Here is a 144,179-nt window from a genome sequence, read left to right on the forward strand (position 1 = left end):
AGTGATCTGAATGAGCCAGGTTAACTTCTCAACATAATACTTGATACATTTTCTTATACCTCTCTTGCAGTGACCATGAAGGTGGAAACGTTAGCGCTCACACTGGTCACCTGGTAATGAATTTCATCCTCAATTAAGCATGCTAAAGTATTGAACTTTTAATTTAATAAGGTTTCAGCACGTGCATTGGGACTTTTGATTGAAATTTGATTAAGTGCATCTAATATAAATATATATATGTGTGTGTGTGCGTAAAATTAAATCCCCTTGTCGTGTAAGCATCATACATTTTTTCATTTTCTCCTCTAACTATAGCATCTCTATAAATCAGGTTGCTAGTGCCCTTTCAGATCCTTATCTGTCATTTGCTGCTGCATTGAATGGTTTAGCTGGACCACTCCATGGGTTGGCGAATCAGGTATGCTGTCTTCTTCCTTTGTTGTTTTCTTTCTGTTTGAGATAACTTTTGCACCTCTTTTTAGTGTTCCTTGCGTCTTGGAGAAGGATTATACATGTGATGAGGTTTATGACCAGTAATTCCCATGGGCGCAAGTTTGCTACTCCATTGTCCTTTAATTATACCCGATAAATTTTTGCCACTCTTTTTTCCTTGTGCAAATCAGCTTAGATAGGCAAATCTTTGCAGTTTTCTTCTATGCATGCTTGGGAAATTTGGTTTATTAGCTACTATGGCATTCACGTATAATGAGAAAATGTTTTAAGTAAGTTACCTTAGGTTACTCTGTTATAATTGGACATTGGGCTTCATGTTGCATGAATTCATGCTCGTGTTTTGGTCCTGGAATTATATCATCATGTCTTGCATTTCATACAACTTATGGAAACTGTGAAAAGTCTTAAAAATTTATGGAGAGCAGCTATTTGATTCTTTGAAAGAACAGCCAAATCCTTGCTGGGAGTTCTTGATTGATGTTGCTTCTCCCTGTGCTTTCTCTGACCTAGACTTATCAGTTTGCGGAAATATATTATCTTGTATTGAGTAGGATCTGAAATTAATTCAATCCCTAGGTCCGTCATTTTGATTGGCAATCAGGTGATATTAATCAAATCTTATTTTTGTATTTCATTACATAACAATAACTTAATTACAGAAACTGGTATTTGGCAATATTTTGCATAGCAAGTTACATGCAGAGATTGCTCTGACTTTGTTCATTAGTAAGATAAACTATTTGCGTTCTTTTGCATCTAACTGATGAAACATGGGAAACATGTTATAACAGGTATATCTAATCTGCCTTTGCTATCTATAGCGGTGTGCTGTTGTTGCGTATCTGATTTAAGGCTTACATTTTCCTTGTTTGCTCACTATCTGGAATTATTTCAGGAAGTTTTGCTGTGGATTAAATCTGTTGTTGAAGAATGTGGGGAGAACATCACCAAAGAACATTTGAAAGACTATGTTTGGAAGACACTGAACAGTGGCAAGGTATTACTATATTGTCATGATATTTGTGCATTTTTGTTGGTTTACTTCAGTCCTCGTGTGTGTGTGTGCACATGCATATTTCTGTGTGTATGTGCAGATGCAGATACAGGCTCACATATATGTGCATATTCATGTGGGTGCATCTCTCTGACCAGTTCCTTTATGAAGTTTCCTTATTTTGTCCCCATGAAATAGGTGCAAAGAACCAAAATTGAATTGTGGCACCCAGTGCAAATTGAGCATGGGGCATCAATTTAACACTGCATTTATGTTTAAAACAAAATTTTCAAGCGTCTATGAAGAGCCTTTTAATTTTTCCATGCCAGCCATATGAAATCAAAGGCGTCTTTTTGAATTGGACTTGTTTTGGTGCTCCATGCATGGTGCCTTATCCTCTCATGTTGAAAACCATAGGTTGTTCCCGGATTTGGACATGGAGTTTTGCGCAAAACAGATCCAAGATACACATGCCAGAGAGAGTTTGCATTGAAGCACTTGCCTAATGATCCGCTATTCCAATTGGTGATTATCTAGGATTGGTTTTCTATTGCAATGCATAATATGATATTTAGTGCCTAAACTTACGTTTTCTTCATTCCTTGTACAGGTGTCGAAGCTTTATGAAGTTGTACCTCCAATTCTGTTAGAACTTGGCAAGGTAAAATGATAACTTACTAATCAGTAGATTGCTTAAAAGCGCTTAATCCTTAAATGCACATAATCACGAAAGAATTTGTCCAGAGCCATTAGTACCTGGGGGCTCATTTTGGTTGAGATTCGTATGGTAATCCATTTTATCTGTAATATTTTGTTGGACAACCAAATTGGGTTGCATGCCATTGTTTCTATTTTTATTTGATGAAGCTTTGGCAGAAAATTAGCATTTGTCTTGCTTCCAAGACCCCATATTTCAGCTTAAATAGTCCCTAAACACTTAATATAATTCAATCTGAATTTGGGCCTCTCAGGTCAAAAATCCTTGGCCTAATGTTGATGCCCACAGTGGTGTGTTGCTGAACCATTACGGTTTAACTGAAGCAAGGTATTAGTTTTCTTTCCACTGATCTTGGCTTGTTCTGTGGTATATAGTCCCAATTATATGTGGATCTATAATTTTCTGATATATATTTGTTTGCAAATAAATTCTGAGCAGGTATTATACGGTTCTCTTTGGTGTGTCAAGGGCTATTGGCATTTGCTCTCAGGTACTTTTCATTACGTCTTACGTTTCTTCGGTATCCCATTTCACTAAAACCTTTTTTAACGCATTAACATCTGGTTTACTGTTGATTTAGCTAATATGGGACCGAGCCCTTGGATTGCCACTTGAGAGGCCGAAAAGTGTTACAATGGAGTGGCTTGAGAATTACTGCAAGAAAGCTGCGGCTTAATTTAGAAAATTACCATTTGCTCGAGAAAGGCCGAGTCTCCGTGGTTGTGGTTCCTGCCAGATTGTTAATTCGATTGGGAACATTTGTAACAAATTTTGCATTGTCGATATAATTCCTTTGCTTTAGTAGAGACCAGATAGCCATTAGGTGTCTGTTTCCCTTCCCAGTTTCATGTTCACGCCATCGATTATTCATGTGAAAGGATTGCTACATCGTTCAATAAATATATCTGTTAAAAGAGTTTTTGCATCGTGAATGCTGGTAATTGTTTGCTTCTACCTCCATCCTTGGATCTGTAAAGTCATATTTGAAGAGGGCATGAACAGTATACTGAGGAAGGGTTGGCAATTATCTGTTTCTCGCGTAAAAGTGCTTCTGTTGGCAAGGCGCTGGACGACTGAAAACCATCCTGTCGTCTCAATGATTTTTTTTTTTTTTTTCTATAACGATAATATTTGTATAACCTAATATATTCAATTCTATAGTAAGGAAAGTCTAAGGGGCTAGTAGATATACAGATTTGACTAAATTAAAGAGGTGTTATGGTATTTTTTTTTTATTTTTTTCATTGTATGTGAGATTCGAATCTCCGATCTACAACTCAGAGAGTGGCTGTTGAGGCATGGTTCAGTTGGTTATACTTTCTTCGAAATTTTATGTAGTTCAACCAAGTGTTAGTGGTCTAGATCAATTAAAAACGCAAGTTTCTACTCCAAGTTGTGTAATTTGCTAGCGTGTTGAAGATAGCAGCTCCATGGTGCGCTGTATAACATTTCAAGGACAATTAGAATAGAAATGTGGTTTTTATGCATAAAGGTTAAAGGCGCCGGTTTACTGTTTTTCACAGCTCAGCTTGCCTGTTAGGACTAGTGGGCAATGATTCTGTCTCTGACACAAACCTAGACTGTGAAGACTAGATATGTTTTCAAACTTGGATCGGGAATCGACTCGATCGAACTCAAGGATCAAGGATCAATGAATTCGACAAAGTTCAATTGGAGTTGAATCGGATGACATCATAAATAAAAAGTATTTAAAAATTAAAATATTATATGTAAAATATCTAAGAGTTTATTAATATTAATAAAGGTATATTCATATATATTTGAAACATATTTGATGTTTCAAATATATTTAATAAGAAAATACAAAGAAATTAGAACAATCGAGTAGCAATTTATATTATTTAATGAACATTAACAAGTTTAGAATTAAAATTATGGACTTAATTGAAAAATAACACCAAACTTTAAGACAACATTTATAAAGTATGAAATATTTGAGATATATTAATAATTTTTAACAATTTAGGGGTCAAAATATAATATTAAAAATGCTTTGGCCTTTCAAAAAAAAGAACTTTGACCCGGATTCTTCAATTTTTTCCGATCAAACCTGGTTTTTGACATGGTTTGATCGATTTTTTATTTTTCAGGTTTTAGGGATAACTTGGACCGGACAGTTGGCCGGTTCTCGGTTCGACCAATCAGACTGCCATGTCAGGTCCAAGTTTAAAAACAATGTGAAGACCATTACAATAATTCCGCACAAAAAATCACTAAAACATCAGTTTTTCCCTTCTGACCTCGTCCTATTTGATTCTCATTTAATGTGGATATTGTATTGTCAGTTAAATATTTTATACATTTCTTTCTTGCAAAATAATTTTCCTACTTCATGAGTATTGTCTTTCGTTATAAATTAGTTGTAAACTTTTAGTTGAATTAGTAAGGATGAATCAGATTACTTTCTTACAAAGAATGGTATGGCACGTCGTGACTTGTTGAAATGATTAAATCCAAATTCACTAAACTTCTTCTCTAGAAAAAAAAACACACACGTGCACAAAATCATAAAAAATTGCAAATTTAACTCATCCAAATATAAGGTTGCAAACAAATCAAATCACTCATGAGTCGATCACGAGCAGCTCGAATCCGAGTTTGACTCGAGTTCGGTCAACATTGAACTCAAGTCGAGATCAAGTTGATCAAATCGAAATCAAACTAAAAAATATTAAATTCGTTAGTTAGCGAGCCGATTTGAGTTCAATTTTATATAAATATATATTAATAGTAAAATTACATATATATTTTTAATATTTTATTATTTGTTAAAAAATTTATTATTTTATTCATTATTTAAAAATAAAATTATCATTATTATTTATCTCATCACCGATTTTTCAAGCTCAAAATTTTTCCATATCTATTTTGCTAAAATGAATTGCTCTGCCCGACTATCTAAATCTATTCCAGGTTTCTACTGCTCCAGTGTTAGATTCGATACCGCTCCCTGCATCCATTTCCTCCATTTTTGTCAAAATGCCCCACCTACCTATGTCAACTTCAGGTGCACTTCTTTCACTCTAATACTCTAAAATATATTTACTTGGGAAGATTTGATGCCATTTGGGTAGTTTTTATTTTAGTTATTTTATTGTGTTTCAAGAAATAGATGCATGTATATCTTGTGAAAGTTTTAGGCTTTTTTTAGTATACTACAAATTTTTTTGGAAAAAAATAAATAGAATAAAAATTTGTTTGTAGGATATAATATGAGGATACTAGTTAAAATCATGTTGAAAATGGGCAGAAAATTTGACGTGCAATATGAGAATGTAGTGGAAAGGCGTAATCTTTGACAGAAAAACTGTGATTAGACGAAATCAACCAGTTGGTGGGCCTGTGCTTTGTGTATGCGTTGCTGCTGTGTTTTCAGAGCTGAGATTTAGTGTGAAAAGATGCATTTGTTAACCCTAAAGTTACCATATAAATTCGCTAGATTATATGGTGGGAAATGTGGTTTTAAGGATGAGGGGTTAAGCTGGTTGGGCACTTGGGCTTGAGTTTTTGGAAAAATGAAAGCAGAGGCTCCAGGGAAATTGTCTCTCCTCTACCTCCTAATTGGTCCATCTGTCTTTCTTTAAGAGGAAAGAAACCGAAAAATGCCAACTGATTTAGATTTATTCAAGAATCTGGCACTTCAATTTTTCTCCTGCCATCTTGTTGGAGAAGAGATAGATTAGGTCACGTTCTTATAGCAAAGGACGGACTGGAATGCATGAATTTCTGGGAAGCACTGCTATTGTTGAGAACCTGGAGTAGGAAGGATTTCTGGGAAGTCCACTTAAAGTCGATTCTCATAAGTCAGACTTTAAAATCAACTTTCAAGACATCAACTTCCATTTTTTTTGGAAGGCTTGTATTATTTTTCTCTTATTTTGAATGAAACAAGTGATATTTCAGTAAATAGCCCTTAAGCTCAGTTTTGATATGTATGAGGTGATACATTCGACCTCATATCTGATTGCAGATATGTGTCAATTATCTTTCTACTTCGCCTAGCTGTTAAGTTATAGAATCAAGTAATTACCTCAAGAAACATTGTGTAGAGGTACAATGAAACAGAGGATTACCTTATGCAGTAGCTGCAGACAACTAATGAGAGCCAAATTTTGATGCAATGTATACCAAATATTGCTTCTCTCATGCTGAGTATATTATTCTGAAACAAAAATATTGGTTATACTTTGGGATTAAATACCATGGAGAAGGTTATTAATAGCTTGGGTTATTTTAGATAATTGATTAGTCTGTTTCATGCACTCCCAATCTATAATTGACAGGCTGTGTTCTGAGGTTTTGAAATGATCAAGCATGCTAGTGTATACAAAATTAAGATGGAAAGTGTTGTGGGATGCTGTCGAAATTTTGAGTGTCTCGAACAATCCTTTTAAACGCTATGATTTTTGAATAAATTGTGGCCGCATTGTGCCTGTGGCCGACTCAAGAGTTTGTATTGCGTGTTCTTGAGTTATTCAAGGAGTTGGATTTATGTAACACTATCTCATAGTTATTATGTATCAAGGGTTCATAGTAGATTTACAGCAGTTCTATTTAGCAGCTTCCACACTTCTTTTCGGTTTCTTCAGGTCCATTTCTCGGGCAAAGTTGGAATATTTCAATTTAAACATATAATGTTAATTGATAGCCAATAAGTATATAGTTAAGTATTTTTTTTGTATGAAAGAGGTGGAGGACTTGAAAAAACTGTTTCTAAGGCGCACAAGTGTTTTTCAATTCGCTTTCTGTAGAAGTGTCCTGCTATGCTTTTAGTCTACTTGATATTCTCCGAAATGTGATCATATTGCAGAAGCAGTAACTAGCTACATTGTAACTGTATTCAGGTTGAAGAATTCTGTAACACTGAAACTGGGGCAGAAGTTACTTCCTACGTGTGCATCAAAGACAAATCCCTCAGAAGGATCTGATAGGAAGAATGGCGAAACTGCCCGAGGCCCTCCATTCCTGACCATTTTGGCTGGTTTTCTTGTATTTTTCGTTCTATGTTGGATCATTGGATCTATTGTACTGTGGCTCATTGGTCTATTTGTCCGCGCACCTCCATCCAAATGACATCAAATTTGTACTTTATGTAGGCAACTTTGTTCAATAGCTAGGTTCACTTTTCTTGACCATCGCTTTGGAATCCAATATTTTCTATTTCCAAGCATGAAATCACAGAATCCCTTTAACAAACTGTTCATATTCGCAAAGTGTAATGCAATTCACTCTGGAGACTTTGGCTGGCATTGAAACATCAAAAGCTTCCTTCTTCAACCAGACCACTGATGAAAGCCCCCTTTTACTCTACCTTCTCAGCATGTTCTGATAATTTTTTTTTCTTCAGCAGTGCTCATTTGATGCCACCATTTTTTCTGGTCAAAAACATCAGGGATCTAGATCAGATTGAATATGAGCTACCATTATCACACAGAGAACTCTACCACTGCCACTTCAATCCCTCTTTAACAATCACCCTTTACTATTCCTCATCTGTTTTTGTGAAATTGGAAAACATTCCCTACCCAGCTTACCCATCGCTCTTGTCATTTTGCTTATTCATCATGATTTAAGTTGCCGAAAAGCATGATTAAGTGAACCGAGTGTGGAAAGGGGGCTTCTCTCTGAAGGATGGAAATGCCCAAGCAACAAGAATAAGAACCATGTAATACCCGTTGCTGAAAATTGAAATGCACCATGTCACAACCCTTCGTGGGATGGGGGATGTTTACTATCTATTCTTATTAACAAGGTAATTAATAAAATTAAAATTTCTCAAAGAGTTGTACAATTTTCTACCAAAATATTAAAACAACAATCTAAATTACAAATCTATTTGGAATCTTTTCCTTGCACTTCATGATTATCATCTGCAAAAGTAGCTGTAAAATTACGTCTTTCATTGGAATTTGCTGTGATGACTGGCATCCACACATCAGCTGTACTACTCAGGAGAGATCGCACCTCTGGATCTGAGGATATCATTTTGTCAACATCATCCAGTTTTGAGGACAGTTTATCCAGCTCCTTTGCTATTTCAATCTAAATAAAAACACAATAAACCAACAGAGGTGAATAAAACAGTAAAAGCATTATGCCGGCAAATTATACTGCTGAGAGCTGTGAAACAATCAATCTTGTCTTCAAAGCATTTAGTTGGCTGGCAAACGGCCTTAAAGACTACCTCATCAAGATCTTGCGCAGATTTTGAAGGGACTTTAGTAACCTCCGATCCCAAGGCTTCAATCTTGGCACGTAATTCTACTTCCTCTTGATTGGTTAATGATTCAACCTGTAAAAGTTTGTCATTAATGGTCTTAGACAGAACAGAATACATCTCAGCTGAATCCCCAATACCAAAAGAGAAGTGCCCAACTCACAAATAAACTGTGCTAACACAGTTTACCAACCGAAATGTCAAGAAACAAATTAGGCAGGAAGAGATTATGACCCAATAACAGTCAAAGGCATCTTAGTATGCTGCATCTGAATTTGAGTCATGAGTTAGTAAAATTTGTTGAAGCAATTTTTACTTATGTATGGTTTTATCCTTCCTAAAAAGTTGTTCTCAAACACATCCTACACAGAAGAAAAGGTTTATTATGGTATACACCCTTGGTTAAGAACTTCTCAAAGAGCTGGGAAGCTAATCATGAGCTACAAGAGGAGAAAAAAAAATGGTGGCAATCCATAGCAGGACTCTTAATCAGATATTTTAGCCAGCAATAATGGGTTGCACCTCACTTCCCTCCCAATCTCTCTCTTCTTCTTGTCAAGATGAAGCAATAGACCAGCTTCTTTTCATATTTATAACCTTCCCTCAGATGGGGATGGGGTTGTTGGATGGTCATTAAATCACTTTAGTAACCCAAAGGAACCATTTCTAAGATGCAAAATGGCTTTAAAGGTAAGAATTTTGGGCTCATACTTTCATTCAAACCAATTTAATAATAAAATAATTCCTACCTTACTCCAATAAAGAAGTGAATTTTGGTTAAGGTATCAAAGCTATGCAGGTCATGGATGGACAGTAAAACAATCGATAACATTTTAAATTTCTATATACTTGTGACTGAAAACCTATGTATACCCCACAAAAAAGAAGTTCTTGGTTTAAACTTTTGCACATAAAACCCTGAACCTGCAGATAGGAACATAATGCCTCTTCAATCTTCACTACAACATATACCTTTGAATCCGTTAATAATTACAGCAATGGCAATTACAAATATTTATATCTCAGTACCCTCCTTCACCAAATTGGAGATTTTAGACCTTAAAGTCCAAAGTGCTACTCAAACCTGGTAGCACCCAATAACCAATCTGAAAATAAGTACTATTAAGCATATTCATATTTGGAAATGTCAAGTGTTTACCCGAATTGCCAAGCAGCAGAAGAAGTGCTAAAGTAAAAAATGTTGAAGGCTAAGCTGGATGCAGTATGTGCAGAAAAAGACAACGTATAGTATGAAAGGGCAGAAATAGCTAAGTGCTTTGCAGGATATCGCTTCTTTCTCTATCAGTCCCAATAATTCAACAAGAGCACAATCTGAACCAAGCTATTACCTCCCAGTCCTTTGTGAAGTATAGCTCCCTAAGTTAAATAGAAAAGTGCAGCTGCTGTCAAGCTTTGCTTCTTTTCCTTTCACTTAAAAGACCATCTCAACAATGTATACGTTCCCCAAAATGTGTCCCCATTAAGCTTACTACAACAATAAAACAGACTCTGCAAACTCCAGTAATGGGAGAGTCAAGTAATACGTGAATTGCAAAAATTGCTCCTTAAGCTCGAGAGAAATCTAGCCACCAAAACAGCATTTCTCAACGTGAGGCACACTACAGATATCCATCCAGCAATGCAACAAATCAACACATGTTCTTTCGTTTACCATTTTACATGTAGATTACCAACGAAAGGGCTGCTAATACCTTCCCATCAAATAGAATATGCAAACAAACTCACTGTTACCTTGCTGGCCTACAGGATTCCTAAACTGTTCTACTCTATCAGAAAGACACCCATAAAAGATGACATTTGTAAGAAAGGTGAACCCCTTCAACATCACTTGACAAAATAAGTACTTAGAGATCTAACCTCCCTAGGTGCACCTACTTTGGTTGATTGCTCAATATCATTTTCAATCTTGGTCTTGTCTGTATCAGAAAATTGAGTGCTGAGGAAGCAAAAATAGAATGAAGAAACCAGTGCTAGTTCCCACTTCTAATTTGTGTGCCTTGTTAAAATGTAGAGACTAGAGAACATAGTAACTCGTTCTTCAAATATTCTTTCTATACAGTAGTTTTATACAAGTTACATATCTAACCAGAAACTTACTGATAGACTTTGGATCAATGGCAGTGTTGGAGATGTAAAAAGAAACACTTGTGTGGGTATACAACATATGGCTAGAGAGGCATCAAACACACTTTCCTCCATAGTGAAAAACTACAGACGTGATAATTTCAAAAATCATGCCCATAAATCCATTCCTAACTGAGTCTTTGGACAGCACTCCAAATTCAAAGCATGAATGGGAGCATAAGGTGACACGGGGAATTTATTCAGAAAATTTCTTCTGTTTTGGATGAGCTGTGTTTAAAAGACTAATAGTCATCTTAAATGAATCAAGAACTTATTTTTATCCCTTTTCTCAAGGAAGAACTTAATAAAGCACTATACTAACTATCTACATCACCAGTTGAAGGGATTTCAACCAACAAGGGCAGCTAAGAATCAAATTAGAATTGGAGCTGGAATTGGATTCACATTCTACTAAAATTGAGCTAAAATTTTGTAGTATACAATTCAAATTCCAGTTCCAAGTATGATAGGCCCTATTTTCCTACAAAATACTTTTCCATTTTCACATCAACTGAAATTCTCTCAAGGAACCAAACACATCATCTCCTTCTTTTAAGTTATTCGACTTACATGCAGGATTCAATCCTCAATGTCTCATTTCCTCCCTTCTCCTCCCCTCCTAAAAGCTCGGAAAAAGAATATACATCCAAGACGTACAAAAACGAAAAAATCTTGATTACACAAACAGAAAAGGAAAAAGGAAAAATGATAACAGAGCCTATTCAGAAAAATCCAGAATCAAGCAATCAAGAAAAACCAATAAAAGAACTTAAAATTGACGTTGACCAAAAAAATCCCATAAAGAAATCTATCTACCTGAACTCAGATAAGGAATCTTTAAATCCCAAGAAAATATTAATTCCAAGTTCCGTGTAGAATGCAGATACCTGTTGGAGGAGACTGGACAGGAGACCAAAGAGCTGAGCATCAGCAGGAGGAGAAGGTGCTTCTTGTGATGATTTACCTTCTGCCATTTTCGCGATTGCAGAAGATTTCTTGGCAGAATACCCAAGTTTCCTTTTGAGAAAAGCCAAACACGGGCTTATTCAGTTAATGGACAGTTGGAGACCAGAGGGCGTGCCCCGGTTAGCTGAATACTCAAGTCTCTTGTCTTCATTTTTTTTTAATTTCTTTTTCCTTGTGGGAGATTTTTATTCTTTTTTTCTTTTTTTTTTGGCCTTTTTGAAAGTTATACCCCCTCTTTCTTTTTTTTTTTTCTTTTAGCATAAGTAGGAAGACTCGAACCCGAGACCTCTCACTTACACTCCCTCCTCCCGTATCACCCAATCGAACCCTCCCCCTAAAGTTATACCCTCTCTTAATCCATTTTTTTTTTTCATCCAATGCTTTTTTTTTTTCATAGAAATTGATTATCCACCATCTCGATAGCATAGCAAAATAAGAGAGTAAAAATATACATGTTATAATGAGATTACCTACCTATTTAGTTGTCTACCTTTAATAGATAAACGACATTTGATTCTTATTATTTTAGCAAATTTGTTAAGCATCATATTTTCAATTGTTTACCTAAATTCTTCTTAGTATTTATGTTTGTGTTTTTATATATTGGAAACAAAACAGAAGGAAGCACATTTAATTATGACCAATAGGAATAATTACAATTATATGGTCATTTGATGAAGATTTTGATGTTTTCCTCATAAAAAACTATGCTATAGGAACGAACAAAATTTTGAGTATTTTAGCACTAGCAAAACCAATTGCGTTCTCCAATATGAAACTAAGGTGAAAATGGTCTTTTTAGAATATAAGAAAAAATTAAAAAAAAAAATCTAACACTTTCATTTACTTTTAAGCATAAGATATAAGATAAGAATGGGATATTTCTTGGTGGTTGGGCCTTATCTTTCCTATCAGAGTTTTGCTATCAAGTGCAATATGATTGAGCAGGGACGGGTGGCACAATCCCATTAAATTCTTTGGGTAGAAGTAATTCATTGCTGAAGAAAGTAGAATGAGATCATTGACAGTAATTGGCCCTGTTTGCCACTTTGGTGGTCCAGTCCAGGTATTGCCAATTGTTTGCTAACTTGGTAGTTTCCTATCCCAATATACAATTTGTTCCAAAAAAATAAAGGAAAATAGATAACATAAGAAGGTTTTTTAAAAAAAATTTTTTTTTTTTCTAGTAGAGAAGTGGGATATAAGAAGTGAGAGAGGGAGGAAGGCGAATTAGAATTCAGGATCTCTAATTCTGGGACTTCTACCTAATAAAATGAGAAGTAGAGTAAAAGCATATAATTTTATTATTATCAAAAAGTGAAACACCTTGGTCTGAAAAGGAAAAAAAGAAAAAAAAAAAAGCCATCATCTTCTTTTATGGCAACCTAAAGCTCAACCTTTTTTTTTTTTTTTGTCTTCATATTTTATTCTATTGGTGAGGTGTTGTTCGAGTGGTATATGAAATTAACTAGGTGTTTGAGCAATGTGGACAAAATTGATTTATTTCTTTAGTTCATAGAATCCAAAAGTCCCAATTTAGTTGGTTGAACTTGAATATTAACTAAATGATTATAAAATCCTTGGCTCCACTCTCAAGCTATCTTTTTTTTCTTTTTCCCCCTACATTCTTGTGAGAGTAGGAGTTTCCCATAATAAGATATACAGTTGGTGAAATTAAAATTTTGTTTAGCAAACCTTTTGTTGCACAAATAAATTTATCAATGTAGTACTAAAAAATGTGAAGTTCCATGAAGAGAGTTTTGCATTCACAATGCTCACAAGACATTTATATATACCCCTAAAATAATACTCCCTCCGTCCCACTTTGATAGTCCTGTTTTCCTTTTTCGTCTGTCTCAAATTGTAGTTGTATTTTAATTTTTCTAAAATGCCCTTATTCAATGTAAGTTGTTGTTACTATAAACCTACCCCATTTAATGAGAGTTGATTCAGTTTTTACCATCAATTCAAATTCCCATAAAGCTGTACTCTATTTAATGTGAGGGTATTTTAGGAAAATAACAATCTAAATTAATTGTTCCAACAAAGTTAACTACTTTTTCTTAAACTGTGTGAAAAAAGAATTAGGACTATCAAAATGGGACGGAGGGAGTATATATTATCAAATATCTTACACTAGAAAATGTGATCATGAGAATCTGCCTGCCGACTGCCTTACTCACTTGGTCATATGCAGTGGTTGGCGCTGAGGATTTTCTAGCCATGGTAATCTGGCCATATTCCCGATTTTAGAGTCATATTTACTCTGGATAACTAAGATGAGACAAAATGGGTTTTTGATGTGAGAGAGGTTTGACTCTCACTCGTCTCTTTCGCCCAGTGAGAGTCAAACCTCTCTCACATCAAAAACCCATTTTGTCTCATCTTAGTTATCCAGAGTAAATATGACTCTAAAATCGGGAATATGGCCAGATTACTGGCTAGAAAATCCTCAGCGCGTGTCGAAGTCAAATTTGTACAAAAACTAATGGACCCAATTTGGGACACCTATGAAAGCAGGGATAAGTAACTCTGTAGGGTACATTTCACACACCGTGAATTTTTTCATATTCCATCCACGCATTGAATTTTTGGCCCAATCCTTGATCAATTCGGTCAAAACATGTCATATGATCACAAAGCCAAAAATACTACCAAGAGTTTCTCATTTCGTCGGTCAAGCTTTTATTTTTCTTTGATGTTATTTCTACTGCTGTCATCTTAGCATTGGTTGCACATTCTAGTGCATGGTGATGTCATTTGACTCATTTTTGCCCTATGTATGTGCACAAACTATGGGACTCGGGTCATGGACAGTTGTTGACAATCATTCGATCGAAATGTTGTAATATTTTCTCGATGTTTCGTAATTTCACATGGACCACCCGTAAAATTTCATAACAGACACAATTATTATTATGCATGAGACGCGCATGAACAATAACAAAATATTGCACACAAACTATGTTTCGTAATTTCACATGAACCACTTGTAAAATTTCATAACAGACACAATTATTATTATGCATGAAACGCGCATGAACAATAACAAAATGTTACACACAAACTATATATGTTTCGTAATTTCACATGAACCACTTGTAAATTTTCATAACAGACACAATTATTATTATGCATGAAACTCGCATGAACAATAACAAAATATTACACTTCTATTGTAAGTATGTACAGGTAATTAAAAAATAATTACAACTTGTTGAAAAAGTGGTACGCTATTCTGATCCGTGCTCCGAGTCCCAAAGAATGTGGGTCCCAAAATCCCAATCAAGAAGGAAGTTTAATAAGACTGCCTGCTTGGCCATTTGGATTAGCTTTTGGACATATCGTATACTTTTGCTATATTATGTTGTGCATGGTTTTTAGCACTAATCCCTTTATCTAAGAGTGCAATTCTTGAAGCTTTCTTGTCCTTGTCCGTGGAAAAGGCAGTTGATGACTGTGTGATGCTTTTTTAAACAAAAACACAATAATGCACAAGATAGGAAGTCGCCTTTTAATGAGATAAGATATGCCATTTAGTGTGGAATAATCGTTTATGGCAAAGGGCTAGTGCGGCCCGGAAGGAGAATAGGTTCTTTTTGCATAAAGGACCACAAGAATACGCAACAAATCAACATTCTTTTTTGCTTTTAAACCCCCAAGCAACGTATACTTTTTCACAAAAAATGTTACTATGTTTTACCATAATAATCCACTTTATGCAGTGAAATTTTGTAACGGTAAGGTTTTGAACATATGAAATCACCTAATTTTACTCCTGTTGTTAATCTTAAAACATATGAACTATTACACATTAATGGTTTATTCAAATTTGTGACGATGGCAAGTCAAACTTAGTATAGGAGCTCACGTAAATCAAGAGCTTAAAATAATATGCATTTTTTGATTTTGTTTTTGATTTTAGATTTTTTTAACGGGTATTCAATGAGCCATCGTTAGTACATTGAGATCACATCTATCCTATAACACCTATTACATGAATTTACATATTAACAATTATTACTTTATCTTGTATTTATATATATTTTTAAATTAATTTTACTTTTTTAAAATATGAACACATGAACTCTATCATAACGTGCCGATTACAGATTGTTTTTTTTTTTAAAAACGTTGTGTGAATAAATGAGTTACACTCACTATATCGTTGTATAAATTTAAAAATATGGTTGTTATCCACGAATTGGCATTCTTATTCCTTGGAAGCTGCAATCCCATTTAAAACTCATGAAATTCCTAAACCTCAAACAAATAGAAACCGACCAAAACTGTGTGAATTTGCTACCCAATTTCATGGAAGTTAAAAAAAAAACCTTAATCCCCACAAAATATTCCTCCTCAAGAGTGAAAACCTTAAAAGCGCCAAAATAAATAGGGGATAATATTGGGAACCTTCGCTGAGGTTTCTCTCAATATCACTTAGTATCCCTAAAGTTTTAAAAATTTTATTTATTTCCTTTATTTTTATTATTTGCATAGCAAAATATTTTAAAACCCTAAATTATTCTTTTGCTTATTTTACTAAATGAAATGCTCTTAAACCACTTTGTTTACTCAAAAAAAAAAAAATCACAACCTAAAAAAAATCTCTAATAGTACCATCACATCACAAAACTATAGTCTATAAAAATATAAATTTGGAAAATAAAAAAAACATTTGTAAATAAATACACTAGCACTAATTCAACTCTATTTTCTCAAAATCGATTTCTTATGAACATTTTTTTCCCCAACCTCTTTTCAACCCATTCTATAAACCTTTAAGTTGTACTAAATTACTATAAAAATTATGCAAAATACACAAAAAAATCATACCCTACTCTATCATAATCATAAAAAGAAAAAGATAAACAAAATTAATTTACTATGTTTCCAAATAAAAAATTGCATAGTCATCAAAATAAAAAAAAGAGTAAGAGAAAATATTGGAGAAAGGGCAAAGGGAAGAAAGTGAATTTTGTTTCTTTTTTCTTTAATTTTTTTGAGTTTCATTTATTAGATATGTCAATTATATATTCAGTGAGGGATAATATAGTCATTTTGCAATTATAAGGGGAAGACAAGTGATTATTTTTAAAACCTAACGAGGAGGTTTGTGATATTATCCCAATAATTAGCCACTCTTTCTCCTTTGATCACTATTGCTACAAGCAAGTACTAGCAAACTCTAGACTCTAGTTCGTTCGGTTGCCCGCCTTAGCTTCTTTCCTTGCCCGTAATGTTTCTGCTTACCTTCATGTCAGTTAGGTGCCGCCTTGTCTTCGCTCGCTCACTCGCTCTCCATTTATTCTCTCTTTCCACGTAACTCTCTCTACAGTCGTTTCTTAGTCTTCTCACACCCTTACACCTGGACTTCAATTGTTTTGTTCCATTAAAACCATGGTGTGACACTATTTACTGCAGCTCCACTGTCCCATTCCTCTGCTCTGGAAGCAGCAGAGTTTCAAGAATTTCCGAAATAAAATCTTTCATGGTAAATTTCTAGTTGTTTTTGCTGTTCTCAAGTCATCTGTGAGTCCCTTTACCTGTACTGTTCTTTTGGTAAGCTTTGATCACCAAACAGAGAAGAAAAGCATGCTGAATTCTGTTTCTTGATTAAAAGTAGGATTTTCTCTGTTTTTTTTTTCAATTGATAAGCAGCCTGGTGTTAGTTTGAGTCACTGTTGGTTAAATTCGAGTTCAGTTACTTTTATGTTGGAAAGGAAGTTGAGGTTTTGGAAAAAGAAACACGAGTTTCGATTGTTTCAGGGATACGAGAAAGGGAGTTTCGATACCGTATTTCCTCTGTTTTCTGAGGGGATACCAAATATGGGTTTTCAGGGTCATTCATGATTAAATTCTGTTTTCTCTGTAATACGTTTTGCTGTTATTTTGATGTAATCAGAGTAGAAATGTTAAGGGAATAAAGATGGAAGATGCAGCTATGGAGGGACTAGTCCAATTTTGCCACGTCTTTAATGTTTCTTGAAAGAAACTAAGTGGTTCTCTTCTTGGAGTTAGAAAGAGATGAGTGGAAATTTCTTTCTTTCTGTTTTTTCCCTCTGCGGCGACTCTTTTTCTCAGGCCACTAAAGCTGAAGAGCTGAAATTCTTGTCTTTTAGTGTTCAAATTCTTATTAAATAGTTAAGGTGTGACATTTTGTTCATTTCAATTTTGGGTTTTGACAGGTGAATTGTAGGGTAATTTGATTTTGTTGTTGGGATTATAAATTAAAAAAGGATGGCTTACCAGAGGAGGGGATCGGACCTCCAACCGCAGAGGCGTATTCTGCGGACACAGACTGCTGGTAATCTAGGGGAGTCTATGATGGACAGTGAGGTGGTTCCATCATCACTGGTAGAGATTGCACCAATTCTACGTGTTGCCAATGAGGTCGAGCCAACTAATCCCAGGGTCGCTTATCTCTGTGAGTCCATGACCATTTCAATATCCTTGTGTTGGTTGTTACTTATTACACAAATATGTGTATATGACATCTAAGCAATCCATCATCTAAAAACCGTTGGTGGATATCAACTAATTGGCTGTAAGAGCTGAGTGCATGTCTCGATGAATTTGAATACTGAAGGTTGTATGGCTGTTCAGCTGATAATGTTGTACCAACATGGTATGAGAAGAAAATATGAGTTTAAATGCTATTAATTTACTGACTGTTATGCTACACTTCTTAATCTCAAACTAGTGTTTCAGTCTGCACAAGTCATACAGGGATCAAATACTAGTTAAATGTTGTGGTACTAATGCTATCGCCCTCCTTTTTTGTGACTATAGGAAGGATGATAAGTTGTTTAGACATGCTAATGTTTATATGGTTTCCTGAAATTCACTTGTTACAAATTTTGTCTTTTAGTAGATGATTAGTACTGAAAATTTTGAGGCATTTAGAAGGGAATGAATGAAATGTATTTACACCATATTACATACTCTAATGGCCTTGCTGGGGGACTCAGGTCGGTTTTATGCCTTTGAGAAAGCTCACCGTTTGGATCCAACATCAAGTGGACGAGGAGTCCGTCAGTTCAAAACAGCCCTGCTTCAACGTTTGGAAAGGGTAATGTCAAATTTTCATGAAATTGAAATGAAAAAATTGTGTCTAGTTACTCGATGTAACTTTAGAATATTCTAGTGCTTGTATCAGCAAGAGGACTTTGTTATCAGGCTAATCCACCATATTTGGATTACCCAAACATATTCTTGCTGCTTGTCTTCATCTAAAGATGAATGAGCCATTTCTATTCCTACATTTTCCAATTAAGTTTGCCTGAGCAAATTCGTATAATCTGGATATCTTGACAGGAAAATGATACAACATTAGCTGGAAGGACAAAGAGTGATGCTCGAGAAATGCAGAGTTTCTATCAGCACTACTACAGGAAGTATATTCAGGCGTTGCATGCTGCTGATAAAGCTGATCGGTAGGTTATCTGCAGTCGTGGGCATTTATTTCTTAACAGCTAAGTGCAGATTCCTTGCTTAATGCTTCTTTATGATCTCTTTTCTGTCCAGTGCTCGACTCACAAAAGCATACCAAACTGCTGCTGTACTTTTTGAGGTCTTGAAGGCCGTTAATTTGACAGAAGCAGTTGAAGTGGCTGATGAGGTATTCTACTTTCTTTCCTTGTAGATCATAGATAATCTTGATTGTACAGGAAAGTATACTGGCAATTTGCAGAGGAAGTCTTTTCTATGCATCTGCTTGAGGAGGTTTCATCCTGTTAATTGCTTCAGTTCTCCATGTACATTTCTTCTGCAAAAGAAGTGCAAAAGGAAAAGAAAAAGAGAGTCAATTACAATAGTTACTCAACCTGTTAATGACAAGTCCCTTTGCTCACGCCGAAGACAAGTTCCTCAATTCATACTCAAAAAAGAGTTCCTTTAGTCATAACAGATTATGATAGCAGTCTCCACTTTTTCCAGAGATATAGATGCTTCCTATTTCCTTGATCTTACATCTTTCCGACCGTTTATACATCCCTAGTTTTTATGGATGTAGATTTTGGAAGCTCACACAAAGGTTACAGAGAAGACAGCAATTTATGTCCCTTATAATATACTACCCCTGGATCCTGACAGTGCAAGTCAAGCAATTATGGGATATCCTGAGGTTCGTTTCTAGTAATTTCATCAAATTATAGCTAAGGGCCAATATTCGGCATATTTATGGACCTTTTGCATTGTCACAGATTCAAGCTTCAGTTTCCGCACTTCGTAATATTAGAGGACTACCATGGCCTAAGGGTCATAAGAAAAAAGTTGATGAGGATATTTTAGATTGGCTTCAGGTTATGTTTGGTTTTCAGGTAAGTGCTGCTTCTGCTAGAGCTGTATGTGTATATACATGGATGACTGAGAAGTAGGGCATGGCCAAATGGTTGCATATGCGACTTAGAGATGAACAGCATTGCTCATTGCTTCTTGTAATGATTTTATTTGCTGAAGTATTATTCATCTACAGAAGCATAATGTATCAAATCAGCGGGAACACTTAATCTTGTTGCTGGCAAATGTGCACATTCGTCAATTTCCAAAGCCTGATCAGCAGCCCAAAGTACTTCACTTCCATAATTTCACCTAAACTGCCACCCCTCAACTTCTTCTACTTTTTTTTGTGGGATCGCCCGTGTTCTGATGATCTGTCCTGTATGTCTTTGTATTCTAGTTGGATGACGAGGCACTTACAGAAGTTATGAAAAAGCTCTTCAAAAACTACAAGAAATGGTGTAAGTATCTTGGTCGCAAGAGTAGTCTTTGGTAAGTGAATTCACCTCCTCCTCCATAAGTTAATATTCTACACTCTGCTTTTTGTTTGTATCTTTACATTCTTTTGCCTCATTTTGTTGGTTTTTAGACTTCTTATTCCATTATTGTCTCCATTTGCAGGTTGCCGACAATCCAACAAGAAGTGCAGCAAAGGAAGCTGTTATACATGGGCTTATATCTTCTTATCTGGGGGGAGGCTGCAAATTTACGATTTATGCCAGAATGCCTCTGTTATATCTACCATCATGTACGATTACTTTTTTCCCCTGTTTTATAGTGAGATATCCAATCCTTTTTGTCAACTTTGAAGGTCTCGTGTTACTTTTGGCTCTCTTCCTGCCTATTGCAACTAAAATTCTGTAAAGTTTTGCCTTTTCTTGTAACTCTTTTCTGTTATGCACATAAAATTGGAATCTGATTGAGTCCAGAAGAAGCATGTCCAGTTTGTAACACAAGCACTAAAAGATGCAGTTTTTATATATTTCTCAACGCACGTATCTGTTTCTGGTTCTGTACTAGAGCAATTTCATCTTATATCAATGCTGTACATGATATTTAGATGAAGAACAAGTGCTTATTTGATTCCTTGGTTGTTAGGTTAAAATACTATTCCTCAATATGTTGAGATCTTATTTTAATTGGTCTGGTGAATTTGAGCACAGTCAGTTACAGCATAAAAAGGAATGGTTTTGTATCATCTGCATTTAGTAACCACAGATGGTTTAGTTTGTTTTCGATGCATGATTGGACTGCCTTAACAGCTTAGTTTTCCATATATAGGTGAGCCTGTTATTTGGGTGATCAGAACATGTAGGGCAATAGCTTCAGTTGCAACCCACAAATTCCCCTGCTCTAAAGTCATGTTCTTTTGGTGTGAAGTACAAATTCCCTGGAAAGATGCATAGGGTTGGCTGTAGCTAGTGAGTTTGGATAATTGCTTGATTCTTGATGGAACTGTCTTGTCTGTATAGCCTGATAACATAAATTGTTGTGATGATTTGTCTGCCTGTGATATTCATAAACTCCACTTTTATGGTTAAAGGATTGCGTTTGTTTTGAGTGTATTCTATTCTACTTTACATAGAGAACTGATGCAGATTACGGTCTTCCTATCTTAGCTGCAAGTCAGGTCACTTAGTAGTGTCGAAAAGAAAACTGGTATCGGAGAAGTGAAAGGAATTTACCAATGGCAGCAGAAAAATGGGTATTAAGGATGGTTGTGGCCTTCTTGAATTGCTGAAGGTGTTGGGAGTTTTGTGCTTTGTTGGTAGAAGAGAGAAACACAAAGGATCCAGCCATTAGGGACTAGCGTCAAATATTAGGAAATAAAGAGAGAAGAAGAATAAGAAGGCATTGTAAAATTGAGCATCTGCAGTATCTTGGGGAACATACATATTCACTTTCTGGGCACTGGATTGTTGGAAACCTTGTATGACTGTGAATTCAAAAGAAAAAGGAAAGGCTGTTCCCAATGAAAAACAAATCTGATCAACTTGTCTACAGTAGCATATGTATTTCAATGCTTGTTGAATGCTTTAGTATCAAGTTGTTAAGGTATTAAATGAACTATGACAAAACTATTATTAGTAATAAATTTGTTGCTTCTCAAAGAACTGCACATCCAAGCTGACATATTTTTCAACTTATTATGCTCAAGTTCTGATTATATTGAATTCAATCAATCTCCTCTATATTAAGTTATTCTGCTGTTTATATTCAGATGGCCTTTGAACTTTATGGTCTGCTTGCTGGAAGTGTTAGTCCTACAACAGGTGAGACTATTAAGCCTGCCTATGGTGGTGATGAAGAGGCTTTCCTGAAGAAAGTCGTAACTCCAATTTATAACACTATAGCTGGGGTAATTGCTTCTTGCTGGCTTCTGAGATTCTAAACTTTCCTGTTTCCATCTTTAGCTTAGGTGGGTTTTGTCTCTTACTGCTTTTTCTGCCACACAGGAAGCTAAAAGGAGCAAAGATGGAAAATCAAAGCATGCTCAATGGAGAAACTACGATGATTTAAATGAGTACTTCTGGTAAGCTTCTTTAGAATAGGAGTCAATGTTTTCCAGTTCAAAAAATGTGCAAACTCAGTAGTGCTTGGCAACAAATTGCAGGTCAGAAAATTGTTTCAGGCTCGGATGGCCAATGCGTGCTGATTCCGACTTCTTCTGTATTCCTGGTGAAAGGCATCGCAGTGACAAGACTGAGGTATATACTATTTTCTGATTATACCATTCTTACCTCATTATTGTCAGTTACTAGATCCTCTCTTTTCTAATTGACTTTGAAGAGCAAAATTATTATCCTCTATTGGAGGCACAGTTCTTACATTTCACTTCAGGTATTTTTTTTTTTTTTTTGTTTTTTTTTTGTTGATAGGGCTAGACCAAATTTTGTCTTTCAAATATTATATCCTCCTTTTAGCTGCAAAAATAATTGAACTTTTACCTGTCTCTGGTGATTAGGAAAGAAGAAGATAAAATTAGTAATGTTTCTGATAATATGTTAATTGGTTGGTTGAATGGAGCTCTTTTAACGAAATTTCCTATTTAAATATAAATGTGAAGTTACTTGTAAGTTGAGTAAACGGAACAAATTCTCGTAAATACTTTGTAAAGTTGTTCTTCCTTCTCTGTATTGCATTGAGTATCCCTTCATAATCTTTGTGAAGCTAACTGTTTTTGTCCAATTTCAAAGTGCCAAATTCTTTCACAACAAAAAATTCTGGATTTTCTTATATGTTGAGGCATACCCAATTTTGATGTCATTAAGCCTATTGGTAGATATTCATACTAAAATGCTCCATATGGTTGAGCCAATTAACTTTTTCATTGCTGAAGACTACAATATTTTAGTCTTTCAGTGATAAAGGCGCAACAGTCAGTTTGGTAAGACAGCAAAACTGGTGCTTAGGTTGCTGACTTCTATTGGATGATAATCTTTCTGAGGATAAGAACTGATAAATGATGAAAGCAGAACAGGAAAATCGATACAATTTACATTTGCATTTCAGAAAACATCAGAAATACAATGTTTGCAATATTCTAATTATGTGAAACTTTGTTCACTGCTTCTCTCTTTCTCTTACCAGAATAATATACCTTTAGCTGTATGTTCACTATTAAAAAGCTTTCTTCTACCTGAAATGATTGATTACCTCTTTCGACTACTTGACCATGTTATTCATGTCATTCTTGTCTTTTGCAGCTTTTTATTAAAAATGATTTTCTTCTTAATCCCTAAATTGTTCATCCAGTTAATTTCTCTTGGACATTTTATCAGTTTCTTAATGAAGATAGTTCACTCGTTATCTGGATATATGACCTAAAGACTTGCTCTTATGTGGATGTGATGCTACCAGGAAAGTGAACGAACTACAGGGGATCGATGGATGGGAAAAATTAATTTTGTTGAGATACGCTCGTTTTGGCACATATTTAGGAGTTTTGATAGGATGTGGAGCTTTTTTATTTTGTGCTTGCAGGTAATCATTTTTTTATGTTGTGAATATATTTAGCTTTTGGCTAGAGTCAGCTTACCTCCTTGAAGTTGACACTTAATCCTTTTCAAACCTATCAAGTTTAAATGGGGTTAAATTTTCCTGTTTCTAATGGTTATATTTGCAATGTCAACCAATACTTATTTAAAATTTGAATGAGAATAAAGATCCATTCACATTATAGCACTTATACCCCCATTAAACCTGCTAATTTAAAAAAAAAAAAAAGATCCAATGCCTAGCAGGAGATGAAGTGGAATGCAACTGTTGAATGAAAAAGAGAAAAAGAAAACTGGAGAAGCCAGAATTTTACTTCCTTTATGTTTTTTTGTTGAGGACTTCTCATCCTCGAGGTTGTATCACTTGTCTTTGTTTTATAAAATTTGTTCCTCTATCTTGAAAAGAAAATCTATACAACTTAATAACAAAGAAAGAAGGATTATATTCACTCTCTCTTTTCCAGCTCTTCAACATCCCAAGTTTTTCCTTTCTTTCTCATCTTCTGCTGCTATTCATCAACTTCTTGACACACTTGACCTATGGCAATAAAACAAGGACCAGGTTACTTACTTCTCAAGTTGTAGTTCCATTATGCTGACCAGCAACTTGTTGGGAGCAGGGGCAAAAAAGCCTGCCCAACCTAGTAAAGTGGTGGGCAACCGAACGAGTATGGCAGTTAGGGGGTGGTCAGAAGCATACCCCAAGCAGCCTCCTGTGAGCCCAAAAAGCGCCCAGGGGGGGGGGGGCGCTGGGGAGATACTGGCTGCCCTCCAAAGAGATAATACAGCTCTAGAAGGATATTGTGGAGGTTTCCCTACACTTTAAGAGTACTTATAGAAAATCCCTGAGAACCTTCTGGAAGAGCATCATCAGAAAACTTATAATTGGCCCGTTTTACTTGGAGTTGTAATTAAGTGTCTCAGTAATCTGTTTGTTTTTCCTTTACCTTTTTTTTTGTTTGCTATTCCCCCAAGTATAACACCTATTATGTCATTAACACAGGCTATGATCATCGTTGCTTGGAATGGCTCAGGCGATCTTGGTTCTGTATTTGAGGCAAATGTATTCAAGAAAGTCTTGAGCATTTTCATAAGTGCTGCAATACTGAAACTTATCCAAGGTGAATGGATATCATAATCTCGTTCTGTTAGATTACATTTTTGTGATGTCTTAATGCTCTATATGTCAACTAATAGTGACATGTGCAGTCTTTCATGTTCTTTGTTGTTAACATTTTTGCTTGTTCAGTTATTTCTTGATACGTTATTTTCAAGATATTCATGCGTATACTGGATATGCTTAACCTTGTTAAAAATTCACATTGCTACTGTAAATGTAATCCTGGGAAAGGATTAGGATTTTGACAATCACACCAAATGAATCAGCAAGGTCAGCAAAAATAGTGTTCTTATCTGGTTTATGGTGCTGTACTTTTGGTCCACAATGCATAAAACCGAAAATGACTGCTTAAGTTTTGTAGGAAAGAGGAGGTCATTGTGTGTCTACATTTTTCTGTATGCCACGTATGCTGCACAAGATTGTATTTAATGTATGGCTTCTTTTTCATCATATATTCAGCTGTTCTGGATGTAATTATGAGTTGGAAAGCATGGCACAACATGTCACCACATGTGAAGCTAAGATATGTATTAAAGGTGGTTTCTGCAGCTGCTTGGGTGATTGTTTTGCCAGTCACTTATGCATATAGTTGGAAAAACACTGCTGGAATTGCGATGACCATTAGGAATTGGTTTGGAAATGGTGCAAGTTCCCCTTCTTTCTTTATTATTGCAAGTCTGATATATTTGTCTCCCAACATGCTCTCTGGATTATTGTTTCTGTTTCCCTTCATCCGCCGGAATCTTGAGAGGTCGGATTATAAAATCTTCAGGCTCATTATGTGGTGGTCTCAGGTATATAAGCTCATGCATTTCTCCTGTATTTTAAGCTTCAGATATTTTTTCTGATTCTTAAAGTCATCTTGTCATGCAATCAATTTCCTTTGCTTGAACAATGCAGCCTCGACTCTTTGTTGGCAGGGGGATGCAAGAGAGTACATTTTCTCTTTTCAAGTAAACTTTCTGAGCTTTTCTCATTGCCTGGGAAGATTTATGTATGATGTATCCTGATCACTATTAATAATCATCTATCCCAGATACACTCTATTTTGGGTTCTCCTATTAGCAGCCAAGCTGGCATTCAGTTTCTTTATAGAGGTGATGCCACGAATCCTCTTTGTTTACCATGATTGCATCTCACAGAAAGTAAATGAAGCTACACTTTTAGCATGCTTTAAATATAATATTAATCCCAGTATTAAATCAGTAGTCTAGTCATGTCACGAAAAATTTCTGTCTCTTGGCGTTCCACATGATTGATTGATTATATCATAGGTATGATCGTGAAAATGGATTCTTCCACAGTTCGTAAAATACCTATAAAGTCAATGGCTGTGGATAAGATTTATGTAGGAGAGAAGTGTATACTTTGTATTTTTAAATTACCACCAAAAAGCAGAAAAGACTTTTGTATTCAGATTCTTCTTTGTTCTTGGTCTTCATGGTGCTGGATTAAAAGGTGGGTTTGAACCTAGCAAGACTTGATGCATAATAAGCTGTCATTATACTCTATCAAACAGAATCCTTTATTAACTGGGTGTAACTTGACCTTTAGCCGCATGCATCCCTTATCTGTTCTTTTAGTCTTATCCTTTTTTTCCCTGACTAGCACCATTTAGTTTCTTGTCCATCAATTCACATTTGAGAATCGATCAGTTTCCTTGTGTCAATAATCCTGTGATATATAGTATGATTTGGACAAATTGACTCTGCAAATAGAAATTAAGATAATTTGGAGGTGTAAGGGCTGCGGTGGACCAAATTAATGACATAGTGTTTCAGGTAGATTTGTAGCTGAGACCACCATTCTGCCATGACTGCTTTATGTTACACAAAGTTCTTTGTTCAAGGAAATTAATCTGGAGGTCAGTTATCAGCCTAGATGTAAAAGATAGGCTTGACAGATTTTTATTGCAGATAAAGCCTCTCGTAAATCCGACAAAAGAAATAATGAAGGTTCACATATCACGTTATGCGTGGCATGAGTTCTTCCCTCGAGGTATCCAATTATGTAAATCTCCCTTAGAGATGTTGTGTAAATGTAAAATTGCTATTCCTCTAAATGTCTATTTATGATCATTTTACAGCAAATAAAAATATAGGAGTGGTGATTGCACTCTGGGCTCCTATCATTCTAGTAAGTTCCTGGTCATAATAATACTAATTTTTTGCAGTTCCTAATGAGATAAGTTGTCCTCATTCTGATCTTCTCTCTTGTTGCTTTATGTCTTGCTTTCTTCATCTTTCCTTTTCTTTTTACAAAATGCAGTTTCATTTTGTTCCCAGGTCTATTTCATGGATATACAGATCTGGTATGCTATTTTCTCCACAATATTTGGCGGCATATATGGAGCTTTTCGGCGTCTAGGAGAGGTTGGTTAAACTTCTCATACTCTTAGTTTCAGTCTCTTTTTTTTTTTTTGGGGGGGGGGGGGATAGTAAGGGGGGGAATGAGAGCAGTTTTTTGTTCCTCTAATCTTAGGAGGAATCAGCATTAGGTTGGTAACCTTGGCCACTTGGTACATGGACTGAATTTCGTGCTATTGAATATCAAAGATATATTTGTTGTGAAAAGACTGAATAATTACCCCTTAATCAGATCTTTTAATCAGATCTTTTGCTTAGTTGATACACAATAACTGGTCCAAACAATGAGTTGCTTAGGTACATGTTGTAGCAAACCAGAGGGGCTGGTAAATCTAGCAGGTGACTTTTTAGAATTCCTACAAGGAAGCAATATTGGTATTTGTTATAAGGGTAAAGAATGCATTTTATCACTCTGTGGTTCAATTAAGCATTTTGCATTGCTTTATTATTGATTCATTGATTCTCTGTTTCTCAGTATCAGTTGAGCTTCATTTTAAGGGAAATTGGTAATTTGAAAGTATCAGTCTCTCTATGTTTTTGAAATGACCATATTGCATTTTTTTCTGTAGAGTTCAATCATTTCTTTGAGACATAGCATGTTACACACTGTGCTCTTGCTTTCATTAATTTCCAAAACCTCCATGAATTGTTTTTGGGTTTGCTTCATAAGACTGGTAGAGGCCTACTATAGCTTGTTGTCTTGTCACCTAGAGTTTGGGAAGGTAGAACAAGGAGGAGGAAGGAAAAGATAGCAAAGAAAAGAGAAAGGGGAAAGAAAGAGAGAAATGATGATCTGAAAAAAATTCATTTAAAAAATTGCCTGCAACTAATGTGGCACTTTTTGTAACTTGATGTGCTACTTGGACTGAATGGCAAGATATCACGTGTTTCTAATGTTGAGTGGCTGAAGTGTGACTTTGAACAGTTAAATTGCCTGGAATAGTACGTTTGAAAAAGTTTATTGACCATCACAGTAATCTAAATTATTCTTTTTTGTTCTTTAGGAGATCAGATGCTTTTTGATATTTAGCTTATGAATTTGGAACATATCTTCTGTCAGATAAGAACCTTAGGAATGCTGAGGTCTCGCTTCCAGTCATTGCCTGGTGCTTTTAATGCCTGCTTAATTCCTGTGGAGAAGGGTAAAAAACCTAAGAAGGGACTGAAGGCAACATTTTCTCGGAAATTTGATGAGGTTCATATTAGTAAAATAACTTGCTATACTATGTCAGATTTGCTGTTACTTTCTTTTTGTTGGTTTCTCAAAAGTTGTTGGTAACATTTGTGTACATATTGTTGCCTTCAGATCCCATCCAGTAAAGAGAAGGAAGCAGCAAGGTTTGCTCAGATGTGGAATAAAATCATTGAAAGCTTCAGAGAGGAGGATCTAATAAATAATAGGTATTTGATGATGCTATGCTGGTAGTATTTTTCCATTTCATGAAAGCCTGAATAAATCATTTTGGAGTCATTCAATAGGGAAATGAACCTGTTGCTTGTGCCTTACTGGGCAGATCGTGATTTAAATCTCATCCAGTGGCCTCCATTTTTACTAGCTAGCAAGGTATTGTGGCACCTGAATGTCTTTCTTTTATCTCCTGGGAGAAATATGTTCATCTATCTATTTCTACATATAGCTTCCTATTGCACTGGATATGGCTAAAGATTGTGCTGGGAAAGACCGTGTCCGTGAGCTGAACAAGAGACTGACTTTAGATGTTTACATGCGCTGTGCAATTCGTGAATGCTATCTTTCATGTAAAAGCATCATCAATTCTTTGGTTGTGGGTGAACGTGAAAAAGTGTAAGTTTTACATTAGAAAAATGGAGTTCAAAAATGGAAGTTAGAATTCCGCCTTTTTTAGTTCCTTCTGTATTTACTCAATGTTTCTTACGTTCAGGGTCCTAAATGAGATTTTCTCCAAAGCTGATGAACACGTAGAGAAAGGTGATCTAACAGTAGAATTTCAAATGGGTGCCCTTCCTAGCCTTTATGAGCAATTTGTACAGCTTATCGAATACCTGGTACTTAAAATTGCACACACTTTTTGAGTTGCATCTATTATTGGATTATCTTGAGACATACTGAGAAATTTGTGAACAATACAGAAAGAGAATAAAAAAGAGGACAAGGATCAAGTAGTAATTGTGTTGCTCAACATGTTTGAGGTTGTGACCAGGGACATAATGGAAGACTCAATTCCTAGGTAAATTATAAGCATCTGATTTCTTCTGCATATTTGCTTGATAAGATAGTCCACATTTTCTGATTAATCCAGTTCTACAGTATTCTAGACTCTAGTCATGGTGGCTCTTACAGCATGCATGAGGCAATGACGCCTATTGATAAACAATATCAATTTTTTGGCACACTGAGGTTCCCAGTGACAGAAGAAACAGATGCATGGAAAGAGAAGGTAAATTCTGCCAGTGGTGCATGACATTTGGACATTTTGATGTGTAATTTTCTGCTTATTTTGCAATAATTATAGTTGCATGTAGGATTGGTGATCTAGACTCATTAGGGGTTTGTACAACTGAAAAGAATTGTCATCTTTAATGAATGGCTCATTTTCTCGATTCCTTGCTTAACATTTTGCAGTATTTTTTATAAATTTTTTAATACTAACTTGTAATTTCATTAGAATATAACTGGCAAGTGTACTTGTATAGAGGTCAAAACCTCAGTATGACATCATGAGCCAACAAAACTATTTAAATCTTCTGTACAAAATAAGAAAAAAAAACCACTGCATGACCTAAGTATGCATGCTCAATCTTTGTTAATGTGGCAAAAGAAAGGAAGATCAATTTTGAGAGACCAATCTGAATTTACCATTCTTTTCAGATACAAAGGCTACATTTGCTGCTTACTGTCAAGGAGTCAGCAATGGATGTGCCCTCTAATCTAGAAGCTCGGAGGCGTATCTCTTTCTTCTCAAATTCATTGTTTATGGATATGCCTGATGCTCCCAAAGTTCGGAACATGCTTTCCTTTTCGTAAGTTCAGATTAACTATTATAGATATTCCCACATTGAAGAGCATGTCTTAGGAATGGAGCTTAGTTACATCATTGTCTCATAGGTCTAAGAGCTAAGGATTTCATTTATGGTGCTTGAGATAGTTGTTGCTTACATACATACCCTCATATGCCTGTGCATGTGTATTAGAGTAATGTCAGCAGATATAAGCTTTGCAAATAGGACATTGATTTTGTTATATAAGTCTACATTCCGCTATGGCTCACAACAATCTGCTGTCTTTTTTGACAAGTGGTAATTAAAAAAAATTAAATGTTTAATGCTTACAATTTATAGTGCAAGGCATGCAGGTATTCGCTGTATTGTGTTTACCAGAAACATAATTATTGATCTTCTAATTTTACATTTGTTTCTTAACATGTCATCACCAGGACCATGTAATACCTTAAACTTTGTTTTATTTGCGCACTCTGTCATGTTCTGATTTTTATCCAATGGTCTGAACAGTTTGTTAGGACCATGGTTTCTGTTCTTATTGTACATCAAAGTGCTTCTTGTTACAATATGCACTATAACTAGGACTATCAATGTCAGATCTCTATTCTGCTGGAGGTAGAGTTCATATTCTGAGTAGATTATGATTTTTGCACCTTCATTTAATTATTCGGCCTCAAATTATTTACCTTCTATGATGGCCACTATGCTCCTAATTTCTGTTAGTTGTCTTACTAGTATAAAGTAAATCCTGTTTTTGAGCGCATTTCTGAAAGGAAGTATTTCAGCTGCTGCAAAGTTGTGCTTCTTCTAGATAAGCACTATTGTTTGCTTATTAATTTCACAATCAAATGTTGGTTGAGTGTGGTATTCTCATAGACATATGGATCCTTACACCTTTTAGGGAATGCATGTGGGAACTGACATCTTCTAAGCTGAAAGTTTTAACCTTCTGGAGGTACAAACATCTGTTTTTTGTCCTTTCAGCAAATCTTTTGGGAAGATCCTGTCCATAAAGCTTCAAACTGTTTATGTGGATCATAGTATGCTTGTCAATTTTCATATATTGCAAATCCTGAAGTTTCATGAAAAATTGATATTATGACCCTTCCTATGCCTATCGCGCGGAATGGAACTTGATTGTAACTGTTGACTAGACGAACGTATCTAGGGAGGATTCCTTCGACTTGAAATGATCTTCTTTCTTTTGCATCTAAGTTGGCTTGCTTTTATTACTTTGCAGTACCTTAACTCCTTACTACAATGAGGAGGTTCTCTTCTCTATAAATTCGCTGAAGAAACCTAATGAAGATGGTGTTTCAATACTTTTCTATCTGCAAAAGATTTATCCAGGTAAAATATTTTCATTTTTTGGCCCATAATTGTCCTTGCACACCCTTGCATGGCATTTGAATGGAATTTGCCAGAGCGAACCATAAGAAATTTGTTACAGATGAATGGGACAATTTTCTTGAGAGAGTTGATTGCAGCAGTGAAGAGGATCTCATGGGAAATGTAAAATTGGAAGAAGAACTCCGTCTATGGGCATCTTACAGAGGCCAGACATTAACAAAAACTGGTAAAGAATTTATTTTGTGCTTATGCCATCATTTGAAGAGCATGCATAAAGGACTTACAGCTTGATATTTTATGTGCTTGCTTTTTACCTTTCCACAATTTCCCCTCCATTTTCTGCTGCTGGATTGATCAAGTGCGGGGCATGATGTACTACCGGCAAGCTTTGGAACTTCAGGCGTTTCTTGATATGGCGAAAGATGAAGGTGTCTAGAGAAATTTAATTCTCCTGTTTGTCACTGTAATTCGAGTACTGATGATTTTAGTTATTGGATTCCTTTAGAACTGTTGAAAGGCTACAAAGCTGTTGTATCAAATACTGAGGAGCAGTTGAGGAATGAGAGGTCCTTGCTAGTTCAATGTCAAGCAGTTGCAGACATGAAGTTCACATATGTGGTTTCCTGTCAACAGTATGGCATTCAAAAGCGATCCGGTGATCCTCATGCAGCTGATATTTTAAGGCTTATGACAAAGTAGGTTGATGAAATGGTTTTCCTTTGAATTTTAGTTGGCAATGGTCACTTGCATTTACCTAATATTTTCTGGTAGATATCCCTCGATTCGTGTTGCTTACATTGATGAGGTTGAGGAACCTAGCAAAGATAAAACCAAAAAGACGGTAGAGAAGGTTTATTATTCAGCTCTTGTCAAGGCTATGCCGAAGTCGGTTGACTCTTCTGAACCAGATCAAAATTTAGATCAGGTATTTATTGTAAATTCACAAGACATCGATTTGAATTCCCAGGTACAGTAAAAATTTTGTTGTATTTGCTATTTAAGACTCCTGATCTGTAGTTTTGAGTTTTTCAGCATTAGTTGATATCAATCTTGTGATGCCAATATGAAGTCCATTTTAATTAGTTATGTTCATGATTCTTGTCAATGGTGTTATATCCTTATTTTGTAATATTGCATTTTCTGGTGAAATATGTTGTAGATCATGGTGAAGCTTAATTCTTTGTGATTTTACTCTTGAATATTTGACTGCATTTTTTAGTGCTTTGAATTAGATCGCATTTGCAAGATCTTATATAATTTATACAGGTTTATGGTGATGTGACCAAATGGTACCATTTAGATTCATCGCAATTTCATACATGTAAACCTCTTATTTTTGGCTGTATCATAATCTCTTGTCAGGTTATATATCGAATTAAACTGCCAGGGCCAGCACTAATGGGTGAAGGAAAACCAGAAAACCAGAACCATGCAATTGTCTTCACACGTGGAGAAGGATTGCAAACCATAGATATGAACCAGGTATTTACCAGGAAATTGACATGTGTGCTAAGATTTTTGGTATTGTATGAAAGGCTCCTTATTGTCTCATGTATAGGATAATTACATGGAAGAGGCCTTCAAGATGAGAAATTTATTGCAAGAGTTTCTTATAAAGCATGGCGTGAGCACTCCAACAATACTGGGACTTAGGGAGCACATTTTCACGGGCAGGTATTTATACAGTTGTTAATGTACCTGAATTATGGTCTTCATGCTACCATGAAATAGATTTGTAATGGTGTGATAATTACAGACTTTTAATTGCTATCTTTTGTATTCTCCTTTCTAGTTTTCAGCCTCTGAATTTATCTATGACTTTTTATCTCTGCAGTGTTTCTTCGCTTGCATGGTTCATGTCAAATCAGGAAACGAGCTTTGTCACAATTGGTCAAAGATTGTTGGCCAATCCATTAAAGTAAGTCACCTGGATGCAGTCTCCAAAATTTATTCGTGAAGTATGCAAAGTTGTCAATCTGAAACTTAGATAAGTATCTCGTTCCTCATAAATTATGTTAGCTGGGGATTTTACTTCTAGTTGTCTCATGAATACTGGTGTTTGTAGAAGTGATCAAGAATGTGACACAGTAGGATCTTGGAATTTCAGACAATCTGGATAAACCACAGTTTTACTTGCAGTTCTGGGAGGATGGGCTCTAAAGATTTGATTGAGGGATTAAATGGAACCAAAAGGCAATTTTAGCTAAGCATCCAGTGGGTTTTTTTTTTTTTTTGGGGGGGGGGGGGGTGGGTTGAAGGAGTCAGTGTAATTGTTTCATAGTCATTTGAGCTTTCTTGTAAGTTCTGCTTGATTACCTGCATAATTAATTGGTACAAAAAAGTTAAGCTCTTATCTCTAATAGATGGTTATCTTTGTAGAACTAATTAACAATAGTATCCAGAAAATGTGTGGCTTGGTCATTAAGTTATTGCTAATATCAATTATCTTCTTTTTCTGTTTGTTTGTCTTGTTCATTGAGTTTCCAGGGTTCGTTTCCATTATGGCCATCCCGATGTATTTGATAGATTGTTTCACCTAACTAGAGGTGGCATTAGCAAGGCTTCCAAAACTATCAACTTAAGCGAGGACATATTTGCAGGCATTCTCACATCTCTGAAAGTTTCCTAATTATGTAGTTTTGTTGGATTCTGGATTTTGATATTTTAACACTTTATTTTTCCTGCTTATCTAGGTTTTAATTCTACGCTCCGTGGTGGCAATGTCACTCACCATGAATACATACAAGTGGGTAAAGGTAGGGATGTGGGCCTTAATCAAATTGCACTCTTTGAGGCAAAGATAGCTAATGGCAATGGCGAGCAGACAATGAGTCGTGATGTTTACAGGCTAGGTCACCGGTTTGATTTCTTCCGCATGTTGTCATGTTACGCAACCACTGTTGGGTTTTATATTAGTACCTTGGTATTCAACCTATCTTTTTGATCTACTTGATAATATTATACCAATGGAAAAGTTATTTATTTATTTATTTGTTTTTATCTCTCTGGATTAATACTTTAAATATCTTGGTCTTCTTTGCAGATAACTGTTATTATAGTCTATGTATTTCTCTATGGTCGTCTGTATCTTGTCCTTAGTGGTCTTGAAGAGCAATTGAGCAACCATCCTGCAATTCGTGACAATAAACCTCTTCAAGTAGCTCTAGCTTCACAGTCTTTTGTGCAAATTGGACTTCTAATGGCTTTACCTATGATGATGGAGATTGGTCTTGAAAGGGGTTTCCGAACTGCATTAACTGATTTTGTACTTATGCAACTACAACTTGCTCCTGTATTTTTCACATTTTCTCTTGGAACTAGAACCCATTATTATGGGAGAACATTGCTTCATGGTGGTGCACAATACAGAGCTACAGGTCGAGGATTTGTTGTGTTTCATGCTAGGTTTGCAGACAACTATAGATTTTACTCTAGGACTCATTTTGTCAAGGGAATTGAACTGATGATTCTGCTACTTGTATATCACATATTTGGTAAAGCATACCGAGGTGTTGTCGCATACGTACTGATAACAGTATCAATTTGGTTCTTAGTTGGAACATGGCTTTTTGCTCCTTTCCTCTTCAACCCTTCTGGATTTGAGTGGCAAAAGATTGTTGATGATTGGAATGACTGGAATAAGTGGATAAACAACCGCGGTGGTATTGGTGTGCCACCAGAAAAGAGTTGGGAATCATGGTGGGAGAAAGAACAGGAGCATCTTCATCATTCTGGGAAGCGTGGTATAATAGTGGAAATACTGCTGTCTCTGCGCTTCTTCATTTATCAGTATGGTCTTATTTATCACATTTCAATTACAAAGGATCACAGAAGCTTTCTGGTATTTGATTATTTGCACTTCGTACTACATCCTTATGACAAAGTTGTTAACCTCTTTGACTGAACTAGCCTTTAACTGAATTTATTTTATTGCTGTTTCTGTTTCCAGGTTTATGGTATTTCATGGCTTGTGATTTTCTTCATATTGCTATTGCTGAAGGTGAGCTCAGTCAAGATTTTAATCGTTTATATTTTTTTTACAAGCTTGTCCAGTATTATATATTATTTTTCAGATGGTCTTATAAACTAAAGAAATTAGAAAGAAGAAGAAAGTTTTGCAGCATAAGAGGCTTTCTGCTATGTTCTAGTGTGAGATGAACTTGTATGGCATAGTTCCCTACTTTTGTTTCTTTGATGCTCCAACTGGGGTATCCGGGGAATAACTCTGTAACTGCTGGTAGTTTTTTATATCACACACAAACAATCAAGTAATCGTGTCTGCTGAATATAGGTTTCGTAAGTTTTTATAATAATGATTGACAGAAAACCATGCTCTACAAAGGACGGAAATTTCAAACATTTTAGAGATGTTTCCAGTATAATGGCTTTTGTGTGCTTGGGTTTCAAACTGATGATTAGTTTCTGCTTGATAAGGATTTGTAAAATGACCTTGTACTTGTCTTTCATTTCTGGTTTAATCTTTGCAGGCTATATCATTTGGAAGAAAGCGACTAAGTGCTGATTTTCAACTTGTGTTTCGATTAATCAAAGGCCTCATATTCCTTTCGTTGGTTGCAATCCTGATTATATTAATTGCACTTCCTCACTTGACATTTCGGGATATTATAGTTTGCATCCTTGCATTTATGCCAACTGGATGGCGATTACTTTTGGTGAGTGAAATCTTTCCTAAGTCTGATATTTCAATTTTTTTTTTCCCTATTGATTTGGATCCCTATTTCAATTGCATTTAAGTAAATTTCAGAGGAGTTGACTAGTATTTCCACATTAGGTTTGTGATTTTCCATAACCATATCCAACACTTATGTCTTCAATGGTTGGTTCTGATTTTTCACCCTCTGCTACACCTGAAACAAAAATCAGATTGCTCAAGCTTTGAGGCCTTGGGTTCAACGAGCTGGGATATGGGGATCAATCCGGACGCTTTCACGGGGTTACGAAATGTTAATGGGCTTGCTGCTGTTCACACCCGTCGCCTTCTTGGCATGGTTCCCTTTTGTCTCGGAGTTCCAGACACGAATGTTATTCAACCAGGCGTTTAGCAGGGGTCTGCAGATTTCTCGTATCCTTGGTGGTCCAAAGAAAGATAGATCCTCGAGCAACAAGGAGTAATCGAGTTGGAAAACAAGGTAAACTGGTGTAAATATTTTTTAATGCAAAATGCTCCAGGTAAACAAGGACCCTGCTGGTAGATTTCGTCGAGGATGCAGTGCAGAAATGGCGTGCTTTAGTAAATGCAGCTGCTCTATTTGTATAGCTTTTCGAATGCTGCATTAAGGCGCACAAGCAACAGATGCACAGTAGTTCAAAAGTTGTAGCAACTTTGATCAGATGAATGGTATCATAGTAGCAGAAACAAAATGCCCATTAACACATCAATGGCTTCGAGAATAATTTAGCAGGAATTACATCGCCTTCTGTCAGGACACCTAATCAAACAACCAAGCTAATTTCTTTTGCAGTTTTCAAATGAGCAAGGCAACTAACCAGAGAGGAAACACGATTTATAGGACTCATATTGTTGAAATACGTGAGACTGGGAGGAGTTACAAAGCAAATCACTAAGAAAAGCCATGGTTTGTCTGTAAAACTCGCAAAAAGAGCAAGAAACCAACAGAATTTTTTGATGATTAAATCATTGCTAGTTCCTTGTAGTTCAAGAAATTATGCAAGAAGGCAACCTAAACGACACAAATTGTAGTAAAACTAACAATAGTATCTTTTGTTTGAGGGTCCGATGTAGTCACAAGCATAGTCAAGTGCTTGAAGGACTAGTTTATGTGCAATTGTTAGCTCCTTCATTTTCCTTTGCATTTCATAAACAGACTTCTCAAATTCTTGTTCTTCTGTAAGTCTCCTCTGGCTTTCGTCTTCAATCTATTGCGTTTCCTCTCCGCCACCATTTTTAGCCATTCCTTTTCCCTTTCTGCTGCTGGCAGTTATAGGTACAATGCAACAATCTACATGTACCCCATATTCACAAGAAGCACTTGTACAATAATGAAGCCACTGAGTTTGATCGATCATTTTGCGACATACATCACAAGCATGGTTTTTTGTCTTTGTGTGGATGCTCAAAGATCAGCTTAAGTACATGTGAATGCTTGTTGCGAATTTGGACGGTTTTAGGCAAAGAAGCGCATTGAAGATGGGGATCAAACTCGCATTGAGCACAGCTTAAGCTGAAGGATTTACCTTCGGACAAACAAGCGTTGCAAGTATAGGATTGGCTTGAGTACGTTGGGGTAGGGAGGAGAGTCAGGGGATGAGGATGAGAAGGGTGTTGCTGGAACCTTGGAGTGTTGAGGCAGCTATCATGGAGGAAGTAGTTACATGATAGACATCCATGGAAGGGTTCTTGAACAAGAGTCTCACAACCATTGCAGTTTATTTCCTCACCTTCTTCAAGCATGAGGGACATTAATACATGGTGGTGGCTGAAATGCTTGTTTTCTTGCAGATTCTTCGTCTCTCTCTCTTTATCTGAATGTTTTCAGGTTAATTTGGGTTGGGTGAGGGTGTAGTGCCGTTTAGCTGTGCAAATATATAATACTACAATGGTGCTTGGTGCATGTATCAAGCCAAACTTCCCCCAGCTTTCCCAAATATTAAAAGAAGAGGAAGAAGACCAGCCAACTTGCTTGCTTCTTGTAAATGGTAATCCTGCAGTTTAAAACTTTCCTGTACGTGTTTTGGTTGACTACAGCTCTAAACAGTGCATGTATAAACAAGAAGATGGTTTTGTAGTGGATCCTAATTATATTTGGGGATGTGAATGAAAATGAAATGTAGTCCTTTGTATTCCCCTCTCAACAACTATGAGTTTTCTTCGATCGCTTTAAGATCTAATTTTTTGTGGATACAACCATAGAGTTAATATTAGGGATACAGTATATATAAGATCATTATCAGGGGGTTAAGTTTAGAGATTTGAGAGAAAGATTCTTGTAATTTGTTCTAAATAAAATTCCAATTTGGCCTGAAGGAAAATTGTTCGGGCATGGCTTTGACAATGGAGGAAATGCTAGAAAATAAGTTTGATTGACTGTTGACACCACTCAAAATAGTACTCCAAAGGCATTATGATTTTGAAGCTATAACAGCTAGCACAACACTGCAACAAAGCTGCTACAAAAATAAATGAATGAGAGTAAGCACATCAAGCAATAAATGGTACTGTGAAGTATAATGCACTGAAGTTTTCTGCTGTGTCATTCTCTACCCCTGTACCACTTCTGAAATTAGGAATGCACTTCCATCTTGCTGAAGATGTGGAACTCTTGCCTTGCTAAATTGTGCTTTAGTTTTTGTACATTAGCCTTATATTCTGCTTCACTAGTGAACCTAAAATTGGCAAACAATAGCAACAAAATTGCATTGTACGTATCTTATTTATGTTAATCAATCAAATTTGTTAGGTTAATACGATCTACAAAACCAAAACCTAGGGGCAAGAGGAAAGTTCAACTTATAGGACAAATTCTTGTGAAAATTGAAGCTATGACAAGTTGGTAACTGTAGTAGCTCTACTTGTTGATTGCAAAGAAGAACAATGAGGATGACTCTAGCATTTCTAGGCTGTAGATCATTACCGTTTTACTTGAAAAATTTGTCTATTAGAAACATGCCATAAAACTTGGCTGCAAAACGGACCACATAATTGTCCATCCATGGGGTCTGCCCCATTTTCAACATATTTTTAACTTTCAAATTTTGCAAAGTTCAAGTGGAGAGTCATGTTTTTAAACTCGGACCGGATCCACCGGTTGAACCAGAAACCGGCCAAGTGTCCTGTCCGAGCTATTTTAAAAAACCAAATTGGTCAAGACTCAGTCAAATCCGGTCAAAATCGGGTTTGACCGAAAACCTGAAGAACTGGTAAAAATCGGATTTTTCTTATTCTCCATTTAAATTCTTTTTTCCCTTCCTGACCTCTTAACTCCAAATCCTTGTGAGCTCTCCCTCCTCTGCAATTCCATTTTCACTCTTTGACTTCAATTCAGGCATCAAAAATCAATGTTTTAACCTTTTTTTAAACAAGATATAATCTTAGATCTTGTATTGAAAAGAAAAAAAGAACCAAGAATGCAAAAAAAGGAGTGGAGAAGAGAGCAATTTCAAGAAAATAGATAAAAGCATGATATTTCATGGGTTCGAGAACAAATAACTAATAAATAAGAATGAAAATGAAATTAAAAACAAAAAAAGAAGAAGAAGAAGAAAGGAGTTGCAGAATGGCAGAGAAAAAGGAAGATGAAATGCCCTATGGAATGCGTCAACCGTCAGGAGTAGAGGAAGAAATAGGGTTAATTCCACTTTGTCCCCCCAAACTTTGGACGATTATCCACTTCAGTCCTTAAACTTCAAAATAGAACACTTAAGTCCCTAAACTTATAAATACCTCCTACTTAACTCCGTAAACTTATAAAATGGGACACTTAAATCCCTAAATCCTTATAAAATGGGACACTTCGACCACCAACGACATTCAGGATTTGTTAACAATTTTCCTTAAGTGGGAGATTTTTTTTGGGAGATTTTTTTTTTTTGGGTTTTACTGGAAATGCATTTACATACATCAACATGTTTACACTTTGCTATTTCGTTGTTTACAGCAATATAAAGTTGAGTCACTTCTTTGTAGAGTTTCCAATGCCTTTCTTTTTTAAATTAATATTTTACTTAGGCTCTTAATGACGCACCATTATTTACTTGGCCATCTTTACCTTTCTTTCTATTGTAAATTGTAATGACTTGTATGTCGTATAAAGTAGCATTTTTCTTTTACTAATCCCAAGATTAGCTAGATAAACATATTAACTTGAAGTCAAACTAAACTAAGATAATGGCTACGACTCTCCGTTAATCAAATAAGGGAAACGAGAGTAAGAATTATTTCATTAATTTTTTGTGGATTCAATTATGGTTTGACTAAATTAGACGAGTTTGAGATTTCAAAGAATATAGAATCCTAACATTTTTCTCCTCACTGTCCTGTAGTCTTAAACTTCTCGTACTTTAATTCAATTACTAAGAGAATATACAAAACTAATTTATCTGTAAAGTTTAAGGACTAAAGTTAGAATTGAAATATATGTTTAACGGTATAAAATGGATTTATGTAACCGACATCTCTTATTACCATATTCTTCTATGCAGCCAAGTGAAGGACTCTCGGCCATTGACCCGATACCTCGTTACACATCCCTTATTTCGCAATGCATCAACGCTAAAAACCTCAAGCTAGGAAGACAATTACACTCGCTTCTCATCAAAACAGCGCTGACTCTCAACACTTTCGTCACGAACCGTTTGATGGATATGTACTCCAAATGCAACTCCATTGCCTGTGCTGAGAAGGCCTTCATTGATGTCCCGGTGAAAAACAGTCACTCCTGGAACATAATTATATCTGCCTATGCCCAAATGGGATGGTTTTCGAAAGCTTACCAACTGTTCGACCTAATGCCTGAACGAAATGTTGTGAGCTACAATTCAGTCATTTCAAGCCTAACAAAACATGGGTTTTACAGGGAGTCGATAAATATCTTTAAAAGAATGCAAAAGGAGGATTCTTTAAGGATTGATGGATATACCGTTGTTAGTTTAGTGAATGCTTGTGCTAGCTTGGGTTCGTTGAGGTTGTTGGGTCAAGTACATGGAGCTGCTATTGTCAATGGTTTGCAGTTTGGTGTTGTTTTATGTAATTCCTTGATTGATGCTTACGGAAAATGTGGGAGGCCCCAGTGGTCATATATGGTTTTCAGTCATATGCAAGAGAGGGATATTGTGTCCTGGACTTCGATTGTGGTTGCTTATGCACAGGCAGGTAGATTAGAAGAATCTTGTAAGGTTTTTGATCAGATGCCGGAGAGGAATGTGGTTTCTTGGACTGCTTTGATCTCAGGGTTTGCACAAAATGGTCAGGGAGAGAAGGCATTGTATCTGTTCTCCCAAATGTTGGAAGAAGGTATTGTTCCTAGCGCATTCAGTTATGTTAGTGTTTTAAGTGCTTGTGCAGATTTAGCTCTTGTGGAAAGAGGGAAACAAGTCCATGGGCGTATCACTAGAGGTGCAAGTACTGCTGATTACCATAATGCTTATGTGGTCAATGCTCTGGTTGATATGTACTGTAAGTGCGGAGACATGAGGTCTGCAATGACATTGTTTAAAAGATTCCATGACAAGGATGTTGTTACGTGGAATTCAATGATAACTGGTCTTGCACAAAACGGTCAGGCAGAATCTTCACTGGCCCTATTCAAGTGTATGAGGGAAACACGTGTACATCCAAATTATGTTACTTTTCTTGGAGTTTTGTCTGCTTGCAGCCATGCAGGTTTGGTATCTGAAGGATTCCAAATTCTTGACAGAATGGAGAAAGACTTTGGCATAGTCCCTCGGTTGGATCACTATGCTATCTTGATTGATTTGCTAGGGCGCAAAAATAAGTTCAAAGAAGCATGCGAATTAGTGGAGCGAGCTCCCGAAGGATCAGATCATGTTGGCATGTGGGGTGCACTTTTGAGTGCTTGCAGGATCCACGGGAACATACACCTTGCTACAAGAGCAGCAGAAGCTTTGTTTGAGCTGGAACCAGAAAATTCAGCAAGATATGTAATGCTGTCTAACGTATATAGTGCAGCTGGATGGTGGGATGAAGCTTGTAGAGTCAGACATCTTATGGATGAAAGGGGTCTAAGTAAAGAAGCAGCTTATAGTTGGATAGAGGTGAGGAACATCAGGCACGAGTTCATATCAAAAGATAGGACTCACAGTGAAATAGAAGAAATGCTTCGCAAGCTTGTAGACCAAATGAAGGATGCTGGATATATACCTCTCATTCCAATATTATTTTTCCCCGATGATCGAGTATCTTGAGGCATTAAGTAAAGTTGATAACACTCTATTTTGCCGATGCATGTTGCGGAACCATGGAGTGACTGGTCACTTGTTGATCCTGTTGCGGGCTCTGAAGATATATGCTTGCCAGTTGCTAATCTTCAGATAACTGCTTCCATGCTTAAAACTCGCATATCTCATATATGAACTTTCAGGGTTATTAATATCCTCCACATCCTTATTGGGGTCTTCTGTCAGGTTTATTTCAATTTCAGCTCTTCATCATTGGAAACTTTTTATCTTTTTAGAATTTTAAGCTGCAGATTTCTAGCTTTTCAGGACTGGCACATATAAGTTTTCAGGTGGATGAGTTGCTTAATCCACTCCTATTTTTTATTTGGTTCATCACAGCTCCCTTTTGTCTCTTGATTCTTCTTTCTGATGTCTAAATCTTCCTCTTCTGGTTCTTCTGCCCCGCCAGCTTGGTGGTCTTCTAATTGTTGATTCCTTGCACAATTTAAGTGCGCCCCAAAATCACATTTACTACAATGACAAAACCAGCAATTTTTTCCCAAGTATTTATCACACATGTCACACTCAAGCACGATGTTCTTGTTGTTGAATTAACCTGATTTTAAGTTCACGAGGATGGAGCCTGCCAAGCATTACTGAATCAGGCAAAGAGGCGCAATGCAAATGGAGGTCGAACTTGCAATGAGCACAACTGTAGCTGAAGCCACTGCCTGTGCCTCCACAAGCATCACAGGTGTAAGAATGGCTAGAATTGGTTGGAAATGAGAGAAAGGTCAAGGGATGAGAAGGGTGAGATGGATTCCGCACAGAACTAGGTGCTATGAGACAATAGTCATGCAGGTAATAGCAGCATTTCATGCAGCCATGGAAGGGCTCGGTGAGTTGCTTTTCACAGGCATTGAAAACAACTTTTTTGTTATTTTCATCAAGCTTGAGGGAAAACAAGAAATGATCGTGGCTGAAAATGTCGGTTGTTTCGCAGCCATTGCAGTTGATTTTCTTACCTTCATCAAGCATGAGGGGAATCAAGACATGGTGGTGGCTGAAATGTGCTTTTTGTTGTAGGTTCTTCATCTCAGTTGTCTGTGTGCATGCCTGTGAATCTATTGATATATATTATATATAATGGTGCACCATGTAGCATCCTACCCAAAAAAAAAAAGAAAAAAAAAAGAAGAAAAAGTCCAATCTAGCCACCTTGGCTTATGTTAATTGTTAGATTTAGAGAAGGTATAGTTGCACTTTCGTTGTTCAGTGTTGCTATTGAATTTACTATGTTATTTGTTCTAAAATCACATTATATTATTGAATTCGCAAAAAAGGTCGAAAATATTCAGATACTTAATACAACAATGTGATATAATTGTACACTAAATACTATGCTATGGATAAAACTGGACCTTCCCTAAGTCCGTAATTGTTGTACAAAAATGGAAAACCAGATATCAAAGAAAATAAAAGACAGGAGAGAAAAATATCCTTGCTTATGACAGAGTAGACTAGACTTTTTCATTGTGTACAGCTCTAAACTAAAATGCACAAACGCATTAGATTCTTAGGACATGCACATGCATGTACACATTTACCAATTTGATAAGCTAACAGATGTTTTTTTTTTTTTTTTTTTGAAAGTCAACTTATAAACTAACGATCAGCTTCTGATGATGATGAAGAGATTCCGCAATTAGTTTCCTTCCACCACATTATAGATTTTGCAAGTTGATGCTTCATTTGGTTGGTTGGCTTTTGGGGGTTTCTGGACGGCTGGCATTTGGGGATCTGATGTTAACACTGGTACAAGTCATTTGCTAATAAATATACAGACATAAAAAGATTGTTGAAAGGCGATATATATATATATATATATATATATATATATATATATATATATATATATGTGTATATATATCCCCAAGATATTCCACCATCAAAATTCAATTCTATGGGAAAGTGGGACTGCAAGGGTAGTTATACTGAGTTTCGTGGGGGGTCGTCACTTCTTAGTAGCAACGGGCCTACTGGCTTGCCCTTGTGGGGTTGCCATCCCACATCGGTTCTTGGGGGGGTTTGGGGTTGGGTTTATAAGTTCCTGGGAGGATCTCAAAAGTTGCCGGCTTTTGAGGTTTCTTCTGGGATTAGATTTATATATCTAACTTTCGTCAAAAAAAAAAAAGGGAAAGTGGGAAGTCAACTATATTGGAGGACAGTAGGAGAATTAATTAACCCTATATCTATTTTTTGACCTTCAATTTTTTTTTTAGGACAAAGTTTGGATGGGTTCAATTCTGGTCATCACCACAAATCAAGACATATCTTTAGAACTATAAGTTACTTATTTATAGGGGTTCGTTGCTCAAACTTACAACCTCTTTTACGAGAAAGTGATCCGCTCTTATCATCTGAACCAACTTATATTTCAAGAGCTTGCAAGGAAAGTAGCGTGCTCCGTGGCAGTTTGTACTTGTTCTCGGTTGTTAGGTCTAGTCGGACCTTGCCGGAAGATTCATTAGAGTTTTTTTTTTTTTTTTTGCATTTTTTCTTTTTTGGGTTCACGAAAAATCTGGTAATTTCTGTTGTAGATGAGTCAATAAAAAAAAAAAGAAGATGCAGTCCTCTTTCCTCTGCTACTTTTGAGATCCACGGTGGATTGAACCATAAAAGTATGATTGGGTTAGGGGCGACAAACTGAAATTTCGGAACTTGGTCCGAGAGTTTTTATTTTACCAGAAATACATTTGCAGACGTCATAAACTTGTTTACACTTGTTATTTCGAAGTGTACAACTACAACAACATAAATTTGAGTCAGCAGTTACTATTTTTGTTAGGGTCTCCAATGCTTTTTTACTAGTACTATTTTACCTAGGCTCCTTAACGGCACTCCATCGTGAAATCACCATAACTTGTCTTTTCAAGAAAGAATTTTTTGACACTAGTTAAATGACCGTGAAGCCTCGACTTTTAAATATATATTTCTCTTTTCCCGCTATACTGTTTGGAGTCTTCTCTTAATACACATTCCTTGTCATCTTAATTGCACACTCACATTTTATTGGTAATTGGTCCCTCTCACTTTACTCGGTTTTACCTTTTCACTTAGGATGCGCTTGATAAAACTGAAGTTTGAAAACTGAAATCTGAATTTATTAAATTATTGAATTGTTAAATATTAAATCAAATATATTTGAGTGTATATCACATTCAGTGATATGTCAATACTTTATTACTTTTTTTGGGAGCAAATTTTGCCTAGAAAATTCAGTATAATTTAATTAATTCATATATTCAATTTTTGGATATCAAACACGTCTGAATATATTAAGATTTGAATCCATTAAATTTAAGTGCTAAATTGAGTTATCAGACAGGACCTTAATCTCATTCTTGGTGTGCCAAAGGCTTACCGCAACCCAAGAAAACATTATGCTGGTGCCGATTGTTTAACAAGATGTAGGTATCTGTAGAAGAAGTCACTAATGTAATTCTTAGCAGCACTTTGTTCATTCGGATGTATGAAGATGCATTTCAGTATATTCTTTTTCCCTCCTGATTTAGGCTCGAGTAGTTAGAATAAACGGTTGGGCGCCCATGATGGGCTGATCTGACCCAATTTTTCATTTAAATAAAAAAAAAAAAAGGAAAGACGGGGAAAGGGGTAAACCCCTTCCTAGTGCCTTTCAAAAAATTGGATGCTCTGCTTTGTTTTTAAAATCAATCGAACCGATCGGTCCAATTGATTGGACCGAAAACCGGCCAGGCAATTGGCCCAAATCTCCTTACAAAATGACATATAAGAAATTCGATCAAACCCAGTCAAAATTTGGGTTTGATAAAAAAAACCGGTAAAACTGGTTAGAACCCGATTTTTTTCCAAAATTTTATTTGATAATTTTTTGAAAATTTTTTTCCTTCCGTTGGTCTTTGATTGGTGTAAAGATAGAAATGAATTTGCAGATCCAAATTACGAGTCCAATTCCATACAACTGTTCCTTGAAAGATTTCAAATCTAATAGGAGGAAAAAAAAAAAGAAAAAAGAAAAGAGCAAAGAAGGGAAGAGAAGAGAGAGGAGGGAAAAAGAAAATAACAATAAGAAGAGAGAGTTTTCATGTGTGTATATGTGTGTGAAATAAAAGAAAGAAAAGATTTTTGGAGTGGAGGAAGAAGAAGAAAAGAGAAAAAAAAAAAAAAGAGAGAAGAACAAGGCAAGAAGCTCTAATTTTGCGTTTGAGAAAAAAGGAGAATCCTGGAGCCGCGTAGGAGAAGTGACAAATTCATAAGAGAACTAACAGGCAAGTGGATCTAGGTTTAACATGTATTAGCTTGGTATGCTCTATAATTTTTTGATAATTTTATTTTGACCCTTTCAGGTTTTAACAAAGTGAAAAATAACACATTATATTTTTTAAATTACATTTCTACCTATGACTTTTAAAATTTTTTAAATAGAGTTCTTCTGAACTAAATCTAAACTCATAAAATATTTATCTAAAGTTATAAACCACCAATTTAAGTGAACTTTAATGTGATATTTTAATTTTATATTATTAATATATATTTATGATCCAATTTGACCTTCAGGTTGATTAGTCGAATCCATTGACCCCTATATTTTACCGAATCGCTATCCGGTTCGAGTTTTAAAACACTGTTGGATAGAGACCATTATAAGAAACAAAAAGCAAAGCATGAATTAGAGAACTCTAGCTTTTGGTTTTCTCCAATTTTCTCCTCCTCCTCCTTCCTCAGATACAATAACTCAGGATGTGGACTGTGAATAGAGTGTATTTTCGATGTGATTATACACCAGACTTGGGGCTTTGTAATTCAGTCTTTTCAGTCCAAAGTTTCCGCTGCATATAAACCTCGGACAGAGGTAATCAAAATTTGATTCTATGCTTGACTTCCAACATTGGTATCAGATCTTTTATCATTGAATTCGTGCTTAGTCAAGCTCTGAGGGTAAGGATTCATCCATATAATGGCTTGTTTTTGCTGGTTTTGCTTGAAACAGAGAAATTGATCTTTCATGGCCGTTTTTGTCTACATGTTTTCAAGCCATGAATTTTTAGTTGTATGTTGGTTATGTGGAGAAGAACACCTTCGCAAATTTTTGTGGTTTAACTCCCATGAAATTTGGAGAAATTGAAATTTTACATGAATGATGCCGAGGCTTTTTTTTTTTTTGGGAGAATTTCTAGCGGACTATGTGAGCAAAATTGAAACCCCCCTCAGCCTCCCTTGGTTTCGTCATTACTTTTAGGATGGTACCGTGCGATGAAAGAGAGCCTAAAACAGTTGAAGAGGCCTTTTCATCAACTGATAAGAAAGAGTGAAAAAAGGCCATAGAAGAAGAAATGGAGTTTATGCAATCAAAGCACTTTTGGAATGCAGTTGATCTTCCTTTAGAGATAAAGTTATTGGGAATGAAAGGGTTTTCAAAATTAAATGTAAGGTAGATAATCTATTGAGAGATTCAGGGTGCGTTTAATAGCAAAGGTGTATAACCAATGAGAGTGTATAGATTATGAAGAAACTTTTTTGTGGTTTGCTTTGATTTGCCTTATCATGAGTATTATTGCTCATTTGGATCTTGAGTTGCATCAAAACATTAAAAAAAAAAAGATCAAAAAGAAAGATAGATTGAATGAATTATTTTGAGATAGCAATGCCTAAACAACAACTTTTTGTGGTTTTCGGGTAATATCGACTTTGATGTTTTAGTTTAGGAATAAAATTCTATTAAAGTAAACTTCCTTCAATAGAATTTGTTTTAGAATGGAATTATGCAATTGTGAAGGAGAATCATTTACTATAAACAACGAGATTCATTTGAATTTCTCTTTGAATATAAGATAAATAAGAAAGAAATCTAATCTTTTAGGAAATATGTTAATTTCCTTGAAATACACAAAGGAAGAGCATATTTCGAATGATTTCTTTGGAACTTTGAGGTATAGTTTGCTAAAAAAAAATACTTTGAGATATATTTTAGAAATATAATTTCATTAATTTTACACAAATCTTTATACAAAAAAACTAATTTTGAATAAATTTCAAATGTAATGACTTTTGAAAACAGACAACTACAAAAAGTGATTTCCTGCTACAAACTTTAGAAATTAAACAATAATTTGAAACAAAATTTCTTTAAGAATAAGCTAACTACTTTTGACTTTCAAATGAAAAATTCTCGCTTTTTTTTTGTTCACATGGGAGAGGTCAACCCTCTTAAACAGTAACAAAACGCGGGGTCGCAACCCCCAAAATATCTGCACCAATCAATTCTCGTAGTTCCTGTAGAGGTTCTGTTAGGATCCGCATCCCTGGATCACTGCTAACACTCTGTTTAGCCAGCCAATCTGCACACTTATTCCCTTCTCTCCAAACATGTTGTAACTTACATACCCAATCCTTTCATGTGTAATCCCTGATCGACGTATCAGATTGGATAAAGGTGAGTCTGGACCTACTCCTTGTATTAGATCCAAAGCTGCTTTAGAATCCGTGTCCAAAATCATTTTCTGTTCCCCAGCGTTCCAAGCCAGCTCCAACCCTTTGAGTATACCCCATAGTTCTGCTGTCATATTATCTGTTTGCCCGATATTCACTATAAAACCAGTTTTCCACCTCCCCCAACTATCTTTGAGGAGGCCTCCCGCTCCTGCCCTTCCAGAGGTACGGTTTGCAGCTCCATCCACATTCATCTTCCACCAACCATCTTGAGGCCTTTCCCATCTGATAAATTTCTCTTCTTTTTTCCCCAAGTCATCTCCTCTAAGGAGCGCTTCTCTGGCTTGCCCTATTCGTCTACAAAATCTCTTCCTTGTTGATATCCAATTTCCGTTCATCACCCGTGGCGCAGAAGGAATTCATGGCTGACCATGCGAGATACACAATCTGTTGGAATGTCAGCTGCCAGTCCTCTTTCCTCTTCCTTCCAATCCTTCCATCCTTTAGATTCTAGTCCACCCAATCCCGCACTGGTTTGTTCAAAAACTCCTCCCATCTATCTTGCATGACAAACTGTTTCCATATGCTCTTTATCCATCCGCAGTCGCGGACCGCATGAATGGTTGATTCAATCACAGTTTCACATATTGGACAGTAAGGAGTCGGGCTCAGCTTCCTTTTGGCTTTTTCCCCATGCGTTAAAAGTTTACCATGCCTTACCAACCAGAGTAGAAATTGCCATCTTCCTGGACCCTGTATTTTCCATATTTTCTCCAAGCATGCCGACTCCTCCTGCAACTCCTCCTCCAACCAATTCAACTCTTATGCCGACTTGGTGGTGAAAACACCTGTCGGCTCGAGCTTCCAACATAGCCGATCGGGGTTATCTAAACCAGGAAGGATGAAGAAGCTTCTTAGCTTATGTATCTGCTCCGGGTTTAGCCAAGCTCGAAGTTGATCAATATTCCAACCATTATTGCTCCAGTAATCCTTCACCTTTTTCTCCACTTCTTCCTCTGGTATTTCCCGCTCTAACTCATCCAGTAGTGGGACATCCTCTAGCCACTTATCTCTCCAAAACCGTATTGACTGTCCATTCCCAAGCCTCCATTGCACTCCCTTCTCAAGTAATTCACTACCTTTTGCAATGCTCTTCCACCTATGGGAGTCCCCAATCCTAGAAGAACACTTGAACCCTGTTAAGTTCTTGTGATACTTTTCCTTAACCACTTTCCCCCACAAAGCCTGCTCATCGCTAAACAACCTCCAGCTCCGTGTAGCAAGCATTGCCACATTTACTTTCCTCATTCTTCTAATCCCTAAACCTCCCCTCTTCTTCATTTGAGTCACTGTATCCCAGTTGACATGGTGAACCCTCCTGTTCTCCTCAGTATCCCCCCAAAGGAAGCCTCTACCATACTTTTCCAACTCTTCCAGCACAGCCACCGGAATCAGTGCTGTCTGCATATGGTATGTTGGTATAGCAGACAAAACTGATTTAACTAGAATGGCTCTCCCCGCAAAGAAAAGATTCCTTTTCTTCCAACCAGCTAGCTTCATTCTAACACGGTCCAACAGCGGCTGAAACATGCCTTTGTTGACTCTTGAGTGAAGAAGTGGAACTCCGAGCTATTTTCCAAGATTCTTTGTCTCCTTTACCCCTATAATCTTACTTATCTCCTCAACTACTGATCTTTTCACATTTTACGAGCAGAAGAACTTAGTTTTATCCATGTTGACTCTCTGCCCTGAGATACCACAAAATTCAGCCATGATGCTCTTAACTATTTGACTTTGTAAAGGTGTGACTTCCGTACACAAAAGTAAGTCATCCGCAAACATTATGTGAGTTATCATCGGTCCCGTTCTTGATGCCTTCACTCCCCTCCACTTCTTTCCCTCCGTGGCCTGCAAAATTAAATGGCTCAAGCGCTCCATGCACAGTACAAAAAGATACGGTGATAGGGGATCCCCCTGCCTCAAGCCCCTAGACGGTACAAAACTCTCTGATTTTTCCCCATTCCATAAGATTGCGGTTGCCTCCACTTGTACACAATTCATGATCAGTTTGATAAACTCTTGAGGGATACCAGCCCACTCCAGAGTCTGATGTAAAAAATCCCACATAACTCTATCATAAGCTTTTTCCAGATCTATCTTAATTATCATAGCACCCTTCTTGCCCTTCATCTTCCTCATGGTATGTAACAGTTCCTGGATAATGAACACGTTATCACACGATTGCCTGCCAGGAATGAAGCTTGCCTGTTCTGGGCCCACTAAATCATTTAGCAAAGGCCTCAATCTGTTGACTATTACTTTGGTCACTACCTTATAATTCACATTGCATAAGGAAATTGGTCTCAAATGTGCCACAACTTCTGGATTCTTCACTTTTGGTATAAGGGCTATCAGCGTGCGATTCACTCCAGCCGGCAGCTCCTTCTTCCTGAAGATGTCCTGCACCCACCTAACTAGTGAGCATCCTATTTTGGACCAACATTTCTGATAGAACCCCGCACACACACCATCCGGCCCGGGCTCTTTATTGCTCCCCATATCAAACAAAGCTTTCTTGACTTCCATGTCGCTCACCCTACGTGTTAAACAGCTTTGTTGTCTTGTAGTTAAACCCTTAAAACCAGTGGCACCTCCTCTATTCAAAGGCTGATCATTCTCCCTACTGTATAGATTTTTAAAAAAAACTACCACAATGTCTCTTACTACCTCCCTATCTGTTTGCCACCGACCTTCCTTGTCCTTGAGGCTCAATAGTTCATTGCGTTTTCGCTTTACGATTGTAGAGAGATGGAAAAATCTGGTATTCCTGTCCCCACACCTCAACCAGGTCACCTTAGACTTCTGATACCAAAACACCTCCTCCTACTCTAGAATTCTATTATATTCTACGATTAATTTTTCCTCCAGCTTTTCTAAATACTTCAACTCTTTCAGGGAAAGTGCCTTCTGTATAACATTCAATCTTGCTAAGCATCTTCTCTTCCTATGGAAAATGTTCCCAAAAATCTCTTTGTTCCATGTCTGAAGTCTCTCTGAGAGGGTCGACAAGTTCTGTAGTAAATCGTCCTCTATCCCCTAACATCTCTCAATTTCGTCCATAAAACCTAGATGCGTCAACCAAGCCAACTCAAATCTAAAAGGCTTAGGTCCTACTGGCTTCTTGCCTCTGATAGCAACCTCCAACAATAAGGGGTGGTGGTCCGAGTGTGCCCAAGCAAGGTGTGTAACTGCTGCTTCTGGAAATTGAATTCTCCACTCCTCATTACATAGTGCCCTATCTAGACGTTTCCTAACCCTTGCGCCCCCTTCCCTAAGATTGTTCCACGTCAAAGTTGGACCATTAAATCCCAAATCGATTAACTCAAAGCTATTAATACAATCCCAGAGGCTGTTCTCTCCTACTCTCCGAAACACTCTTCCACCCTTTTTTTCATCTGCTTCCACTATCTCATTGAGATCCCCAATAATCAACCATGGATAGTTTATATGAGATCCTACCAATTTGAGGTATTTCCATAACTCACGGCGCAAACCCATCTCAGGTGATGCATAAATTGCAGATAGTAGCCATTCCTGTTGCGACTCATCCCGGACCATAGCATGGATGAATTGCCAGTTGGTACCTATTACTTCAATTTCAAGCTCTAAGCTGTTCCAAAACATCCAAATTCCTCCAGAGAATCCTGCTGCCTCAACACATATCTTGCTATCATAGTGGAAAGCATTCATGATTCGTGTTGCCTTCTCGCTCGCTACTCTCGTTTCCATCAATACAAGAATGTCTGGTCTATACTAATTCTGAACTTCCTTAAGATTCCTCCAAAATCTCTGGTTAGCTGCCCCACGGCAATTCCAACTGACAATTTTCATCATGATTTAAAAAATTCAAGTATGGCAGTATTCAGGGGCATCCCCCTTCCCTAGCTCCGTCGGCCTCTTCCATTTCGATCCCCCTCCCTAAGCAGGCCAGATTATCATCCCCGAGATTGATTACCTCAATCGGTGGCTGGTTTGGAACGATGGTTTTGTCCCTCAGCTCTAAAATCCTTCTCCCTTGGCAGTCATTTAGCGGGTCACCGGGATCCATATCACTTGCTTCCCCCTCCTCTTTGCTTGATCCGATGACTAGTCTAGGGTATCTTCTGCACCCCCTACATCGCGCAATACGATGTCCCGGCGTGGCTCATCCACCCTTCGTGAGCACTCCCCCATTGCCGCTGCCCCTTCTTTTGGTTTCAGACCCCTTCTCATAATCGAAACTCTCTGCCCACCTAATGCTTTGCTCTGCCCTGGCATTTTCACCGTTACTGTATGAAGGTCTCCTCTTTGCTCTCGTTTCTTGTTACTATAACTCTGATTTTCCTTTCCCTTAGTTCGTTCAAATGCCCCCTCAGGGCTTCGGAACACCAGCCCATGGGGTGGACTGGGTATCGCATTGATTTTTTCCATGAGCACTTCCCTAGAGTCCCTCTCCACTTGGACTGGTTCATCTTCTCCATTGTCACTTAAAATTCTCGCTTTTGTTAAATGATAATAGAGAGATTCATTCTATAACAAATAAAAAATTAGGCTCGAAACCTCAAGCGAAATAAAGAAATTAGTAAGAAAAATCCTTGTATATACACATCTCTCTATACACACAAATTTTGGCTTGGCAAACATCATAAATTGTGTTTCAATCTAATTTCACAACAATTGGTGAAACCCATTCATATGCACTTGTCCATCGTTAAACAAATACTTATCAAATGATAAGTATGAAATATAAAAGTTATTTCTATGACTCACGACATAGGCCACTAGCTATTAACCTAAATCAATAATTGTTTAGTAATATAACAATCATGACAAAAGAATAATTCGGAAAAAGATATTTAAAGGAAAAAAAAAGGACCTCTCAGGTTAAAGTAAGAAACTCTCCATTCCTTAATAATCCACATTGAATTTTTTTGGAGATTCTTAAATGAGTTAATATTCTTTAGGCTAAGGGAATTAAACATGGTTGTAGAATCTATCAACAATCGACATATTGAATAAAAGTACGAAATAGACTTTCAGTAGATTGAAATTGGTAAGGACATTGAATCTAAATTGAATTTGGGTAAAACCTAACACGATATTATAGCTAGCTGTACTTTTTAAGCAACAAAGAACCCAAAAAAAAAAAAAGCTACAAGAAAGAATGATTTTAGAAGAAATATCTTTTAATCTCCAAGAAAGAATAGTATACAAAGAAACTATCTTGTAATATCCCAAATTATAAGTTGATATGACTTACAGCTTGACATATAAATCTTTAATGTATGACTTCTAACAAAAGTGAAGTTCACTTATTCTGATTGTTTATTTTTGGTAGGATTAAAATGAATTATATTTGACAGATACAGGTTACAAATGAGTAACATTGTCCCACAAAACAAACAGAAGACTAAAATCTCAAGCTAGAATTAAACAAGTAGACTAACATGAGAATATTAATTCTTTAACCAAAAATTTATTTGAGAGACTGTTAAATCACAATAAAATATTGATCTTATGAAATTATTTTGGCTAATAATCTTTATCTTGTTTTAAAATATGAAATCAAAGAGAGGCAGGATCCAATATAATACGTGCATAACATCTATAGCATACTTTCTTTTGGTTTTCTAAAGTGTTTCTATAACTCAATTCGAGCACAATACCTACATACATATCCCTTTTTACCAGAATATTTTCTTTAGAACATATAGTTAGCTAAGAAAAGACAAACCAAATTAGCTAACTACACATTAATTGTTCATTTTATTTTTGCATTTTCTGTTATAAAATGGAATTCATAATTCAAGTATCTCATTTTGCATTTTCTAAAACTTTTTATGTACACAACAACCTTGCAAATTAATATACTATTAAATTATAAACTTAACCCTAAGCAAGACCAGGCAATGTACAAATCATGTTCTCTTATACTAATATGTGCAAGATATACCATGTATAACATCTCTTCGCTGTTAGTATATATAATTCACCAACTTTTCAATGCAGCTTGCATTTGTTTCAAAAAATTCTTTGTTTCTTAGAAATTTTTGCATTGTTTTAAAGTAGATCCACTTAAACAAACATTTTGAATGACTTTAAATTACAAAACCAAGTAATAATAGTGTAGAATATCTTTCTCTACTATTATTCTATAATGTACTAGGAAAGGAAAAGAAAACAAAAGGAACAACATTAGATGTAGAAGAAAAAGGAAAAATGCCGAAATATCTGAATATTACCATTGGAATTAAAAAATAAATGGAAATTATATAAATGCCCATGTTATGTTAAAAAAAATCTAAGATATATTATACTGTTGTAGAATATATTATTGGCACATTAAGAAAATGACATGTGATATGTTTTTGTGAGATTATTTCAATTTATTAGCCATAGTTTTTATGTGTATATACTATAAAAATAGACGTGACTTTTATGTATGTCGAATATGTACTAAAAGCTATTTGCTAACATAGTTAGTGAAGAAAACTCTTTTAAAGTGGACTAATTATTTCTTTTAGTGTTTTTTTCCATCTATATAAGAATTGTTCTTTATATTTTTACAAGGTATTACAAGAAATTAATTCAAGTATATCCTAATTTCATAAGTTGTTTTTATAATTTTTCTTTAAGACTCCTTTCTTTTATCATTTTACATCAAGAATTTGATGTTAAAATGTATTTGTTTTCATTTTTTTCATAAAGCTAACCACCTATCTTTTTATTGTCTCTTTGTTGGTTACATCCTACTTTTATTTTCGGAATGGTCAATGTTTACTGAATTTTTCCCCACAATTAGTTTCGTCAGAGTAAAGATTAAAAAAGTAGGCTCTTCCTTGCTTAGGTTGATTAATTAAAGTGCTTCAATGTATATTAGATTCATATATTACTATGAAATAAACTCAATCAATTATTTACATTAAGGGTCTGTTTGTTTGGGTGGAAAATATTTTCCGGAAAACATTTTCCACATTTTCCGTTGTTTGGTTGTCAATTAATTTGAGAAAATGATTTCTGACGAAAAAGAACTTACACCGAGAGAAGGAAAATAAGTTCCTTATCTATCATTCTGAAATTATTTTCCTTTCACACAGCCTTCACCGAGAGACGAAAAATCACGGCCTTACTCCACCACCCATTGAGACGATTGAAGACCCAACCCACCACCAAGCAAAGTTATATTGCAAAAACCCACTCTCTTCTCTAACACTTTCAAAGTTGTCTTGCAAAAACCCAGCGAGTTGAGAAATGATTGACGACCAGTGATTGAAAACCCATCGGTAAATCTATCCTTCTTTGCTGGCGGCATTTTACTTTCCTGCTAATATCATGATCGGAATGCCCAAATTGTGCATGGTCTAAAAGGAGAAGAATGACATTTTGAAATGGCCTTAGTAGAGGGGATGCCAAATAATAAGTGAACTAAAGAAAACCTTGCATTTGGTTTCTTGAGAAATCTTTTTCATACTGCCCTTGATACGCTGCATCAATGACAGACAATAATGTGTAAAATTCTTTCACCGGATTGAGATGTTAATGGAGCTGCAAGTAGCCTGTAGCTATTTGCGCAAGTAATTTCTTGGTAGGGCTTAAGAGAGAGCGTGAGATTCTTTTTCCGCTTGTTCTTGGATGTGAAATTTTTTGGCCATGACTTTGTATGGACATGACAAATGAACCCATCCCTTCTACCTCACAAGTGGTCCTTTTCCATTTAATACAATGGTTCCATATTCTTATCTTGCACTCTCTTTTACTTTCTTCTCTTATCCTGCCCACCTATTTTCTTTCCTTCTCTCCAACTCCCAAAAGAACCTCAGCTGAACAAAAGCATCAAGAGGCATCCCCACCTGCATAAAACTTCCCTACTGAACTTGAAAAACTAGTAAGAAGGCACAAAAGTATTATTCAGGATCTTCAAGCAAGAGGGATAATGTCTGCTTCTTCTTCTTCTGTAGTATGGAGCAGAGAAGAAGACATAGCTTTTGAGAGCGCCATTGCCATGCACTGGACTGGGGACTCTAAGGAACAGTGGGACAAGATTGCTTCTATGGTTCCTAATAAAAGCATTGATGAGTTGAAGCAACACTATAAAACACTTGTTGAAGATGTTGAAGCAATTGAAGAAAACTAAAAGCTATTTGCTAGCATAGTTAGTGAAGAAAACTCTTTTAAAGTGGACTAATTATTTCTTTTAGTGTTTTTTCCATCTATATAAGAATTGTTCTTTATATTTTTCAAGTATATCCTAATTTCATAAGTTGTTTTTATAATTTTTCTTTAAGACTCCTTTTTTTTATCATTTTACAGCAAGGATTTGATGTTAAAATGTTTTTGTTTTCATTTTTTTCATAAAGCTAACCACCTATCTTTTTATTGTCTCTTTGTTGGTTACATCCTACTTTTATTTTCGGAATGGTCAATGTTTATTGAATTTTGCCGCACAATTTAGTTTCGTAGTAGTAAAGATTAAAAAAGTAGGATCTTCCTTGCTTATATTAATATGAAATAAACTCAATCGATCATTTACATTAAGATATGAGTTAATTTCACATAGATTCAAACATTTGATTATTTGCACTTAAGGATTCATATGTTTTCCTCAAACTTTTGGCTAAAATACTTTTACAAAATTTTTAGAATCTATGTATAAAGTTTTCCATGGAAAACTAGAGACTATAATATGTCAAAAGTTTAAACACTCTCTTGGACAATCGCATGACCATGCTGCCCTATATTGAAGCATCTTTTGGACAACCGTATGACCAGTCCACCCAATGTTGAAATGGAGTTTGGGAACGATGCTATAGAACAAATCCTGTTCTCCGACAACAACATTACAATTCCAACCAATGTTGAAACCTATGGAATAGATCCTGGCCAAATAAGGTCGTAGCATTGTGTCATAATCTAAATGGAAGGCAACATCTCTTTACATTGATTAATTAGCTAAATGTACCATTTAAAAAAGGAGAATAGATTACCTTTCTTCTAATTTGGCATATGCAATGAGACCAACTTTATTCTTTTATATATTATATATATGCAATTTGTTTTTCTATTTCTTTGAAGAAGTTAATATGATATTACTCTTTGTAACCACCAAAGCATCTTCTTTGTAATCACTAATGCATGTTCTTTTAAATTTAAATTTCTGAGATGAGAGTGAATTTCATTTGAAAACTAAGGGTCAGCCAATAGTGTCACAACCTTAGACTTAGCCAATAGCATCATATAGCATCATTTTGATGAAGGATGTACCATTAGAATTGTTAACACTAATGATGTGAGACAAACTCCGTCGAAGACGAAACCCGTGATTCACTCGTCACGATCTAGACAACTAACACCTAGGTTTGGCAGCGAAAAACTTGATCCTAATAATCCTATGAGTTAACAATATTGATACGATATCAACCCGTAACTAATCGAATTAATGAACCAAATTTGTAGGTAGAGGAACGCCACAATCAAGGAGGTACTTGATTGATAAGTTCAGATCGAATAGCTTAAGAAAACTCTCAAGTATTCAAAGGGAGCTCTCTTGGAAAAGAGAATGTGAAATAAACTCACGAAAATTGTCTAAAAATTCTGACCATCAAAACGTTTGAGGTTAGGCTTATTTATAGCCTTACATGGACTCCGAAACCTACTCTATCTTGGACTAAATTGACCCTTAAGTGCCAAACAGATTCGGTCTTCAACCAAATAAATAAGCAACTAGATTTTCGGCCTTTATGAAGACAAGTTTGGCCGAATCATTATTCAATATAAATGACTCAATTGGCAAGGTAAATGACAAACAAACCCTTGCTTAACATACGACTAAGACAACAAGCAAAACTATCCAAATGACTAACTAGCTAATCAACTAATCTTCTTCACCCAACTCTTCAACTTGGTACAAAGTGTAAAGGGTTGAATTTTCATTGTCCAAGCCTTCCATGATCCTCAAGTCGTCCCCAACTCGAGCTTGAATCGTGCACACAAAAGCTTGAAGTGACTCTCTTAGTTTTCTTGCACGAGCTCTTGTGATTAGACCGCTTGAAACTTGTACAACTTGATCACTCGTAGCTTGATCACCCTTGATCCTTTGTGCTCCGTCATCAACTAAATATTTATCTTAAATGTAGAAACCTTTCTACTCGAAGTATCTGTTTTGACAGAATGGTCGCTGATGACCTCGTAGCATGGATAACAATGATTAAGGGCTATGGAACTGATGGATTGGGTCCTCAAGCTTCAAAATGGTTAAGAGAATTCGGTGGAAGTAGAAGTAAAGCCAAGTAATGTGACTTTCTTAAGCTTATTATCTGCTCACTACAAGAAAAATGTCCTATTATGACATACCTATAAGGACACTTTTTTGTAAGTGTCATTTTACATGTTTTATGAAGACATAAAAAAGTGAGTGCCATAATAAAATAACATGAACCAAATACCATTGCACTTTGTTTTATATTTTTCTAAATTGAAAAATTTGATATGTCAAATTAGAATAGCTATTAGGGCATTACTTGTGAATGTCAGCAGAAGTAATAGGAAATTGAGATAGAAACGACGTAGTTTTGTCACTGGTATAAATGAAATGGAGAGAAAGCGCGGGGAAAAGAAAAAAAAAAACGCGGCAAGGAAAATTTTGCCGCTTCACTAAAGTTTGCCCAATACATTTCTCTTTGAAAGGTCTCCGCCTCTTACAATTCACACCAAAAAGTTCCCTCAGCTTCTTCTCCAAATCTAAACCCTTGGACCCTATTCACAAAATCCATCATCGTCAAAATCAACCTTCCATTTCTGCCTCTTTTTTTCATTCTTTAATCCCTACCCTCTCTCTTTCTATCTTGAGTTTTTAGATGCACTCCAATTTGACCAGAAGAAGAGAAGGATGGTTTAGCGGTTAAAAGGTAAGTGTATTATGGGTTTTTGAAAATCATATGCTTTGCCTGCTCACTGAATTATTTTCTCCCCTGTTGCTAGTTTGATTTTTTTTTTCTTTTTTTAAAATCTGATTTCTATGTTGAGTATTAATAATGTGATGGAGAAAAACATGGGGCAATATTAAAAGCAGTTGGCTGGTTGATTGATTGCTGGTTTTTTTTTGCTGGCATCTAATGTAATGCCATATGGAATGTGTCCGCCTCCTTGTTTCGGCCTTGGGGCCATCGACAGTACCAATTCAGGACTCAGGAGGCAGTCCCATTCTCCCACCGCGGCCGATTGTTAATATTAAGCAAGACAAACCCATCAAACCCTGCCGTGTGATCTGGTATTTGGCGACTAAGCCCGATCGATCAATTGAGGCTTCCTTTTGCAATCCTGTTGAATTTCTAAGCACCTTTTGCATTTACTTTAGCCTACTAATTCCACAAAGTACTTTGGCAGTTAGGTAATAATACGCTGATACAAAGTATAATAAAGTGTATAAAAATAGTGGTAGAGTTTTTTTTAAAATTCAAGTACAAAAGTGGAAGGGAAAAGGGGAAAAATGGATGCCTGAGAATTGAATCAGGACATTATGATTATGTAGTTAATGCTTCTCTCAACCGAGTTGGAACTTGGGAATTGGTTTCTATTCCTACGTTAGTGCAACTGGTCTGGCACAAAATATAGGATATAGAATCCCAGGTGCTTTACTTCTACTGACTAGTAACTACTAAGAATGTCAAAGATGGTGTACTGTTCATGTCATTTGGTTTCGGAAAAACATGTAAAATTTGGCAAAGTCAGAACTAGTGAATTGGGAAGAAAGTTAACTGTTAGCAATTGTTTGAGTTGTAGTTGAGTTTCCAAACTTGATTCATATTATGGTAATATGGCAATTAAGTTTACCAGAAAAATAATTGGCACCAATACAGAGGTTTCTAAATTTTAACTTGTAAAGCGAAGTTGGTCCCTCAAACATGAACATAAAATCTTTTTATTTCTTGAGTTTAAATAAAATTCCTGCTATCCCAATGCTTTTTATGAAAATGTTATTCAATGAGAATAATTTGCATTTGTGGTTTTCTGTTCACATGGGGAAAATGTGCATGCCTTGGATCATTTTCATGCATATGTTGGTGCATTTATATATGTACATAGAGAAAGTAAGCTGATGCCTTGTTCTGTTTGCTTCATAATAACGTGCATGCCTTGTTCTGTTTGCATAGTAAGCTGATGCATTTATATATGTTGGTGCATTTATATTTTCATGCCCTGTTCTGTTTGTTTCAGAATAATTAGGAAAAGTCATTCAGCACTTTTGGTTCTTTCTCATTTTTTTAAAATATTCTTCAAGAAATTTGCAAGCTGATGTTATTTTTCTTCTTGAATAATTAGAGAAGTACGTATAGCACCTATTCAAAATATTAAAATTTTACTAAAGTTCATTAATGTTTCACCACAGGTTTGAATTGAAGATAGCTATCTGTGAAAAGAAATCATTTTGAAGACGTTGCACATTGATTTCGCTAGAGGTACAAGCCAACTTATATTCTTGTGTTCTTTTTTATTAGGAATTAGATTAAGTTACATATATGATATTAAATTTGTTCATTTGTTTGAACCTGTAATGTACGTTCATTTTCATCTTTTGGTCATTTGGATTCTTAATTTTTTTTTAAACTGGAGTGTCATTGCAGTAGATATATTATATGACCTGCAAATTTTATTCTTAACATTGATTTGTGTAAAAAACTATTTACTTGGTGACACGTGATAAATGGCTAGTAGCGGAAAACCTTTGGGGTTCTCATGTCTTGTGCTTTTATCTCAAACAGTGACCTTCTCGTTGACTTCCAAATAGCTTCTTGGTATCCTAATAATTTTTTTGTTGTATGAGTGATGCACTTTGTTAATATTATTCTTAATTGCTTTCTTTTGCTTATATATGTATATGTATATGTATATGTATGTATGTGTATATTTTAAGGTTAAATTTGTCATGGTTACAGAATATGGATAAAACTTGGATGCAAAAGAATAGACGAAGCAAAGAATATTGGGATGGTTTGCAAAAATTCTTAGATTATGCATTCCAGAATTCAAGTATAAATGGGATGATATTATGTCCATGTAAAGAATGTAAGTGTGGTGTATGTATTACCAGGGAGAATGCAGAACTTCATTTGAAAGTTTATGGTTTTGTTAAAGGATACACCCATTGGGCAGCTCATGGAGAATTTGTTTACTCTAGTGCACCAAAACCTACTTCCTATGATATCTCACATGGGGTACGGGATGAACTTGATGACATGCATGGTTTGGTTCATGATGCAATGGGAATTCCTGAACAAGATTATACAAGGATAGATGGAACTGAATACAAAAGCCAATTGCCCAATGTAGAAGCTGAAAAGTTTTACAATCTAATTGATAATTCTAACAAAGAGCTTTACTCTGGATGTAAAAGATTCTCAAAACTTTCCTTTATGATTCGGCTGCTTCACCTCAAATGCCTTGGTAAACTCAGCAACAAAATTTTTGATATGTTACTTGATTTGTTGAAAGAAGCCTTTCCAGATGCGATGGATGGTTTGCCTAAGTCTTATTATGAAGTTGAAAAGTTAATGAAGGAATTAGGACTTGGGTATGATAAATATGATGCATGTCCGAATGACTGTACTTTGTATTGGGGGGGTAGATGCAAGAAGAAAGCATTGTGAAACATGTAAAGAATCTAGATGGGTTAAATCTGAAAATGATCCGACTGGTGAGGGAAGAAAAATACCGCATAAGGTTTTATGGCATTTTCCCCTAAAACATAGGTTACAACGCCTATTTATGTCCTCCAAAATTGCAGGCCATATGAGATGGCATGCAGAAGGTCGTACTAAGGATGGTAACATGAGGCACCCTGCTGATTCTCCATGTTGGCAAACATTTGACTTTCATCATCCAGAATTTTCTCAAGATTCTCGTAATGTGAGGTTGGGCCTAGTATCAGATGGATTTAACCCATTCAAAAATATGAGTTCAACTCATAGCACTTGGCCGGTAATATTGATGCCATATAATTTGCCGCCATGGATGTGTATGAAACAACCGAACTTTATGTTGTCATTGTTGATACCCGGTCCATTTGCACCAGGAAATAATATTGATATATATTTAAAACCTCTCATAGCAGAATTAAAGGAATTGTGGGATGTTGGAGTGAATACATATGATGCATCAAGAAAAGAAAACTTTCAACTTCGTGCAGCACTTTTATGGACCATCAGTGACTTTCCAGGTTATGCAATCCTCTCCGGATGGAGCACTAAAGGAAAACTTGCATGTCCTGTATGCCATAAATACACATCTTCACAGCATCTGCAAAATTGGGGAAAATATTGCTATATGGGGCATCGAAGGTACTTGGAAATGAACCATCCATTTCGCAAAGATGCTAAATCTTTCAATGGAGCTGTAGAGTATGGAAAACCACCAAGAAGGTTAATGGGGTCTACAATTTTAGATGAGTTAGCTGGTTATAGTATTAAACTTGGGAAGACAGTTAGTGACAATCCAGAATTGCCATTTAATTGGAAAAAATTAAGTATTTTCTTTGATTTGCCCTATTGGAAAGACAATATGATACGTCATAATCTTGACGTTATGCACATTGAGAAGAACATCTGTGAGATCATTGTGGCTACATTGTTGAATCTGGAAAAAACCAAAGATAATAAAAAGTCACGTCTTGACCTTCGTGATATGGGTATAAGATCAGAATTGCATCCCATTGAGAAGGGAAATGGTAGGAGTGTTCTGCCTCCAGCTTGCTTTACAATGAAAAAGAAGGAAAAGGAGATATTTTACAAAGTTTTGAAAGGGATAAAAGTTCCAGATGGCTACGCAGCAAATATTTCTAGATGTGTTAAAGTAAAGCCACAAAAAATTTCTGGATTAAAAAGTCATGATTACCATATTTTGATGCAACAACTTCTCCCAATAGCTCTGCGCAGGACTTTATCAAAAGCAGTTCGCTCTCCTTTAGTCAAATTGAGCAGGTATTTTCGCAAGTTGTGCTCCAAAGTTTTGGATCCAGCAGATTTAGTTCATTTGGAAAAAGAGATTGGTATCATACTTTGTCAATTAGAAAGGATTTTTCCACCATCCTTTTTTAATGTGATGGTACATCTAGCTGTTCATTTGGTTAGCGAAGCAAAAATAGGAGGGCCTGTCCATTATCGGTGGATGTATCCTATAGAAAGGTACTCATGAAATATTTAAGTGAAGTATTTTGAAAATTTTAGACATTTTTTATCATTAACTTCATCTCAATATTCTAAACTTGAATTAAAACTTGCCTTGTCAAGGTATTTAGGAACTTTGAAATCCTATGTCCGAAATAGAAGTCGACCAGAAGGCTGTATTGCTGAAGGGTATTTAGCTGAGGAATGTTTGAATTTTTGTTCCTTATACCTAGCTGATTATGTTGAAACGAAGTTTAATCGGACAAGTAGAAATGATGATGTGGGCAGCACCTCAAGTGAAGGCTTCGATGTATTTTCCAGTTCATGTCGTCCATTAGGAAAAGGAACTCCAACAAATTTCAGCAATGAAATTTTGAGAAAAGCATATCAATATGTGCTATTTAATTGCGACCACATCAAGCCATATGTTGAGTAAGTAAATTCCTTTCAATTAAAAAAATTATATATGTTAAATACTTAGTGAGTTTCTATATGCAGCAAACACCATAAAATGGTGGAGGAGCAAAATCCATGTGCTGGAAAACATGTCATTGAGCGTATTCATTGTGAGAATTTTGCAGATTGGTTTTCGAACCATGTAAGCTCAACAATCTTACAGGTTCTATTATCTTTTTTTTTATGCATAAAAGAAGAAATTTGTCATTGTTACATTTTGTATATAATAGGTTAAGCAGATTCAAGTGGCTGATGGTGTTGACATCTCCAAAGATTTGAAACTTCTGGCTAGGGGTCCAAATAATGTGGGGAGAACATATCAAAAGATTCTTGTCACTGGCTTTCGCTTCCATACAAGACAATTAGAATCTCAGAGGAAAACTCAGAATAGTGGGGTTCTTGTCAATGCAACAACATCAAGCTTTTCGAGTACTAAAGATAATAATCCAATTTTAAGTGACTTGGCTTACTATGGTATTTTGACGAATATCCTTGAGTTAAATTACACTGAAGGCCGAACTGTCACCTTATTTGAATGTGATTGGATATCAAAAGGCAAAAGATTAAAGCAAGATGAGGATGGATTCACATTGGCCAACTTCAAGAATGTAAAGCCTCACCCTGAGCCATATGTGATAGCAACCCAAGTTTCACAAGTTTTTTATGTTGAAGACCCTTTAGCTGAAGGCTGGAGTGTTGTTGTTGCTACATCTCCTAGGAATGAGTTTATGATGGACCCCGTATGTGATATTGAGATGTATTTGCAGAGCACAATTACCTCAACAACTCAAATGGACAATGAGAATGAAGACATTCGATGGGTTCGAGAAGATGATGGAGATGAAATACTCCACTAGCCTGAATTGTTGAAATGTTTGGTTTTTGCTATTAAAACTGTAAAAGTTGTAACTATAAACGTGGTTGCAATTTCACATGCATTTTTTTGTAGATGCAAATTCAGATTAACCTTGTTGTGTCTTTGCATTTGTCTATTTTAAAATTTCTGTTTTAACTTACTTACTTGCACTTTAAAATTGATTTGTTAGTAGATGAAAATTTTCAGTCTAGTTGTAGCCTTTCTATTATCATATCCGTTTGAGATTTTGCTATCCTTTTTGTATTTGTGTTCTTTTATTTGTTAAATATTTTTATTTGTAGGAATGGCAAGGACTAAAAGACAGAAGATTACTGGAAATACACTTGTTGATCAACACGAGGATATAGCTGAAAATCAGATTCACATTGAGGAGCCTAACTCTACAGGTACATCTCTAATAAGTCATGTCCAGTTCTGATTTTCATTCTTGAGATTCAGTTTCAAAACTTTTAGTTCTACTAGTTTCTTTTGGTAATGAAATTCACCGGTGTCATATTTCATGGTTATAGATGAAGAAAATGCAGATGAAAATTCACAAAGAAAAACTAGAGGGCCAACATATATGACAGAAATATGGGGTAAACCTAGTAGTTGTCATCGGTACAAAGTTAGATTTGATAAGGATGGTGAGCCTGTTGGCAAGAACAAGACCAAATTTACTGAGTTCTTAGGAACAATAGCAAGAAATGGAAAGTATGCTCCTCTAGACGTGACAGATTGGCGTGAAATGACAAATGATAAGAAGCAAGACATGCTTGTATTGGTGAAGGTAATGCACATTTTGCTTGATGCAAATATACAGCTGTACCCTTTATATGACAAAAATATGGATCTAACTATTTGAGGTGTTATTGTAGGAAAAATTTCGTCTTTCTCCAGGTGCAGATTTTTGGACTTTGAAATCAATCGGCAAAAAATGGAGAAATTGGAAATCAGCTTTAAAGGCAAAATATTACAATCCAAATGAATCCATTGAGAGTCAAATTAACAATAGGGATCAGCGGATCTTGAAAGATCAGTGGAGAAATCTTCTGGCTTACTGGAGCTTAAAGGAAACAAAGGTATAACTGTTTTAACTATTAAATATCAAGCATTATGTTGAGATTATAAGTTTTCACTATTTTTCTATAATTTCAGAATACCAGCGAGAAGAATAAGATGAGTCGGGCTAAGAAAACAATGAATCATAAGACAGGGAAGAAATCGTATGCTCAATTCGAAAGAAATTGGTAAATCTTTTAAACCTTTTAGTTTCATTTAGTTTTTTCTTGTATCACCTAGTGGTCTTATGAAGACTTCATTTTCTATAGATGAAAAAATTAGGTCATCTCCCATCACGAGTTGATATGTTCGAACACTGTTATACTGACTCAAACGGAAACCCAGGAAATGATGACGTTGCAGCTACATTAGTAAGTTATTAATTGGTTGATGAAATTAGTACTCTAAACGACTTAAATTGTCTACTAACTTAGGACTGATTTTATCTTCATTAATGTAAGATAATCGACTTTAGTAATATTGAATTTTTTCTGGATTTTAAATACAGCAAGCTTTGAAGGAAAAAGTTAGCCAACTTCCCCCTGGTTCTAATGATGATGTTGGTCGTAATGATGCATTTGCCCAAGTATTTGGGGAAGATAACAATGGGCGTGTGTGCATGTATGGTCTAGGTGTGACACCATCAGACAAATGGGGTAATGTACCTAGTCGCAGCACTTGTCAGCGTATCGTTATGGAGCAAAAGGCAGCAATTTCTAAGATGGAAGATAAATTTGCTGAGCAAGATCAGCAGCTGAAAGACCAAGCCAAAGAACTTGCAGAGCTCAAAGCAATGGTGTGTCAGCAGCAAAATAGTGGCTCAAAAACTGGTGGCTCGATAAATTCAACGTCCTCTAATCATGTTTCAAAATCTCCTATGGGTGCTCGTTCTCTTCAGGTATATTCATGATTATTTTTCAAGAATTTATTGTGATTATACCATATGAGGATACTCACTTTTGTTGTTTGAAACTTGTTGATTCATTAAACTGCTATTTTGTTTGGTTATATTGAATAGTAAAACATGGTAATTTCTACTTAGTAAAGTCATGGTTATTAAGTTTTATTGCTGAAAATTGGAGAAATGCTCAAAATGCAGGGGAAACTCTACCAAATTTTTTTAAAAAATAAATCTACCTAATTCAATTCTATGACTTCAAATTATCTTGTAGGAAGGTGATTGGGTGGATATTTTCAGCTTGTTTGATCCAACAAAATGTCTAGCTATTGGTCGCCTCCAAGGAATTGATCCTTCTAAAGTTGTTGGTGGACAACCATTAGGACCATGTTGGTGTGAAATACTAGTACAAATCGTGATGGAACGCAATGAACAATTGATTAGGCCTTATGGGCTATTGCAAACAATTGAAGATGCACTTGGTGCACCGATTGCTTGGCCACTGAAATTGGTATAATTTGACACAAGATTGTTCAAGTTTTTTTCTTTACAAATATTTGTAAGTTGGATGGATAATGAAGTGGTGTTCTTACTTAATCTACTAATTTTATAGGTGAAGATTCATGAGGATTGACAGTAGCCTTTTGTTTGGAGAAGCAAGAGTTGGACAGCAGCCTTTTGTTAGAGAAGCAAGAGTTGGACAGCAGCCTTTTGTTTAGAGAACCAATACTAGTTTTTGAGTTAACTTCAAATTTGTGGAATATTTTGTGTTCTTGAGAATGTTGCTGGATTCTATTGCAAGAGTTGGATGACAGCCTTTTGTTTAAAGAAGTATTAATGCTAGTTTTTGAATTAACTTCAGATTTGTGGAACTTTTTGCTTTATTTAGGATGTCACCAGTTTTTTACTTTCAAGCAGATTTATATTCTTTGGCATAGTGGCTGTCTTACAATTGCATATTATGTGTTTGGCGTATTGTATTAGGAGATTAGAGTATAAAATTTAGATGAAAATTGCACAAAAAAAAGACATCTATTGAGGCACTTGCCAATGCCTACATTGAAACTAATGCACCTAGTAAAACCACATATCGTGACACTTTTTGAGTGTTTGGAGATTCCTTTTTACAATGGTAGAAAATGCCTTGAAAGACAGGTAAACACTACACTATAAACTGCCTCCATTAATGTATATAATGCACTTCATTGTGCCTAGACAATTACTTTTTGGCAACACGTAAAAGTGTCCTAAAAAGAGCAAAAATGATACCAAGTAAAGTGCCTTTATAGGGCATCTTTAGAGGCATTGGTGTGTGCCTATTTGCAATTTCTATCATGGCAATTGTGAATGCATCAAATTCATTAAACATGACGTTAAGAAACGCCTCCAACCTTTTCCAAACGGGTAGTTTAGTAGACATTTGATGTGTGCGCCTCAATAGTCTAAGTGCCTCTAAAAGTTTCCTATTGCATCATTTTGTTGCGCCTCCAAATATAATTTTTCTTGTAGTGGCTTCTAGCCACTTCAGCCTATTAAGTGAAGTTTACAATATCTTCTATTGGATAAGTTCAAATTTTCCCCTTAACCTAATTTGGATCTTTCACATGGAGGATTATTGATATGTTAGGTCAATCTAGAACATTAACAGAATGCATAGCAATATCTTTTGTTGGATGCGTTTGAATTTCCTCTTGAACCTAATCTAGAATGATAAAAGAAAGCATGCATTTTGAAGTTGGTTCCTTTAATAGATAGTTATTTGGTGCACATCTAGGAGCCTCCAATGTTAACATGGACAAAAGAGTTCGGATAATATGTAGCAAATAGACTTGTGGAATCAAAACATGATGAAACTAGATGCCAGACCCTTATCGGTGATACAAAAGCAAATGCCGAGAGGTTGTTTGGTCTGAAGTTGATATCCGAACCACTGGAGAATTCAACGATTTGATTGAAGCCATCTGGTTGGAGCTACACACAAGCAAAAGGATTGCTTCGCAGTTTTGTTTCAGGAGACTGATCAGGATATATGTGGATGACGTCCACAAAATATTGGAGATTTAGAATGGAAAGGTGCAAGATATAGGTTATATAATGTGCAATAGAGTTGATTCTTCTCGTAACTGATAGTATAAATATGAATTTCCCTTATTTTCCATTCAATTGCATTGCATTGCTTGCAATGCTTGTTGGATTTGAATATGTCAAAATGTCTACTCCCACTCTAGGCTAGACAATTTTTCATTCACTAATCGCATTTAGGGTTGATTGCGATTTGAGCTGCTTGCTAGCTGTCAACCAATCAACTCGAACTTGCTTTGACCGAGTTCAAGTAGCTCGAGTGGGGATGCAAGTCGAGTTTCGAGTCCGAATATATGGTACTCGAACTCAACAAGCTACTCGTCGAGTATTTTTTAATTTAAATAATATGTATTTTTAATTATAAAATTACCATTAAGGGTTATGTTTCAGTTAATTTACAAGTTGGTTTGCATGCTTAATTAAATTTTATAATGGAAAAAAAAGTAACAGCATAATTGTTCGAGCCACATCAAGTTGGGTTTGAGTTTTTTAACATTTTCTTCGAGTCGAGTTCAATCCTCCATTTCCCTGCTCGATTGAGTTCGAACTCGAGTTCGAATTGAATAGGATGTCAACACTGTTCAAGTTGAGGTCGAGTATGGCACTACTTGAGCTCATTGGTGTACATCAAAATCAAAAGAGATGAGTCACAATTTTTCATTCACTAATCGTACCAAAAGACAAAAAAGATGAAGATTAGAGATCTGTCAGACAGCCACAAGACCGCCTAGCCAATGCTAAGCAATGGTGGCTAAGAACGATCCTCTACTGGCTATATTTCATCCGCCAGATTTGATTTCCTGTCTCCTTAGAGGTCTAGGACACAGACGTACAACCTATAGAACAGATCCTGTTCAAGTATGGTTGTGCCCTGGACTTTTCATCTCTTATTATTAATAGGGTGGTTTGTGATCCCAAAAAGCCGATGTGGGACAAATCTTAACATATTCTTTTTGAAGTTACATTAGTTACGAGGAAATATACAGAACTAGAACTAATTATTACTCTTCACTCTCTCAACTGTGGGAAAAGCGGCTGAAGGCGAGATCTCTTTCTTCGATCTACCCCATGTTTTGGGAAAGGACTACGTTAACTTAATAATTCTCTGTTTAAATCTGATCCGAAACCCACGTTTTTAACAAAGAAATAGCTGAGAAAAATGGCGGGTCATGAGGGGTATGTAAGTATGCATGTGAGGGCCATCGATTGGAGGGCTGGGAAGATGATAATGGTGATGGCTTCTGTTTACACCGACACCCTTTTCGCTGGCAGCTGCAATGTCAATTTTGACAATGTCCCACTTGAACAACCTTTTCGACACTTGCAACAGTACACTACTGCTATCATCCTCTGGTTAGTAATGGAACTTTCTTGTTCTCTTCATCCATTCTAACTGAAGAAATTCGTGCTTAATTGTCTGGGTATGTTTATAACTGTCATAAAAAAGATGTTTAAAGACTTGTTTTAGCTTACATATTGTCGGACCCCTGGTTTGGCAAAAAATTGGGGGTTTCTTGACTCAGATTAGGCTTTTTGGTGGGGTGTGGTTGTTAACTTGTTTAGTAAGATAGTTGCAATTTAATGAAATTTATTTACTGGGTGGGCTTATTGATGGTTCAATGTGCATAGGTTGATCAAAAGGGAAGCTTGAATCTGATTTGAGGAACCAAAAAAGAACAAAAGATCCAATTTTTGACCTAAATGAGATAATTTCATGTCGAAATGCTGTTATTTAAGTTCATTGCAGACCAAGTCAGTAGCCAGAGTTGGACTAGTTTTATTAACATGACTTATAAGATCAATTCTGTGTAGCGTTTTGTGGCAAGGCGGCGAGGGGATTAGGTTCTTATTCATGCAGGACAGAAGTAGTAATATTAAATGCTTTATTATTGTTTCTTTTCATCTAAATTTCTTTCTATAGAATATTTGAATTCTCAGTATATAATGGCTTGGGTGAATTATGTGATTGATGATTGGATTTGTTTTTCTTTGCAATTGACTAAATGGTTGGACTTAAAACTAGGGGTTTGATTTTTTAACAAGCAGACCTGCAGTTTTATTATTATTTTTAAACAGGTATGCTTTCGAATTTATATCCCTCTTGTGTTCAGATGAATCTGAAGTCTCTGATATAATATTTGTGTCTTTATTTCGAAGATCATGGAAAGAATTTACTATGAGAAACAAATAACAGGTCCACGATGTGACATCATTAGAAACAAACCAAATGAATTACCTTGTGGGGGTCTATCAAAGCTCTAGTATTGTGTTTCTATGCACACAGGAGGTGCTGAATTTACGAATAAGGTAGCTCTTTCTTCTGGCGGTGCTTGTGGTCTTTACCTAATTTTTAATAATATAAACTTGTGTCCAACATCTAAACTTAATTATTCGATATAATTGCTTTTAGCTTAATCTCCTATCAATTTGTTTTGCAATATTTTGTTGTTATGCTATATTCCAGTCTAAACTAAACAATGCTCTAACTCAAGTATTAGGATCCATTGCTCCAACAACTTTTGATAGAACAATGCATTCTAATACATGTGTGCACTGGAACTTTGATTAGCATCTTATCTGTATCTTACACTGTGAATACTAATCCTGTCACCAAATTTGCATCCATTGCTTCAACATCTCTTGATGATAAAGCAATGGATGCTGATGCGTTTGATAAAACTGAAATCTATAAACTGAATTCTGAAATCTCAAATCTGAAGTCTAAATCTATTAAATTATTGAATTGTTAAATATTAAATCTAATACATTTGAGTGCATATCACATTCAATAATAAGTGAATAACTTATCACTTAATTTTGGGAGCAAGTTTTGCCTAGAAAATTCAGTGCTACTTAATTAATTCAGATGTTCAATTTTTGGTTATCAAACAGTCTGAATATATTAAGATTTGAATATATTAAATTTAGGTACTGAATTGGGTTACCAAACAGAGCGTGTATCTACTTGACTGAACATATATGTTTTTGGCAGCTGTCCAGCACTTTGATGTATGCCTAAACAATACATTATGGACAATATATTATTGACTTGATTAACTATATAAGACATCAATCTCTTCCTCTCTGCAAACTTTTTACCATTTAAATATATACCTTTCTTAGGTAAAATTTTACTCCGTTTATATAAGACATCAATCTCTTCCACCCCCAATCTAGTAGAAATGTATAAATGACTTTGCATTTGGTTGACTTTTGTAATTGTATTCTCCTTCCGGTTGTCATTGCCACTCTGTCGAGGGACAATGCAAATAAATGCGAGACTCCCGGCAGTTGACTTTCTAATTCTTCTCTGTAAATTTATTTATAAAAAATAAAGACTTGCAATATATTTGACGTTGACTTATATTAAATTGACTTTTTCCAAGGCCCAAAAACAAAATTAAGAGGAGGTCTGTAACTAAGGGAGATATTCCACAACCAGCTGACAACCTATAGCTTCTCCATCGAGGGTGAGTCTTGGTCAACTTTAAATCATTATACCCTTAGATGATCCAAAAGGGATCGTCGATTCCGTTCCTACTCTGTAGTGTTATCCGTCAAATAAGTAGTCCATCCACCAATGTAATAATAAATTCTCTTATTTCATGTGTAAGAGTATTTTTTTTTTGGTGCCTAAAATATTCCCCGATTTGAGTCACTTAGAATCCAAGCCGACACATCAAATCGAAAGATACGCTGCGGCCCCCACAATGCATCCAGATTAGACGGGAGGTTCAAATTTAGAAAAATATTCGAATTCAAAACTTCATTCAATTCGAGGATCCACTTCACCGCTAGACTACCTCTGGGCCGCAAGTGTAAGAGTAAGTTATATACCTCACTTGAGAGTTTTGTGACATGAATATAGCTGTTTTATATTATTATGGGATATCATTGCACTAACCTCTTTTATTATTTGCTTGTATCAGGGAAATGTGAGTAAAGGAACCCTCCTATTTTCAACTACCAAAACATCTTTACTTTAGGGTTTAGATGAAGATAGTGTTGGGACTCATCGGCAACTGCGTAACTGTTCATGTGCCATTTGCTATTTAGCACAAAGCAAATAGTAGGATATTTGGGCAAATTTTGTTGAGACATAGCAAATTTTTATGGCATTAATTGATGCTAGATGAACTATTTTAGTATGATGTTACCAAATTTAAGTAGAGAATCAATACTTTACATTGTTCCCATATGAGACTGCTAACATATTCATGTGGAGATTAATGCTATTAAACTCGACAGGTTTAGTCAGGTGATTGGTCCTTGTTCAGTTATTTGTACCAAAAAAGGCACAAAAGATAAAGGGACTTGGGTCCCAAGGACAGAGACCATTTAGTTAAGATCCAGGATCACTGTTTAGCTAATTAAATCAAGATGAAAATAGGCACAGATACTCATATAGTACTAGCTTTGAACCAGAATTGCAATTAATGGAGGACATTATCAAATATTCATGATCGAACCTCTACCCGATTTCAGAGAAATACGGACAAATACAACCAAATAGTTTAAATTGAAGAGAAACTATGACACCATTGATCAATGTCCCTGAGAAAGAAAGGAAAAACAATTCAGAGGGGGTTACTTTCCCAGCCCCTGCTGCTAGCGCTAGTTTTCAATTTTTGTCTGTTGCACGATAGACAACATTTGGACTATTTACCACGTTTGCAGTATCACGAACACCATTCATTAGAAGCTGAAGCATGGCCAGCTTAAGTTCAGCTTCACGAACCAATTCTTCTTCAGTCTTCTGAACAGGTTGAGTTTCATAAACAGCACATTCCAGATGAGTACCAAAGTCACATTCATGGCAATAGTAAATCCACGCTATTTCGTGCACTGGCTTTTGACACACATCACACACAAAAGTTACCTGCTGTCCCTCTTCCTTTGGCACAGGATTGGAGTAGAATAGCTTAAGGGGATGCTTATGGTCTGGCCTTATGATGCTTTCGGGCAATGAAACACATTCGACATGGAGATCAAACGAGCAAGACTCACAATTGTACACAAATGCGGCCCCACTCTGAAGACAGGCGTTGCAGGCAAACTGACCATCTGTGTAATGTGAAGCTGGTTTAGCTAGTAGTGTGAGGGGGTGATCAAGGTGAGATTTATGACGAATCTCTCGTGGCAACTCGAAACAGGACTTGTGGAGGTGGAAATTGCATTGGGATTCAACGCAGCTATAAGCTGAGCCTGTAAGATTATCCTCACAGCCTGAACACACTTTTGGAGATGTATCTTTGATGTCATTTAGTTGCAGCGCATGTTGATGGCTGAAATGCTTGACCTCCTGTACTTTTGATGGATTACTGAGCAGTGAGATTCTAACCGGCTCAGATGGCTGCGGCAGTGAAGAACTTGCCTCTGGTGGTTTTATTTGGCTATTAACGACTGGAGAATTTCCAGCTGGAGCAGTCCCTGAAACCTGATGGCTCGGCACACTAGCTGGTGAGGCATTAAGATTAGGCATCGGTGAGTTATGCGGGGGAGCGTTAAAGCTAGCATTATGTTGGATGGATTCCTGATAGGTATTAGGCATCAATGAGGTATTGGATGGAGGATTTGGGGTGGCATTATGTTGGATGGATCCAGGGTAGCCACTAGGCATCGGGGAGTTATGCAGGGGAGGATTTGAGCTAGCATTATGTTGGATGCTTTCATAATAGCTCCCTGTTTCAGATGATGCAGGATAACTCGAGGGAAAATTGGCATTATGGAAAGAATAGCCGGCAGTTTGATCAATTGGAGATGATGGATGAGGACTAAAATTCTGTGTTCCATACCCAACATTCGGGTAACTGTGGTAGTTAGGAGCAGGGGACAAAGTTTCTTGCAAAGGAGTCGCATTAGGCTTGAAGGCACAATGAACATGAAGGTCAAAATCACATTCAGAACAACAATAAGAAAAACCATTTCCAACAAGATTACAAGTGTTGCAGTAGAAAGAATTGGAGGGATAAGTAGGATATGGGACTAAAGTTAAAGGATGAGCGGGATGGGAAGGGTGTTTGAGAGAACGGCTTGCCTGAAAACATTGCTCGTGAAGAAAGTAACTGCACTGCCAACATGAGTAAAGACAGCCGGAGCCCGGAAATTTGCAGCCGGAGCAATGAACTTCTGTGCCTTGTGGCAATTGCTGATAGACCAGGCCATGAACATGGCTGAAGTGCTTGTACTCCATTTCTCTATTTCTTTTTTCCTGAATTTTCTCTCAGATGATGTGAATAAAGGTGAGTCTTTGATGGGAATGAATCAAGTATATAGTACAAATTTGGCCAACAATGCACAAGCAATAGCAAGGCAAGTTGGATGTTCAACGTTGAATTTGTTTTCCTTTTTGGAAATTATAAATCAAATCCGCAACTAGAGAAATTAAACATATGCCAACCTATAAGATTCTTTAATTAATTGGTGAATATATAGTTGACTGGGTCATAACTCATATCCGAATTTGATTGGTGACTTTGGACTTTGGAGATTTGGAGATTTGTATATAGCTTGTTTCCCGTGCATTTCCTGGTTCTTACATGATAATTTATATTTCTGAACTAAGCATGAATAATTCAAGCCAACTACAAAAATTTCTGCTTCTCTAGCTGTAGATTCCCGTTTCATTTCTTGACCTGCTGTCTTAAGTTTCTGCAGTCTTCTGCTTGTTTTTTACTTTGCATGTTGCTTGGAAAATTGTAAAAGCTAAAGAATCTTTTTTGTACACACAAAAAAAAAAGTTTATATTTTTGCCTGATCCATGAAGAAAACTGTCGTGCTTTTCCATGCTCCAACTCCAATTATCTTTTTGCGTTCAAAATCCGTCCAGGACTCGCTGAAGTTAAGACGAATTACCTGCGCGTTTTTCTCTAGATCTTATCTTCCAAAGTCCTCCGGTCCAATGACGCCAGAATCCACATCAAGTCAGTGCCTTCCCACGTCTCCCTTTTACACCGACCGTTGGACCCACGTCTACGTCCAATCCAATTCCTCATTGTCTAGCATTTGCCCCTTCTACAGGACCAATTCTTTTGATGAACTGAAACAGTGAAAGCATTTTACTCAAAAATGGGTCATTAAAGGTATTCCGATGATTGTTAATGACACCCTATGGTGTCTAAATACAATGGGGTAATAAATGTGAGCGCATGCATTCGCATGGTAAGTTAAATATAATTCAGGTGTATCAACAACTATTTTTGTCTTGTCGATTGTTCTTTATAAAAATCTTTTCAAAATATCGATGATTGTTGATGACACCCTATGGTGTCTAAATACAACGGGGTAATAAAAGTGAGCATATGCATTAGTATGGTAAGTTAAATATAATTCAGGTGTATCAACTGGTGTTTTTGTCTTATCAGTGTCCTTTATAAAAATCTTTTTAAAAAACACATCAAAATAGTGAGGTATCATTAACCCTAAGAGAAAAAAGTGTCATCAATATTAGCCTAACTAGAAAAGGGCTAGAGTCACATATACTGCATACTCAATTTTGAAAAAAAAAATTTTAATTTTCACGTGCAAGATTTGTTCGTGTAAAACATTATACCTGGTAAAGTTAAGAAAGTTGGCTGATTCAAGAAAATTGTTGCATAAGCTCAGCAGCATAAGTAATTGAAAAAAAAAATTCCCCTAGAGATGAAAATGGTTAATTTTATAGACAATAATGGCACGGTTCTCATAAAAAATGTAAATCTAAAAACACAAGAGGTTAAAGAAATATTATCAGAAATGAAATGGCTGATCTGTAGTAAATGTTTCAGACGTGTAAACAAAAACCATGACTTAATAGTGAGCTTATTACAGTCATGATAGTATCATATATACAAACTTCTCATTACTCAATCTCTTAAATATTTTAGAAAATTGCATGGTAATAGTCAATAGCATTTCGACAATCAAAAAGAAATGGACATTAAAACGCGGCAACCGCAGAGCACGGATCAAGCCTAGATCTGTATATAAATGGAAAAGTATGATTCAGTCTTTTTTTAAATTTTTAATACCTTCGCATTCCCTTTCCGCCATCCCCAAGTCTCCGGTCTACGTCTACCCCATGTTGCACCAAACAAATGTTTACATCAACGTCTTTAATACTCCACGACTCGAGGACCTAATTAATTTTTTTTTCTTTAGTTCACAAAATTTTGGATGGGTTCGATTCTAGTTATCATCACCTTCCAGTACCATAGGCCACTTATAAAGGTTAGTACGGATCGTTCATCAACACAATTCTTACAACTACAACAAGATTTTAACATACAACCTTTTGTGAAAAAATATCCGATTCTTATCAATTGAGCCAATTTGTATTGACAAGACCTAATTAAATAAGTTAAATACCGAATTGTTCCGGGGGAGTTAACAAATGACCTCTTCAATATGGTGATAAACCAGAAAATGGACTCTGAACTGTTAACAATATTCTATTCTAGGCAATTGAAAAATAATGAACAAAAGTCCATTACTTTATAAAGTTCGCGGAACTTGTCTGCACATGAGCGAAAATTAAGGGTCATTTGACTTTGATTTTCAATTGCCCAAACAAACTGGTATACGGACAAAAGAAATGGAAACAGACGAGATGAAGCTGCAGCTGATCAACCATTTCAGCCACCGCCACCCGTTGGAGCTGGTGGAAGTTGAAGAAGAAGATGATCGAGTAAATATATGCTCAGGTTGTGAGGTACATATTCTGGGTTCAGCTTATAATTGCACCAAGCCAAGCTGTGACTTCATCCTCCACGATTCCTGCGTTGATCTTCCCAGGAAAGTGAAGCACAATTCACATCCCAAGCACCCTTTGATTCTTCATTTCTTCCCACCTTATGGCGATGGAGAGTTCACTTGTAACGCCTGTGGAAGTCCTGGTCATGGTTTTACCTACCATTGTATAAGTTGCAAATATGATCTTCATGTCGACTGTGCTTCGCTGCCTGAAGTCGAGTATCGCGAAGATCACGAGCATCCTTTCATGTTGTCTTACTCGTTTCGATTGCAAGATAAGGCAGAGGGAAAGGGGAAGGCCGTGGCAGAGGAGGCCGACTTAAAGGATTTCGAATGCTATCTCTGTCATGGATCTGTGGAAAAGGGTTGCTGGGCATATTGTTGTTCAAGTTGTTACTATTGTGTACATTTGGAGTGTGTGAATTAATGTTTCAATCTACGTCCATTTGAACTGTTGGGGTTTGAGGTTTAATTGTTTGTGATTTTCTATGACTCAAAATATCTGAAAGATTGGCTGAATTTCAGAGTAATTTCCACGGTTTTATTCAACTTTATCAAGGATTTCTGCTATTGTAATATTGTATACCTTTGCACCATGTGGCTTGTTGAGGGAGCTCAACATATGCTTGAATTTACCTTGTTCCAGAATTCTGGTGACGTTCCTCTCAGGGCAAACCATTTTTGGTGGGTTTTCTTCAATATGACCCTCGAATACTAGTGAGTAGTGACAAAAGATTAAATCGTCAACTTTTGGTTGAAATTTTGAATTTTGTAATGGTTTGAGATTTCCAAACGCAATTTTTTATTCTCTCATAATTACGAGTGGGTTTAACTTTGGAATGTTACAGTTGGGCCACTCATGGGTGCACTTGTGGCATTTGAGGTTAGATGATCAAGATCGTTCGAGCATTTGAGCTTGAGTCGTGCAATGAAAGGTGGAAGCAATCGATTGTCATTCCCCTCCAATTGCGGAAGAGATTTAAAGCATTTTCTTTGTGGAGTATTAATTTTAGAACTATATAATGATGAATCTATCTTAATGAGTAAGTTAGTATCCTAAGGATAATTTCAAATGGGTACTAAAAGTATGATTGCATGTTACATCAGGTAAAAATCGTTTCATTACCATAACTACGGTACTGAAGCATAATTTGAGTGGGAACTAATTTCACTGCTAGCTGGATCAATTTGTAACGCATGATTTAATTATTTCTCCATTCACTATTAGCCTGAGCTCAAAGGTGTCTTCATGGGACAATGCCAGGACGCTAAATCTGGTCCTTTGATGGCAGGCCAGAACACCCCTTTTAACTTCTCAATTCAATTGGTCAGCAACATATGGACAAAAAATCAATTCCTCAACCTCCTCCAATCAAGGAAGTACTTTTCTTTTCTTTTCTTTTCTTTTTGGTGGAACTGTTCAATTTAATCATTGCTAATATTGGTTTTGTCAAGCATGCTGCCATTAAGTGGTGGTGTCCTTTAATATCAATTTTCTATATCTTGTCAAATTGTTATTTTTCCACTACAAAAATATTACAATTTTCAACAGATTTTGGTATTTACCTCTTTTTTTTATTTCATTTTTTTGGGGTGTAGGATATTTTTTGAATTAAATACTGGGACTAAGCATCCATCACAAAAATCAGGGGAATGAGCCCATCATCAACAAGACATTTCACATCCTACTATCAATGCTAGAACCTCGTAGAATAGTAACACGCTCTGCTTCATTTATCAACCATCATCCTGATTAAGGCTTGCAAAGCGCAGAGCAGAACTGCATAATCTAGTTCCCATATGTATGCTATTTTACATATACAGAGCTTATGTGTTATAGTAATTTGCCAATAGTACACAAACAATTATGATATTTTGCACCAAAAAAAGAAAAGAAAAGAAAAGGATATGATGTTCTTGGGCCGTCCAACCTTGAGGGTTTCATGAGTTTACTTCAGTAACGAGGACATTCCCATCTCGCGCGATCCGCTACTGCTTGTGAGTAGTGTAAGTGTATCTGATTCTGTAAAGTCAACAAGGCAAGCTGATTTTCCGTCGTCTCATTCATGACTTCCCTGTGACGATCCACTGCATCGACTGCACCCGATGGCTGAGTCATGGCAGATTGATTATTTGATCTACTACTAGATGCCCCACAGAAATGCTGTTGACCATGTTTGGTACAGCCCAAATGGATTCCAAAGTCACAATCACTGCAGTAATAGCTCCAAAATTGTTTGTCAATTGCTGCACCACATATATTACAAGGGAAGATCTGAGGATGATTAAAGGTTAGTTTCAGTGCATGAGGATGCTCAACTATCTTTGTTGTGGCTGACAAAAATAGTGCGCAGTTCATGTGAAGGTCGAATTCGTAGTGGGCACAACTATAGCTGAAGCCAGTTCCGTGTGATCCACAGGCATTGCAGGAGAAGGCTCCAGTGGGATAGGTTGGAATTGGAAGAAGGGTCAAGGGGTGATCAGGGTGAGATGGATGCTGTAGAGACCGAGGAGTATTAAGACAGTGATCATGAAGGTAATAGGTACAAGAAAGACAACCAAGAAATGGTTCAATTATGAGTAGTTCACAGGCTTTGCAATAGATTTTCTCTCCTTCATCAAGTTTCAGAGGGATCAAGATGTGCTTATGGCTGAAGTGTTGGCAATTCTCTACTTTCATATTTGTAGCTTTTTCTTTCCTTCTCAATTCAAGACTATAACTCCTAGCCTAGCCCCTAGCTAGGTGACTTTAATATTTTCAGGTTATTTCATAGCCAATTGAAGCTTCTTTCATAGAAAATTGGAGATTGATTTTACACTAGTAAGGGACTTGGAAGTGACATAGACTTGTAAGGTTACTTTAGGATTTGGAGTGTCGTGTCTAATTGTTGTATTTTGATTTTTGTGCATAAATTCTTAATTCATACTAAGGGTTGGAGAACACAAAAAAGAGCTTTATAATACGATATTATTGTGGGCTTGTTATCGTACGCTACAGATTTTGAAAAATTTTGTTATGATTTTTTTTTTTAATTTTAACTTTCCCACCCTCTCCATAGATTTTCCATCCCGAACTGTCAAGCACAAAAATTTTACTATGGGAAGTGAGTATAGAGAAAAATCAGAATGAGCTTAAGCTATTGGTAGATACTAGATTTTAACTATTTTTTTACTATTAAAAACATAAAATCTAGATTCAAATATGAAAAATATCAAAACAAAATTGATTCTCAAAAACCAAGCTATAAAATTAGATGAAATATTGAATGAGAACTTGCCTTCTGTTATGTATATTATTTTTAAAACATGAGAATGATGGAATTTAAGAAGTAAAAAAAAAAAATTAGATATTGAATCCACGACCATTAGTTCTTGCAGTCTTAAGTTTAATCACTAGATGAACACTTCTTCGACTTTCATTATGAATACTAAATCACATAAACAGTTAATACAACTATAGATGACATATGTATATAACATAGATGATTTTTTTTTTTTCATGTAGATGATAATGTATGCATGGTATTGGTAGTCATGCACGACCTTAGTTCATATGGGCCGGTCGTCGCTAATAAATAATTGTAAAATCCAGCATCAATCTAACCGCCCTTTTCTTGGCTGGGTCCTTATCTAAGTCGATGGCTATGTCAAACATAATTTTGTCAGCAAACTTCGCAATTGGAAAGCTACGTGAATACTTACCTCTTCAAGCAAAGCTGGGAATTGGATGAAAATAAGCAACAGCTAGTGAGGACCTTATAGGATATATAAAAGACGAAAATGATCTCACCTTTTATTATTGATACACCATTTGTTATTGATATTTTAAGTGTCTTAAAATCAAGGCTTTTTTTTGTGATAAGAAGTACAATAATGGTTTACGTCTTGAATTGGCCTGATCGTCATGAGTGATGACTACAATTCTGTAAACGTACTGTCTAAATTAACTAGAAAACCCTACATATGTCAAGACATATAGGCTTGTTGATACTATTCAACCATCAATTTTAATCTTTTAACAATAGTTAAACACTGATTAATTACCAAAGAATTTTCCTATCATCTGTAGTTCCTTGAGTTTCGGTCATGAGCTCAAGTTCAAGTTGATAATATTGAGATTCCAGAGTGTCAATTTTTTTTTTTGACAGTCACTAGGCGTAATTAATTAACTATTTAACCTTCCAAAAGATCAGAAAGGACAACATATTTGCAAAACAAAATTACAATCTAGTTACCACTACAAATACAATGTTGGAAACTATACTCTTTTAAGTAGCCTGTAGCTTAGGGCTGTCAACGGGTCAGAATTAATAAATCCGGACCCTGACTCGTCATACTATACCAGTTTTGAATCCGGCTCGAATACTCGACTGGTCTTCTACTCTTTTTCCCGGAATCAGATCGGATGGGTCCCGGATCCGAGTCGAGCCTACCCGAAAAAAGGCCCGTCAAAAGCCTGTTTTTGTAACAACACCTGTCTTTGGAGTGTTTGACTATTTGGATAATAGTCAGAGAAGTAAATTTGGGGTATTATATTAATAAATATATTTTTTAAAATTATTAATCAATTTATGTCCGGGTTCGGGTCTGATACGGGTCGGAATACCATATTCTATATCCAACCCTTTTTTTGTTTAACAAAACGGATCCGGATCCGGGTATAGGTAACGGAATTATCCCTCTACCCATACTCGGAATTATTTGATGGATCCGGTTCGGCTCCGGGTCTAGACCCAAACTGTTGACAGGCCTACTGTAGCTAGGCCGAGTTGCCACCCTAATTGACAAAGATTCATTCACAATCTTAGGAGTTGAATTATGTGACATCCCACATCTGAAATATGGAAAGAAAAGAAAGTCTAGCTAGGATCATTGTGCTACTATTAATTTGAGTTGATTATTATGAGCTTCTGGCTTTAATTCAAAAGTTATTAGGTCAGCCTTTGAAATTGAGACATCAGAAATTATACGTGAGTTTTCAGATCAAAAATCATTTCCATTTTTTTCTTGGTAGGATGTAATAAACACAAATGTATCAGATTCAAGATAAAAATAAAGAAAAAAAGATTAATCTTACACATATGAGAAGATAAAAGGTTCTGGCTCTTTCAATTAAGAAACTTTACCGCTTACTTTTATTGTTCTCCAACTATATGTGGAGAATCTCATAATAGACTCAAATTAAACTTTGTAAATCAAGCTTAAACGAGAGATACATAAAACGACCTCGAGCCTTCTGAATTTGGTCATGGACAATCAGGATTTCTCCCTGGTCTCCGTAGAAAATGTAATCTTCCCAATCATCAGCCCTCCCAAGTGTGGCATTATAGCTATAAGGATGTGTAGCAAAGGCACTGATATTAGTAGGGGGGAACTAAAGAGTTGGAACGATTGACAACTAGAAGACTTCCTCAGGAAAATGGCCACTGCCCATCTGTATACTAGTGTGTAGCCCATTTGATTTTGAGCTCAATACTTGTCCACCCCATTCAGTCACTGAAGCAATCGTGGCTAGGTGCGTAGATAAAATGCTTGGTTAACCAATTGTGTCATTGCCAAATTTTAGCCACCAAGCATCTTGTGTTGGATCCTGATTAAAAATTTTTTACTGATCATATAAGTTTGGAAATCCCCAATAAAGAAGAGGCTCAATTGTAATTAACTTTTGTGTTAAAATCACATACCAAACAAGAATGGTAGTTACAAACTGGGCACCCAAGTAGGTGGAGGGAGGGGTTGTAGTTGCTCCCAAAGCTAATTCATTGTTAGTTTGAACAAGGGCAGAACAAAGCAAATTATAGCAATGAGGGCAGTGGGGCACGTACCCCCACTACCCTATAGCAGTCTACTATTATCCAAGTAATTTTGAGAAATTTTCAGTTGTGCCCCTGTTATGACTCATGTAATTCTGAGAAATTATTGATTGTGCCCTCATTATGTTGTTTAGAAGTCAATGTAAATATAATAAGTTTTGTAAAAGGAAAATGACATGTTACGTAATCTAAAATAATGGCATTCTACATCAGTAAAATGAATTTTGTGAATTTTTTCAACTAAAGTAAAAATACAGAGTAATTGTGTTGGCTTAGTTAAAATAAAGTAAACATAATTTTTTTTCCAACATGTAGTGGCAACTTTTTTAATAAAAACAAGAAATTTTATGTCCTTGTGCCTTACAAAACTGTGAGTTTTTGGTTACTTTAAAAGGTTTATTATTTTATTTTTCAAAGAAAATTATTATCTTACTATATGATTTTGTGTTATATTACTCATTAAATGAAAAATTTTATGTCTGTCCGGAGCAACTACTTAGCAAGTCTAGTAATTGCTTCAAAATCAATGAAAGAGTTTCATGTGAATACGCAAGGGTTTCCATTAAATAGATGTAATACATTTTATGTGAATATTGTTGTTACGTACTGTTTTAATTAGGAAAGTCAAGGACTAAATTTTTGCCTCCACTGACAGTCATTTCTAGCTCCGCCACTTGCCGTGGCATTATAATTATCGACCTGGAACTATTTTCAAATACTTAATAGAAAACCATCAAATATTAAGTATACTACAATTGCTTCAGTGTGTATATAGCAAAAAGAATAGAAGCAAATAATAAAAAATTATTGGATGCTTACAGTCCAATAGCTAAAAGGTACTTACTGTGTTGTTATCCCCGGAAAGTTGTGGCAAGACCGGTTTTTGCCCATTAAGAGACAAATAAATGAGGAAAATTTCAGAACATTTTCTCCGTATACTTCAGAATATTCTGATCACTACAGATATTAGATCATTAGTTAAAAACGTACGTGCCAACCAACAACAATGGAGTTGAGATCATCTGAATCAAAATAGCCTCCAGAAATCCAGATTTGAGAAGAGCTGTATTCAGTAGGCTCTTCACCTTTGGGTCCCCATCCCCACACATCTAGGACTGCCTATTGTCCATAATACCCGTCTCCAATAACAAATGCGCCTACAAACTAAAGAACTCCAGAAGTTAAGAAATATTGTAGAAAAGGATATACGTTTAATGAAATGCCCCAACTTTGTTGAAGAAGGGATCAAGTCGGTCGCTTAGTTACAATTCAAAAGAATTTTAGTTGTTTCAGTTTTAACTCCAAATTTGTGATGCTAGTTCGTACCTATAGATTTTGTGAAAGCATTGCTAATCCAAGAGACTACAGCTGTAGACGATAAGACTACTTGTATCGTCTATCCATCTTGACTTCACGTCAAGAGTACTTGGACACAACTTTGCTACGAATTTAAACCCATTATATCCAAATTAACCACTAAACTATTGCTGGTGTTAATTCATCATTCAACTTTTGGAATTGCACTATTTTGACCACATTCCCTAAGCACATGACAGAAAGGAGATAGCAAAATGATAGACTTAGAAAAATTAGTAGTTAGAATAATTCCATTTTTTACCTTCAAACTTATATCACTTTTTTATATTATTCCTAAAACTTTAATTTTGAATACTTTGCACTCAAAACTTTCAATTTTGGACACTTTTCCTTCTAAACTCTCAAATCGATCGCATTGAAGTCTAATTAATGACAATTTAGAGTGTTTGGATAGGAGTTTATTTGAAATATTATTTGAAATAATTATTGTAACACTTTTTATGATGTAATGTCTATGAAATAAAAAGGTAATTGAAAAAATAAAAAAGGTATATTGAAAAATGTGATTGTGATAATTTTTATGCAAATAATGCCTATTTAGTAAAATTAACAGCATCGAAAACCTTACAAATCATTGATAATTTACTTAAAGTAGTCAAAAGGAGTCAAGGTATCACAACTAAAATAAAACAATAAATTGTCATTAAATTATACCGTCTTTTATTTCATTAACTTTGCTAAAAATATTATTAATTGGACCATACAAGTCAATGACAATGTCCTAAAAGTGGTTAAAAGGAATCAAGAGATCGCAGATAGAATATAACGGTACATTATCATTAATTTGCATCGTCCTTTATCTCGTTAATTTGGCTAACATTGTCATTAATTGGATTTAAATAAAACAAACTTGAAAGTCTAGGGTGCAAAGTGTTCAAAATTGAGAATTTAGAATACAAACTATGCAAAATTAAAATTTAAAGTGCAAAGTAGAAAATGGCACAAGTTCAGAGGTACAAAGTGAAATCAGCCCTTAATAGCTAGAAGTGACTTCTTTTTTCTTGAGGCGGCTAAACTAATGCTACTGCCCAAATACAAAGTAACTTCTTTTTTTTTATTTTAAGTTTATTTCTAACACAGGAAGGATGGGAATTAAGAAGTTAGGTGGGAGAAGGAGAATTGGAATTTAGGACTTCTAAATCTTGGTTTCTCAACTTTAGGTAAAAAAAGTAACTTGTAGGTTATTGAATTAACATTGAAGCCCTACAATTTGCTTCTATTATCAATTTTAAAAAAAATGAAATGTATACGTATATAGTGTAATTGAATAATCACATCCCTCTAATTTATTGAGAGAGCAAATTAAAACTAAAAGAGAGAAAAGGAGAATTTCAGCATAAATTATCAGGACTTTAGTTGGATAATAGTACAGAATTGGTAGTTAAAGATGTTGAAAGCATTTTTTTTATTACTTCCTTAATTTTCCCTATAAAAGCTCAAGTATACGCTAGTATTTTAATTAAAAAAAATGATTATTGTTTATACGGGGTTTGACATAAATTAGTGCAGTTAGATCCGAAATAAATAATGACATGAAAAATAAGAGCCAATTTTTTAATCAACTTTTCTTTCAAACTAGAAAGGAAAAAAAAAAAACCAAACAGCTAGCTGTGAATAAAAAAAAATGTCCATTCCTTCTCAGTGTCTCTTGTGCGGGAGGGAAGATGAGACTGTTTTTTTTTTTTTTTTTTTTTTTTCCAAACGAAGATGAGACTGTTGGTTGTCTATTTTTTTCAATGCATGGCATCAGACTATCAGCTAGAGTTTGGCAGAAGGTGCAGGATATGTGCCTTGTGTGAACGCTGGAAATCTAACACTTTCTTGGACAGGTTCAAAAGATTAGCTCTCGCTGTTAGTGTTTATCAGCTGTGAAGGACACATAATATAGAGTTTTTGTTCAAAACGGTTTGGCTTTCACAACCTTTGGTAATTGGTATTCTTAGTGCTGTTGTTTCTGATGTCAGATATATAGTTGTTTCCTAGAAAGGGGCTCCAATACCATACTAAATTGAGAGCTATTTTTTGAGGGGGGGATTGTCCAAACGAGAGTTTTGATGGGATCTGATTTTGTTTAGACAGAATACTTGTAGGATACTAATTTATAGGTGATCACTTCCATTTTACTTTGTACGTGCTGATCAATTGATCAAGATTCATTTTGCTTAAAAAAAAAAGTGTGAAGAAAAAACCCTCAGGAGGAAACATATTCAAGTCTTTTGGCCATGAACTAGTCCATTCTCGAAAAGAGCTAATTCCAACTTGTTTTTTCAAAATTCCCACGTTGAAAATAATATGTGAATTCGACTACAGGTTCTTTTTTTTTTTTTTTTTTAAGTAGATTTCGACTACAGATTCAAAGTATATTCCTCACAAGGTACCTAATTTGATTAGGATTCCATATGAATACAACCCCTTCAAATAATATTTTCTTCTTTACTATATTGAAACACATATTGCAGAAAATATAATTGAACGTTGGACAATATTCGTTGCGGCAGAAAGAATTATAAAGTAGCAGCTTGATGCTGATCGATCAAAACTACAGCAAACCATGAATCACTTGCTTCTTAATCGCTAATTAACAATCCATCCCTAATTATTGTTCCCTTCAATTAGTTTCAAAAAAGATCATATTTATTCAAAAACTTAACAAAACAATAATGAATCAAGACTAAAAGAACCTTAATCCTATGTTAACAATAATGGTAGTATGAATCTTGATACCAAACCTAAACAATGATCCGAAGATCAACTAACAGAGGCTTCTCTTCCCCTTGCGTGTAAACAAGCAAACAATCTCCCTTGTTTCCTTCGGTGGCCTTCACTTTCACCACCGGCAACTTTTCCTTACCGGTCAAGACCGCTAGGGCTTCCTCAATACTCCGGGCCTCAATGACGGCGCGATTCCTGTTCTCCACAAGAACCATCTTATCATACTCCTTCTTACTCGCGATACGGCTCTGCTTCCTCCTCTCCTCCTCCTCCACTTTCTTCTGAATCGCCGCCAGCTCCTCCTCCCTCTGCCGCTGCAGCTCCGTTTCCGTCTCCTTCTTTTTCTGCGTCTTCAGGCGCAGAATCCTCTCAAGATCCTTCTCCTCTTGCTTGGCTAAGTGGCGAGCCCAGGCTTTACGGGCCAATGCCTCGGCTCGCCTCTCGGCCTTCTCCTCCCTCCTTTTGGCGGCTCGGGACCCGGTGCCTTCCTCGTCACGCCACTGCTGGTCCTCCCCTCCGCGACCCTCGCACTTTTCTGCGTTGCGCTTTGGAGCCTTGGCTAATGCTGCCTTCTCCGCCATGGAAATAGTTGCTTTATCGGCTCTCTTCTTCATGTTTTTTTTTTCCTCTCCTTTCTCTCTCTCTGGCTATGAGTATATGCAAATTACCTTTTTGACGGTTAATTTCTGAAGCATTAATATATATATATATACGTATATGGTTCGATTGGAAAAGCAAAAATCCTTATACGATTCGGAATAGAAATTCTACTTTCCTAAATCCATCAATTTGAGAGGGCAAAATTCATGCTACTGTCTTAGTAATAAAAATAATGGAAATTATTCAATTAATTCAAAAATTAACATCGTAACTGAATATATGATTGCCACATCACTTAGTGATTTAAACTTTTAAAATAATCTAAAGTTTGATAATTCTTATTGTATATTCAACGGTGAATTTCATTTCATTGGTACAGTACCTAAAAAGGGACAGTACAAGTCTTCGAGATGTCTATGTAGAAACCAGAATCGGATAATTACAATATCACGTGCCTTTAATTTACAGATTAAAAGATTTCACTCTTTTAATTGGATAATAGTGTGTTATTGCTAGGTTACCATTTTGGTACAGATATCGAAAAAATTTTTCTATATAATTTCTTTAACTTAGCATACAAAAGTTAGTCATTTAATAATAATAAAAAAGAGCATTTACTCTTTATAATGGATTTTGCATCGATCACATCAATTAGCTTAGAAATAATTAGTAGCATAAAATTAAATTTCTCATAATCTTTTCGAATTATAAAGAAGAAGAAGAAGAAGAAAACAACTGCTTGGAATAACTGTAGGCACATATAGATAAGGAGCTTTTGCAGCCTTAGGTCTTTTTATCTGTTGATGCATTGTGCCATGGTCACCGAGGTAGGTATTTTTCCCATGTTTTCTTTTTATTAACTTTTCTCCCCAAAAGAAATGAGAAAAAAACCGTTCTCCAAACAAAAGACATGAGGAAAAAACTTCTCGAAACAACATGAGAAACACCCCTTCCCTTTCTTCACTTATAAAATCTCACCTCTCCTCGGCTGAAAATGTTAAAACGAAAAAAAATTTAAAAAATTGAGTTTAAATATATAATTATTTTTAAATGAGTATAAATTGATGAGTCGATTCAACCACTACCTATCAATTAGATGTATTTAATTGCATATCCATTTAGATTCATTGAAAATTTATTGTATACCTAAATTCATTTATTAGTGGATATGTTTAAACGCATCAATATAATTAGATTATAATTCACACTTACGGAAATGGCAACGGCATGGTCAACTTTAACCTCTTCTTATGATTTCTGTGGTCTTCTGGATTGCACTCGACTATACTGCCCCGTTTTACTTTTGCTTGCTTTCTATTAGTAATTAATGTACTAAGATGTGGCCAGTGTTGCCGTTAATGGCTGAAGCGATTGAACTTAGGATCACAATGTAATATGCTAATCAAACTTCTTGTATTTTAAGTTTATAATCTAGGCCTATCTAACGGGTGCCCAACGGCACCCATTAACATATCTTTCAGGTGTCATATTTTTAAAAATGTAAGATTTATTAGGAAAAGTAAATAAATATAAAAGATAGTATATAAGATTAAATAGGAAAAATATATTAATGCAACGGAAGGTAATAATTATTAATACATATATATATATATAATAGGTTAGATGAATTTTAGGTGTGTTAATGATATTGGGCACTCATTAGAAAAATGCTATAATCTATAATCACATACAACGAAATCAGCATTAGATAGTTTTGTGTGTACTTCAACCATATTTAGAGTGGATCAGGGAAAGGATGCTTGTAGAGATTAAAACTTGAATTAGTTATTTGTTTGGATATGGTTTTATTTGTAAATAATTATTTGATTTCATCATAAACACATTGTTCAATCACTTTTTATTTTTGAAATTATTTTTTTATCTCATATATATCACATCATAAAAAAATGCTATAGTATTTTTTCAAAATATTATCCCAAATAATCTCCTATCCAATACACTGATGTGTTATTCTAAAATCCAATTTTTCGGAAAATAGTAACTCTTCCCAAGTCTACAGTTCTCATGAAAAAATTGGAGAAAAATCTTTTATATCATAACATAGTTTTTAAAAATTCACCGGTACATACATATATTGGAAGTGAGATCTTCTGCTTTTAGCATCCTTATTGTGAATCTTTGAGAGTGTTCGGAATTAGGTTCATTAGGATTTGTTATTATCTTTATTCTCTTCAAAGCGAACGATGCATTTTGATTTTGCAGAACCAAATTCAATTCTCTCTTGTACCCTTAAAAAAAATTAACTTTCTCTTTGTCTAAGTCTAGGGGTGGCAACGCCCTGTTGCCTATTAATTCCCCCCGCCCCATGCTCCCGTGGGGTTAAAAAAATTTTATTATATAATTTCATTATAATTAAATTTGAACAAATAATCAAGTACTAAAATATCAACATATCACCAAATTATTATTCATTGTAACTTCACAATTGAAACTCATAAAAATGATTAAACAAAAGTTATTTGAATACAATCTAATATGATAAAATAAATATAACTAAAATAATCAAGCTTTTACTTTTGATACAAATACAATCACTAAATTATTAGAAAAAAGTGTTATTGTATTAAGTGTAGTTAGGAATTTAATATAAATGTATTAATAAATTTAGTATAAATAATTAATAATTTTTATTAATAGACATGTATAATTAATAGTATAATTGATCATATCATTATATATATAATTATGCACATATATATATACATATCTTTTTTTTTTCCAAACGGGTTGCAGGGCGGGGGAGTATATCCCCGCCCCCCGCCCCGTTTCTAAACGGGGGGAAAAATTCCCCGCCCCGGCCCCGCCCCAATAGATTCCGCGCGAGCACCCGTACCCGTTGCCATCCCTATCTAAGTCAGTAGAAACATTCATTGGTTTTGGTGTCCAGTTTTTAAATTGCTATACTTATAATGACTAACATCCATAAACATTTATGGCATCTTAGAAAGAGACGAAGCAAAATAATAGAAGACAGAAATATCAACTAAACATAGGAACATTCTTCTCTATAATGAGTTATGACTCCCAAAAAATAAAAATAAAAGGAAAAAAGATTTGACTCCCACCCAAAAAAAAAAAAAAGGAGTTATCACTCCAAAACCAGACCCACATAGGAAGGCCCAACAACCAACCTAGCCAACCCAACGACTACGGGCTTGATAAGTACGGGGAAAAATTGTGCTTGGGTTGGGGCAGGTTAATTATTATGGAAACTCGAAATGGACTTGTAAACACCTCTCCTCATGAGGTCTCCGACCTCTCAAATTGGGCATTAAAGCATCTACGTTTCAGTTATTGTTGGTTGGTGCGACTAGTATTGATAGTTGTTCACATAAAGGAGGATGGAATATCTATACCACTATACAATATATAAAGACCAATTTTTAGTAGGGTGATGTTATTTATTCTTTTATTATATTATTTGCATTCTCACTATCTCATTTTGATTTTGATGAGATTATATTACTCTTGTTCTAATTTTTTTTCCTTATCCATGAGCTAACTTTACCAGATTTGGTCATCTAATTAGGGTAGAAGAAGAATTACGGCAAGTAATATGATCTTATCAAAATGAAAATAGAGTAGTGGGAGTATAAATAACATCACCTTTTTAATATTGTCACCTTTAGAATTCTTATTCAACTCATATTTGTAAGGGTAAAATGATACCAACTTGTTGAAAACGAACAAAAAATATCTCACAGTGAATTTTTTTTTTTTTTTGTATTTCATGCCACACCACCCATGTCATCTCATAGTGAATTTGAATACTATTATCTCAACAATTACATGTAATCCCATTAGCTAGTAGCTAACAATTCATATTTTATGATTTTTTTTTTTAGTGTAAGCAGAAGGACTCGACCCCGAGACCTCTTGCTTACACTCCCTCCCCCCATACCACCCACCCATCCCTCCCCCCTCATATTTTATGATATCTATAAACATCTCTAATTATTTCTTCCTAGCACTCAACATTCTTAAACAATTTCAATATCCATTAAATAACTAAAAACTGATTATATATATAACTAGTCACCTACGTAAATGGTATTTCAATAAATATACTATATATTTAGTGCAAAAAAGTGTTGGGCATGGGCCAGCCCATTTGTGGGCCAACCCACTTATACAACACTTGAGGGTTTCTCAAGTTTAAATAGAAAGCAGTAGCAGCCGCAAGAGTGAATTTTCAAGCTTCGGTCCTCGTGCGAGAGAGAAAAGAAAAAAAGGCCAGCCACCACTTTTGAGTGAGACGAAGAGAGAGAAAGGACTAGAGAGAGAGAGACTTCAAGGTCTTGATTGGAGGGCGATTCGAAACCCGATAGAGGCGAAATTTTACCCACGCGATCCTCTCGTCAAGCTCTACTTATCTACCGATTCAGATTTCTGATTTCCTCTTCGTTTGGTAACACCTTTCCAAATTCATTTCTTTAACAGTTGTAGTTTTTGGGAGTGATTTTGTAGCAATTTACTTGGTTGATATTGGTGCTATTATTGTCGTCTGAATATTTCGGATAGACCTGTGTATTCCTATTATTGTGATAGTGGAGATTTTGACTGGATTAGATCCCGTGGTTTTTCCCAATTAGGTTTTCCACGTAAAAATCTTGGTGTCCTGTGCCTTTTATTTTTCTTACATTTTATTATCATTATTGGTATTATTACTTGGTGATTTGGTTTATTCCTATTTTAACTGGTACTTGGAGAAAGAGAAATTTGTCCTGAGTTAACTCTGATATTGTGTGCCTGTACTGGTACCCCTTTCCCAACAAGTGGTATCAGAGCAATCAGGTTAGACTGCTCATTTGTACTGGTTAAAAATGGATGATTCGGATAGTGGTTGCATGATAAAATTGAATGTCACTAATTATTCAATTTGGAAGCCCAGAATGGAAGACTACTTGTATTGTAAAGATTTGTTTGAACCTGTTCTAGAGAATAAAGGCAAACCAAGTGATATGAGTGATGAAAATGGGCTAATATGCACAGGAAAATTGTTGGTAATATTAGAAAATGGATTGATCAAAATATTTTTCAACATTTTGCTAATGACATCAGAGCTGATATATTATGGAAAAAGCTTGAGAGTATGTATGAAAGAAAAATAGGTTTGAACAAGGCTAGTTGTCTAAAGCAGATTACTCGAATGAGATATAAGGATGGAGAAGATATGACTGAACACATGAGTAATTTTCAAGAATTGATAAACCAGGCAACTACATTAAATTTGAATCTGGATGATGAAGTGCAGGCTTTATTACTATTCAGTTCACTACCGGATAGTTGGGAAACCATGGTGGTCTCCATCAGTAATTCAACTCCGAATGGTGTGTTGACCATGGTTATTGCAAAAGAGGCCGTGATGAATGAAGAGTTCAAGAGAAAGGAACAAGAAATTGTCTATGAGTCCCAGGCCCTGGTGACAAAAAAGAAAGAAAGAAGAGGGAGAAGCAAAAGTAGAAAACCTCACAACAGGAATGACAAATCCAAAGGCAGGTCTGAATCGCGAAAAAATGTTGCATGCTATTATTGTAAAAAGAATGGACATTATATGAAGGAGTGCAGAATCCTAAAACGGGAACAAGCTGAGAAAAAGGGTAAGGCAAAGAAAAAAAGTGATGAAGAGACTACAGCAGTTGCGGCAGCTCATGATGATATGTTTGTGTTCTGTGATGATGGTCAGGTGAATATTATTCATTATGACAGTGATTGGGTAGTTGATTCGGGTGCATCCTACCATGTTACTCTTCACAGGCATTTCTTCTCAACCTACACCGAAGGAAATTTTGGATATGTTAGGATGGGAAATGAGGTCTCATGCAAAGTTGTTGGCATGGGAGACATATATTTGGATACAGATACCAGGTGCCAGCTGATATTAAAAAATGCTCGACATGTCCCTGATATTCACCTTAATCTTATTTCTACAGGAAAACTTGACGATGAGGGTTACCATAGTTTGCAAGGTGGAGGCAAATGAAAACTCAGCAAAGGAAATCTCGTTGTTGCAGGAGGAAAGAAGCAGAGTACTCTCTACTTGATGCAAGCCAAGTTGGGGAAGGGAGAAGTCAATGCAGTTCGTGATTCATCAATTGACCTTTGGCATAGACGACTTGGGCACATGGGTGAAAAAGGAATCTAGACACTTGTTCGCAAACAACTCTTACCTGAGATTAGAGGTAATGTACTCAAACCTTGTGTTGACTGCATTTATGGGAAACAACACAGAGTTGCTTTTAAAAATTTTCTTCCATCTAGAAAATTGAATCGATTAGAATTGGTGTACACTGATGTTTGCTTTATGAAAGATAAGTCTCTTGGTGGTGCTGTTTATTTTGTAACTTTTATTGATGACTTTACTAGAAAGGTTTGGTGTTTTGCTCTGAAATCCAAAGATCAGGTTTTGGATGTGTTTAAAGACTTTCATAACAAAGTTGAAAGAGAAACTGGTAAGCAGTTAAAGTGTGTATGTGCTGATAATGGTGGTGAGTATAGAGGACCATTTGAAATCTATTGCAAGTCCCATGGAATCAGATTGGAGAAAACTGTACCAAAAACTTCTCAAGAGAATGGAATAGTAGAGAGGATGAACAGATCTATCACTGAGCGGGTCAGATGTATGCTCTCTAATGCTAAACTACCAAAATCCTTTTGGGGTGAGGCAATGAGAACTGCAGTCGATTTGATCAATCTTTCCCCATCAGTTCCTCTAGATGATGATATCCCAGAGAGGGTATGGACGGGAAAAGATGTGTCCTTTAAACACTTGAGAGTTTTTGGTTGTCAGGCATTTGTTCATATTCTCAAAGATGAAAGGTCAAAACTTGATATAAAATCAAAGCAGTGTATCTTCTTGGGTTATGGACATGAAGATTTTGGTTATAGGTTGTATGATCCTATTGAGAAGAAGGTGATCAGGAGTAGAAATGTTATCTTCTTTGAAGATCAAACCATTGACGACATTGATAAAGGTGATAATTCAAAATCTTCAGAAGACATTCCTGCTAGCTCAAATTCAGATCCAAATCCAATTCCAGTACCTGTTGATTTTAATCAAGGGGGAGTTGAGACAGAGTAGAGAAAAGATGTTAATGATGATGATAATCCTACTGCTAATGAATCTGAGCATGAGGCACCACCTACTCCACCACCACTACTACAAGATGAGATTAGGAGATCTATCAGAGAGAAGAGACCTTCTAGCAGATATAATCCTCATGAATATGTGTTGTTGATAGATGGAGGAAAGCCAGACTCCTACAGTGAGGCTCTAGAGCATGAGAATAAAGAAGACTAGTTGCGAGCCATGCAAGAGGAGATGGCGTCCCTGCATGAAAATCATACTTATGACTTAGTAAAACTGCCTAAGGGTAAGAGAGTTCTGAAGAACAAATGGATTTACAGGTTGAAAACTCAGGAGCACAACTCACAATCAAAGTACAAAGCAAGTTTGGTTGTGAAGGGATTTAGCCAAAAGAAGGGTGTAGACTTTGAAGAAATGTTTTCTCCTGTAGTAAAAATGTCATCAATTCAAGTTGTTCTTGGTATTGCAGCCAGTTTGAATTTGGAGATCGAGCAACTTGATGTGAAGACAGCCTTCCTGCATGGCGACTTGGAAGAGGAGATCTACATGGAGCAACCGGAGGGGTTCAAAGAAAGTGGCAAGGAAAATCTTGTATGCCGTTTCAAGAAGAGTTTGTATGGTTTGAAACAGGCACCGAGACAGTGGTATAAGAAGTTTGACTCCTTCATAACAGACCATGAGTACCACAGGACTACATCTGATCACTGTGTTTATGTGAAAAACTTTTCAGATGGTGATTTTGTTATTCTCTTGTTATATGTTGATGACATGTTAATTGTTGGTCGTGATATTGTGAAGATTGACAGGTTGAAAAATGAGTTAAGTAAATCTTTTGCAATGAAAGATTTGGGTCCGGCTAGACAAATATTGAGATTGAAAATCTCACGAGACAGGCAAAATGGGAAGCTTTTGTTGTCTCAAGAAAAATACATTGAGAAAATGCTCAACAGGTTTAACATGAGCAATGCTAAGGAAGTCTCAACTCCACTTGCAGGTCACTTTAAATTGAATATCAAACAGTGTCCTACAAGTGAGAAAGATAAAGAAGATATGAAGAAAGTTTCTTATGCTTCGGCCGTTGGTAGCTTGATGTATGCTATGGTTTGCACCAGGCCAGATATTGCTCATGCAATTAGAGTAGTCAGTCGGTATCTCTCTAATCCCGGTAAGGAGTATCGGAATGCTGTCAAATGGATTCTCAGGTATTTCAAGGGAACTCCTAGATTGTGTCTATGTTTCGGCAATGGTAAAACTATGCTAGATGGATATACTGATGCAGATATGACAGGTGATCTTGATAATAGAAAGTCTATATCTGGATACTTGATGATTTTTGCAGGGGGAGCAGTGTCATGGCAAAGTAAGTTGCAGAAATGTATCGCCCTTTCTAGTACAGATGCAGAGTATATTGCAATCACTGAAACATGCAAAGAGACTCTTTGGTTGCAGAAATTCCTTCAAGAGTTGGGTATGAAACAAAAAAAGTATAGCATTTACTGTGACAGTCAGAGCGCTATTCATTTGTGTAAGAATTCTACATTTCACTCTCGATTCAAACACATTGATGTGAGGTATCATTGGATTCGAGAAGTACTGGATTCCAAGTTGTTGACGCTTGAGAAGGTGCATACAGATGATAATGGTGCTGACATGTTTACCAAGGTATTGCCTAAGAAGAAACTTTTATTTTGCAGACAAGAAACAGGTTTGGTGGAGCCCCCCAAATGAGCTGGAGGGGGAGATTGTTGGGTGTGGGCCAGCCCATTTGTGGGCCAACCCACTTATACAACACTTGAGGGTTTCTCAAGTTTAAATAGAAAGCAGCAGCAGCCGCAAGAGTGAATTTTCAAGCTTCGGTCCTCGTGCGAGAGAGAAAAGAAAAAAAGGCCAGCCGTCACTTTTGAGTGAGACGAAGAGAGAGAGAGGGCTAGAGAGAGAGAGACTTCAAGGTCTTGATTGGAGGGCAATTCGAAACCCGATTGAGACGAAATTTTACCCACGCGATCCTCTCGTCAAGCTCTACTTATCTACCGATTCAGATTTCTGATTTTCTCTTCGTTTGGTAACACCTTTCCAAACTCATTTCTTTGACAGTTGTAGTTTTTAGGAGTGATTTTGTAGCAATTTGCTTGGTTGATATTGGTGCTTTTATTGTCGTCTGAATATTTCAGATAGACTTGTGTATTCTTATTATTGTGATAGTGGAGATTTTGACTGGATTAGGTCCCGTGATTTTTCCCAATTGAGTTTTCCACGTAAAAATCTTGGTGTCCTGTGCCTTTTAGTTTTCTTGCATTTTATTATCACTATTGGTATTATTACTTGGTAATTTGGTTTATTCCTATTTTAATTGGTATTTGGGGAAAGAGAAATTTGTCCTGGGTTAACTCTGATATTGTGTGCCTGTACTGGTATCCCTTTCCCAACAAAAAGTAACATCAACTTTGTTAAAAATTATTTGTATAAATGCATTAGTTTCATTTAGTGCACACACATCAAGCATGTACAAATCACTAATTGCTACAAAAGATAGGATTATTCTTTCTAACAACTTCACTATAAATTTTCTTTTTATACACTAATAAGTTTAGATGCATGATACATAATCTTTATTTAAATTTCAAATTCCCCATTTTAACTTTTGTCATGTATTCACACCTACTAGTATAGAACAATCCCTATATTAATTCTTAAAGGCGCCACCTACTTTTTACAAAGGACAGAACCAGTAATGCGCAAATAACTTGACTATTAATTTGTTCATAAAACGAGGATATAGTATTGCTATAAAAGATATCACCTAGAACCAGTAATGTTTTTGTGACGCTCGAAAGAAAAGAAAAGAAAAGGGAAAAATTTTCTAGGTTTTATTTTATTTTATAGCACACTAATTCTATATTTTCTTTATTAGGAACATTTTCTAGATAATTTTTATGAGTAAATATAGTTTTTAAATTATTTTTCTTGTAGCAGTTAGTTTTTGAGAAATTAAGAGTATATACCGGATGTGGGACCCGTTAGTGCAGTAAGTGCGGCAAAATTCGGTCAATTACGTTAAGTTTTGTATACCGAGAGTAATTTACTAGGTACTAAGAGATAATTAGAGATTACCTAAATGGATTAGTATTGGAGGGACAAGAGGATAAGTTTAAGCTTAAAGGGTGACAAGGGTCACCATCCTATTCAATCTTGGACTTTGACCATTTAACTTTACCTTTACCATATATCAAAATTGACCCAAAAATCATTCTTATTTCAAGCTTCTTTGGCCGGCTCTCTCTAGGAAGAAAAGAAAAGAAACCTTCAACTCTTTTGCTCATAATCTTGCTCAATCTCCCAATCCAACCGATTAAACTTGAAATTCCTCCATAAAAATCCTTAGTTTAGTAGTAGTGAGGTTGGTTGTGAAGTGGTTTGGAAGAAAGTGGTGCTAAGTTGGGTCTTTTCTTGGGTTGGCAAGGTAAGTGACTAAGGAACCTTTCCTTTGATCCTAATAATGTCTAATTAGTGGCTTGTGTGAGTTAAAGAGATGGTTTTAGGTGATATGTCATGACTTTTGGTAGAGATTGGTGAATTTTTATATTTATTCAGGATTTTTCTATTTTTATATGTTTAATATGGGTTGGCCATGGATGATGGCTTGGAATGGTCTAGAATGAAGTTTTGGTGCGTAAATTATAGCTATTTGCGGAAAATTTCCGCTTTGTACGGAAAATTTCAGATTTAGGATTTTGAATTAGGGCTTTTCTAGGGTTGCTATAGAACTCTTGAATTGGCTTCATTTAAAGGGGTATTGTGACCCTAATAAGTTGTATTGAGTAGCCAATGACTTGCAATGGCAATTGTGGTTGATGGTTCTGGATTTGGTGAATGTTTGTAGGTTGGGAAAATAAAGAAAATAAGGGGAAATGTTGTCCGATCTTTGAGAGTGTTTGGTTGCTTTGGGTTTGAATTGAAGGGCTTGAGTTTGATCTACGGAACTGTCCATAATGGATGAGGTTCATGAGCCGTGGTGGTGAGTGACCCCAAACTATTTCCAAAACTACTTATGAACTGTTTCTTGCATTATTTACTCGATTGCATATCATGTGTGCTTGCATATGAGTTCATGGCATGATTTGGCTTCAATGAGTTCTTGGGAAATCTTGTGCTGAACACCAACGTCTCCATCACTGTTTACTTGGAGCAAATGACTCCCTATCACTGTTTCACTGTTACTGGATCAATTTGAGCGTTGGATGTTTAAGTACAATAATTTCACTGGCTCACAAGAGCAATAAACGTATATTTGATTACTGATTCATGACATCATTGAAATGAACTATTGTGAAACTTATTTGATTACTGATTTTACTGGTTACTCGCTGAGCTTCTAACTCACCCCAAAAATATTATGTCCCCTCCACAGGGCTCGAGGCAAAGGAAGCGCTTGTATCACGTTATTCGTGTGACTGGATGACATATATTTTGTATAGTTTAGATTTGGACTCACTTGTGTAATAGTTGGGTTAGTGTGACTGTTTGGAATTGAAGTGGATGCATGTGTGCGTTCCACGCTTAGAATTAGTTTCCGCTTCGCTTATGATATGTTAATTTGAGGAACATTTGATGTATATTTGAGATTTATATTGTAATTGAATTGAGGACTATAGTGAGTAAGTGAGTCCCGGCGAGAGTTGGGCAGGCGGTCCGCCGAACCCTTTGGTTCGCCTTAGGGGGAGGTGGGGCTGGCACAGTTTTCTCTGCAAGCACATGAACCAATTATGCGGATATAACTTAACTAAATCTTCATATTCTAATCAAATAGAATGAAAGAAGAGATAAACAAATACTTAATACAAGTTAAAAACCTAATATTAACTAAAATAAATGAAAAATACAGATTATTACAAGGAAAATATAGCTCAGCAAACATTTCAAATTAAATACTATATGTTACTGAGAAAATGAATGGATTCACTTTTTTCTTTTTTTTACCTTGCCTCAATGATGCAATAGCGTAGATTTTGGATTCGTTTCACGAATGAAATCCATAGAAAAACAAAAGGTCGAATCACGTTCAAATCTGTAAACACAAATCAAAGATTCGATGATAATGAAAGAAACTCTAAACAATTGGAATAATCAATCAAAATTTCATTGTTATTTGATGAAAGAGGAAAACCTTACAAAATCCCTAACTATGCTTATTTATAAGTCACAATGAGTCCACTCTAAAAATAATAATAACAAAACATATATAAAGCCATAAACAAACAAAATTACGTTGTTTGGCTCGTAATGTATGGCTCTATGTCGAGTTCAATGATCACCACTCATCTCAGTGGCTCTGCAAGCTAAACAGGAACCAAAATATGGCGAGTTCTATGACGGGTCCTATGTGGGGTACCCGACTCAGCTTGACTTAGTTTCATTCGCGACCTATCTTTTTTTTCATACAATTATAACCCTTATTCATAAAATTAATAAGAAAACTAATAAAAATGCTACTAAAACCACTATAAAAATACTATGACTACTCAATTATTCAACCTAATTAACTTACTAAACGACCCTATTGATACGAAATGATGGATTGAAAAATCAAGAGTTCCTCGAACTGTATCAGACTCTTCCACTTAATAAGAACTCGTGCTTGAGTTCTATAGGGAATTCCAACATAGGCATAGGATAATAAATTGATGATCCTTTCACGAATCTTGTAAAGGCGAAATAATATTATGAACTTTTGCATCTAGTCACAACACTAGAAAATCCTAAGAAGATCTCAAACCCAACCACTTCGCCTTCTTCCATTGTCAGCACAAATTTGATGAATTTCCCTTGGATGATATAGAACTCTACTTGCCCAGCCTTAGAGCAAAAATTATTAAATAAATATTTCTTAGAAATATATTCCTCACCAAAGTTAATATTTTCTTCGCTCTTGGAACCAATTGCATCAATCGAGTTACCAGGCAGCCAATCCATTGAGAGTGGATTTGTCAGTGGATCTATCGGTGTAATTGCTAGAGAATAATTGGCAAACAATTCGTCAATCTCCAAACCTTGGGATTCATCCAACTCCTCGAGTTCCATGATTGTAGAGTCAAGCTCCACTTCGAGTTCACCAGTAGGGAAAGATGGAATAAAGTCGGTATTTTTACCATTAGGGTCATAGACAAACTCATTCTCTTCACTGTTGGGTTCACATGTGTGTTCTTGCTTATCCTCGATCTCGAGCTCTAATACTTCAACAAGTTCAAATTTTTCCACAGCAGCTGGTGTTGTAGTTTCATGGATCTGATGTGGATGTTGAGTGATCCCACTCTCATAAATCTGATAACCATGAGAATTTGGGAGAGAAATTACACGAACATCGGAGTTATCAAGAGCAAATCTCCCACCTATGCACCAATGGCGTGTAGATCCCTTGAAGTAACCTTTTGCTTCAAGCCCTTCATATAGATTATGAAGAAGACATTCTATCCATTGTCTACATGCTTCAATATGATCTAGGGTAGACTCTATGCGATCTAGACTACTAAGAAATACATAAGGGTTTGTCATAGGAGAAACCTGCTCAGATAGCACTTGATTTGCTAGCGGAAGCATAGATTTTGAATTCATTTCACGAACGAAATCCATAGAAAATCAAAAGTCCAAATCACGTTCAAAAATTTGAACACGAATCAAAGATTCGAAGATAACAAGAGAAACTCTTAACAATTGGAATAACCAATCAAAGTTTAATTGATATTTGATAAAAGATGAATTCCTTACAGAAGCCCTAACTTCGCATATTTATAAGCCACAATGAGTCTTGCTCTAAAAAGGAAACAAAACATATGTAAAACCCTAAACAAATAGAACTACGTTGTTTGGCTGGCAATGTTTGACTCTATATCAGATTCAATGATCACAACCCATCTTAGGAACTCTGCAAGTTAAACAGGAACCAGAATATGACGGGCCCTATAATGGGTCCTATGTCGGGTGTTTGACTCAAATTGACTCAGCTTCATTCACGACCTTTCTTCTTTCGCCACACAATTACAACCATTATTCATAAAATTAATAAGAAAACTAATGAAAAATAGTACTAAAACTACTGCTAAAAATACTATGATTATCCAACTATTCAACTTAATTAACTTTCTAGGTAGCCCTAATGATGTGGAATGATGAATTGAAGAACCAAGGGTTTCTCAAACCGTATCACTCAAGAACCTAATAAGTCATCCAACAAGAAGTTACCATTGGCATCTTCATACATATTTAACAAGCTGTGCCACTGATGCAGACAAGTTCAACTGATTCTGTAGCCTGGCAACAGTGAGCGGATGTTGCATCATCTCTTTCCTCAACTCTTCAACACCATTTTCACCCTGACCATCCACTGTTTCTGACGGCTGAACAGCCTGAGCTGTACCGGATTTACCATCTAAAACAGGATCTCCATCCATCCATGGCTCATTAATCTCCACGCAGACCAAATGCGTCCCAAAATCACACTCGGCACAATAGTATCTCCACTGATCAACATCCACTGTTTTTCCACACTCATCACATTCAAAGATTAAGTTCTTGTCCTGAACAAATTTGTATGTAAGTTTCAGCTCATGATGGTGTTTCTCTAGATGTTTGACTTTTCTTGGCAACGAGGCACATTGGATATGAATATCGAACTCGCAATGTGCACAACTATAGCTGAAGCCGTTTCCATTTGAGCCACAAGCATTGCACTTGAAGGTGCTGGTGGGATAGGTTGGAAATGGGAGAAGAGTCAAGGGATGATCAGAGTGAGATGGATGCAGGATAGATCGAGGGATGTTGAGGCATTTATCATGGAGATAATAGTTGCAAGAAAGGCAACCATGAAAGGGTTCGATTATCTGCAGCTGGCAAGCTTTGCAGTAAAGCTTGTCTCCTTCATCAAGCACTAGTGGTGTAAGTAGGTGCTCGTGGCCAAAATGATTGAAACTGTCATTTTTCATCTCTAATCTTTCTCTCTGAGTTTGTATCTATAGCAAGCCTTCTCTATCAACATAATTGTTTGCAAGTTGATAGTAATTTTATACGTGGGCTGCGGCTATTCTAGGAATGCACAAAATTCGACGTTATTTAATGGGGAAGGCTCACTTGAGGTTCATCTTTCCGTGTTTCCAGTTGGATTCAAGTCCATAACAGGCTGCATCAAAGGTCAAATAATAGTTTTTTATGTTTTTTTTTCTTTTTTGTTGGAGATTTTTTTTTCTTTTTTGTTGGAGTTCACACGTATCGAAGTATAGAAGTCTTTTTTATTTTTATTTTTTTTTGCATTATTAATCCGTTTAGTACTCTTAAAACTCTTTGAAATTTTCTCTACCAGCCCAGTGCTTGGTGAATCTTGTAATCTGCATCTCTATAAATCCATGGTACCTCTAAACCTAACGGCCTAGTTCAATGGTTTAGAATAAATTAATCCCAGACCACAAACAGCGGGAAGCACCAAGGTCTAAAACTGCACCTAGAAGTTTACCAATTGCTGACTGATAATGAATAATGCCAATGAAGATTTTCGGTTGACTTCATAAGTTCACATTAACATGTTGTGGATCCATAAAAAAGGGATCTGCATTACAAAATGCCGATGATGGTTTGTGGTCTGTAGAATAGGCTAATTAGCTTATTTTGTATTTTGGTGTTGCTTATAAACCATTATTCATGTGCATAACCTTTGTCATGAACTTTTCAGAAATATCTCGTTTCGTATTAAAACATAGCATGATTTTATTAACTCGAAAACTTAGACTAAAATATAGAATGTATTATATAGAACCTAATTGCATTTTAAAAAGAAGTAAGCGGCACGGAGTTATACCTAAGATACAGCTTTAAAGCAACTATAGCATACATTACCAAGGACAATTCATGACTATAAAAATGCATTCAAAGAGTGATTTGCAACAAGGAATGCGATTCACAAGTGCGTTTGCAAGCCTTTGGCCATCAATTCTTGCTTATTTGGTGATTTGAATTATTATCTATTAGGTTTGATTCTAGGAAATTGACGAAAGGTTCTTAGCAACCCCAAAAAAAAATAACGAAACAAATATAAATGAAATGAAGACACAGAATTTACATAGTTTAGTCAAATTTGATTTATGTCCTTGGACGAAGAAAGAGCAAAAATTAACTATGAAGAAGGGAATACAAAGGCCTTTAAAAAAGTGTACTTAAACCCAAAAGTATCTTATACTAAAACACAATAGAGTCCAAAATATTTTACTCCATCCGCCCCATTGAAAGTGTCATATTTTTTTTTTTATTCAATTTCTCTTGTTTCAATTTTTACCCTTCAAGATTTCCTCATTTTTTACTTTTATTATTGGCCCCTTGATTTTCGTTTGCTATTAGCAAAAGTTGCAAGACATTCGTGAGATACACACAATGTCTAAAGTGATGCTTGAATATCACTTTCGTTGGCAAATTGGACTTCTTGTAGGTAGTTTTGGCCCCACATGTCATTTCTGTCTCCTTGACCACTAATGACCACACATTCTTGTTTCTAATAGTGATTTTGAAAGTGGCAAAATCGGAAAACAAAGCTGAAACTTAGTACTATGCATAAAAAGTTCAACTTCCAAAGCACGACAAAGTTTTTGGGGCGGAGGAAGTACCATAAAAGGTTTAACAATCTAAAGATCCGAATAGTCCACTAAAACCTTTCTTGATGGTGTCTCACGTAAGTCTACTATATTTATAACCAACAATAGAAAACATTTTTTTTATAAAATTCTCGATATAGAATACAATGACAAACTCAACACTATCTCTATTCCTATTTTCCAAAGCCAATAAGATTGAGGAGGTGTCTTCGATTAAAATCCCGGAAGTAGGCAAAATCTTGCGTCCTCATGCTTACTTTCGGAGTAAATACTGCTCAAGTGAAGGACACTTAAGTTCTATCTACTTGAGGAAAAGTTAATCCTATACAACATGTTCTCCTCAAGTTCAGTAGAAAGTCCAGTCCAGTTTCAATTGTGGGAGATACCAAGCAACCTTAATCGAGGGTTATTTTCACGTTGCTCCTAAGGTTTTACTTTCTACCGATTTCGCCGATTAGCTTAACGTTAAATCTTAGCTATGTAGTTTTTTTTTTTTTGGGTAAGTAGCTATGTAGATTTATCCCCTCCAATTGTTTTATTTGACTAGCTGACTCATATGAGTAACTTAAAAGACAAAAATACCCGTTAAGAACAAAAGTTTGAACTTGTGGTGGTCTGCAAAAGTATTATAAATAGCATGACATGTACGTAAGGGAGTGGCAATCCCAATAATATCCGTCCTCTATCCCACTCTAAAGGGAAAGACAAAAGAGGAATCCAACTTGGTTTTATGAGAGGTTGAAGAGAGAGAATTAGTCCAAAGCATAGGTTGAACTATTGCATCTCCTCTAGAATTTTTTTTTCTTCTAAAATGCAGGTAGATAACTTATAACACCTGATCTATAGCTCAAGGAGGGATTTAAATCCCTCTTAATGACTAAATTGGTTAAGAAAAATGATCGATAGATTTAAAGGAAACAAAGGAACGAGCGTTTAATATTTTCATTCTTCTATCACTCTTTTCTCTAAACTTATCTTTTCATTTGAATCTTAAGTACCTAAAAAACAAAAGGGTATACAGAAAAATTAATGTTCTTTTATTTGTTTCCTCTAAAGATTGTATTTGTTTTGGATTAATTACATGTCTTTTCTTTTTGGTTATATTTTTTTTTAAGAATGATTGTAAATTTTACGAGATGAAAGAGTAAAAGAAGACTTGAAAGTCGAATCAATAAATCTCAAGATTTTTTAGTAACGTTGCTACAATTGATCTTAGGTACCATAAGGTTGTGTTTGTTTGATTTGAGCAACCTAATTTGGATGAGAAGAGGGATCCATGATCTTAATGTACGAGTTGAGAAATCTTTGATCGCTGCAAGAAACTTTGTCCTTTGATGCTTCCTCTCAGGCTCTCACCCAAGTCCTGACTCAAGTTAACCTGTGCATGAATGAGATCGATACCAGAAGGCTAACTGCTGTGAAAAGCCAAGGCCCAATTTGATCAACTGGCAACCCTATGGATGGAGAGATCCTAGTCCTGTATGATGGGTGAAAACCAGAGGAAAAATGTATATACCACCTTACCAACACAATAATATTAAAAAAAGAATGAAAGTATTTAAAAAAAAAAAAAAAACTCTCATCATTAATATGCATTTATGCTGCTTGAGCAGCAAGCCTACCAGCTTACATTTTAGTTAAAAATATTTTAATAGCATCATAGACATTGTAACTTTAAAATTTACAGATAAACATATAGATCTCTAAATCGTTATCTTTTATCATTTGAGATTTTAATAGTTCACATTAGTGTCAAAAAAATGGGGGATGCCGATAACCAAAATTTAATAATAAAGAGATTTGTAGACTTGGAAGCATTATTGATTAAGAATAATTTGTAATTTTTAGAATTACAGTTAGGGTGGTGATAGGTTGTGTCATATCATGTTCGTATCCTGTCGTTCTCATGCTCATGTTGAAAATTTCCAACTCCACCCACTAAATTTTTATGTCATATAATGTCATGACCTATTCATTAACGGACAATCCAACCCATTTAATTCATGAGTATTTTGGACGACAATAATTTGTAGTAAAATGAACCCGTTTAACATACGGTTGTAACCCATTCGCTCTTGTTATTGAAGAGTTTTCAATCCGAAATTTTACAACAAAATTTCCAAAGTACAAAATAGAAAAACAAAATCCAAAACTTCAACGTTAGTTTTCAAAAAAAAAAAACAAAATCTAATATTGAAGTACATTATGAAACACATAACTTGAAAGACTCCAAAAATATATAATACATAATAAAGTCTTCAGAATATCAACAAGGTTTGAGGTTTAGAATTTTCAACAGAAACAAAATCTAACAATTCCATACATAAATATGAAAGTTACCAAACAATAAAACCAAAAAACAATGAAGTTGAGGGGCAGTCTGGTAATGTTCAATTATTATTAGGTTGGCGTGTCAATCTGCAAGTTAACCTTATTCGATCCGTTTACATTCGTATTATTAACATGCAATGTTTTGAAAACCGGACCGGACCGGCCGGTTCGACCGGTTGAACCGCGAACCGGCCATGGCACCGGTCCGGTTCAACGACATTGTTGACTTTGCTAGAAAACCGGTCAAAGACCGGTTGAACCGTGAAAACCGTCAAACCGGATTGAACCGGCGGTTTTCCGGTTTTCAGCTTTCCCTCTTTTCTTTTTTTTTTTTTAAAGTTTTGCAAAATGCAGCTATCAAGATTCGAACCAAGACCTTTGTAATAAAAGACCAATGTATTAACCATTGCACCATCACATCTTATTAGTTTTTTTTTATAACTTATTTATATAAAGCAAACACTCATATTTCTTTTTTCCATTTTTCTTACAAAATCTCATCCTCTCATGGCTCTTTCTTTTTAATTTTCAACTCTCTCTCTATCCTCTTTTCTTTTGTCACTCCATTTTTAATCAAACCTCTTTATTTTTAATTTATTGATGTTTTCTTCCATCTTTTAATTTTGTTTTTGTCCATTAAATTGAAAAAAGTTAAAAAAGAATTTTTTTTAACCTAAATTATTTAATGCCACAACCACTCACTTTTATCTTATTTTTTGTTTCTTATCAAGTTTACATTTCTATTTTCGATTTTCTTGACTTCCTTCGAACTCCAAATTTTCTTTTTTAAATTGCAATCTCTAAATCCCAAAACGTAAATTAAAATTTAAGTTCATAATATCTAAATTCTCAGAGACATGAATTTTGTATAATTTCAAAATATTGTGATATTTTGGGGTTGGATTTAGATATAATTGAAATTGAGATGAAATTTATTTGTTTTAACTTATAATTTAAAAAATTTATTTTTAAAAATCCAAGTTATTAAAAAATAGTAAACTTTTCATCATATAAAATATTAAATTAGTCCATTACATGTCTTATTTTGTACATATATATATTTATATAAATTATTTTTTAAAAAATTCATTGAACCGAGGTTGAACCGGTCCGACCGGTTAAACCTCGACCCTTTCACTTCACCGATTCAATTAACGGTCCGGTTTTTAAAACATTGTTAACAGGCCGACCCATCATGATTTCACTTGTATCAATGTCATGTTAAACATATTAATTCTCGTGTCACGTCCGAAATGGTCACTCTTACTCACGGTATCCATAGCTTTCCCATTTTCCTCGGTTAAAATCCAATCCTCACCATGTCGCCCTGACCACGTAGTATTGACCTTGACTTTGGCTCACAGGCTCCAAAGTCATTTTCCACACTCCATTATCCAAAGGTTAAGTTTTCAATCGCTTTTTACTATGAATTCGTCGCGTGATTCTAGGGATGGCAACGCCTCACTTTCCTGCGGGGTTAATAAAATTTTATTATAGTTAAATTTTAATAAATAATTAAATATTAAAATATTAACACATTATCAAATTATTATTTATTGTAATTTCATAATTGAAATCTATACAAATAATCAAACAAAAGTTATTTGAATGCAATTCAACATAATGAAACAAATACAATTAAAGTAGTCAAGTTTTTACTTTTGATACAAATACAATCACTAAGTTATTATTGTGTTTTTTTTTTTGACAAAAAAGTGTTATTGCATTAAGTGTAATTAGGAATTTAGTATAAATGTCTTAGTATATTTAGTATAACTAATTAATAATTTTTATTAGTAGACACGTATAATTATTAGTATAATTGATAATATCAATTATATTATATATATTAATATATATTATATAATACATATAACTAATAATATCATTATTATAAGTTTCTAACTAATTAAATTAAATAATTTATATATATAATTATATACATATATTAATTTTTTTAACGGGTGGCGGGGCGAGAGATGGGACCGGGGTATACTCCCCTGCCTCCCGCCCCATTTCTAAATGGGGGGAAAAATTCCCCCTCCCCTTACCCTGCCCCGCCCCACAACCCAATTCATTATCCCCCTGCAGGCACCCGCCCCAATTGCCTTCCCTATGTGACTCACACATAATTATTTCTTAGGAGCAAAAGGGCTAGATACCGTTTATAACTAAACAAATAATGTGATTTATATTCATTTTTTTCCTTAAAAAAGTAAAATCTGATCTGAACCATATTCATTTTTCCCTAAAAAAGTGGGATTGGATCCAATCCGTATTCAGTTTGCCATTAAAAAATGAGATATGACATTTTTGTATATAAAAAATAACTGCATATGGGTCACATAATAATTTCAAACTAAAAAGTTGTCGAAAACCTAAGTTAAAATAAAATTTGCTAAATTAAATTTGTAGGGATGTAAAGTTAACATTTTAAAAGTAAGAGACGAAAAAATTCATTTTATACAAGAGTTGATTGATTGAATTATACATTCAGGGATGTGATGTGAGAAAGATTTCTTGAGGGGTTTATTGGAATCAACTGTTATCCTAAGGGCAAACTGTTTATCACCCCCCCTGATTTTACATAATGTCAAATGAGCTCCCTAAAGTTTCAAAATAGCCACATGACTCTCTTATGATTTTATATAAAGTGAAAAAAGGACAGAATACACAATAAGTTACAGCGTTTATACCAAATGCGCTCTAAAAGCACGTGCGATAAAATCTTGACCTCTATGTAATCCCCTTATGATTTGTATAAATATTTACTTTACTCTCTTGTGATTTTTGTATTTATCAACGTAATTTCCCTATACTTTTATACAAGATAATTAAGCCGTTGATTGATTTATTATTTAAATAAAGGCACTATTGATATTTCAATTAACGACGCTATATAGACTATTTTCCATCAAATTTCTATTTTACATAAAATCATATGGGATTGAAGTGGACATTTTGAAACATCAGGGGATCATATGGCAATAAATGAAACTACAGCGTCACATTTATTATATCTCTACATTTAAACACTTTCTCAAATTAATTCATTTTTGCCAAAAAAAATTAATACACGAAACCCTCCCGATTGACCAGGGACACCCATTTGCCAAACCCTTTGATTAAATAACAATAAAACACACAAACATGAGCAGTACTTAAGAACTATGAAAAATCCTAAAATATGAAAATCTTATTGGCATTGGATCCAAAGTTAGGCACGTAGTTACATCACATGTCATCCTCAAATGTGAAAATCCTCAATAATCTTGACCAAAAACGAACGCAAACAATCTAGTACTGCTACAGCCTTAGGAAATGTCCTCTAAGTTCCTCTCCACTAGCTGAAGTGCGGGAGAAAAGCAAAAGTCAAGCTAACGTCTCTTCCTCTCACTTTCAAGATCAAGACAAAACGACTCATTAGTGGTATTTTAGCCCCACTTTAATGTTACTTTAATGTTGATTCATGCAGCACGAATTCTGTCTTCAAGAAATAGAAAAAAGGCGAAAATCATTTGCTTGATTGTGCAATTTACCCTGTATCGGTCATTGATTTTTTATTTTTATTTTGATGGAAGGAATTTTCTTGGAAAACAACCATCAATAATTGGTTTAACCCTTTTGCCTTCATGGTTGCTAATGCCTTGTTTCTTTGATCTCTACTTGATGCATTGCAAACAAACATGCATAATGAATTTGTTTGACATGAAATGAAACTTAGTGTGTGTGTGTATATATATATATATGTGTGTTTGGATCAATGGTACTGACAATCCAATAATAAAACATCTTGTTCCACTAGAGATTTATGTCCTCATAGCGATTATACTCATCTAATTTGATTGGTTCCTAATATTGTTTGGAAGACTTATTAATGACCAAATGTTTACAGAGTATACCAATGTAGTAAAATTTTCATTACTTTGCTGAATAACAATGAGTATGTCAAAAACGATGCTTAACAAACTACCCTTGGAACAACCAATGAAGTATAATTGGTTGACTTAGCAAACGTCGTCTTCAGACAAAATTTCTGTACTAGTATAAAATGTATTAAAGTACATCAATTCCCTAGTTATGAAAAAAGAATTATCCTTGTTCTTGTGTACTTAGCCCTGCTTGTTTCTAGTCATAGTTAATTTTGATTGTTGTCATGGGTACTTGTGCAAAATTGATCATGACATATATATATATATATATATATTATAAATTGATCATTACATAAATTGCAAAGTATTATTTGATTTTGTAGTATTATTATCATGAGATAAAAATTCCAATAACTCGGTAAATTTTCAATTTAGACTAGCTAGTTTGTGAGTTGAGGATAGAAAAGAAAGGAAGAGAAAGGTTAAGTTATGAGAGAAAAGAAAAGATAAGAAAAGAAAGGAAGAGGTTTTAATGTTGTTTGGGAGTTTATGAAAGAAAAGAAGTGATTTTGGACACATAAGTAAATAAATATTTCATTCAACAGCTTTTTAGGGGTAGAATGGGCAATTTAAAAAACTTTTTGCTGCCTTTCCGTGCTTTCCTTTGCTTTCTGCCCGATTTGGGCCGGAAATTTTTTTTAAACTGTAGCTACTTTTTCCTCCTTCCAATTCCGTCGGTTTCTTTTCCTTTCCTTTCACTTAAAACTCTCAAATGTGGGAGATCCAGTCTTTCTCTTCTATTCCTTTCTTTTCTGTTCAAATCTCATCTCCCAAACTAGCTATAAATGTCTCCAATGACTCTCTGCCTTTGCCAAATAAAAGCCCAAGGCCAAATATGATATTCCATTACAAAGAAGCCAAAACAAAAGCTTCTCATTCAAGGCTTGCAAAGACAAGCAAAAGTAATGAAAACTAACAAAATTCATTGAATTTTAAATCAATTTAGCTCATAATAAGCAAACTCCATTGCTGAAGTTCAACCATAGGTGTGACCCTACAATGCCAAAGCTCAAATTTACTATCAAATTTCACATTTGCAACTGCACCAAAATTACTGAATGATGCACTTACAACAAATCAAAATTTACATATTCAGAATTCTAACCTTCACGTTGAAACCATAACATGACAGCCATCAAGCAATTTGCAACTTCCAATAATTAGGCGGTAGCCTCCAACTCCAAATGAATCGAACAAAAGACTCTCATCTCTTGGTTCAACAATTTTTAAAGAACAGTTAGTATTTAGTGATGTTTTACTGAAACCAAGCTCATAGATTAGATTGCTAGATTACTTAATAATCAATATATATTAATAGTTTATTAGTATTTGGTATTATTACATAGTTATCACTTATTAGTACTTTATATAGATTCATATATATTATCATCATAAATAATTTAGAAGTTCAATCAGTAATAGATAATTCGAGAATCTAATTTTAAAATCTATTCCCAAACTATTTTATCTATATTGAGATTGAATCTATTTTAACTTTACCAAATTCTAATTTATCAAAATCCAAATCCAAACTAAATTGATTCGACTGATTTTCGATTTTTTTTTTTTCAAATTATGAACACCCTTAACCCCAAGTGACTTGTATAGCCTACAATCCTACCTTAATCTCTACGAGTTAAAAGAGATATCTAGTGTTACCAAAAAAACCCAAAAAAAAAAGTTTCAACAAGAATATTAAGGCACCGTTTGAATTGAAAGAAAGGAAAGGATATCAATGGAAAAGAAAAGAAAGGAAAATAAAGTGGTTTCTATCCATTTTGCTTGGATTAAATATGAAAGAAAAAAAAAAGGAAATACTGAATTTTATTTGGATTGAAGAAGAAAAAGAAAAGAAAGGAAAAGATGAAGTGTTGATTTAATGAAAAAGATAGATAAAAATGATCTTTAAAAAAATTCAAATTATTTCAATTAATTTAGTTTCATTTCCCTTTATTTCCGCTCATTTTTGGACGGAAACTATAATTTGACAAAATAATTAGACTGTTCTTCGCCCTTCCCCCCCTATCCTTTTCTTTCACTCCTCAAAAGTTAATCCAAACAACAAAAATTAAATTCCTCCAATTCCTCTGCTTTCCTTTCCCTCCTATTCCCTCAATCCAAATGGTGCCTAAAGAAAAATGGATGTGTCTAACAAAGACAGCTAGCCGGCCAATTGGACATAGCGCTGTGCACTTGCCTAGCCGATGGAGCCATGACAAAATTGACACAGTACCCCTTAGACAACTCCATTGCACCATTAGTTTACTTCTACATCGTAAAATTCACCGACCTATTACTATTAGCCCTTCAGGTGCATTCTTCTTTTATCAAGATTTTCAAATTAAAGGTCAGAATTCATCTCATAGACAAAAACCTGAGTCTGATTGGTGATGGGAAGGCCTGGTTCCCAACCTCAGTACTATCAGCCTTCAACTATTCCAGGAACTGATCAATCTTCTTCAACCTCAATCAACCATTTCAGTCATCCGCAACCTCAATTCTAATTCATGCGCAGGCTGCAAAGACATGGCCCCAGGGCTGGTATACAGTTGCACCATTTGCAACTACTTCCTTCACCAGAAGTGTTCCGAAATGCCTCAGCAAATCACTCACCCTTTCGACAAAGACCATGTTTTCGATCTCCTCCCAAGACCCTGTTATGTTGAAGGCTTCTTTAACTGTGATGCGTGCGGGAAGCAAGGCCAAGGCTTCTGCTACCATTGCAAAATATGCTTTACAGATCTTCATATACTTTGCGCAGCACTGCCAATGAATATCAATCACCAATCCCATCATCACCAGCTCAAGCTCATTTTCACTCCACACTATCCCGAGAAAATCTTTTCTTGCGATATATGCTACGATGCAGGGTCCTGCCATTGGCTTTATAATTGTGACATGTGTGAGTTCGATGCTCACTTGGACTGTGCAACAAATGTTACAGTAAAAATCCATCGAAATATGCACCCAAGACAGACAACATCCGATCTTGATCGGATGCAGAAGCTCTCTATTGGCTCAACATCTACTCCTCAGCAATTTCGACCAAATCTTCACTCAGGCTTCTCTTCTTATCGGTACATGCAAATGGTAGGTGCACCAGTTTGTGCACCATTTTGGCAAAGGCCGAATAACGATAATTTGATAGTTAAATTTTCCACTGAACATGGCCCTACTCAGCAAATTATATCGGATATCACAAGTGGTGGAGGTGAAGCTATTAGCGCGGATGTTTTCGGAGGACCGCAGGACTTGTTTCAAGGATTATCAGTAAGTAATGGCGGACAGAATACTTCTCCGCCTTCTGCAGGCTGTGGGGACGGGAGCGGGCAACATAATTTGCAAAATTTAATGGGTGCATCTGGCACCGGCAATATCTACGGTCTTGATATTTTTGGAAGTTTGTCAATGCTTGATGGGGTAGATATGAGAGGATTACTAGGAGGGTTACTAGGTGTAATTGCCAGGAGGATTACTAGAAGAATTACTAGGAGGATCACCAGGAGGATTACTAGGAGAAGAACTAGAAGGGTTACTAGAAGGATTATTAGGAGGATTACCAGGAAGATCACTTCGATTATGTAGGCTGTGATGATTAGCAATTATGCTCAGTGAATTCATTCCAAAAAGAGAGCCTTAAAAAAGCCGCAGGAGGATCATTAATGGGACCTTTTTCCCCCCTCCTAAAATTTAGCATTTTTTTTATTTCTTTTCATGTCTAACAATTAAGCTTTAGTTTTTTTCTTTTCCCATTTAACAGTTTTATTGCAGGAGCATATCATCTCCCGCCAGAATTGGTTTTTTATTAAGCGATCGACAATTTTTACCCGACTTGAGTGTAATATACAGCCCAATTGCATAGTGGAAATTGCCGGTTGACCAAAATGAGGAACCCAAATTGCAGAATTTCTTTCTGATTTGTAACATATTATATGGCTATGAAGTTATCAACTGAATGCTACTATGGAGAGTACCTTAAATCTTGTAAATTGTAATCTATATCTCTATGAATCAATGGTCTGCACAGATGATTTTTTATCACCAAATAAAATAAAGAGAAGAGTTGAGTATAAACTTTGATTTTATCACTTTCGGTAGACGTAGCAACTCAAAGCATTTTCCCCCTAAACATCTTCAAGGCCCTCCAGTTTCTCTCATCAGAAGTGATTGCAAAAATTGCGGCACGACAAAAGCAGCAATGGTTAATCAAACCTATACAACCTAAGTGTTTGGCTTACTCATCACAAAGATATGGACTTTATTAGGTTTTCCTCTTGACGCATCCTTCATTTTACAGCATTCGGAAACACTTGAAAAATGTGTCCCTTCCGTGTTCAAAAATAGCCCAATTTCACATTGGACAATAAAGCTTGTGTGATGTATAGTATTTTGACACGCTGTAGAAAGATTTCTTTGGTTTAGAGAAAAATAAAAAAAAATCAATAAGTGGCATCCAATTAGGTCAAGGGCATATTCTTTTTTTTTTTTCCAGAGACGACAACTATTGAATAACCTATCTATCATATACTAGAAGGAAGGGAAAATCTAAAGAGACTTTTGTATTATGGGCTAGTAAGTACAAACCTTACTAGATCAAAGAAATGTTTTGACACAACTTTTGAATTTTTTTGCTTGCAGGTGGAATTTAAACTCCCATCTATAGTCTAAACAGGGTCTTAAGACCCACCTTGGTGGCCGCTCAGTGGTTGGTCAAGGGCATATTCAGTTGTTTCCTTTTCCTTTAGTTGGTACCTACCAGCAGCAATACCTAATGTAAAGGTTCATCTGTGATCTACCAATCACTGTTTGTAAATTGTACACAAGTACGAAATTTTTATAGCACAAAGTACCTTGTAGTGAACTAAAACTAATTAAAACATTATGCTTGTACTTGTAGTTACAATGGTTATTGAACTACATATGGGTAAATGTATATAGAGTGAGACTCTCTACAAATTATAGGGCTAAATACAACATTTCTTAAACTTAATTCCTAAAAAGAACACTTCCATTTGGTAAACGGGGACCAAAATTAGAAATTCGTGAACTTGATTAAACTTTTTTCTTAAAACAAAAAGAACACATTCATGAAACTTTGAGCTATTAGCCTTCTAATTTATTATCAAATAAGAATCCAATCTTCGGCGTATCCCCTCTAAACCGCGTAATATTGACCTTGGCATCGTTTACTTCCCAAGTCATTCTTTACACTCCAACGTCTAAAGCAAAATTTCCACGACGCAGACTTGCAATAGGATCTAATATGTAATCGTCTTTTTTAATTGTTCAATTGTCTTGACAGAATGATGCACAACTGCAAAGTAGACTTTAGCACATGAAGAAATAGAAAATGCCAAGACTAACAATCACCATCACGCCAATAGCTGACTTTTTGGGCTTGACAAAGTCTACAACCATAGGCTTCAGAGTTCTAAGCCATTTACCATAGTGGATATTTATATAGTCTCACCAAAATCAAGCCCCAAATTTAGACTGGAGAAAGATCAATAGGCAAAGAAGGATCATGAGCTCCCAAGTTGAATCCTCCATCAACCATTTTAGCCATCCACACCCTTTGCAGCTTTCCAATCATCAAAACTCCCTGACCTCAGTTTCATGTTCAGGATGCAAGCTGAAAGCAACTGGATTGATTTACAGTTGCTCAACTTGCAACTACTTCCTCCATGTCAAATGTTCAAAAATGCCTCGGCAAATAACTCACCCTTTTGATAAAAACCATGTTTTGTCTCTTCTTCCAAAGCCACTTTACCAGGATGGCTTCTTCAACTGTGACGCATGTGGGAAGCAAGGCGATGGCTTCTGCTACCACTGCAAGATATGCAATATTGATCTTCATATCCTTTGCTCGGCAAAGCCATTGAGCTTTACTCACCAGTCTCATAATCACCAGCTCAAGCTGATTTTCTCACCACCCCATCCTAGCAAAATCTTTAACTGTGATATATGCAACACTTTGGGGTCCAACCATTGGCTTTATAGGTGTGATTTTTGTGATTTTGATGTTCATTTGAACTGTACAAATAATGTTCCATCAGTTGCACCAGCAATGCAAACAAATTTTTTTAATCAAAGTCAGACAACATTCACGGCTGCAGCAAATCAAACTCCCATCCCACAGGTTCATCATCATTTTCAACACCCTGGAACAGCTTCAAGATCTGCTCCTGAGGTTCCTCCTCAGGCTCCTCCGAGCTATCAAGCCTATAATCCACACTTTGTCGCGCCAGCTGCAGCAGCAGGCATTCCTGTTCCGAACTTTAATCCTGCCATGACCCCTGGAAATCAGGGAATTCATTCAGCGGGTATGCCTTCCGTGCACTGGCAGAATAATGAGCATTTGCAGGCGCTGCAAAGGCTTCAAGCTTTATTTGCTAATTTCTCTCAAAACAGCTTTAACCAGCACCACCACACTCAAGCCCTCATGGCAGGTGGAGGACTAGGTGGCGGAATTGGAGGCTTTGGCAGTGGAGCTGGAGGACTTGGAGGTGGAGCTGGACGAATTGGTGGAGGTGGAGGCCTTGGAGGAATGCAAAACTTGATTCAAGCATTATCAGGAGTTGGTAATGGAATTGGTAATGGTGTAGGAGGTAGTATCCCAGGCCTGGATCTCTTTGGGAATGGTGGAGGTGGAGGGCTGGATATTTTGCAAGGTTTTGTGGGTGGTGATGGAGGAGGTTTATCAATGCTTAATGGTTTGGATTTGGGAGGATTACTAGGAGGATTTCTTTGAAACAAATTCATGGTTCCTGCAGTATGAATCTCTTTTTTTTTTTTAAATTTCAATAAACAAATTATGTGAATCCTTTGCTTAATTGTGTAACTAACCCTGGTTATACTATAACTGTTTTCCTCTGATTGAAGGAGCTTCCTTGGAAAACAACCATCATCATTGATTCAATTTCTTTGCCTTCATGATTGATAATCCGTTGTCCTTTGGTGTTGTTTACTTCTTCCATTCCAAAGAAAACTTTGCAATTTGTATAATGAAATTGTTTCTGTCGTGAAATGAAATTTAGCACTGTATTGTTCGGATTAATAATGTAATGAATGAATGTCAATGTCATACAGCTTCTTCTTTGATTCTTTATCCTTTTGTGACTAAGCCTTATTTAGTGGCATTGGCATAAAACACATTGTCATAAAGAAAACTCATGTCAAGTGATAAAGGCAATGGTATACGTCAATCATCCAAAGATTCATATCCTCAACTCGATTGTATTGCTCTCAATTAGTTCCTAAAAATATTTGGAATACATATTAATTGAGACCCAATGTTTTCAGAGTATACCAGTTTAACAATTTTTTTTTTTAATTAGCGTGTATTTCTACCTAATTACTAAGGGAATAACAGAGAATACGCCAAAATCATGACAGGAGAATTTTTTATATTAGTAGAAACTGTTTTCTATTATATCTCTTCCCTAATAAAGATATAAGGATTTCTTTGGTTCTTCCGTACTTTTAGCCCTTCCTGTTTATAGTCATCGTAAATATTTATTGTTATCATTCGTCACTTGTGCAAAATTGATCGTGACATAGACTGTATAGTTTAAAAAACTTATTATGAGATAAAAATTAAAACAATAAAAAATATTTTCACCATTGAATACGTGCCAGAAAACTAATAAATTGTATCCCATCTCTAACCTTGTTTTACACGCGATACTCGTAAGAAGCTTGATTTAAAAGAGGGCAATCATCTGTGTGCAAATGCGAATTCTGTCACAGCTGAGGGACTCAACTGCATACCAACCAACTTTGTTAAACAGTAATAGGCTTGACCTAACAAATGTTTGGATTGCAATTTTTCTTTTGTTACGTTTCTCGTTGACACATTTTTTAATTATTTTTTTATCTCACATATATGTTACAGTAATTTTTCTACTAAAAATTCAGAAAAATGCGATTCGAACGAAGCCTAACTCGAAGAGAGAAAGTTAAATATGTATTGACTTGTAAACTGTTCAAAGTTCAAATGCATTGCATTTGGCTGGTAGGTTCCATGATGATTCGTAAGAATGAACCATTGATTTCTCTCTTGATGATTACTTCGATTCTTTCATTGACTAAGTCAAGAAAAGCAAGGCCCAAATGAACCTCCATTCACATGTGTGTTTCTCCATCCACAGCTGAGAGTTGACTTGACTTAGGGCTGGCTGCAGTGACGCGGCAAACACAATCCGGACATGGTTTAATGAAGAATCAAAATTTTGAGGCGTAGCAGAAGCAACTCCTCTTCTTCTTCTTTCTTCCTTCCTTCTTCCTTCCTTCTCCTTCTTCTTCTTCTTAACAAAACAAAACTAACTAATGTGAATAAGCAATTACGCATGAATATTGAGAGTATATAGAGCACCAAAAAAAAAAAACAAAGATGAAATGTGTGACAAATATTAGTACTCAAAAATTTTTTTTTTACTATATTATTCTAAAGTAAATGAAAATTTGACTGGCTTATATAAGAAATTAGACAAAAAGATCCACAACTGCATGAGGCGAATATTACATCTTGATCAGAGGAATTTTAAATCACTCCTAATCATCAATCTTACCTTTACAAATTGAATTTAGAAATACATCAATGCCAACTCAAGTGACTTGTATTACCTTCATCCTACGTCATACATTCAATAGAAAAATGATTAATTATACAACTGCTACTATGCCACTGGAGTATGGATAGATAATGGTCTCATTATGTGATAAATCTCATGCCTAATTAGTTTGTAATTTTGACTTGTATTCTTTAGCAATAATGTATTGAATATTAAGCCCCCCCCCCCCCCCCCCCCCGCCAACACTAAAAAAAGCAACATGCCTAAGAGAGACAGCTAATCCCATCACCCGTTTTCGCTCACCCGAAATAAGTGTGACAAATTGCTACTATACCGATTTAGACAAATTGCACCATAAGTTGACTTTACTAGTATATCATGAAATCAACGACCAGTTAGCCTTTTTAGATGCAGTCTTTGTTTATCAAAATTCACAAATTGAAGCTCAGGAATTATCTCAAAGAGAGAAACTGAAACTGAGAGAGAGAGAGAGATGGGAAAGCCTGGTTCCCAACCTCAGTTTGATCAGTCTTCAACAACTCCAGGGACTGATCAATCTTCTTCAGCTTCAATCAACCATTTCAGTCATCCACATCCTCTACAACTCTCCAACTGTCAATCCCAACAAGGCTTCAGTGCCAATTTATGCTCAGGCTGCAAACTTGAGGCCTCAGGAATCAGCGACACAGGCCCTGATTCAGGGAATATTTGGTGGTGGTGGAGGAAATGGAGGAGGAGGTAATGACGTTACTGGTTTTAGTACTACAGGAGCTGATGTGATTCCAGCAGATCAAGGCACATATTTTGTATCAGATGGCAGCTTCAACCAGATTGATGGAGGATATGGAGGAGATGTTACCACCACTTATTGATGATGTTATCCAAACTTCTCTTATATATTTCTTCGTACATTTCTTAAATTTTCATAAATCCAGGTGATTCCTGAATAGAAGGGGGAAAAAAAGATCTATCGAGGTTGATCAAGTTTATTTCTAAATCTGGAAATTTGCATGATAGCTTTTTCCTTCTAGTTGTTAACTTTTTTTTTTTTTTTTGTTGGCTTTGGTATGGTCATTGTGATTTAAATTTTATGATATATTATGTCATTAACATAATACATTTTGTAAGGCCTAGTTGTCTCTTTCTTTTCGAATTCTTGTTTTGTTAAAATTTTGTCCTTGCAATTCTTCCATAATCAAAGAGATAAAGAGGCAACGAAAGTCAACTATTGGTGCCACAATACACTTTATGAAACGTTGGAATTTATGCTTAATTTCTTAAGGCCAAACATGAAACGCGGTGAGGGAAAAAAAAATGCCTTTATTTTTATTTTCAGAGAAGATCTGCTTCTGATGAGAAATAAAGGTGCAGTTATTGATATTGCAAGGATTATCTTGGTTTATTTGATTATTTATTATGACATAAGGTATAAATTTGGTACAAAATATTAAACGTGTGAGAATTATTTATTTCTTATTTAATCATTTATTACGAAATACAAGAGATCCGAATTTCATAAAAAGAAAATTAATTATGCAAGGATTGTCCTTGGCTAATTTAATTCGATATGACAAAAAAAAAAAGAGATTTAAATTTCTTAAAGAGAATTTAGGAGAAAAGTTTTGCCTTCATATGTTCATGCCCTTTTAAAGAAACTCAAGTGTACGACTTTGGGAGTTCAATGAAAAAATAACGAGGAGAGAAAATTTAATTTAGAAGAGAAAGGATTGTGGTACAAACTTTTTTTTTTTTTTTGGGAGCTGTTTTGAGAGAGAAAAAGGTGATCAAGAAAACGTTACCATATTGTTTAAATCTGTTGATACTTGCTTGATGGGCAAAAGGCATTGCAACAATTTTTAGTGAAGAAGTCTCTCTCCAATATTTCTTCCCACTGAAAAAAAAAAAAAAAAAGATAAGAGTAGAAGGAAAATGGACTAGTTGGACATTAAGGAAATCTCTCTATTTCTTTCTCTCTTTTTTTTTCTCTCAACTGCCAGTTGGAAAATAAATAAATCTCTATATTTCTTCCCCCCCCCCCCAACCCCCGGGCGTTTTTGTTTTTTTTTTGTCCTCTCAGCTTCCATTCCCAAATAAAAAAAAATTGAAAAATGAATTAAACTTGAAAATTATAGAACTTTCTCTGGAATATATTTTTAGCATCCTTTCCCTTCTATTTCCATCCAAAGGAGGTTCGCAAAACTTCATGAGCTGGACTAAGGTTCTGTCAGTTGAGCCCAGCCGGCTGATAACACGACAATATAAACACAGAGGCAAGAACTTAGGCTTTGGGAGTGAGAGATCCAATTCCCCAAATCATGGGCCAAATTTACAAGGCACAGAGACAATAAAATATGATCAATGGAAATACAACATCAACAATGACCTTCTCCCCTTCCTACAGATTACAAAACTATAAAAGAACAAACTAGTTTCCTTTTTGCATCAATGCTACTCATTGTTTATCAACCGGAAAGATTGAACACCCGGCAGGTCAGAATTACAAGAAATTTTGCCTAATGCAGATTGCATCAACTCAAAGGAGTATAGCAGTCAAATAGAAGAATAAAATGGAAATAAATGGACTTTTTAAGTAGCATGTGATTATATCCCCTAGAACAATGAAATTGCCAAATTAGTGTAGATGATTTCCACTCACTCAAGTATGTGAATCGAGTGAGCATCCATTTAGTACTAACCCAAAATAAACCATTCTAGTGTATACGTGATTTTTTTTTTTTAAAGCGGACAGTTTACAATCCTTCCTACTTTACCATCCATCCAAACCATCCCTCCACCTTTGGTGTATACATGAACCTTTTTTTTTGGGTGTATATGTGAACTTATGTACGCTAAGTTCTATATTTTTGTATATTTGTTTCACCTAATTAATTACATATATTTACCAAAGATTTCATGCACATGAAATAATTACAAACCCTTGCAAAGTAAAAAAAAAATCTTAATTAGACATATTTACTACTCTATTAGGAAAATTTGGACATAATTACATTGATTTAATGACGGTAAATCATTTAAAACGTTCTTTACATTTTGTCAAATGAATTTTTTTGTCCTTCACTTTTGTTAACTTTATATTCTTTGCAAATTTAAGTTAATGTAAAATGTGATCCTAACTTAAGTTTTCGACTAATTTTTAGTTTGAAATCACCACATAATTGGAGTGCAACCATTTTTGATGTATAAAAAAGTCAAATCTCACTTTCTCAGTGGCAAAAATGAATATGAATTGGATTAAATTTTACTTTTTTAGGAAAAAATAAATATATTTCAGGTCAAATCTTACTTTTTTTTTAGGGGTAAAAATGCATATAGATCAGCTTATTTGTTTATTTACAAATGATATCTAACCTTTTTCCCCTTAAAAATAGATTTTGTGTGAGTCACATGATGGGATCAAGATAAAAATAACTGAAAACCTAGGCTGGAATTGAATTCTACCAATTTGATTTTATAAGGGACGGAAAGTTCCTATTTTAGAAGTGAAAAATAAAAAAAAATTATTTGACGAAAGGTGGAAGGGTGTTCTCAACAATTTTTCACTTTAATCATACTTACCAGACAATTCATCTCCAAGCCAAGAGCTCCATTTGTCCAAAAGCCTAGGGGTTTTCATATTTCCAAAAAAATTGAAAAATCAGCTAATCCAATCTAGATTAGATTTCAGATTTCAATAAAATGGACTTCAGAAAAATCGAAAATATAATGTTCAGTAAAATGGTTAAGGAATGAATATTAAAACTACATTACCGAATTACCAATTATCAACCAAAATATCAAAATTTTTATAATAAAATATTTTATAATATATATATATAAGAGTAAATAGTAATCCTATTATTAAATACTAATTAGCCAACTTTACTATAACTATACTTGGAAGTCCACTTTTGATGAAAGTTGACGTGTTGGAGTTTGGCTTAACAATTAAATTTGGAGTTTTTATTTATTTTAATGTTGTTTAAGAATTGAGATTATGAGTTAGGATTTATGATTATGGACCTTTTTCTTTTTCTTTTTTTTTTGCATATCATGTTTGTTTGAGTTAAGTTGATTGAATTTTATTAAAAAAATATATGAGATATTATTTTGTTACAACAATTTTTTTAGAGAAAATTAAAATATTTAAACTCATTATTAACTTATCAAATTCTTTGAATATTACCGAATTACTAACTCGCCAATCCAATTTATCAAACTAAAGTTTGAATGGTAATCAAATATTGATTTCAAACAACCGATTCCCGAATTGCTGAAATGTCTTTCTATCGAATTCCCGATAGCCGGTCAATCAACGCCCCAACAAAATTCCATCGAAAACGACACAGTTTGGGCTTGGACCCTCCTACTGTGTATCCCTCTTGCGGCTTTAACTAACAGATCCACTGATTCAGAAAAGCGCCAGCTCCCAAGTCCCTTGTCCTATTTAAAATCCCCACATCACTTGGATCTTTCAAGAAAATGGTGGAGGAGCAATGGAGAAATTTTAGCTTCATCGGATAAAAAGGGGAAAAAAAGGGAACGATTTTTCCACTTTGCATCATTTCTTGCTTGCAGGTTCTGCGTTGTTTCCCTTGAATCTTTATATTCTCTCTTGGTTTTGATTAATTGGTATGGCATATCTATATGATTGTGATTGATTCTTGAAAATATCCTGTTGTGTTAGTGAATTTTTATGTATAGAATTTCAATTTCTGCTCCAGTTGATGGTCTCTAAAACCCCATTTGTTTCTTGATTCAAGACTCAATTTTTGCTTCATGGTTTGACTAGAAGAGGATTAGTCTGACAATTTTCGGTGTTATATCGAAAATAGTCGTTGAAATTTTAAGCAGAACTTTGTGGTAAAATTTGATTGTTATTCGATATTGGTTAAATGGATGGTTCGGATAGTGATATTAACTTGAACCAAGAACCTGTGAACCAGCCTGTTGGTTCATCAGCATCAGGTTTTACGTCTTTATGGAATGAATTTCATGCACTAGGACCTGCTAATGATAGTATAGAAGAGAGGTTTAGACAGCTCAAGGCTGCAACTCTTAGAGCAGGGCTGAGCCGTAGGTGGCAACGGATTTGCAATTTGAACGAAAACGGTGGTTCATCTATTGATCCTATAGTTGATGTGAATGGTGGTAGAGGAATGCATGGTGGGGAAGAGAGTGGAGGTGTTATTGATAGCAATGTTGATAAGGGGAAAGGTTGCAAAAGGGAAAGTGGTCTTTTGGTTGCCATGGCACTGGAGATGGACACCGAAATTAAGAAGGTTCCTGAGGATGTGGGGAGTTTCTATGATTGTAACATTTGTCTGCATTTGGCGAGGGATCCTATCTTGACTTGCTGTGGTCACATGTTTTGTTGGGCTTGCTTTTTTAAGTTGCCATATGTTGATTCAACTGCAAAAGAATGTCCTGTGTGCGAGGGAGAAGTGACGGATTCCAATGTCATCCCAATTTATGGCAATGGCGATAGTACTAGGGAGTCAAAATTGGAGTCTGGAATGACTATACCTCCAAGGCCAAAGGCACAGCGAGTGGAGGGTGCAAGGCAGCAGCGGGTGGCTAGGGGTGTGTATGATATTCCAGTTGGAGAAGCATTAAGGCGAATTAGGACTAGTATAAGTGCAATGGGGGACAACCCTCCGCAAGAAGACTCCAACAGAGATACTACAACTTTCGTTACAAATTTTTCAATGAGGGAAGAGAATCGACTTCGACGGCTGCGCTCCCTACAGATGTCTAGAAGATTACCAGAGAGAGCTACTTCTCTTTCTTCTGCTTCATCTGCTCTTAATGTTGCAGAAACGGTAGTTGAAAGTCTTGGGACATTCCTTAATAACCGTCGTTTCCAAAGAAGTGATGCACCGGTTTTGTCTGTTGATAATGGGGATACCCTTACTAGGAATGCTGCAATTTCACAATCAGAGCATCAGATATCAAGTGAAGAGATTAGTTCTGCAGTAGCTGGTCCCTCATCCTCTGGAACAAGCGACAATTTCATCGCCATCGAGCAAACAGAGAACATGACAAATGGTACTGCTGGTGAACTGAATCTGCCCCCTCGTTTTCATTCACCATCGAGGAGAAGAAACAGTTCATCAAGGGGTGCAGGTTAGAGAATCAATTTTTTCATCACGGTTTTAGGAGATTTGAGTTGATGTAAGTAAGTAGCAAATCTTACGTCCTCCAGTCCCTTTGCCAACAGCGTAGCTTAGTAAGTACCAGGGTTGCTGGCATGTGTAACTGTTTGCAGCTATCAACTTTAGTAACTGCTTTGCTTTATAAAGCATTCATATGCCAACTTGGACCAACTTTGGTCTTGAAAGTATTATAAACTGAATATTCATTGCCTGGTTAATTGGGTTGCTGATCATATGGGATTTCACATGAACTTTATGATGTTAACCTTATTGAAGATGCATTTACTCCCCAAAGTGTGAATGGCTAAGTTTGTGGCTTAGAGTTGGCCATTCATCTCCTGGCCATATGAAGTATGGGAAGATGTCTTAAAATAGAAACGAACTAAATCCTGAACCCATTCATCTCCAGTCTATGAGTTCTATTGAAGATTACTGGAAGAAGTAAATCTGACAGGGAGACGGGTTCAATAGCTAAACCACTGAATCAAATAGGATTGGATATGTCCATGCCCTTCATCCTTAGTTTTCCTTTCGTTGCTACGCTAGCATGCTGTTGAGAAAGCATTCGTGCTTGTTTCATTTGCTATCCCAAGGTTTTTCTTGGTTTAGGTGATTTGAACAGACTATATGCTCATCGAAAATTCAAAGAGAAAACATGATATCTCTCGATCAGGGAAATTTATAGCTCTACTGTATGACTCTTAATCCTAAAGTTGCCCAAAGGGAGATTCTACTCCTTGAAGCAAATCTTGAACAGTCAATATTCCTGGATCCAAAAAATTTTCTTGGGAGAAAATTACGAGTTCTTTGCAACGGAACTTGGAACAAACTTGTTCAAATGTCGCCAAATTTGTTCATCAAGGAACCTGATCAAAGATGAATTCTCATTTTCAAAAACTGCAAAAAAAAAAGAAAAAAACCATCTCAAGGTACTTCTTTGTTTCTCTGTTTTTATCATTACTACGTATAAAAGAGATCCACTTTGCTGAAGAACAGAACCGTTTTATTTTCTATTACCATATCAACTGTGCTATTCAACATGTGTATGTTTTGAAACAAATGCCATGTTGTAATAGATTTGGTTACAAAAATTGGTTAGTGGTTTAGCACTAAGAAAAAGATTATTGTTTAAAACAAAAAGAAAATACCAAGTGAACGACTCAAGGAGAAAATGCAGTTTGGACCATCCCAAAATTGGGCTCAAAATCAAATCAGTCAAGGCTGCGCCTATCATTCTGGAGTTTGATGTGAGCTCGAAGTTGTTAAATTCAAGTTTGGGGTGATCAAGAAATGAAGAATACAAAGGTGGGATGGGACGAACGCCCAAATGGGACCAAAAGTGGGCCAAAAAAATGCAGAAATTGACCAAAAGTGAGAATTCTTAAATTTGACAAACTACCCAACATCATGAGAAGGAAGCTTCCCATAAGTAATGCCATATCGAGTCCTCAATGGAGGCTAGACGTGTTAACCTAATTCTTGGAACTCTATATGTTAATGGAGTAACTCGATAGGACTTTCAATATGATCGGGTTAGCTTGAATTCGACCCGTTTGGTCCAAAAAAAACTTATTGAACCTTTGCTTTAATTGGGCTGGATAGAGTTTGGGTCTCAATATTAGGTCCAAATTAAATGTGAGTCGAATTTGGGCAATACTATTCTCAAGTCCGATTAAAGCTTGGCCCATGTATGAGCGTGTGTGTATATGTATCCTTATCCTTATACTATATAAGATTGAGTTTTGATCAAAGAGAAATTGAATTTCAGCCACATGGATAGAAACTTTTTAGGAATGTGCAATGTTGTGTGGTTTTTGTAAAGCTTTTGGTACAACTTAGGCTAGCATGTATTTGTATGTGTTTACCGAAATGTTCTCATTATGGTACATTAAAAGCTTTGATATATGGAGACTTTTGGGTATTTTTGGAATGGAAACTTATTTTGAAATCTTTTTTGTACCATGAACAAAGTACACAAACACAAACAGATGCAAACCACACAACACATGGCATCTAGATTTTGCCATGAAAAATCTATCCATGCAATCTCCTTTTAGGATCTGTCTAAATGTAGATACGTTTTCTTTCTTATTATTTTTTTCCACTTTTTATTGTCCGTAAAAATACTATCTAGATTTTACCTATGTTAATTTCCTCCATTTCTAAATTATTTCTTCACCTTTAGACTAATTGTTTACCTGAGCTAAAAGGAGATCACTTGTAAGATAGAGAATTGACAAATTTAAACTTTGGTTTTTTAACCCAAGTTCAAATGAAAATAGGAGTTTGTTTGTATTGAAAATGAAAACATTTTCTGGAAATGGGAGGATTTTGGATTTTGTGATGTCACAGATTTTTTATTAACTAATTCTTTAAGATGCGAGATAGGTTATATGATACACTTTGCTGATTTTTTTTTCTTTTCACATGCATAATTTCAAACTTGAATTGTCATAGTTCATAATTATTTCTTCTCAAATTACCTCTCTAAACACCAGCACCAAACACCCGCGCGATGCTCGGGCACTCTCCCTAGTAATATCTATAATTGATAATTATACATACTATAAAATAAAATTATGAGTTTGGGTCAAGCCCATTTTGAGCTCAAATCTCATATAATAGTCTGCGCTGAGTTTGAGCCTTTTAATATGAACCCAAAGCCTTGTGAGTCTGCGCTGAGTTTTAATCTCATATAAAGTGCAAATTCCAAAAATTCATATAACTTGTGAGTCGAGATTGAATTTGCTAAAATCGACTCAAAAAGCCTAATTGACACCTTTATAATTCGAGTCTGCATCAAGAAAAATAGTTAAACAACATATAAACATTAAGTCAATCACGACCCAATTATATGCTTTTAGCCACCATAAATCTTTTCACCTTTTTCTAGGTTTCAGCAGCCATCCAAAACGAGATTGAACACAAATACCATATAAATTATTTAAATTGAGTAACAAATATTAACATTCTTGAGAAAATATTCAATGAGTGTCACAAGTACAATTATTGAGAACAATTAATGATTCGATCTGAATTAACTAGACGTGGTCGATATGTAAAAGTCATCAACCTTAAAAGAAAAAGTTGTTTTAAAAGAAATAAATGACAGAAATCAGACCAACTACTAATGTGGCAACACATCTGAGCCTTATGCACACATAATTAACTTCCATTACGTACTCAGATATTACTAATGGACCAGGCTTACTTGTTTAATTTCACGATACCTAGTGGCAATGAAAGTTGAGCTCCACATCAATGCCACATGTAGCTAATATTTTTCTTATACTCCGAAGTTGATCGAGAATGAAATTCTATTGTTGTTCGAGCAAGTTTATGTACTAACTACTCCATTTCATATATTAGAGCGGGCCTAATTTCAGAAATAGAGTGACACCATCTTAGACTAAAAACGTTTGATGGTGCCTTGAACCAAATGTGGGGACAAAATGTGGCAGAAGTAGGCAATTCGGTCCTCTGCTGATACATAGAAATAGAGACACTGATGATGAAAGGCCGACAGAGCGACGAGGGAGTTGTCTGACTTTGGCATCATTGCTTAAGACAACAGCTACCATTGACCACACGAGACAAGAATATGCTTCTATTCCAATCTCACTTTTTTCTTGTGTTTAGTGATAGAGAAAATTGGGGAAGGTAGTTTTGTGGAATGTAACTGACCAAACTCTTCAACGAAAATGAAGTGACAAACCAAAAGTGATTTAGAGGGGAAAAGTGGAATGCACAACACCACCAAAGAAAGGGTGAACAATCCCAAGACCTTGAAAAACCAGTGGTCCATTTGGTGAGCATAATTTGCCAAAAAAAATATTCAAATATTATTCAATTTACATTATAAATGTAATTTCTAATCACTTTTTCATTTCACATATATCGCACTACAGAAAGTGTTATAGTATCATTACAAATAATTTTTCCTAAATAATCTTCTAGCGAAATACTCAGCCTTTAAATCACTAAAACGAGCAAAGTCTTGCAATGCTTTCTTCCAAACCAAAAGGTAAAAAACCATTAGTCTAGATTTTTTTTTTTTTAGTCAATCAGCAACTCGTGCATTACTCCTACTTTTACTCTAACTTATCTAAGGGTGGGATGCACCCAACTAGGTTAGGAGGGGTTAGAATGTGTGGTTCCACCTCTCGATCAAAGGGGTGCACTGCTATATATTTTAGTGCACGCCCATTGACTTTAAAAGAAATAATATATTAGTAATAATTGATGGAAGACAAGTTTCGAATCCTTAACCTTCGTACCCAACATTCCAATAAACCCTTGGTTAAAAACCATTCATCTAGATGGGTGACTATAAAATGATGATTCCCCCTTATCCTATGAAGTATGAATTGGGGTCTACTTCCCCATGATTCGACCTATTACCGATACAGATATGATCGGTGACGAGGGCACTTAGGCATACTTGCCAAAGAAGCCCTTTGTATGATCTAGCATGTCTGACACACATTTGCTTATTAATGCGTAAAAACTGTTACATCATATAATTATTAGTACTTTTAGCAGAAAATATATATATATATATACTAGAAATGAATTCCCAAATAGTTTGCGAAAGCACAATTTTATTTTCATCGATTTTCCTTTTATCAAATATTCATGCACACTGAAGCCTCGTTTGAGTAGCATATTTTATGATGAATACCAAAAAAGATATAGCAGGATATGTTTCTGTACTCCTACAATTAGCAAGATTCCTCCTTATAAATCATAATTCTATAGAACAATCATATTCCGCATGGGATTAATAGCGAGGGGAATGAATTGTATGCAATTGCAATTTGTAGGTATAATTGTAGACAGTGATTAGCGACATAAAAATTAAAATATTGCGGGCAATAATTAACGACTTAAATGCAGTTATAATTTCTAGGGGACAAATATTGCAAGCAATAATTAAGGACTTAAATCAAATAGTAATTGATGTGACCTAATTAAATCATTAATTTTAGGTCTAAAAATTTTTAACATTCTCTGAAATTAGATCTTTAATGGCTCAAATCAAACTACATTTAGTCGTGATCCAATTTGAGCCGTGAAATATCCTTTGCAATGCATAGAGCTGTAAACGAACCAAATCGAATCGAGTATCTCATGTTTGAGTTCTGTTCGTTAAGTGATTCGAACAACGTTCGTGTTCGTTCGTTAATTTTCGAACTCCAAACATGTGTTTGTGTTCGGCTCGTTAAGCAAAATTCGTGTTCAAATTCGAGTTCGTGTTCGGCTCGTTTAACATAAACGAGCCGTTCGCGAACATGCTCGAATCCAAATTATTTTAAGCCTTAAATATGCCATGCAAATCATTAATCATTCTAAAAAATAATTAAAGCACTAAGTGACTAAATTCTATTATTCATTAACTATATAACTAACATTAACATAAAAATAACTAATAAAACAATGCAATTTGCCCTCCAAATATAATAGGCCAGCTATAAAATTAACCCTAAAATTTGTCAAATGATAATTATATTCATGTTCACGAATGTTCGTTAAAATTCGCGAACATACTCGTATTCGCAAACGTTCGTTTAGCATGTTCGCGAACATTCGTTAAAACTCGCGAACATGTTCGTGTTCGCTCGATTATTAATGGAACAAAAAAATTCGTTCAAACTCGATTCATTTAAGATTTCGAACGAGTATTTCACAAACACGAGCGAGTTGAAACGAACCGAGCTACCGAATAGCTCCGTTCATTTAACAGCTAATGCACCAACGACTATAGAGGGCCAGGATCTGATGGGGTGGGACGCAGGCTGAGGAATGAATGAAATGTAAAATGGACGAGGGACAAAGGAGTGATGGACCATAAATATGTGAGGCCATTCGATCAACGCCATAATAATTACTCGTACATGAAAAAGGACGATTCTTGACCCACGTTCATATTTTAATTCGAAGGGACAAATGCTTGCATAGCATATTTCCTTCGTACCATAAAATATAGTAGTAGTACCTTTCTTTTAGCCGGGAGAAGAAGAGAAAAAATATTTATGACATTCCTTCAACTATAGAACATTTGTTTATTTTCAAAGCTTTACCAGTAAATGTAAATTGACATTCTAAAATTCCTTGGGAATAACATTAAATCTCAACAAAGATTAACATGTGACACTTTGGCTCTTTGACGTTAGATCAACTCTGATGAAATTATCGTGATTAACTAATCGCGCATGAATTTACATGTTAATTATTACTATGTCTAATTTGGTATTATAATTATCACGAGTGCTATACACGGGTTACATTTGTAACCAAAACACTCATATAATTTTGTAAACAAGAAAATTATTTGAAAATAAAAGGTTAAAAGTTCAAAATGGGGTCTATTTTAGTGTCTAACTTGTACAAAATATGTTATTTTAGAAAAGCAAAGGAAAAAAGTATCCATTCATAAAAGGTAGGTACTAACCTAAACCATCAACATGAGAAAGACTATGAAATTGCCTAGAAAATTGTGTTTACTTTTCATATATTCTTGCAATTGCCTATTATTTGTCCTATTTTAGAAAATTTATCTCTTACACCATGTTGTATCCTAAAAATTCATTATACCAATAAACTACCTATGAACGAATAAAGAATTAGTCGCACAACTAGATCTAGAGCGAGGAGAGAGGTGAGGTAGAGGAAGGGAATGATAGGGTAGAAGGGGAGACAATCGGAGATGATGAGGGGATGAGAGAGGAGAAAAAAGAGAAGAACAAATGAGGAGAGTGGTAGGTGGTAGAGGTGTTTTGGAATTTTGGGTTTTTTTTTTTTTTTGTGTTTTGGACAAACAAACAAAAATTTTTTTAATACATCTAGAATAAGATTTAAGAAAGGTTTAGACAAACTCTAAAAAAAACACCCCATCCAAATAGGCCTTATTAACATTTTTTTTAAAACACTCTCAAAACTAACCATTAAATTGCAGCCTAATTTATTTAAGTTATATTGGTAAAATTAGTTCACTTTAAAATTTACACTCATTAAAAGATTGTATTGGTGATATTCCAGAAAATCAACGTGAGCATATAATATAATTATAAAAAGGTGATAAAAAAGTGAAAGAACAAAAGGAACTTGCCAAATAGATGGACTAATAAAAAGAAGATACAAAACATGTGAATGAATAATTAGGGTTATATAATTGCTTTAGAACTGACTAAAGCATACGGCTAACTTTACAATCTCGAGTAGAAATAATAGATTTAAAAGAAAATTAATAAACTAGCATGACTATACAAAATAAAACAAATATCACCACATATACTATATTTCCTATAATTTTAAATAATTAGAATTGTATAATTGCTTTAGAACTGGTTAACAAATGGCATTTAAAAGAAAAATGAATTTAAAAGATAGTAATTACTAACAAGAGAATCAACAATAAAATAAAAATCACCGTATGTACTTTATTTGTATAATGTTAAAAGTGACATAAATAGTTTTGGACTACTCTTTTGAACTAGTCAGGTCAAAATCTAGGAATAAGTGTATGAAAAAAATTTAATGCAAAAACAAATAACTAAGTCAAATTTGAAATTGTATTTTAAAAAAGTTTAATACTTAATATTAGTTCAGAAGAACCAAAAAAAACTAATAAGAAATATCTTAATTTAGGGAGTAATATTTACCAATAGGAGAACATAACATCAAAATGTTACTATTAAAAATCATGATAAAAAGAAAAACATATAAAAATGCATAAACAATTCCGCTCCATTTTATTTGCAAGGCTCATTAGTCGAAAGAGAAACCTCTCTCTTAACTTTTTAGCCATGCAAAAATGGGAAATTGTAAGGTCTTCATCGAATTTTAAGTTTCACGAAACCAAATTTTTAGAATGCTTTGTTAACCTTTTGAGTATTTCACGTTTCCATCTCAAACACAGAAATCATACAATGTTCTCTTTTTATATAAAAACAAACTCCAGATTAAAAACTCCTGTAAAATGAATAGAAAAATTTCCTTTAAAGGAAAGTTTATACCCTCCCGCGTCTTATAATAATATGGATAGATGGACTAGAGATCGATGATAAATTATTAGGGTTGTTTTGCTAATGATTGCAAATGTTGGGGAGTTGTCCCTTCAGAAAGGTACAATTATCTGGGCCCACACTGCTCCGCCGCGTGTATAATGCTTCTGTCCATATCCCCTGCTTCACAGATCACACTGTGCCCGTGTGTTGTCGATTTAGTATTGATACTTATTAGCCTCGCGCCCCTCAATTTCCACCTTTCATTCGTTGGCCCCACGCCCACGTACTGGTCTTTGACTTGGATCCCCCAAGCGCGCTTCACGTGCCGTCAACCCGACCTTTAAATTATCCATTAATATTACACGAGAATGTATATACCTTCACCGTTACTTACATAACGCATAATTTAAATTTAAAATTTAAAATTTATATATATATTATATATCTAATCACGATAATATATACACGTCAGTGTATAATAGATTCAATCTTAAATTATTGCCGTTGTACGAAGTACAATGAATGACTCCCAGAATTGACTTTCAATTTATTTGTGGCAGTTCACTTTGCTGCCCATCCTCACGCGACCTGTGCCCTCAGCAAAGGCTTTTTTTTAAATTTTGTAATACATCAATTATTAAAATATATTTTAAATACTCTAAAATAATTGGAAATTTATGAATCTAAATGCCTTCTAAATAATGTATACAACTAAAGAGAATTGAGAGGATTTAAAATCTTTCATCAAATCCCTCGTTCCAAACTCACCCTATTATAAGTCCATATTAATACTAAATGTTTAGCAAGTACACATATTTATTTCTATATAATTAGGGCTGCAAACGAGCCGAACCGAGTCGAACTTTGAGCTAATCGAGCCGAGTCTCGACTAAATTTTACCAAGCTCGAGCTCGACGAGCCGGCAAATTTCGAGCTCGAGCTCGACTCGAATCAAGTCGAGCCGAGCTCGAGCTCGAAAAAAAATAAAAAATAATTATTTTATTTTAAAAAAAATAAATAAATAATATTTTTTTCTTAATAAATAATAAAATATTAAGGATATATACGTAATTTTACTATAAAAATAAAAAATAAAAAAATATATATATAATATACGTAATTTTATTATTAAATAAAAATAAAAATAAAAAATATATATATATATATACCCAAGCTCGCGAGCCGGCTCGCGAGCTAACGAGCTTAATATTCTGAGCTCGAGCTCGAGCTCGAGTTTGACTCGAGCCGGCTCGAGCTCGACTCGAGCTTGACTCGAGCCGCTCGCGAGCGGCTCGCGAGCAGCTCGATTCGTTTGCAGCCCTATATTTAATGATATGTAGATATCATACTAAGTGCCCAAAAGTCCTAACAATTTGAGTCAATTTTTGCAAGGCCACATTTTTAATGGAGTATTTAATATTAGTATATCTGTATGCGATATGCGATATGCGACATGAGGTTCATATATACTAGTGCATTCTATGAGTATGTTGTCATGCAAGAAAAGTAAGGTCTCGTTTGAATTGCTATTTTATAAAATTTTTGTAAAAAAATATATTGTAATAATTTGATATATATGAAGTAAAAATATAATTAGGAAATATGATCACAAAAAATACAAAAATTTTTTCTTTGAAAAATTACAATCCAAACAATTATTAATTTTTAATATGGCAAAATGGGAAAGCTAATAAAAATTTGTTTTAACTTTGCAATTGTGACTCTAATCCTTGAAGATATGATAATTGTCAACAAAGAGTAGTTTAAATCAATTATTAAAAGCTGATAGGATGAATTGGACGAAATCAAGTCATATGTAAATAGTTGAGGGGTCAGCATGATGACAATTCACAAGGAAGAATAACAAAATGACATTTCTTAATTATGTTTTTTTTATCTCACATACATTAAATCTTTACGGAGTATATTTTTCTATGAAAACTCTAGAAAATAACAATCCAAATAATCTTAAGTAAGGCCACATATGTAAATATATAGTTGAGGGGCCATGGTGTAATTTGACTAAATAATTACACGATGAGAATTTACAAGGAAGAATAACAAAAAAGCATGAGATGCGGAGTAAGGCAAGGAAGGAAGGAGCGGGAGTATAATTGGTGACAATGATTAAAAATGCGCTGAGGGATGCGTATCTTCATCGGTTTCGGGTTAAGAAAGAAGGCCGGCCGCTGTAAGCGTACTCTACTGCTCCCTTCTTTAGTCATTTCTCTCAAATCTCTGGGAAGTGAGGAGGTCAAGTCACGCATGGCCTGACCTGACCAGGGGATACACCATTTGACCAAACTAATGCATCCAGTCACAATTGCCCAGCCAAAGAAAAACCCTTTATGCTGCAGAGAAGACTGCTTTTGTCGAAGTGTAAATATGTCAATTGCGTCAAATAAACACTAACCAAAATTCCAAGATTTGCCAGAGATCTTCACCACCTAAAGATCTAGGGATAATTTCAGAAACCTCTCCTGAGATTTCTGACATTTACACTCACCTCCCCTGTGGTTTGAACAATTACACTGACCTCCCCTGAGGTTACTAATCCTTTACAAATTCAGTCCAAATGATTAAAATATTATTTTAGAGAGTGAAATTAGAATTTTGTACTTGATTTGCCATTGATGCTACATGTCCAATGAATGACAAGGTATTACAAATTAATTAATAATTAATAAACTTAAGGAGCGTAGTTTATAGGCAAATACGTATTACTTATTTAAAGTACCAGCTCTTTACGGATATTTTACTTTCAAACATTTACTTTATTACAAATATTTATTCTCAAATATAAATTTGTATTTACTCTCAAATATTTAATTTTCGTTAAATAAAAAACCTACCAGTTTTTCTTCCGTAGAAATATTAATATAACACTTTTTCAATTTTAGTTATAAATATTTATGTATTTAGCATAAATTAAATGATTCAGGATAAAATACTCATAAAGAGCTAATACTTTACTCATGTAATGGATGAAAATCATAAAAAATTAATACTTTATGGGCCATTTCTTTTTTAAAAAAATATTTAATTTATATCAAATAGATAATCTACTGATTTTCTTTTTGCGAGAATATTACTGTAACACTTTTTAATTTTTAATTACAAACGTTAATATATTTATCATAAATTAAATATTTGAAAATAAAATATCTATAAAGAGCGGGTACTTTAAATAGTTTATAGGCAAATACACATAACCTATTTAAAGTACCGACTCTTTACAGATATTTTATTTTCAAATATTTAATTTATGATAAATATATTAACGTTTGTAATTAAAAATTAAAAAGTGTTACAGTAATATTCTCGCAAAAAGAAAATCAGTAGGTTATCTATTTAATATAAATTAAATTTTTTTTAAAAAAAGAAATGGCCGATAAAGTATTAATTTTTTATGATTTTCATCCATTACATGAGTAAAGTATTAGCTCTTTATGAGTATTTTATCCTGAATCATTTAATTTATGTTAAATACATAAATATTTATAACTAAAATTTAAAAAGTGTTATATTAATATTTCTATGGAAGAAAAACTGGTAGGTTTTGTATTTAACAAAAATTAAATATTTGAGAGTAAATACAAATCTGTATTTGAGAATAAATATTTGTAATAAAGTAAATGTTTGAAAGTAAAATACTCGTAAAGAGTTGGTACTTTAAATAAGTAATACGTATTTACCTATAAACTACACTCCTTAAAGTTTATTAATTATTAATTAATTTGTAATACTTTGTCATTCATTGGACATGTAGCACAAAGGACAAATCAGGTACAAAATTCTAATTTCACTCTCTAAAACAATATTTTAATCATTTGGACTAAATTTGTAAAGGATTAGTAACCTCAGGGGAGGTTAGTGTAAATGTCAGAAACCTCAGGGGAGGTTTCTGAAATTATCCCAAAGATCTAGAGGTTTCTGAAATTATCCCAAAGATCTAATGAAATCTTTTCTTTTCTTTTTCTTTTTCTTTTTTTTTGATGAGGGAGAGATCTAAGGAAATCTTCTTGTCTTTAATCTGTTTCCTACCATCTTATCATATGTAGGGGACAGACGCTAGGGAGGGCTTATATCAGTTTATTCAGAGATTTTTTCACACTTTGTCCAAGAGGATTCCTCATGCAGAAGTGTCCAAACTTAGCTCTTAAAACCCCTACTTGCCTACTCACCTGACTGCATATTTACTTGCAGACTGCACTAAGATGAACTAAAGCAGGATAACGTTAACGGTTATATATATATATATATATATATATATTTATAGAGCTGTAGATTGATTTTATTTTTCTTTGGAGGGTGGGAACAAGCATGCTTGATTCAGAAATGAAAGGACCAAAAATTCTCTCTGATGTGACTTCATGAATTGATTTTCTTTTTTTTACCATAGCTCCGTTTGCATTAGATGTTTTCAAAGGTATTTTTGAAATATTTTACCGTAACAGTGTATATGAAAAATTTTTTACTATACATTTTTTTTGTGATCCTTTTGAAAGTGTTTTTGAGATATTTTTAAAGTTTAAAATTTTTTATAGTATTTTTTAAAAATTACCACCATCACCCCCTTCCTTCTCCTCACTCTCTTTCTTTCTCCTCCTCCCTCCCGACCTTCTCCATCTCTTTTCTCCTCGCTTTTTTTCCTCTCGTCCCCCTTTCTTTTTCCGTCACGCCTCACCCCTCCCTTTCCCTCCCCTCCCCAAATCTGGTCGAGACTAAATCGAGACCTCTGGTCACGACATCGCAACTAGATCATAGCCTCTAGTCGAGGACATATTTGGGGATGGGGTGTCTCAAGAAAGGGGAGGGGAAGGGGAAGGGAGGAAGGAGAGGAAAGAGAAAAAGGAGGAGACGATGGCGGTAGTGGGTAGTGGTAATAGATGAAAGAAACAAATTGTATAGATTTTATTTTTTATTTTTTATATATTTAGAGTTATTTTTTTATATATTATATGGATGTGATATTTTTGAAGTTATTTATGAATGTATTAATGTAATGTTGTATATGAAAAACTTGTTTTTCAAAAAACGAGGAATCCCTCCACATTTGACAGAATCACTCTCCAAGGATGAACTCTTCTATCCCAACTTCTAATGCCCTGCGTGTTTAGTTTGACATATTGAATTCAGTCACTTTAATTACTCTTTTGAGGATATAAAAAATGAATAAGGTTTGATTAATATTGTAAGTTAGGCTAAGTGACCAAGGACATAGGCCATGTAAAGTTTTACCCCAGGAATAAATGCCGTGTAAAATAATTCAGGGAAAATGATATGTTTCATCCTTCACAGAATCACAGTTCCCGAAAATATTCTTTTCATTCCTTACTTTTAAAAATGAAGCAAATTTGTCCCTGACATTTAAAAATTGAAACTATTACATCCCTGAATCCAACTTTCAATACGAATCAAACCATCCAATAATCTAGTAATAAATTTTGAGAATAAAATTGATAGATGATAGATGACTAGATCAATCCCATCACATTCACATGACATTTATTGAACCAAAAAAGAAAAAAATTTAAAATTATAACATAAACAGGCTGTTTTTGGTTTTGGAATAGTCAGGTTTCTTTTTTGGATAATTTTTTTTGTGTACCGTTAATATATACACTTGCGAGTCTAGATATATACCATACGTAAAAGGTTGGTATTTAAATTTAAATTGAAATGATGTGACAAGTATCTAAACCCGTTAGTGTATACAATGATAATATAGGAAAGATTAATCTTTTATTTTTTTATTTTTTTATTTTCTTTTTTCTTTTTGGGCTCATTAAATTTTACGTGAATATCAAGTTGAGTTAACCAAATGATACACCACTAATTATATTCTCGAAATTTGTAATCGGGTTGATGGGTAGTTAGATTCAGATTAAAAGTTGACTTCAAGGATGTAATAGCTTTAGTTTTTAAATTTCAAGGACGAATTTGTTTCATTTTAAAAGTGACGGACGAAAAGAATATTTTATAGGATGTGAGAGATAAAACATGCCATTTTCCCAATGATTCATGCACCAGAGGCCTGGAGGTATACATCCAATCAATTTCTAGTCGTATTCGTCCGTTACTGAAAACATAATAAAAAGACATAATTAATACTCCGTTCATTTCATTTTGATACTTTTGATTTGTTTTTTCACATCCTAAATTTCCATTCGATATCCTAAATCGTTATCCCCGAGAAACAAATGAGTATGTTTGGATTCATTTACAAATATTAATTTTACTTACATCATAAATACGTTTCAACCACATTTTATTTTTTAACTACATTTTTATTTTTTGTATATCTGATAACAAAAAGTGTTATATTATTCCACATAATTTTCTATCCAAGTTGCAGTTCATGAGTTTGCAAAAGGTTTCTCGTCCCGGGCACTATTGACAATAAGAACAACATAATCGCCACCCCAAGAAGAAACATCTCCAACTTGAAGTTAATAAAATGAAAAAAAATAACAAAGGCAGAGAAAATTTTCGACTTAGAAATGTGTTATTGCGGTATGAAATTTTCGACCAAACTAGAGCCTTGTGTATTTATGTGCATTTCGTTTTTTTTTTTTTGAAGGAATATTTATGTACATTTCTATTCGCAAGATTCAATTTGTGAAAGTTATATGATAACTTATTGCTTCATATGGGAAGTTAATAAAAATCATTAGAGCCTGTTTGGATTGCTATTTTCCGAATTTTTAGTAAAAAAATTATAAAAATACATTGTGATATATAAGTTTAAAAATTGATTGAGAAATGTATTTACGGAAAACATAAAAACTTTTTTTTGAATAAAAATTGCTTTCCAAAAGCTATTGAAAAAAATATATCTTGTTTATTCTGTTTCAAAGATCCCATATACATTATGCATATCATTTAATTAGACAGATTAAAAATTGGTAAAACGATCACTAATGAGCTGAGCTGTTCAATTTTCTTTAAGTTAATTAGTTAAACGATTACCAATGAAAATTTCCCGGAAATTTATATGCAAAGAGGTTGCAGCTTCCGATAGACAATGGTGGTTTTGTTGTTTACGGTAAAAAGAGGTGAAGCACCCGTCGTACTTTTCGTTATCGCAGCCCTGCAATACTTGAAGCCAAGCCCACTTTAATTGAATACAACCTTAATTGACAACTTCCCAGATTTTGGTGGGTCTATCGGGTAGGATTTTGTATTCATATTGATACAAAACGTGCATAAAAACACAACGACAAGCATCCCTTTTCCATTTTTTTTTTTTTTGAAGGAAGCAAAGACCGTGGTATTTTGTGTCAAAATTACTTATCAACGTAAGTTAATCAAGTCAAGCTCAAAGAGTATAGCAACAATATTAGACCTTGAATTCGTTAAAGATTTAATGATCTAACTCAAAACTATTTTAGTATTAAGCTCAATTGAAATGAATTCAAAAATATTGAGCTCCAATTGAGCTTGAGTTTAATCAAGTCTACTGCATGAAGTTTGAGTTACGTAAATTGATAAAATGAACATATTTCTTGAGTTCAGAAAAGCTAAGGCCCCGTTTGGACAGTCCATTTCCGTCGAAAAATTGCGTCATTTTTTATAATCATATTTTCTTATTATCTTTTTTTTTGCATATACATCAAATTTCTACAGTAATTTTTCTATAAAAAAATCCAAGAAAATGCAATCCAAACAAGGCCTAAGGCTTTATTTGGATTGTAATTTTTTTAAAAAAATTAAATTTCTCATAAATATATATTTTTCAATCACCTTTTTATTATATATATATGTGTTAAATCAATACAGTATATTTTTATATAAAAATTCTAAAAAATCATAGGAATGCACCAAAGACATGACGCTTGTGTGCATTTCGTGGACATAAGGTGATAAGGTAGTTGAATATATGATGGACTAACCTACGAGGTTAGGTAGTGTAAGAACGATAAACATCTACTTTCACTATATATTGGTGCAAATTGTTTCACGTTGAAAATACCAATATCCTAGAAGTTACTAGTAAAAGAGAAAATTTAGTAGCTTTTTTAATGAACCATAACATCAATTAGCGGAACATTGTTGTGTTTTCTTGGACTAATCAAAAAGTGATCAGGAGTGAAAATCAGATTCGATTTGACTTGTGCCTGTCAAAAGGAGGCTAAAGCTATTATGAGTCAAATCCTGATGCTTATCCCTTTTATTTATCATTCATTCATCATCTATTAATTTCCAACGGCCGGGGTCTCAAACTCCAACGTAGTTTTCCATCATCCCCACCCCGTTGGGCCACGTGTCCATCAGTGTGTTGTGGGAATGATTTCAGTTGGTTGGAAAGTTAAACCTAAATTCAACTTTTCCTTTACTTTTCTTTGTTTTTTGAGTTTACTCTAAAAAAAACAAGAGAGATGAACGAGTCTAACCACTGAATTTTGATTCGGTGGCCACTGAAGTTAGACTTCCTCCTTGAATTGTAAGTTAAGAGTTCGAACCCTATGTGTAATTAAAAAATTTAAAAGAGGTTCTAAAATAATCTTTTAATCTAATAGATTGTTATACCTATTAATCTTTTATACATAATTTCTTTAGATTCCTCCTTAAATTAGGATAAATTATTTTATAGAAATGTTATTATTATCGTGAAAAAAGAACTGACCAAGTCTAACTACGAAATTATTCCAATTTTCAACTAATTTAATCCTATAACATATTTGCTAGTATTTTATTGGAGGAGTAAGTATACGTGTTGTGCCAAAAAAAAAAAAGAAGAGAAATATGAAGTTGATGCATGATGGGATAAGACACTGACTTGCCAAAGGTTGAGGGCAAGTTTTGTCTAATAAATGGGCTCCAAAGTGTCTAAAATGTGAAGAAGCTAGATTCACTACGTTTCCATAAATAAACGAGACAATGAATATAAATGTGTGTACTAAAAATGAAAATATGCATATGTGTTTTGAAAATATCTTTGCTCCAATTCAATACTATTTCTTTATTTGAGATTTCATATCAAAAGCTTGAATTCAAGTCCAATTTAATAAGTTAATAAGCATTTCTTTTAATTTTTTAAAAATGGATAAGAGTGAGATTTAGGAAGCGAGAGGAGACAAAAAGATTTGAATCCAAGACTTTTAAATCATGATTTTTAATCTTAACTACTAAATTAAGACATCATCGACAATTATTATGCACTTAAATGTGATTAAGTTCATATTACTTTATAAGTCATTATTAGGAAATTCTTAAACTTTTTCTTGGTACAATTCCATTCGGATTCCTTATTTTTTGAAAAATAAGTTTTTTATATACAATGTTACAGTAATATACAAATAAAAATAATTCCAAAAATACCACATTCATACAATATATAAAAATAACTCCAAATATAAAAAAATTAAAAAATAAAATCTCCACCATTTTCTTCTTCCATCTATCACTACCACCCCTACCCACCACATCCACCATTATCTCCTTTTGCCTCTTTCCTCTCCTTCCCTGCTATAATAAAATATTTTTAAAAGGAAAGGAGTGGTGGTGGTAATTTTTAAAACATATTACAAAAAATTTTAAAATTTAAAAATACCCCAAAATAATCTTAAAAACATCATAAAAATATCTACAATAAAAAAAATTTCATATACATTGTTATAATAAAATATTTTTAAAACACTTCTAAAACAATTAATCCAAACGGAGCCAGTTTTACACGTGGGAAAGAAGAGGAAAAAAACTTCATGAT

The 144,179-nt window shown here is 35.2% G+C and overlaps 14 protein-coding genes, 1 long non-coding RNA gene and 1 pseudogene across 21 annotated transcripts in view; 9 read left to right on the top strand and 7 right to left on the bottom strand.

Annotated features, from left to right (window-relative positions):
* Positions 1–3,097, top strand: part of LOC113732173 (citrate synthase, mitochondrial) — an 11,433-nt gene extending 8,336 nt beyond the window's left edge. For both annotated transcript variants that reach the window (XM_027257823.2, XM_072080174.1), the window contains exons 13-20: positions 71–113; positions 332–418; positions 1,349–1,450; positions 1,865–1,972; positions 2,058–2,108; positions 2,419–2,492; positions 2,604–2,655; positions 2,746–3,097. In XM_027257823.2, the coding sequence (XP_027113624.1) occupies positions 71–113; positions 332–418; positions 1,349–1,450; positions 1,865–1,972; positions 2,058–2,108; positions 2,419–2,492; positions 2,604–2,655; positions 2,746–2,841 (613 nt within the window). In that variant the 3' untranslated portion in view covers positions 2,842–3,097. The remainder of the gene's footprint in view (positions 1–70; positions 114–331; positions 419–1,348; positions 1,451–1,864; positions 1,973–2,057; positions 2,109–2,418; positions 2,493–2,603; positions 2,656–2,745) is intronic.
* Positions 3,098–5,052: 1,955 nt separating this feature from the next.
* Positions 5,053–7,321, top strand: LOC113732175 (uncharacterized). Its single transcript, XR_011840569.1, has 2 exons — positions 5,053–5,193; positions 7,031–7,321. It is a non-coding gene; the product is annotated as an uncharacterized lncRNA (long non-coding RNA).
* Positions 7,322–7,977: 656 nt separating this feature from the next.
* On the bottom strand, positions 7,978–11,632 carry LOC113732176 (uncharacterized). Its single transcript, XM_027257825.2, has 3 exons — positions 11,436–11,632; positions 8,371–8,478; positions 7,978–8,228 (listed from the first exon to the last, which is right to left on the bottom strand). Exons 1-3 carry the CDS (start codon positions 11,520–11,522, stop codon positions 8,019–8,021), a joined length of 405 nt encoding a protein of 134 aa, XP_027113626.1. The 5' UTR covers positions 11,523–11,632; the 3' UTR covers positions 7,978–8,018.
* A 5,043-nt stretch (positions 11,633–16,675) lies between these two features.
* LOC113728833 (callose synthase 2-like) lies at positions 16,676–37,033 on the top strand. 6 transcript variants are annotated; one of them, XR_011840572.1, is made up of 44 exons: positions 16,731–17,008; positions 17,703–17,941; positions 18,486–18,586; positions 18,832–18,950; positions 19,042–19,135; positions 19,529–19,639; positions 19,719–19,835; positions 19,991–20,083; positions 20,195–20,286; positions 20,416–20,542; positions 22,016–22,153; positions 22,251–22,327; positions 22,409–22,502; positions 23,656–23,778; positions 24,796–24,913; positions 25,372–25,706; positions 25,813–25,865; positions 25,949–26,009; positions 26,829–26,910; positions 26,999–27,048; positions 27,198–27,284; positions 28,339–28,473; positions 28,585–28,679; positions 28,758–28,842; positions 28,916–29,082; positions 29,180–29,303; positions 29,388–29,485; positions 29,566–29,695; positions 30,127–30,278; positions 31,159–31,212; positions 31,498–31,607; positions 31,708–31,833; positions 31,967–32,035; positions 32,113–32,302; positions 32,379–32,532; positions 32,970–33,089; positions 33,166–33,281; positions 33,442–33,525; positions 34,095–34,207; positions 34,301–34,530; positions 35,162–35,448; positions 35,557–35,607; positions 36,095–36,280; positions 36,492–37,033. XR_011840572.1 is itself a non-coding variant. In XM_072080175.1 (44 exons), exons 2-44 carry the CDS (start codon positions 17,755–17,757, stop codon positions 36,738–36,740), a joined length of 5,895 nt encoding a protein of 1,964 aa, XP_071936276.1. In that variant the 5' UTR covers positions 16,731–17,008; positions 17,703–17,754; the 3' UTR covers positions 36,741–37,033. The 6 variants fall into 6 exon arrangements, 5 of the variants coding, with proteins under 5 accessions (XP_071936277.1, XP_071936276.1, XP_071936279.1 ...); XM_072080175.1 differs by having other exon boundaries at positions 34,651–35,448; XM_072080178.1 differs by having other exon boundaries at positions 34,651–35,448; positions 36,400–36,602.
* Positions 37,034–40,698: 3,665 nt separating this feature from the next.
* Positions 40,699–43,843, top strand: LOC140036933 (pentatricopeptide repeat-containing protein At2g21090-like). Its single transcript, XM_072080180.1, has 2 exons — positions 40,699–43,380; positions 43,486–43,843. The coding sequence occupies exon 1, from the start codon at positions 40,740–40,742 to the stop codon at positions 42,507–42,509; it is 1,770 nt and encodes a 589-aa protein (XP_071936281.1). The 5' UTR covers positions 40,699–40,739; the 3' UTR covers positions 42,510–43,380; positions 43,486–43,843.
* Positions 43,844–52,049: 8,206 nt separating this feature from the next.
* Positions 52,050–52,703, bottom strand: LOC140036174 (uncharacterized). Its single transcript, XM_072077477.1, has one exon. The coding sequence runs from the start codon at positions 52,701–52,703 to the stop codon at positions 52,050–52,052; it is 654 nt and encodes a 217-aa protein (XP_071933578.1).
* A 6,456-nt stretch (positions 52,704–59,159) lies between these two features.
* Positions 59,160–65,463, top strand: LOC113728834 (uncharacterized). Its single transcript, XM_027253196.2, has 5 exons — positions 59,160–59,278; positions 62,080–62,591; positions 62,773–64,168; positions 64,649–64,748; positions 64,837–65,463. Exons 1-5 carry the CDS (start codon positions 59,160–59,162, stop codon positions 65,461–65,463), a joined length of 2,754 nt encoding a protein of 917 aa, XP_027108997.2.
* A 4,742-nt stretch (positions 65,464–70,205) lies between these two features.
* LOC113733559 (small nucleolar RNA U3) lies at positions 70,206–70,372 on the bottom strand (annotated as a pseudogene).
* A 3,543-nt stretch (positions 70,373–73,915) lies between these two features.
* LOC113732177 (uncharacterized) lies at positions 73,916–75,769 on the bottom strand. Its single transcript, XM_027257826.2, has one exon. It carries the CDS (start codon positions 75,695–75,697, stop codon positions 74,126–74,128), a length of 1,572 nt encoding a protein of 523 aa, XP_027113627.1. The 5' UTR covers positions 75,698–75,769; the 3' UTR covers positions 73,916–74,125.
* Positions 75,770–78,076: 2,307 nt separating this feature from the next.
* Positions 78,077–78,661, top strand: LOC140036176 (protein VACUOLELESS GAMETOPHYTES-like). The gene has a single exon (XM_072077478.1). It carries the CDS (start codon positions 78,077–78,079, stop codon positions 78,659–78,661), a length of 585 nt encoding a protein of 194 aa, XP_071933579.1.
* Positions 78,662–80,188: 1,527 nt separating this feature from the next.
* Positions 80,189–80,914, bottom strand: LOC113732178 (protein VACUOLELESS GAMETOPHYTES-like). The gene has a single exon (XM_027257827.2). It carries the CDS (start codon positions 80,912–80,914, stop codon positions 80,189–80,191), a length of 726 nt encoding a protein of 241 aa, XP_027113628.1.
* A 7,141-nt stretch (positions 80,915–88,055) lies between these two features.
* LOC113728836 (uncharacterized) lies at positions 88,056–88,792 on the bottom strand. The gene has a single exon (XM_027253198.2). The coding sequence runs from the start codon at positions 88,748–88,750 to the stop codon at positions 88,154–88,156; it is 597 nt and encodes a 198-aa protein (XP_027108999.2). The 5' UTR covers positions 88,751–88,792; the 3' UTR covers positions 88,056–88,153.
* A 14,299-nt stretch (positions 88,793–103,091) lies between these two features.
* LOC113728839 (protein VACUOLELESS GAMETOPHYTES-like) lies at positions 103,092–103,820 on the bottom strand. Its single transcript, XM_072077479.1, has one exon. The coding sequence runs from the start codon at positions 103,818–103,820 to the stop codon at positions 103,092–103,094; it is 729 nt and encodes a 242-aa protein (XP_071933580.1).
* Positions 103,821–114,234: 10,414 nt separating this feature from the next.
* On the top strand, positions 114,235–115,491 carry LOC113728840 (uncharacterized). Its single transcript, XM_027253201.2, has one exon. It carries the CDS (start codon positions 114,263–114,265, stop codon positions 115,319–115,321), a length of 1,059 nt encoding a protein of 352 aa, XP_027109002.2. The 5' UTR covers positions 114,235–114,262; the 3' UTR covers positions 115,322–115,491.
* Positions 115,492–117,218: 1,727 nt separating this feature from the next.
* LOC113728841 (uncharacterized) lies at positions 117,219–118,824 on the top strand. The gene has a single exon (XM_072080181.1). It carries the CDS (start codon positions 117,261–117,263, stop codon positions 118,485–118,487), a length of 1,227 nt encoding a protein of 408 aa, XP_071936282.1. The 5' UTR covers positions 117,219–117,260; the 3' UTR covers positions 118,488–118,824.
* A 5,717-nt stretch (positions 118,825–124,541) lies between these two features.
* LOC113726945 (uncharacterized) lies at positions 124,542–126,679 on the top strand. Its single transcript, XM_027250868.2, has one exon. The coding sequence runs from the start codon at positions 125,202–125,204 to the stop codon at positions 126,435–126,437; it is 1,236 nt and encodes a 411-aa protein (XP_027106669.1). The 5' UTR covers positions 124,542–125,201; the 3' UTR covers positions 126,438–126,679.
* Positions 126,680–144,179: the final 17,500 nt, after the last annotated feature.

Source organism: Coffea arabica, chromosome 2e, assembly GCF_036785885.1.
Source record: "Coffea arabica cultivar ET-39 chromosome 2e, Coffea Arabica ET-39 HiFi, whole genome shotgun sequence".
Lineage (NCBI taxonomy): Eukaryota > Viridiplantae > Streptophyta > Magnoliopsida > Gentianales > Rubiaceae > Coffea > Coffea arabica.

Coding starts and splice junctions, on each gene's coding strand:
- LOC140036174 (XM_072077477.1), bottom strand. CDS start 52,703: ATGAATGCTTTCCACTATGATAGCAAGATATGTGTTGAGGCAGCAGGA.
- LOC113728834 (XM_027253196.2), top strand. CDS start 59,160: ATGGTCGCTGATGACCTCGTAGCATGGATAACAATGATTAAGGGCTAT. Junction 64,169..64,648: donor TGGATGTATCCTATAGAAAG/GTACTCATGAAA, acceptor TTCTATATGCAG/CAAACACCATAAAATGGTGG. Junction 64,749..64,836: donor CAGATTGGTTTTCGAACCAT/GTAAGCTCAACA, acceptor TGTATATAATAG/GTTAAGCAGATTCAAGTGGC.
- LOC113728839 (XM_072077479.1), bottom strand. CDS start 103,820: ATGAAAAATGACAGTTTCAATCATTTTGGCCACGAGCACCTACTTACA.
- LOC113732178 (XM_027257827.2), bottom strand. CDS start 80,914: ATGAAAGTAGAGAATTGCCAACACTTCAGCCATAAGCACATCTTGATC.
- LOC113732177 (XM_027257826.2), bottom strand. CDS start 75,697: ATGGAGTACAAGCACTTCAGCCATGTTCATGGCCTGGTCTATCAGCAA.
- LOC140036933 (XM_072080180.1), top strand. CDS start 40,740: ATGGATTTATGTAACCGACATCTCTTATTACCATATTCTTCTATGCAG.
- LOC113728836 (XM_027253198.2), bottom strand. CDS start 88,750: ATGAAGAAGAGAGCCGATAAAGCAACTATTTCCATGGCGGAGAAGGCA.
- LOC113728840 (XM_027253201.2), top strand. CDS start 114,263: ATGGCCCCAGGGCTGGTATACAGTTGCACCATTTGCAACTACTTCCTT.
- LOC113726945 (XM_027250868.2), top strand. CDS start 125,202: ATGGATGGTTCGGATAGTGATATTAACTTGAACCAAGAACCTGTGAAC.
- LOC113728841 (XM_072080181.1), top strand. CDS start 117,261: ATGAGCTCCCAAGTTGAATCCTCCATCAACCATTTTAGCCATCCACAC.
- LOC113728833 (XM_072080175.1), top strand. CDS start 17,755: ATGGCTTACCAGAGGAGGGGATCGGACCTCCAACCGCAGAGGCGTATT. Junction 33,526..34,094: donor TTGTTGGCCAATCCATTAAA/GTAAGTCACCTG, acceptor TTGAGTTTCCAG/GGTTCGTTTCCATTATGGCC. Junction 35,608..36,094: donor TCATATTGCTATTGCTGAAG/GTGAGCTCAGTC, acceptor TAATCTTTGCAG/GCTATATCATTTGGAAGAAA.
- LOC113732176 (XM_027257825.2), bottom strand. CDS start 11,522: ATGGCAGAAGGTAAATCATCACAAGAAGCACCTTCTCCTCCTGCTGAT. Junction 8,479..11,435: donor TGTCCAGTCTCCTCCAACAG/GTATCTGCATTC, acceptor AAACTTTTACAG/GTTGAATCATTAACCAATCA. Junction 8,229..8,370: donor CTGCGCAAGATCTTGATGAG/GTAGTCTTTAAG, acceptor GTTTTTATTTAG/ATTGAAATAGCAAAGGAGCT.
- LOC140036176 (XM_072077478.1), top strand. CDS start 78,077: ATGGAAACAGACGAGATGAAGCTGCAGCTGATCAACCATTTCAGCCAC.